Consider the following 108,320-nt stretch of genomic DNA (forward strand, 5'->3'; position numbering starts at 1 on the left):
AAAGCGACGCTGAATGTAGCCGCTGATGCGGGAGCGTCCGCTTTCATTCTCCGGCGCCGCCAATCAGCACTTTGCTTGCTTAGCTGCTTTCCGGAGTTGCGCTTGCTTCACATGCAGCGGCGATACTGCTCCCACGAAGCCCCCTAAGAGGCCCAGACAGCTTCCAGGTCTCATTAGCATCCAGTAGCGGCTAATGCTGCCTTCCCTATTACTGTCGGAGGAGCTGGAATTCAGTTGGAGATGAGCGCAGCCCAGGGGGCTTAGGGTTGCCAGTTTAATTAGTGCCTGATAATTTCAATAATGAGTGACAATTCATTGGGGCTTTTTAGGTTGGCCCACTGTTTGAGTGCAAATCGATAATCCTCTGTTTCGTCGCCCCACCCCGCTTCTCAGCGGCAGATAAAGGCAAGCGTGGTTGCTTGCTGCTGTGTTGGGGTGCGTTGGGAGGGAAGGGACGGGGGGGGGGGGGGTCTATCCCTTTGCTGGAATTAAATGAAAAGAATCAACTTAGAGCATGTCCCTTTGAAACGGAAGCCTATGTGATTTGATTTGCGCTTATTGGATGAGCAGGTGGGTCTTTAGTTGCTGTTTGTGGGTGGGTCCAAAGCAAAAAACAATTTGCCTATGGAGTGATAAGCCTGCAAATTGCGGCACGGAGGTTAAGCGGTGCAGCTGAGCTATCTCAATAGGGGGGGGGGGGGGGGGGGAATACGGCCACAACATTAGGACGCCTGTGCAATAAAGAAAAACGGACCCTATCAGGACATGAGCTCCAAAAGGGAAATTCAGGATAAGATTAATTAATGCTATAGTTTCATGGGCACTTAATTGATTTTTGGAGGGCTTGCTTTGCACTGGTGAAAAAATTCAATATTTAAGTTTTTTTTTTTCCTCACACTTTCTTTACTTTTTGTCTGGGGTTTCAATTTGACCAGTAACATGAGAAGGCTTGAAACACCTCCGTGAGGTTAGTGTTATCAAAAAGCCAAAGAAAAACATGCTGAATGAATTCGACAATGCTCCCTAAATTGGCTTTTTGGAAGTTTTTCTTTATATATATTTGTCAAATTTCAACATGGCCTCTGGGGCTTGCGTCGTATTAGCAGCACGCAAATGTGATTTAACGCGCCGTAAAAGCGCATCATAAAAAAATGAGAAATAATAATTGATCGAGACTCCGGGGCTTTAAAAAAACCAAAACGTGTTTACCTGCTCGCTCGACGAAGGTGTCGGGAGGCGCCGTTGTTTTTAGCGACTCGGAAGCTACTTTGCAGCTCGGCGTGCGCGCGATGAGGTGAGAGCCGAGTGGAAATTTAAAGCACTTGTCACGTACCGCCGCGATAATCACACCGGTGCGCGTGCGGGCGCTGTTGAAAAACAAAAGAATCAATTTAAGGTGTCGGCGCATTTAAAAACACCAATTAAGCGCATCGCACTCTCGGCCTGCAACGCGTGATGGCTGTGGAAACAACAGCTTGTGTGTGTGCGTGTCTTATATAGTGTCAGAAGAATCTCATTTTTACAGAATGTAATTTTTTTTCTGACCTTTGCATGCACTTTGGACCAGATAAATGCTCCATGATATCCTTGACATGTGTTGACTCAGCAGGCTGTAGTCATGCTGACACCCCGGTGAGCAAATGAGCCAAATTAGAAGCATGACAGACATGACAGCCACGGGCTACATTACAGACTTGTCAAATGAATTTATATACTGGAAAAAAAAAGTCATTTTCCATCCATTTTCAAGAGCGCTGATCTTCATTAGTCGAGTATTTTAACAACCACATAATAAAGTCCAATGAACTTAGCGCTAGCAAAAGCACCAGAGACGGCTAACAAATTACGCAATCGTGGATATTTGAACACAGACGGTCAAACAATACACAGATAACAGAATCATTCTCACAGGCAGATATTCTTTGTCCTCTGCGATGAACATATTACTGCGGCTTACTGAGCAATTTGTGTTACACTGCCCCCTGGTGGCTGCACCATGTCCATTGAATTGAAGTAAAAAAGGGGGGCGGCAAAGGTTTCAAATTGGGTCAAATTATTAGAACACAACAAAAGAAGAAGGCCCCTCGTCACTTTGACCCCCCATCTCCGAGTCCAGGAAGAAGCGCCATCTTCCCGCTGATACCGAAAACATCAAGAGGCTATCGATTGTGGGTTACTTTGCCAGATATCCCCCCCCCCCCCCCCCATTCTCCCCGCCCTCCCGCATGACATGCAGTTCAGCGCCCCCTTCGTGCTGGTCGGCGGTTGTCTTTTTAAATATTCATGACAAAGGTTTCTTCCCCTTTACGCTCGTGCTGCGGAATTTCTAATTGGCTCGTCATAAGACGTACAACATGCCCTTAAGCGGGACCGTAGCGGCGGTCATCTCCAAACAGGAATTCGCCGCAATTCAGCCACGGGGCTAATTAGCGATTAAAGCTAATGTTTACATGCTTTCTTTTTGCTTGATTCTAATGATTATATATATTTTATTTCTTACCTGCGAGGCCAAGGGGATGCTCCAAGCCCGCGCTTAAATCGCTCCTTCCCGCCTTTGAAGCTTCAAGAGCTGGCCGTCCACATCGTAATGACTGGGAGGAGAGCGGCAAAGCGCTGCTTCTGTGTAACAACATAATCATCAATTAAGGCAGGGGAAATGGCAAGAAGTGGGTATTTTAGCTCATTAAAAAGGCCCAGAAGAAAAGGTGCGTGCGGTGGATTCCTATATATTTTGACTCCCCTCTGTCAATTGCCATCTTTTAGGCGGATTTTGTCTTTCATGACGAGCGGAAAGGCGGCAAATGTAATTCAGGCACTCAGCGGCAGACGGTCCTAATAAGGGTTAAAATATGAATGACATTTTGCTTCTAGACGAGGTGGCATGGAAATTGGATTGCCGCTGATTTGCTGCCTATTGTCTACCACCTCTCATGTCTGTGAATTATGCCAAATGTATTTTTTTTTTACCTTGCCCACCATTATGGCTCAAATTAATGTCACCGAATAAGAATAACAGTGGGATTTTTTTGTTGTAGAGAACCAATTGTGTTTAAACTCATGAGTTTCACGCCATCCGCCATGCATAGGTGATGTTATTTAAATTAAAGCCGACACCATAAATTGAAATTAGCGGCTAACAAGCTGTCACTTGCCCCCCCCCCTTCCTTTGAAAGAGTCACAACAAGCATCTATTTGGTCCAATAAATGACGTTTATTTGATATTTGCCGATACCCGGTGGCTAATGGAGACCTGTGTGATACATCATGACGGCAGAACCACAACAAGGACGTACATTAGCTCATGTCTTCCGCGGCGTTGCAGACATTAAAAAGAATAGCAGATTCCCTCAACTTCTTTGAGGATGCGCTGCCTTTGAGAGAAGCCTTCTTTTGAGCATATCCAAACGTTTTCATCTCACTCAAACAGCCCCTCCAACACACACACTTCCAATCTGTTTTCGGAACCGGAACGCCGGGCCTCTACACAAATCGACGTTGAGATGGCAAACGTGAATGCTAAAGGCCTCATTTGAAGAAGCGCTTTCGTTTTTGTTTGAGCGCCACTGAGGCCTTAAACCTTAAAGTTTGATTTTAAGATCTCCATGTAACAAAACGTCAAATGTTCGGAATAGCTGTACACAAGCATCTATCTAATAGTTTGGACAGGGGGGAAAAAAAAAATCCCAAAATATCTTAACTGTGGTGGGTGGGGCACAGTGTGAGATCTGGTAAAAACAACTAAGCACATATTTATCAAAGATGTTGCGAAAGGAATAAAGACTGTAATAACCCTGTAATACCTGTAAAAAAAACTGCAATAACAGTATGGAATTAAAAACTTGCAAAAGATACAGCAGCGAACCCGTTTTTGAGTATGCAGCCTTTCTCTCCCGCCCCCTTTTCCTTAATTGCTCATTAATGAGATGGAAATGTATTTCCGCCACAAAGTTGGAGAAAGATGCAGCCGACAAGAAGAGCTGTAAATCTAAACATTTGAAAAGGAATTAGTAACGGGAGCCTCCCATTCTTGTTCCCTGCAAAATTAATGCGCCGCATGTTATATTTATGACGGCGGCCAACTGTCATTCACTTTCGGCGAACGAGCAGAAATGAAAAGTGACAGCGGGCTCATCAAGAATGAATGCCATTGTATTCAAGCAAGAGTCGGGGAGGTAATAAATTGAAGAAGAAAAAAAAATACGACGCAGCCTTCCGCCGAGCTCTCCGAGATGCGCCGAATGAAGGAATGAGGCCAAGCGTGCGTCAGAAAATGCCGAGCAAAGTAAAACTTTTTTTTTTCTCGCCGTTCAACCCGGATTGCGAGGTTTTAATAACACAGAAGTGACTTTTTGTTTTTGTGCTAGCTCAGATCTCCGCATAATTGCCGGCCCGCCTGATTAAAAGCGAGAGGTTTAGATCTGACTGCGCCGCAGCTAAATGGTCAGGTTCCCATGTGAGGCAAATAAATGAAATATTAGTTGATTACATATTTAAATCTCTCTCCCCAGGCTGTCTTTTAGCCTCTTTTTTTTTTTTCTTCACTTCTCAGGCTGGGTTTGCATTATAATGTTCACCAAACTGTTTTCCCAAGTAATGGCTTGCAACAACGTGGTCCTGCGCTCTCCTCCCCCACTTGCCGCATTTGGGTGGAGATTTTCATAACAAATTACTGGCACGCTGAGGGAAGGCCTCAGACTTCCTGAGGAGGCAGAAGGGAGGAATTCATCTTTTGCGCGCTTCCAAAAAGTTGAATATTGCCTGCGCAACGTCCTCGCCGACACGTCCGCTGGAGGCGATAAGTCGGACTTGTGCAACATTTGCAAATCCATATCGCGGGGCTCCATCTATTTTTTTTTTTTTTCCAGGTGACGGGCTCCGTCTTTTAATAGCCCTCATCGGCATAATAAGTCCAAGGTCGCGTTTGAAATTCCGGCCTTGCTTTGCCGCTTCATAATCTAAATCGTATCCGTCAAATCGCTGACGTCTCAAAACAAACAGGGGAGGACGCCGCAGCTTCTGGGGGCCCTCGGAATAATGGCGGAGGGCGGTCCCGTCGCCGCCGCCGCCTCCCGTCCTATCTCAGGTGTGTGATTAAAATCAATTAAATCACTCCTCTGGTGTCAAGCGCCCGACTCCCACCCCCCCTTCCAATCTTCTGACAAATGAAACGGCGCTTTAGGAAGACGAGGGATGGTCCTGGTCCTGTCGTGGCTGGGCTCATATTCACAAATGAGATTAAGATTGGGCTGCGCAGGGATTTCAAAGGCCTGTTTTCCATAAGCGCATGAAACAGCCTGTGAAGCCCGTGTAGGCTACATTAAGTAGACTTGAAAGTGTCTGGAGCACAGATCAGCTCCCAGCCCACAGTCAGAGTAACTAGCTGGAAAGAAAGGCGCTCGAGTGTGTGTGCGTGCATGTGTGTGGGAGTGGGGGGGCATTTACCTGCATCCACAGTGGGCCAATTTCCTGAGTGGAAGTTGGAGGAAAAATACTAAATAAATCATATAAAAAATGGCCAGTTGCTGCTGCTTCTTCTGCAGCAAGCTTCATAAAACGTGACGGGCACGCAATGGACATGAAGCACACACAATGTGGGTGGAAAGTAATAAGGGGAATATACTTTGTTATTGTAGGTTTGTTTGTGTCAATTATCATGTGATTTACTGCTATCACTTTCTGCATTATATGTTCAAAAATAATATTTGGAGTCAAATGTGGGTTTTTTTCAATTTCAGGTTAAAACTAATCATTTTTCAATCAAATTTTTTAAAAGTTATTATATTGGGCAATTAAGAGAATTATTTTAAGTGACTTGGACAACTTTGACTGAAAATATCTTTTAGAATAGTGACATGAAAACATTATATATATAATAATTGTGTGTGTGAGTGTGCTGCTGTTTCCGAAGCCACATCCACATTGCACCACTTTAATGAGTGAAAGTTGGAAGGGGGGGGGGGGGGGGAGAACTCCAACATAAATTGTTAAAAAGGCCTCAATCTATTTCCAACACAATATTACGGTTTGTCTGATGCATCCATTAATGAGTGTTTCATCTAATATTAATATGTATTAAATCATGTGTTTGGAGTCAATACAGCCCTCACCGCAGACAAATTAAGCCATTTACCCGCCATCAATATGGAATCGTTAGACGCCCTTTGTGTATTGTTCTCTCCGGTCGGCGGACCACCCCGCTCTCTGCCACGCAAACGAGAAGCCGGCTGGCGCGAGTTGAGGCGTCTTTATGAGCAGATCTGCTGATCGCATCTCCTGTCGGCTGGCCTGAACCCCCCCCCCCCCCCTTTTAGTAACATTAGTCAAAAGTGCTAAATCAAAGCGTGGCGTCAGCCCGCTGTGTGTTTAACGTCCCCCCGCTCCTGTCACCGATGACCAGGGGGCGGGGCCCGCCGTGTGTCCTTGCCCTATCCCCCCGTGTCCTATCACTTCTTTGCACTCCTTTATGTGTCCACGGGGCACAGAGACAGGCGCGCGTGCATGCTCGAGAGGAGCCTGTTTATTTATTTTATTTTTATATTCATCAGATGTCCCAAATTGCTCCCCCTGCAGCAGTTGTTTTATTCATAGTGCCACGGGTCCCTCCTGTTTCATACCTAAATGTTCATCTGTAGCTATCATCATGGTCAACAGGGCCCCGCAGGAATCCGCTGGCGACTCATACAAAATCAAGGCTGATTTGATGCGATAACTTTACTTGACAAAAAGTGGCGCGTCCTGCTGGATTAGACCACAAAAAATGCTTTAAAGGGGGAAGTCGAGTCAAAGATTTTGATACAGTATGTTCTAGTCTCAACACGGCATTCTGATTAATATTGCATTTGTGAAATGTGAATTAAGATGACAATCGATCTGTTTTTCTTCGGGGGGGGGGGCGGCCATTTGCTTTATACTGCTTTATACTTGCTTAAGACTGAGAATGACATCACAATGACTGAGGGCCCAGATAACGACCGTCACGGCTCAGCCTTAAGACCACAGGTGCCAAACCCGAGGCCCGGGGGCCAGATCAGGCCCGCTGCATCATTTAAATGATGTGCAATGTTGTTTGCTAAAATGGCAAATTGTTGACATTTTAAAAAATGTTCTAAGAAAAATTACGATGGAACCTTCCGTTACAAACAAACCTCTTACAAACTTTACAAGTTAGGCACAAACTGTTATGGTTATGAGAACCATCTCTGCAAGGATGAGGGGATCGATTTAAGTCGCACGTCTGTATCATAGCAAGCCATGGAATAAGTAATATGCACCTTTCAAAACATCTCAATCATTACAAAATGCTACAGTCAATCAACACTAACGGCACACAAACGTTATTTGCGTTTTGAAGGCATATTCAGCCATTTTGCGTGAAAAGTGTGAAGATACGCGCGCAAGATTTTTTCCAAAAGTGCAGCAAAACTTATGTAGACGCTGACCTGTATTTGGTTTTGAAGAGCAAAGGAAAAGTCGACTTCTTAACGTCGGCTCTTGTGGGAGCACAATAACAGACAGTATGTTTATTTGCGGTGAAACTACACAGCACAAGAAAAAGCGCAGCCACACCGAAGGGATTTTCCCTCACTCTGGAGGAGGGTACAACCAATATTCCCCAAACCATGCCAGGACTTGTGGATTCCACCATATATATTTAGATATATATATATATATATAATATATATATGTGTGGGTTTTTTTGTTATTGTTTTTTTTGTCTAGTTTTATGAAGGATGATCAAATCAAGCACGGACGGTCTTTCATCAGTCTGTTGCGGGGTAAAGAGAGACTTTCAAATAATCCCTTAAGTAGACGAGGAGGATTTTTTTGGGGGGGTGGGTTGTATTATTTTATTTTAAGGAGCAGCGAGAAGGCACAAAAAAACAAAATAGGAAAAGAATAAGGCGCGTAATTGTCATTGCGTGTCTTATTCTTTTGTTACACACCCCCCCCCCACCCTGTCTATTGTCAAAACTCACCCCGCTGCCACGCATTATTATTCCGTCTCTCGACAGGTCATATTTTGTCAAATGAAATGCCGAATTGCTTCCCGCCGGCACGTGAGCCCAAGTGATACATGTAGTAGAATTAAATTACTCTATAGCATATTACAGCCTCGGTGGGATTTGTGGACCCGTTCCTCCATTTTTTAATAAGTGCTTATTTCCCCGGGGGGTCTTGTTGGGCACCGGGGGGTCAACAGTGTCCAAGAGGGCAAAGCTTGTTCACCACATTCCCGAGCCCTTTAATTGCCGCAGGTTATGTGTGCTATTATCTTCCTCTTTCTCTTTCATTACGGAAGGTGCAGAGGTTCGGATTGACCCGTCCTCTCCATTGGAGAGCGCTCGGCGTGTTTAGCGCACTTCAATTAAGTGTGCCCAGATGAGATTTGTCTAATTAATTATTCCGGATGCTGTTTGAGCCTCACCCTCTTGCATATATAAATTTGCTCTTCGAAGCGGCGAGCTTTATTTTGTGATTGTGTTACAACTGTAACTGCAATCTACTTTTTTTTTTTTTTTGGAGGGCCCGGTGCTCCCGGGAGTGTTTGCTCTGACTCAAACATAATAACCCACGGCGCTGTCTGTCTGACTCTCAGCCACTCTCATTCCCGCTTGCAGCTGATGCCGTAACCCCGGACCCTTTCCTGCAGGCTGTGCTGACGGCGGGCTCCGAGCGGCCAACACACACACACACAAGCACGCACGCACACACAGCGAGGAACCTGGAATGCATTCATTTGCATTTGCACTGACTCATACGCCAGCAAGTCAAGTGAGAGCACTAACCAGCATACATGCAGATGTTGTGTCTATCTTACTTGACTCGCCTCCTCTAGTTGTAATTAGTTTTAAATGAAGGGCCGTGGGAGGTGGTGGGGGCGTGAAAGAGAGGGGGGGGGGTCTCGCTTTATGTGCTGATGAGTAGAAACAACAAAAAGTTGTAAAGTTGCATCTGGAGACCCGTTCAATGCTGGAAATTGTTTGGTGTGCCCATCAAGAGTCGTATAGTTGGTTTATTTAGGACCAGAGAGTGTTTTAACGTGTTGTTTTTCCCCTTAAAACTTAATTATATTCTGCCGATTTAAAGCGCAAGCACAAAGCTTTTACATAACGGTAAATTCATGACTTTGCCATGACATACAAGGTGTTGCCTTAATAACAAGAATTTTTTGCTATAGAATATTTTTACACAATAGAAAAACGGTGCAGCAAAAGAACGGGACTAACTTTATCGTATGCAAATAAGTAATATTAGTGCTGTACTGATAAGATGAGAGGAGTGAAACATCTCATCAAACAATATATTTGTCTGTCTCTTATGTGACCCTCGGTGTGCTTTTTTTATTCTGTCATTTCCATTTCTATATGTTTTATAAAAAGTTTTTAAAACAAAAAGTTCTTTTTTTTTTTTCCTCATTAAAATACATTACAGTGACTTTTTGGGGAAGGCTGGAACAGATTATTAGCATTTCTGTTAACGCCAATAGGAAAAGCTGATTTGAGGCGCGACTTTTTTGTGTTATGAGCAAAGGCGCCGCTTTAATCCAGGCAATTAAAATGATTTTGCTCGGCCTAAATTATGCTCGCTCTACCCGCGTGGGTTAACTGCGTTGCTAAGTGGCATCAATGAGTCTTATTCCACGGCGGACCACATCAAAACAAAGCCCCGTGGACACGAATAGTCCTCATGAGAGGATTGGCTCACTTTTACCTGAGCTTGACAAGACTTCCTTTCAGTCGCAAAGGGAAGGGAAAGTGAACGAGTGATCAATATAAATGCAGGTGTTTGGAGGATTGATCAGTAATAGTCCCTCGGAATGGTGGTGAGTGGGTGCTCGGGGAAAAAAAAAGACCAAAAAAAATAAGATGAGAAATCACAGGAAAGAAAGTGAAAAGTTAAGTAGGACACTATCAGACATTCCCTGGATACAAGTGTTGGAAAAAACGGCGGCGCACAAATGAAAAAGAACAGAGGAGAGCCGGTTAGGGAATTCAAAAACGAATAATTAAAAACTCAAATCGGGTTCTAAACTGTGAGAAAGACAGCGTGAGCGAGTGACTTTTTTTTTTTTTTTTCCAAGCCACCAACAAGAATACACGGCGACGATAACTGCCTGAGCCGTAGGCTATTAAAATATTAACCACCGCTGTCCGAGCTGGGACTTTCCGAGCGGTACTGAGCGCTATCCTCCCCGGATGCCGGGCCTGAGAGAAAGGCTCTGCTCCCGCTTGCTGCCCTGTGGGAGGCTCGGGCTTGCATGAGGAAGCGTTTTAATGTTTCTCAGATGCGAGAGGAGAGAGAGAGGAAAGAGCTTTGACAAGGCAACTATCCTGGGTGTGATTTAAAGGTGTGCACACAGGGAGCCAGGTACTGCAGCTGAGGGCCTGTTAAGACACCCGCTATCTTTCTACAGGAGACGGAACTTTTTTTTTTTATTCTTTTTTTTTCTTTTCCTAAATTCCCAAGTGGCTGAGCTGAACTCGGTCCCTTAAGTTTGAATCGTTTTTAAGATATGAAACGAGAGCTGGAATGCTGCCGCTGCTACTCGACACTCCGGCACTAAAACATACAGGATAAAAACACGTGCAGGAAGAAAAGTGTTCAATAAGTGAACATGACTTGGATTTAGAAGTTAGTTTCTGTCGCAATGCCTTGACAGAGTCATTTAGTTACTTTATTCAATACTTGTTTTTAAAAGTCGCTAAGTTAGACATGAATGTGTTATTACGATTCATTATATATATATATATAAAAACTCAAATCTTTTATATATATATATATATATATACATACTGAACTGGCCATGTAGCAAACTATTTCTGTAGTTAAATATAATATTCATTACGTCGCCCCCTGGTGGCCAAGACAACCAAGAAATTCTTGGAGATTTGAATAACAGAATTTAAAGGCAAGATTTTCAAGCAAGCTATGATATGGTAATGCTATTAAATAATGGTATATCCTCGCCTTTTCACTAGACATCTCTCTTAAAGCTAAACAGAAAAAGGCCCTAATTAATGTCACTGCAGTGGCTGTGCTGTCGTTAAAAAAAAAAAAAAAAAAAAAGCTTCACTATGTGGCCTCTTCTATAATAACATATAAGCGCCGTTACTGTACTTTGCAAGGAGCGCCCTCCCGCTTGAAAAGCAGCTTTTTTTTTACTATTAAGTCTCACAGATAAGAGCAATTATTTCTGCGAGTGTGCTCTCCGCTCACTGCCAAATGTGAGCTGGCACGCCATGAAAAAAGACGAGTGGCGCCTTTGATTCTCCAGACAAAATACAAGAGTGTATTTTTAGCTGCCTTAAAACGATTGCCAGCTTTGTTCAGGTGCGTAGCGTTAATGTCATTTTCACGTCGTCGCCCCGTACCACGAATACGTTCCGGATCCGGCGTTATTGGTGAAAACGGCGACATAATGAGATATATAGATCGGCAAAATGATTCCAACATCTTTTTAAAATAGCTTGACTTGAATATCCAGAGTGGTGAATGCTGCATGAGATTACGCAATCGGTGGCGTGTATCATGGCGCCGCGCTTTAAATTGTTAAAGTCGCCTCGAGTTCGACGACGGGACGACGTCGTCACCGTCTTTCTCGGTCAAAGTCTTTGCCGCTAAGCGTGTTCCGATTCCTCGCCGGCCCTGCGGTGTCACGGCCTCCGCTTTTGTCTCTTGTTCCGCATCGCCCCGGCGTCGCGGACCTGGCCGGTTGGCAGATGGGACGGGCGAGGAAAGCGGGGATTGGTTAATCCCTAATCTGCTGTCTCTTGGCCGCTCTGGACGGCGAAGGAGAGAGGGATGGATGGAGGGATGAAGGAGAGGAAGAGGGCGATGAAGCCAGCTAGATGGAGCCAGCTGTCAGATGGAGAGTCTTTCATGGTCCTGCGCACACAACAGCTGCACAGGGCCCGCCTGCACGGCTCTGCATTATTAAGCATCTTTTTAGTTGGTTCCAGATGCAGAGCTAGCTGTGTTTACCCAGGCTTTGTGCTCTCCCAAACACACACACACACACGCACACACACACACCTCCTCCTCCTCCTCCCTCGGCGATCCACACCTTCACTTCCGCCGCTTCCCCCGCTTCCTTGTCGGTGTGGTCAAAGTGCCTCCGCTCTAAGTATGTAATGTAGCGGCAAATGACCTTGACACCCGCAGGTCGCATTAACGGCTTAATCGTTCGCTTTTCTTTCCGTCGACACGATTTGATGGCTTTAACATGTGCGCTCTTGAAAAACTTGCAGGAGGAAATTTTGTAGAACCTCGAACAGAGTTAAAAAAAAAAAATGCAGCTTGCCTTTTAACCGGAAGCAAAAAAAAAAAAATGTGACTTCCGAGTTCACATTAAGAGCCTGTTTTCAAATCGAGATGTTTTTTCCCCGTCTTACCTACTCTATGATAGTTCTACCCAACTCTTAAGTAACTCAATCACAAAGTCATTTCTCCTGACAGGTAATTGACGAGGGGAAGGAAATGAAAAGTGTAATCACAGGCTAAGTAACTGTGTAATTACACAGTCGTTCAAACTTGCCGTTCACCGTGCCATCTTGTGCACACACCAATATTGCCATATTTACGCGTACCAAAGCCAGCTTTGAGGGGGCTAATCTGCGCCTGGGTGCCGTCTCTTGTCAAGTTCAAGAGGGTTAACAAATCTTTACCTCGGCGACAACCCTCCTCTTCCCCCCTTTTCATGTCCACATTTGTTCGCTGTATGTCCAAAAATCTACAGAGGCCCGTCCCGGCCCAGTTGGGATTGCTCGAGCTGAAGAGCTGGAGGCTTTTCAGTGGCTGGCATCTGTTGTTCGCCTTCCCAGAGCTGCTGGCAGTCAGTTAATGGCCATGCTTGGGACGCTGAGAGCGCGGGGAGGGGTGTGTGTACGCGTGGGGGGGGGGCGGTGGCTGATTTCCCCATAGCCGCCTCGCCGATTCCCGGCACGCCACCGGCAGCTGCAGACGAGCCACCGGCGACGGGGAACATCGGGGCCTAATGCGCCGCTTCTTCTGAGAGTCGGGGGCGTGCAGATGTTCGTCGTCGTCATAACTCCACACTCGAGCTTGTCCTCTGATTTGAGGCAATGTTGGGCAATTTTGATGTATTTGCCACCTAAACGGCGACATGATTAAAATGACATTTGGAGCCTGGCTGCTCATCGTGAGCACAATTAGAGAAGACAAGCAAGAGCTCCCCCACCCCCGCCCCCCCCAGGCACCGCGGCGGCACGTCACGCTTTAACTTTCAAATCTCGCAACCCTCAACAAGTTTTTACTACAATTCTGACTGTATAAATACTTGGTTACTGCGCATCAGGAGATTTGACCAAATGGTGTACTTTATTTTCCTCTTTGTTTTCTGGACTTGAAAAGAGACAGGATTCTTCATTTAATCTCAAAAAGATCTACAAAACGTACTTTTCATTTTGCATCTTATGCCTTTCACATCATTCAAGTCTCTTAAATACAAGTCGTCACTATTCTGCCTTTATCCGTGTGACATTTGCACTCAAGGCCAACGCTGAGGCACTCTAAAGCAGCCGAGCAGACTAGCTAGCACAAGCTAGCTAGCTAGCTAACATCACAATTGCGCCGATTATAACGTCTGATACGGATGAAAGCACTCAGGTTCTTAAATGGCGTCCACCGCGTCATTGGGCAATAAATTTCAGATTCTAAAGTAAATAAGCTGAATACTTTTATCAGAGTCTTGTGTGGACCGACTTGTGAATGTTATTTTTGCAGTGGCAGGAATCTGCATAATAGTGGTGGAAGCTTTTTTTTTTTTTTGTAGCTAGAGTTTAATCAGCGTAGCACGACTCTAGAGAGCAAGGCTGGATACGTTATCAACCAAGCAGGAAGTTCAAATGAAGCCGGATAAATAAATGAAGGCCTTGATGATTAGCTGTCACATAAGCAATTAAAACGACTGGAAATTATTCATTCCCTTCCCAGGCAGGTGCGGCCGGCGATTGTTGCGGGTAATTTTTGAAATGGAAACAATTTGTTTTGATGAAGCTTCCATATGCTTATGAAACATTCATAAAATAACTCAAAGTCGTCTCCTAATGGAGTACTGCATAGTATCGAGGGGCTCATCTTTTTTTTTTTTTTTCCCAGGTATGAAGCCGCTTTCATTTACAAGTGGCTACCAGCTCAAAAAAAGAAAAGGGAAAAAAAAACATAAAACGCCATCACATCTTTTTTTTTTTTTCCTCTTTGTGCGTGTGCGCAAATTATTAATTGTGACTGTCATGGCCACCTGACAATCTCAACAAACAGCCGCCTCGGAAAAAAACACACTTGACAGCTCCGGACCCCCAGCAAAATTCCCAGGGTGACTTTGTCCTTGACACATCCTTAATGACGCTCATCTCAACGATTGTAAATACATTATCATATCAGATCACGTCTGTGTTGCAATCATCACCTCCATTTCCTTTTTAATTAAACAGCAGCGATGACACCACATCTGTCAGAAAAGGAAGTGAGACTTTTTTTGAAAATCGGTGTGAACTCGCGGCAAACAATAGAGAGGGGAAGGGGGGGCAAAAAAGGAGAGAGAAGAAAAAAAAAAACGGCGTTTGAAAAATAACACGCTCCGTCTCCTCCTTGCCCCCTCGTCGTCTTGTGCCGCCGTCTCGTCGCTCTCACCCCCGTCTGTTCTCCCGCCACTTGAAAGGCAGGGTAATGAGACAGCTCGAGAGCGAGGCGAGGTGTCCGCCGAGCATCAGTTGCGTGCGTGCAGAAGTGAAAATTTACTGCGAAGGAGATGGCGAAGGCGGAGACTGCCGGCGACGGGGCTTTGGCGTCAATTCATTTTTATTCAGATTAGCGTGCGTTTTACGCCGGCCCCGAAAACATTTGGCCCTCGTGACGAGGTGTTATTATTTGCCAGATTACGTTATTAACACTCTGCGCTCTATGCTGGCCATTTGGACTCGCGTCACTTCATTTTTTTTTTAGAATATTATACTTTTATCGATGCAAATTAATGATACTTACACTTAGTTAAAATCTGTGGGGGGAAAAAATCGGAGAAATGACAGACGGACGGAACAATCCAAAAGTCCTGATGGTTACACTATTAACACGTCATGGCCGCTTGAAACAGGTGTCAGCGACAAGACATACGACGCCACTTAACGGGCCCCGAATACGACAGACTGGAATTAAACCTCCGACTATCTTCGCCGGGTTGCTAAATAAAATGCAGCTGTTTGAATCTATGCAGAACATATTTCCCCTGCCATGTGTGTTTATGGTGCCTATTTACATATTTTGCGGCCATTATGAAAATGATGCTTGTGCTGTTTTACAACGTGTGGAGAATATTCCGGCTACGCTGAAAGAAATGATGGGGAAATTATGTTTTGGAATATCATAATGTGGGGGAAGTCAAAGTCGCAAGGTGTTAATCATCACAGCGGACCAATTGCAACGTAATGAATGAACTATAAATTAAGCAGAAATATTTTAGCAGATATTTAATGACAATGTTTCATGTTCAAATCGAAACTGAAAAACCCCAAATGAATATGAAACAAGATTATGAGAAAATGCCAGCAGAGGGCCGCATCACGTCAAATAGCTGCGGGGATGATAAACGGATGGATTGAAAAGGAAAATGCCATCCTAAATAATTTGCCATTCTCAAAACTCTTTCCAAACTTTTAATCTTGACAATGACCTCGTTTGACCTCACATAAGACTGTTTCCGCTACAAACATGAACACCACCCCACACTCCTACCCCTTCTATCAAATCTCTTGCAAAAAAAAAAAAAAAAAAGTCAGCATTATGAAATCAAGACTGCTCCCACTGGTGAGACCATAAAGGCCGCGCGTCGGAGTGCCAAGTCAGCGCTTTTGACAGGATAAGACCATGCTAACCTATTGAAAAAAGGCTTGAGCCGCGCAGGCCAAATCAGCACATGCACACAGTAGGCTGCTGCTGCTGCTCGAGCCAGCGCGGCAGCTTAGCGGTCTTAACAGAGAATGCGCCACTTATCATCATCGGCATCCAGCGCCCGGCCCGCAACACTCCAGCATGAAGAGGCTCTCGCGCTAAGCCGGTTAAAATAACACGAGACAATGCGTCAACAATGGCTGGCTCTTCCTGTTTGATGCCTGCTTAATTCCGACACCACAATGCCCCCCCCCCCCACCCCACCAATCCCGTTCTGGTGCTGGACCGGCCGACCGGCGTCCATCTCCCCTTCACATCAGAGGCAGCTCGAGGAGCCCCCTGATACTGTGTGGGCCTGGCTGATAAAGGCCTTATTTCAGGGTCTTCCAGTGAGGGGGGGCCGCATTCAACTCCCCGAGCTGGGGGACGGTTAAGGCGGGAATGTTGGAATACGCTCGCGCGTGTGCTCGGAGCTCACAGCGAGGCTAAAAGCAGTCTTTTATAAAGTACCTGCTCGCCATACTTGAGTACATGTATTTTAACACAAGATTATATATTGTGTAAAAAATGTATTTTTGGAGGCTAATACATTCATTCATTTATGCCAACAGTGCGAGCTAGCCAAAAAAAGCAAGTTGTTGGGGGCAAAAATATTAGCTGAATTGTTTTGACATAGATCCATAAGTTGGGGGGACGACACAAGGGACGATTTGTTCTCTGAACTACTTTTGTTCTGAAATGCAGGAAAACAAAATTTTCACGTTAGCAAAGCTCAAAATAATTTCTGGAGTTGCTCAACTCAATTTGATCAAAAGTTGAAATTTTTGACATTCTTCAGAAGTCACCTTATTAAGATATTCTTTGATAAACGATTTTACTTCATGGGCGAGCCTGCCCTGGATGAGCTCATTTTCTCCGCTTTTGGGTTAGAAACTGGGTTTTTTGGTAATACCAACTGCTGTCCTATTTCGGACAGAAAAAGCTAATTATTTTTTTGCAGAGGGGGCTCCCTTTCTATTGCTAGGTTTGATGCTTCTATTGTCACAGTATTTTTACTCTTGTTACATGACAAGAGTGTGAGAAAATAAGCATGAGCGGCCGGACAGGCGGAAAGACACTGATAAGCCCACGGCGTGCATATGACGCCTCGACGCTGGAAATTGGACCGTTTCAAAGTTCAATCTCTTCTCCCCACTTTTTCTGGGTGCGCTTGCTGACACATGAGTGAGGTCCCATTACCGCAGCCGGGCCCCCCGAAACGATAGCCATTGACCGGGCGGACCCTCGTCAGGCTCTTTACCTTGAGACTCGTCCACCGCTTGACACGACCTTTGAACCCGGGGAGCACAGCTGTCAAATGTCTCTCCCCTATTCTGTCACTCCCACTTTTGGAGAGACACACAAGTCCTGGAAAGAAACACGCACACACAGAGGATTGGGTTACGTTCAAGTCAGATGTTTTTTATTTTAATTACTATTTAGTAAACGTCCACACAAACTGTGTTAGCGTGGGAATTTTTGGAGCGCTGCACCAAAAATTGTCATTTCAGTTTTGGTGCAGATGTAGATCAATTCAACTGAATTGATCAAGTTTTATGAGTTTCAACGTGTTGTTAAATTGATTCAATAAAATCAAGATTTGCAATGCAAAATGCCTCGTCGTGAATTATATTGTTATGCCGAGGATACGATACATTTGACATAAAGTCTTAATGTTTCTAGAGAATAAAAATCTCAACAATACAAATATTGTGGAAAAAAAGATAATTGAACTGTACAAATAAACTCAAAACACTCAAGCTCCTGACATCACTCACAAGGCCCCGCCCCTTAAAAGAACTCAGCCAACATATAAATAAATACCAGAGTAAACACAGCAATGAATAAAAACTGGTTTATTTCTTAAACATTTATTTTATTATATTTGTCTACAATAGTGCCGTTATGAAAAACAACTCCCAAATTGTGTAGTTTTGGGTTCAGTTGAATTTAAATTTTCAAGAGAAAATTGATTTGAAATAAACAGTGCAAGTAAATTGAAGTACAAAGTATATAAATAAATATATATATATATTTTGTACAATTGACTATTTTCATAACATTCTACCATTCTTTTTATTGTTATTCTTTACGACTTTATTCTCAGAACATTGTTTTTCCTCGGGTTTTTTTTTTCTTTGCCGTAAAATAAAAATGCTACTCATTATTATATTTTGATTTTTGTCATGTAACATTGCACCTACTATATACTCACTCATTTTCCTCTGGTAACCTTACAACATTCCTCTTAAAGTTCAACTTTAAATACTGTGACGTCTGTTTTTCCCAACGAGGTGCTGACACGGACGGGTAAAGGCCCCATGACAGTAGCCCTCGAAAAAATTCCGCCATGCGTTTTTGCAAATTTGCCAACATTTTCCTGTATTTCACTATAAAGCATGCATGATGAATTCGAACAAAATTCCATCGTAGGCGAGCGCTGCGTTGAAGGTGCCTTTCTCTCGGCCTTGGCAGAGGTCTGAGTGCTACTTTTACGCCTCACGCTGCAAATCTACATTCAGTTGGCACGTATGCGATCACATTCGAAAATAGTCCAACATACATATGGATAGCCGTGCTTTTTTTTTTTTTGTGCTCGTGTGCGTTCATGAATACTACATCTTGTATGCAATACACGCAATGGGAGGAGGGGAGGGAATCGTCTAGAATTAGTAACATTTCCAATGCTGAGAAAAGAGTGTGAGGGGGAAAAAAAAACAAAACAACAAATAGGATTGTTGAAGTGAAATCTACATGTGCATGATTTGTGTTGTGCCGTGTGTGGGGAGGCTCACTTTGCAGCAATTGACTGTGGCAGGAGCACCACCAACTGGTCAGGAGGCGCCTCTCCACCCTTCCGCCTGCTCGCCTGTGATGTGCAAGCGGGAGATTAGTCAGTCACATGCATCCACTTGCAACCGCTACATTTAAACAGTCGTGATTTATTCTTAGTGTGATCTGAAAAACAAGCAAGGTTCTTTTTCTCCTTTTTCCTCTCTCTCTCTGTGTCTCTCTTTCTCTACCTCAAAACCCCCTCGGTGAGGTTGAATTCACGGTATCCATCATCATGCATCTTTAATGACGTCAGGCCAGGAGCATGGGGTAAAATCACAGTAGTGGCCCGAGGCTAAAACCAGCTAAAATGAGGTTCCTCTTACCCCCTTCCCACGCAGGCAAGAGCTCACGCGCGGGGCCGAGAGGGAGGGTACGGCGCGCCCATCGATCGCCGGGCCGGCTCGTCGGCTGGCAAGCCACTCGGAGAGCTTGATGGATACATTTGGGCCATAAAAAAAAAAAAATCTGATTCGGTACAACGCCAGGGTCCGAGCCAGTAGCTGCCGAGACAGAAGGGTGACAAACGACGGACGGCTTGATTTATGCGACATTGTGCACGACTGGCTAGAGGACAATCTCCCCTCACCATCTTTTGGTTTTACTCTAAGAGGCCTTTGGAGACCTTGACACAGACGCGCAGAGAGCGAGCAAGCAAGAGAGAGAGAGAGAGAAAAAAAAAAAAAGATACAATCTGCCTAATTCAAAACACTTGTCAGACAGAGAGGCTGTATGAACTGCTATTAGGGACACGCTGAAATAGCACATGTAGACCTTGAGTATAAAGTCATAGTGTTACGAGAATAAAGTCTAATTATTATCGCAATGAAGTGGAAATTAGATGGAAATGTTCTAAGAGTGGAAGTAAAGTTGTAATCACCATGGTGGCCCAAGCAGGCAAAACAATTTTTTTTTATGACGTGGAATTACTATTATTTTCTGTACGGTAAGGTTGTTGTGTTGGACGTGTCCCTTTAAGGGGTGTGGCCTTTAAGGGGCGTGGCCTAGTGGGTGAAATTGACTTACTCTGGCACCTTCAACTTTTTGTCATAATTCCAGTAAAAGTACGTACTTCTTTTCTTTCCAGTGATAACATTACACATTCATTCTTATTAGCTTTTTAATAATTTCGCAATCGTGCTTTTTTTTTTTAACATTTACTTTGGAGCGTTGCCCTTCAACGCCTTCATATGCTGTCATTTTGGCCTTCATAGCATAATTGTATTAGGCGGCGCACATGTTGAATGTGAACTGGGAGAAAGAAAAAAAAAAGTATTTTTTGCGTGGTAGAAAAGGGACGTGGACTTAAGCTCTGTGCAATTACATACGGTGACCCTGGAACAAAAAAGTCAAATATAGCTCAGGGCCAAATCGCATTTCATGTCGCGGGTGAGCCAAACAAAAGAACAAGCATTAAAATGGAAAGGAAAAAAAAAAAGCCTGCATATCTTACAGCATTTGGAAGTTGTTTCCTGTAAAAAGTGGATGATCGAGGCAAGTGTGGCTTGGAAACATCTTTCAGTTGCCGAGCCCCCAGCCTTGACCCGGCGGGTCAAAGCCAGTCAGGCTCTTCCTGTCTGCGGCTTTTCCCAGGATCCCCTGCCTGTCGGCGTGTCAGCACCTCTGCTGTCTCCTCACCGGCTCAGGATGTTGCTTTTGCCTTCCAAGAGTTTCCTGAAACCGGAGGAAAAGAAAGAAAGAAAGGGAAGAAAAAAAAAAAGATTGGTTTCCATTCCGTGCGAGAGGAGGTCAGCTGGTGCGTTTAAAAAAAAAAAAAAAAAAAAACGGCATTTAAAAAAAAAAAAAAAAAATGTCCGTTTTGTATATTTGACTCAATTTTACCAAACGGCTGGCCTCTGACTGGCGTCTATTTGTGGATGTGAGGATGCATTAGCCTGTGGGGGATGACAAGTGCATGGAGGGAAGAGGGTAAATACTCCAGTCCCGCCTTCTCTCAGCTTTCTTTTTCCCACACTGTTTTTTTTTTTTAATTTGAAACGGCAAAAATAGATGACTTTCCGGGAGCATTGCTGAGATGTTTTCAATTAAGTGGCGGGCGGGCGAGCGGGGGTCATTTGTCTAATTAGAGGGCGTGATGGACAGCGCAGAAATGGGCCACGCGGCATTTGGAGTTGCCTTGCGCAGGTAGGCCGCATGACAAGGTGCCACCCGTGGCAACACACGGCCTGATTACTTTGCTGTTCCAAAGACAAAAAAGTTATGCCGTGAGCTACTCTTGAAGTCCCCTGACTTTTTTTTTTTTTTTTTATATATAACATTGTTAGCTTTTTTTTTTTCTGGTAACATTACGGGATTTCTTTTGTAAATTTACACATTTCTTGTTTTTTCAATCTTCTGATTTTTTTCATTTTTCCTCAAAACATTACAATTTCTTGTAATCTTACGTTTTGCTTATTATTCGGATTATTAGTTTTATTTACCTAAATGATTGTTTTCATATGATAACTTTTTTTATAACTATTTTTCCCAGTTTCTTTGTAACTTTAGTTTTTTGTGTGAGCGAGGGAATACATTTATGAATATTTCAGATAACTGCAACTTTGTCCCCATAACATTTTGTTGTAATTTTATATTCTTCTCTAATATAACACAACTTTTCTCATATTATGACTTTTTATCAGATCCCTATTTTTCCCCAACTTTTTAACATTGCACCTTCTTTTTGTGTTACTCTGACATTGATAACGTAATATCAATTTTTTTACGCAGGTAGTCTAAAGTGACAAGGATGCACCCCTGGCTACAAATGTCCTGATTACTTTCTCGTCTCCAGCCTCAAATGGCATTTTAGCACGCCGAAAGCTAAAAAATCCAAAAACGAGAGCAAGTTTACGTTCAATTACAAAAGAAATAATCAAATAAAGGACAATTTCATAATCAGGCTCAAGTTAGCGCCATGCACCTTTGTCTCAACTTTTTTGATAGCAAGTCTGTCAAGGAAGCTTGGGGGGAAAATAAAAAAATAAAAAACATCCTGCGCGTCCCCCGCAGTCAAGCAGTACACCCGTAAGTCCTATTCCCCCGCCGAGCAGCCCAAAGTGTACGTGTATAAATGGAAGGCCTGTCATTTCACATTCATTAAAAGTGAAGTTCCAAAATTAATAATGTAAAAATATGGGTTTTAATTAGTCTTCTATTCTGCCCAATGTACTTAAATTGGATCATCCGGTCCCCGATGCCCTTTCACTTAATAAAGAATTAGCCTGTGATGTTCTCAGCTTGACAGGTAGGATAAAGTGGAGGGAGGGGGGACGAGGGGGGGGGCGGCTGTTATATAAAGGATATATCCGTTTGTACGTAATTTGCAGCTTAGTCAATTTGACAGGGGGGGAAGCGGCCCGGCCATGGATCCCGGTGCAGGTTTAATGCATTTCGATCATGTTATGGCGTGACCACGCCATTGCCTTGCCAAATAATTAGTGACATTAATCCAATTTGATTGGCCATCTTCGACGAGCTGAGCGGCGCTTCCGTAGACAAGGTGGCTGGCAAAGTGCTTTCGAGCCACGATACGTTTGCTTCGATAGTAGAAAGTCGGCGTGATTAATTTTGGGGATGGCCCGGATTATCATTTGAGGAGTTTTCGTAATATTAGCATTTTATGCTAATGCGTGAACATTTTTCATTTTACGACTTCACTGTCGTAACACGATCGGCAAAAGTTGATTCCATGCAAAGGCTATATTCAAGTGGAATGATTCGATTCGGCTCGAGTCTGATTCCGATTCGATTCCGTACGGTGAGGCTGAATTCGAGAGCGTATGACATCTAATGAAATAATCCAACTTATTTCTGGATGCGGTACTTTTCCGATAATTATTTCTGAACTATACATGAGGCGCTTCAAATAAAATAACATCGAACACAAAGACTTGGGCATCTTTAAGGTTAAAGATGGCGGGGGTGGGGTGGCAATCAAGGCAGCCTTCAGTTGATAGCATATGGCATCCATGAGTGATCCGTACATGTCGTGGCCATATAGCGCCGCTTGTGTGCGCCTGAGTGGGTGTTGTCGCGCTATTGGTAGGCAACGCGCCCAGACAGCCCTCGCCAGCCTCTTCCCGGTTTCTGCCGCTCCCCTCGCGCGGGACAGGCACAGCTGTCAGATCAAAATCAATCGCATTTTAAAGGACGTGCGAGCTAAATATTTCATTCTTGCCTTGGGAACCAATTAAGTGCTACATATGAAGTCGGGAGGACTGGTTGAGCCGCAGTCGTACTGGTGCGTACCAGCTGCTCCATTGCTTACACCCGACCCCCCCAACACGCACACATACACCGCACCCCTCCCCATGCAAATGTGTGAGTGTGAACGCTCCACTTCAATTACCTAGTGATGTTTTAAAAATGCACCAAAGCCAGACTGGCAGTCCGGAAATTGGAGGGGATCCACCCCAGGTATGTTGTTTATTTAGTTGTTGTCTGTTGTGCTGGCTGTAACCCATTTGCCCTCATTGCAGATGTGAAGGATGGCAGCGATATAGGGGGTGGAGGTGGGAGTGGGGGCCTTCAAAGTGCCATGTGTCAGTGAACGCCACACACCGCATGGCGGGGACGACTGGCGTCTCCTCGCCAAAATATGACCGCCGCCTGCCTCGCCGTCTGCCCTCGCGCCGTGACCTCCGCCAAGGAGATGATGTCGTTAGCACAAGTTTTTAGAACGTTTTCGTACTATTTTGGCATTTTGCCTTTTGTATTTTAAAAAAATTATGGATTTGATTGACTTTTGTCCTTTTTAACTACTGCACTAGTGATTTAGTTTCTCAATTATTTAGTTCAAATAAAAGCATACGCTGGCAAAACGTGGAATATATTCAGTTTTGATTCCAACAAAGTAGCGCTTCACTATTCAATACATATACTTTTCTATTCTTTCCCAAACGTAATAATTTTTTCATGGTTCACTTCATTTATTTATTTGTTTCCAAAAAAGTCAATGCACAAGCGCCCAAAGCTGTCAAAATGTAGCATATACTCAATTTTGAGTGCAATAAAGTAGCGCTAAGTTTAACTTTGATTTAGCATTGCCTAGCAAAATTCACTTGGGAACACCTCGCCTGCTGCGTCCTTCTCACAGCGTGAAGGTCACGACAAGCTGTGCGCGCGCACCCCATCAGAAGGATGCAAGTCGTAGCGGGAAGGTTAAAGCGTGTACATGTGTGAGGCGGGCAGAAGGGGGGAGGAGCTTAAGTGCGCGTGCGGTAGAAGGCGTCTGAAGTGGTGAGGGGTGAAAAGGAAAATGTGCGAGTGAGCGAAAAGAGCAAAGAATAAGAAAAAGAAAAAAAGAAAAAGTGAGAGAAACAAAAGCAGAACGGAGACAAAGTGAGAGACGGCGCAAAAAGCAATCGGCGGCGCGAGGGCTAGTGAGAACGGACGGACGGACGGGCGGGCGGGCGGTAGGGCGAGCCAGCGAGCGGGCGAGGATGATTGATAACGGTGCTGACAGAAGCCCTCTGGCCATGCTCTCCGTGGCAGTTTAGGGAGACGGGGGCCTCCCCGCGTGAGAGCGAGCTGCCCCCTCGCCACCGTCCCTCCACACACTCCACATCTGGTGGGATCGCCCACGCTGGGTCAGAGGTCGCGGCACCACGGGGGCTTACTTTTGGACTCGAGTGAAACGCCAGGCCTAAACCGTCGCCAAATAAAATACAATAAACGAACGTGTCGTAGTAGAGCAATTTTTTTTTTCTGTGCAGGTGACACGCAAAAAATCTAAGAAAAAAAAACCGCTGTGATTTATGTGTGTGTGTGTGTGTGTGTGTGTGCGTGTGTGGAAGAGACAACACTGATGAATTAGGGATAAATAATGAAGTAGCTGAGGGACTGGGTTTGTGATCGCGAGAGGGCCCATCAACAGAGAACACTAATACTTTTGAATGCTATGCCGTTTGATGTTGATCAAGTTCAACTCGGCTGACAGGCCCGAGAAGACTGCGGGGAGCACTGGGACCCTTCCGAGTCTCTGACACACACACACCCGCGCACAAAACCTACTCAGACAGGTGAAAGAGAAGGCGCAGGACAATAGACTCACACACACACACAACCACCCGCACTCTTATCCCCGACAGTTATTCAAGTTCAAGTTAGAAGAAGTAAGCCTACAACGCGTCTACTCGGAGGCTTTCCATTCAACTTTACTGACTTCAAGGAAGACACATCGACGACGCGGTCCACCATTTTAGCTCCGAGGCCCACTTAAGACATACGCTCGCGAGTAATTCCGTCTAAATTCCCCTCGATAGGACACTAAAGGAACTTCTCATTTCTACACGACCATTGTGACGTCTGCATTTTTAGCGTAGGGCGTTTCATTTCCTCACCTATGAATCGGGCCCGACCAATTTGTGTATATGAACGCTGATGGCGGAGTCGCTGCTCCTCCCTGGCTGGGGTCATTTTCAAAGTGTCGCCATTTAACTGCGAGGCAAAGGGGGTTAGGGGGGGGGGGGGCGGGGCTCCCTACCTCCAGCGTTGGGCAGCGTCGGGCTGTGTGGAGAGCGTGGCCTCATTATGAAGGAGATAAAGACCGTTAAGGCTGTTTGGTCTTGGGCCGGCTCCAGCCCCTATGGTGAAACACACCTGCTCCCCTCTTTAAAAAGCCCTGCTCCAGTTTAGCTCTTGGCCACGGACGAGTAATGACCTATCCAGGGGGCCGTAACGCCCGCTTCGTTTAGCCTGTCGTTAAGACCCAGAGTCAGCAGCATACTGCGGCGCGTGGCCGTGCCAAAACTCAGTACGGGGCGTCCTTGCCAAAAGAGCCCGCATCAAGCCTACGCGGCTAGAATGCGGATAAGTCAACTGGATGAAAAGACAATCAAACGTGAGCTGTTATTCTCTGAACGTGCGCTAGCGCATTCTGGTCAGAGACAAAATGCATCACAATTGACTTTCCATTCATTTCAATACATTTGCATTCAAACGCGGGCTGGCTCGCTAATTAGACAACATAAAGTTGCAGCTTGACACCGCTTGGGCCGCCGTTGTCGTCCCCGTCTTTGTTGTGGCCGGGGACGCCGGCGCGCGGAAATAGGCGACGGCGTGGAGGCCCCCGTCAAAAGATCTCCCACTTCTGTTTTCATCAAAGCGTTTCTTTGGCACTACACGGCAGCGCGGGTATGCTAATGTGTTGTGCTGCCTGGAAAGCTGTCAAAAAGCGCCCACCTTGGATGAGAGAGCGCCGTAATTCAAGCGGGCTCCTGTCTTGTGCGCGTTCAGGTCTCCTCATTATGCCGCTTTGCAGGGTAATGGCGTCTCGCGCCGTTTTATCTGTCAGCTCGCAGCAAACTATAGTTTTTTTAGCCGCCTATAGTTGATGCTAACATCAAAGGCGTGGGAAAAAGAAGGGGAGAAGGGGGGGGGCAGGTTGTCGCGTTAAAATAAAAAAATAAATAAAAAGGGGAACCGCTCCCGGTAGGCGAAAATTGAACGTCTTGTGTGTATTGAGAATAGATTTGCTGCTTCGCCGTGGACGTGTTTGTTCTCGAGTAAACAGCGAGTCTTGTTTGGGTGTAACTGTCAGCCCGAGTAACCCCCCCCAAAAACCCCCGCGAGAGCTGGCTTGTTCGCAAAGCGGGGAAACACGGAGGCACACATTCTCGCCGTCTGATCAACCGGGAATCGAGTTGGCGCTGACAACGGCGCGAGCGGCACGTAGATACGCGCCACTTCCCGGTGCAGTGATGCCTTCACTTGAAGGTGGCGCAAATTTGACAATAGAGCTGAACAATGACTCAAATTTAAATTAACATCCCAATGTTGTGCAATGCAATTTGCAAATCACAAAGGCTGCTATTTATTTTTTAGGGGTATCAAACAGTTATCAATCATTTTATCAAAGTTAATTGTAGTTTCAGTTTTGTTTTTTTAAACACCATTTTGTTTTTTTTCATGTTTCCATTGGCACTACAGTGCTAGAACAGATTGATGGACTTACAATTTATGAACATGAGAAAACCCGATTTGATTGAACGGAATTGAGTTACAAGTTTGGTCATGGAATGAATTTAACTCCTAAGTTGAGGCATCTGTCGTCTGGCACCTTCTCGCCTTTATTTGGCCAAGTGGGGCTTTTACACCCCCAGCGGGTGCTGACAGATTTGTGAATATCCATCCATTTTCTTTAGCACTTGTCCTCATTAGGGTCACACATAAACTGGAGCATATCCCACCCAATTGACTTAAAATGAAGGCGGGATACACCCTGGACCGGTCACCCGCTAACTGACAAAGCGTTCACACCTATGGACAATTTAGAGGTCATTAATTAGCTGTTTTGGAAATGCAGAGTGCATGAAAACAAATACATATCAAAATTGTGCATTGATATCTTTTTAAAGACATTTTTATGCGGCTTTTATCTAAAAAAAAAACATTTTACTCTTTCGTAAGGTTTGATTTATTCCATATAATTTAACTCCATTTAATTCTATCTCATTTAACTTGACTAATTACGATTCATTTCAGTGCAGTTTTACCGCATCATCCAACTCAATTGCAAAAGCAATATCAAGCAAAGAGAATTTGATCACGTAATGGCCTACTGGAGGAAGAATTTTTAGCAGGCTTTCCTCCAATGTTTTTGAAACAATTTGTGACAAACCCATCATTTCAAAAGGTTACATAGTAAAACCGCTTAGTTGCGAGGCCCTCCCGACTGCGTGGCAGATGTGCGAACCACGAGCCCACCGTGCCGCACAGATTTATGAATATGCGTGTGTTTATTGCAAGTGTTTGCGGCGGTGGTCTTTTTCGAAGACGCGCGTAGAGCAAATTAAAACTCACCGCAGGAAACGAGCGCCCTTGGCACTCCTCCTCCCAAGCAGCTGCACGCACCCCAACCATCATCTGCCATTTTGACACATCCACGGGGCGTAGCAGGCAGCCGCGAGGGGGGGTAGGGTGGCGGGAAGGGAGTTTTTCAGTTGGCAAAGGTGCCAACGCGGCACCCGCGGCTGCGAGCGTCGCCGGGCCGCAGCCTCCAGCCAAACAGGTGTGTGACACGGTGCCGCCGGTTCCTCTTCGGGGGCCCGGGGAGCAGGCGTCAGGGACCCTGGCGGGGACTGCGTGCCGCAGGAAACAAAGGGAGGTTAGGTGTGCACCTGACAAGCTCATTGATAACGTCCGGGACAGCAGCCCTGAAGTGGATGGCAAATTGCCTCTAATGCTTCCTGGAGATCACGGGCCAAAGTCAGGTGCTGAGCGCTAAATGGCCTCATTAGTTATGATTCTTCTCCTATTTTTTTTTTTAATGGTGGAGGGACTTTTAGCAAGGAATTTTTGGACACACACATCATGTCAGAGGTACCCAGACATGTCAGCATAACTCAGTTACAGATATGCCCAAATGCTCAGACTTCCTCTGCTGAACTGCTGTTACGGACCTGTTCCACATTTTGAAAAAAAAAAATAAGAATAATATGACCAATATAAGACATTTGAAAACAGTGTCCACTCCAAATGTAATGTGCAAAGCTCAAAGACAAAAGTAACATTTACATTCAGAGTATACTTCGAAATTAATATTCAATAAATTCGGAACAATACATAAGAGCACAACAGTACCGTAGCACTATAAAGGTTATACAACGGATTTTAGAAAACAAAATTTAAAAAAACTTTACGACGGGTGATGTTAGCGCCACTGACAAAATACGAGGTTAGCAACGATAAGCTACGCCTAGCCCTAGCCTGCCAACACAATTAACAGACTTAACAGTATACAGCAGGGTGCCTCGGAATTGAAAAGCATCACAGACAGTATATAGCTGAACCTGTGCAAAAAAAAAAGAAGTTTTAAAGCATCTAAATGGCCTACCAGCAGGAGCGCCAAGCTGGTCCTCCTCAAGCACGACACCATTTTGTGGAGTGGACCACCTGCCATATGAAAGAGGCAATGAAGTCGGCAGATAGACGAAATATTTCATGGATATTTTGTATTTATATAAAACAAAACGTTTTTCAAATAAATGTAACGAGAACGAGTCGAACGCGACCATTGCCAATTTGCCACCCACCTGTTGCAGCCGCTCACAACTTGTAACGAGCACCGCCTACAGGCCTGGAATGGAACACTGTCACCAGAGCACGTCATCAAATTTGGGTTTTACGTCATCAATCTACTTAATGCCATCCCGAATTTACTCAGTAATTTAAGTCATGGTAATAAAAAATGGTTAGTTAGTTGGTTGGTTGGTTGGTTGGTTGGTTGGTTGGTTGGTTGGTTGGTTGGTTGGTTGGTTGGTTAGTTAGTTGGTTGGTTAGTTAGTTCGTTAGTTAGTTAGGGAATTGGAGAAAGGTGTGGATCGAGGAATTACCTTGAAATCAATTGTTCTTGTTAAGGGTGAAATAGTGTAATTTCTATTTGAACCCCATCTTGATAAAGGTCTCCTTTTCTGGAAATGACTTTCTTCTGGATTCTGATTGTCAAGAGTGTGCAGTGAAGCCTGTTGGGGATGTTTGCCTCATCCCAGAGTAGAAAGCTGCATGTGCATGGCCTTGCAAGTGAAATGAGCTGAAAGTCGAGCGACCACCAGCTTGCTTCATCTTCCACCCATCAAATGTTATCACGGCAACAAAACTAAACAATGAGACAACAAATGAGAGAAATGAGCATGCACCTATTTAGAATTCTCAGCGTCGCTCCCAACACACACCCGCGCCCCTCTTCACACTTCACTCGGAATCCCCCAGTGACAGATCCTGTAACGGAGGAGAGGGAGGCTGTGAGTTGCCCGGGGGGTTCCTCAAGGCACCCGTCTGGGACCTGCTTCATAATCAGTGGACAGAGAGCAAGCAGAGTACCGCGGCGCCTTTCCCAGAGCCACTCTCCTCCCCCCGGCTCGCCCGACTCTGCTAAGCACCTGGAGGCTACCTGTTAAGGTGCTCCCCCTGGTCTGGCCTCTCTTCCCAGGCACAGAAAGAAAAAAAAACATGTTTGGGCTGCTTTATTAAAGTGCTGATTGGATGAAGGGAACTGTGTGTGTGTGTGTGGGTGTGCGTGTGTGTGTGTGTATTGTTTATATTCATCTGTGCATAAATTGATCTTGATACACACATACTTATGCATGTGTGAACTCATTATATGTGTGCGCACTAATGCATGCACAACATGTTTGAGCGCCCCGGCACATCATTTGCATGTACAAATGATAAGCGGCATCGCCCGGTGTTGCTAATAGCGGCCTTATTATTGTTAGTTGTCAAGGAGATGCGGAATTACTCACCCACATGGACATTAGCGGATGCCAAGTAACAGGCTGGACAAGGCGCCGTTCTCTGCAGACCACTTTGGCCCTTATCAACAATAATGCTTGTTAATAATGCGAAATGGCTCTAATTGCTCTGCGGCGGAATTAACTGCAGCATGATCTTCCTGATAATAACAATAAAAACAGATGCTCGGAGATAATGTGGGCTAAATTGGAAATATGGCAATTGATGTGTATTGTTTTGGAGTGCTGAGCGAGTGCAGCTATTTCATCTGTTGTTTTATTGTAGTTACTGTAGCGATATGTAATATTATGTTTCCATATATTCCCTGGACTGCGCCCGCGGGCATATCTCCTCCTTTTTGCTGTTCTGAAGCTCTTGTAGACGCAGCGAGCGCAACCTTGTTGTTCTGCACGTCGGCTCTGCACCGGGACATTTTAGAATATTGGCATATTCAGCGGGTTTATGTTTGTATTTTTTTTTAGCATTTTCTGAGGCATTAAAAGAAAATGACATTTTATTGTCACAAAAACCTGTAGCAAACAGTATTGCAGTATTAGCAACTGCATCTTAGCAAAGTTAGGCAGTCAGCTACTCGACTACTCTGTCCGGCCCTTAATGGATGCAAGTGGAATGACTGGTGAGCTTGTTAAATTAATCTTTTGAGTTACATATCGTATTTAAATGATCCATTTTGTAATGATCATGTGGATTAAATCCCGGTGGAGTAAATTGGGGAATGCAGCTACTGTATTTCATCTGTTGTTTTATTGTAGTTCACGCGAAGCGATGTAAAATTGTGTTTTCACATATTCCCCGGACTGCGCCGGCGGGCATCTCTCCTCCTATTTTGTTGTTGTGAAGCGCATCTCCTCCTTGCGCAATGGACTTTCCCTGACAGAACATTTGAACAAACACACCTCAGCTATTTCCACATCCACCCCGGGAACGCGTGCGGACGTGCGCTCAGCCGCGCGTGCTCCTCCAAGATAACCGAGGAGGGTTGGCGCGAGAGGGCCGAGCCAGGACCGTCGCTGCAGTTTGGTTTGGTCCTCGCTCGGAGCCAGCTGGCCTCATTAGGACTTGATGGGAGGCGGGTGCACGTCAACAAATGTAGTGTGAAGCGTGGCCCGATGCCCGCCAGAGAGATGCCTGTCCAGATCATTATTCGGGGTCTCTCCTTAAGGCGGCGTCCTCACCTGGCCGCCCCACCTGAGCTTAACGTTTGGCTCGGTGAAGCGCAAAGAGGTTTGCGAGGGCGGCTCGCCGTGGCGTGAAGGGACAGGAGGATATGATGCATCACCAGAGACGACCGCCGACCTTACAGTCTGAGGGCCGCCCGACCGGAACCGAGGCCTTGTTCCGACAGAGGGGCTGCGGCGGCGCGAGCTGTGACGGATGGCGGCAGTTCGTTCCAGAGTCGACCCCCGCCGACGCCTCCTCCTCGCCAACCTCCCCCGAGCAGGTGTGTGTGCGTCTCACATCTGCAGGCAGGCACAGTGAACCGAGACCAAATGGCAGACGCACGGGGCCCATCGGGTACCTGTGCACTGAGACACACTAATGATTATGGATGCGGGCCTATTAACGGTCACATCTGTAAGGGAGAACAACAACCAGCGCGTTGGGAGTGAGTCAGCACTTTTCCCCCCCCGAATCCCTTCTGGAGCCGAGACATGCCCGTGTCAATGTTGGGAAGGGGAAAAAGAACTCCAGAATGCTTCCTTCCTAAGGCGCAAACATGGCGCAGGCTGTTCTCCTTGACACACTCTGAGGGGCTCTTTACACTGCACCTCCTTCCATTGAAAACAGATCGGGGGAAATAACAGCCTGCTTTTGGCTGTTTGTATACACAACATCGACTTTTGGGAGCTTGAAAAGTTTTGAAAACTGGTCTAAAAGTGTTGCTTTGCTGTATTGTTTCGGTAAGACATTAAACTACAGGATACGTGTGTTAAAAGGGATATTCAAAAATCTGTAACATCACCAACTAGTGGCCTGGCATTCTTATTACATTCATATATATGTTTTTTAAATTCGATGTTTCGGTTTTCAGACTAGCTCTAAACTTTGTTTCAAAACATTGACTAAAGTTCGCACACGGCGCCCAAAAGAACTCGCCATGCTTGCCAAATTACCTAATGAATTCATCAACTTAAAAACGGCATGAAATATTCATTCTAAGAGTATAGGCGATAAATTAAATATCACTCATTGACTCGTTATTTAAAAATGCATCATGCGATTTGCATAGTTTCATCCCTGAAAGGAAATAATAATGGCCAGTTGTCGTGTAGTGTCTTTCATGACGGCTGAAGCCGGCGTCTTTTTGTTCCCTCGTCTGCTACTTGCCGCTCATTAAAGTTTCAACACGGCCCGTTTTAATTGTCAACCCTTTGACAGGTTGATAAAAGCAACTTGACAATTAAGTTCATTGGCCCCCGCTATGCATATTAATTAGGTCTTATTTGGGTTTCCATTGTTATTAGAAGGAGCGCTCGCCGTGTAGCAAAAATGTCATCCATTAACTCCGCCGCCTCCCCCCCTTCGCCAAACTTAATGTAATTAAGCTTGCTATTGTACGGGGCTCGGGAGGGGAGAACTTTTAGTGTTCATTGTATAAATGAGTAATGTCGGCGGCGTGACAATGGCACCGCCAAAATCAGCCGCTCTCAACTTTATTATCTGTAACATGTGCTGCCTGCTCCTGTTTGCCTAATGAACAAAGGAGGCTCGCTTTCATGTCATTGCATGTGGGCGTCTGTATGCGCTGTTTATGGATGCGCCATGGCAGGCCGGGGCGCGTCCAAAGGGGGGGTTCAGAAAAAAAAAAACGGTGAGTGGGACATAGAGGAAGAAGCGCTTGGATTCTCCTCCAGATTACCCAGCGCTCCTTGCAGGCCCACACACTGGCATCAAAGCGGCAGCCTCAGTGTGCCCGAGGCTTAGACGACCCCTGTCCACCCTCCCGTGTCACTCCATACATCCTCCTGCTCGCCTTGAATAATTGACACTTCTGTTTTACATGCTCGCCGTTTGCCAGGACACGCCAGCGTGACTCCAAACGTGCCTCATTTGAATGCAACCCCTCACGCTAAACTGCGAAAGGTGCCGAGGAAGTGCCCGGTGAGCCTCGGGTCGGATTTAGCCTGCCATTGGTATTTGTTAGCGCAATTTGGACATGTGTCATGGCAACAGGAATCCAAAGATTGGATTTTTTTTTTTTTCCAAATGCCATGCAGATATCGGATACTCGATAGCACGTAAATTTCAGGTTGACGTCATGGAAGTATAACGATTGGAATCGGATAGCTTCATATCAGGTATCTAGCCTGTTCCGAATGTGGGCAAAAATCGAATATGTATCGAGTTTCTTCAAACGCGAGTGCAGCAGCTCGCGATATGTCGTCATCGGAATACGCCAGTCGTCTGCTTATGCAACAAATAAAAACATCCTCCGTTATTCATTTTTAAGCGCCTAGAAGCCAAGGAACTATGTTGACATGAATGAAAGAGCGTGATTTGGACGATATGTAAGAGAGTGCTTTGACGCCACGGGAGAGTTCATTCCTGGCAGATTTTCGCGATATTTGTCAAACAACTCTTTAAACACTCGAGGTGCAATAATTGATGAACAAGAACTAATGGCCAACTATTATTAATATTTTCTTTATGCTACAACTTTGATGAGGCTCTATCTGAAAATAGAAACTATTGGCAATACATCTGAATACAGCACATGGACCTGCATTGTAAATTCAGTCTTGAGGTCATAAAGTTGTATATTTTGTTTTTGCTCGTGTGTTGCTTTTAATTGCCAAAGCACCCCCCCCCCCATGACAGCAGGTTTGTGGCTTTTATGGAGGCACCAACGGCTCCCCGTGTCACCATGAGCGTCTTCTTTTGAAGACTGGCACGCCGGGTGTCTGGTGGGCACTTACGTGGAGGAATCTGCTGAAGTCGTCGCAGGTCGTCCACGCCGAGCTTCCGCCGATGGCCGCCCAGGGTACGGCGCGGAGCGGCCGCGTTTGTGCCAGGGCCATCTCCGAAGTCAAATAAGCCATTAGCAGTCTGTCAATGGAGGTCTCCTGTTAGCACTCAAGCACTTTGCCGGAGTCTCCATTCCAGTGGCGACTCTTTTACAACTACAACAATTAAACAAAGACACAAAGTGCACAGTTCGCTTTTGCAAATGAGCCCAGAGTTGGAGGACATTCCGGAGGTGCGCATTATCAGAACTGCTAGTTTAAATAGACAAAAAGTGCTACTCATTGTGCTGCTACTAATACCTGTATGACTACTACTGCTGCTGCTACCTTGATTTTTTTTTTTGCAGAATTATTTGCTCAATTTTATTTATTGATTTAATTATTTTCATTGATTTTATTTTTTTCTAATTTTAGTTTTTATTTTTCTAACATTTTTATGAAATAAAATCATATGGATCCAGATCATTTTTGAAAGAAATATCCGGATCCATATGATTTTACTTTTTGCAACCATTTGATGAAATAAATTTGAGTAAATTCAACACAGCATTTGATTCAGTGTGCTACGACGACCTCTATAGCTCTAGTGGCTTGCCGTTTCACTTTTAATCTGCATGCCCACGCTTAAAGCCTCCAAGTGAATGTTTACACAGCGTTGTTATCATGTCAAAGCGCTTTCAGACACAAATGTTGGCGGGAGCCCCAAAAAGCCAAGGAGAGGAAAAGGCCCTTCTGTTCATTTGATATTTACCTTGACCCCTGAAGTGTGTCGTTCGCACCCTGAGGGCTCGGGACTAGCAACTGCCCCCCCTCTTGGGAAGGCTAATCTCAACGTGGGCGTTTACCACGGACACCAGACACAACACCATTAGCCGCAGCTCGGCGGCTGCTCATTAGGGCCCCCAATCGATAAAGGCGGCCGCAGAAATGCCCAACGCTCCGCAAGCGGCTATCACTCTTCACTGTTATTATCGTAAAGAGCGGCCAACCCCCCAAATGCAATAATTTTACACCACGTACCACCTCAAAAGGAAGTACTACTATAATGACTGAACAGTACAGTAGCATAGTAGGCGTAAGTGTTCTTTTACAACACAGTGCTATTCTTCATTATCATTTAAATGAGTAAACTTACATTTTATATAAAATAGAAAATAAATTCACTTTAATAAAAATTTTGCGCACAAAAAGTTACCTAAAAACTAACAGCTCCAAATTAAACGCATTGTTCTAAAAAGTTAAATACAACTGAAGTGATTTTTTTTTTTTTTCGGCGCGCCACACTTTGAGAATCACCCGCAACGACAGAACATGACGGCATGCGAGCGGTCTCCAAACTTAATAAAAGGAGAATCAGCCAAGAGCCACTCGTCGGCGGCCCCGCTCACTTGACTCTCCAGGGCTTCGGCGTTATGACACGGTCAGTGCAGGAAGTGCGCTCATTACTGCTCGGATATTTCAGCGCTGATGTCTCCCTCATTGAGTGTCAAAAACAAATGACTTACACGCCGGACCGCCTGAAAGCGGCGGGGGGAAAGGAGAATTCATAAAACATAACATGGGGTCAAAACCGGAGCAGAGTGACCCCCATCGCCGCTCACCGTGGAACATGTGGTTGATGTCACCACGAGAAGACTTGCGCAATCTCGTTTGTGCAGGCAATTATGGGGAAAATAAAATAACAATGACGTTGATTTGAATCCCATTTTTGAGTGGTGACAAATGAACGTGTTAGTTTTAGTCAATATCATTTGTGAGATGAAAAAAATGATTAATGCTTTACACGTTACCAAAAAAAAAAATAGAAATAACAATAAAATATATTTTTAAGTGCACAGGCCATTTTGCATTAGTTGCCGTGCATGATTGCTTATGACAAAACAAAACGCCCACGTTTGTGTCTATAACTTCAAGTCTGTACAAATTAGTCCCCAAATTTCCCCATGGAAAATTTCCGGCATATTTCCAGAAACGTACCTGACAATTTTCCAGCCTCTTTGCTAAACGAATGTAAGTTAATTATTCCTGCACGTTCTTCCCGGTGAGGGGTGGAAACATTAGGAGCAGGAAATTGCAGATGAAAAGACACACACAGGAGTTAAAAAAAGATAGCTTGTGTGCATGATTTTTTTTTGGGGGGGGGGGTAGAGGAGAGAGTAATATGGAGGCAAAATCGTGAAAATAAGAGGAAAAAAAGAGGGGCGGGGGGGTTACGTATTGATTTTTGGTGGAGCCGGGAAAGAAAAGAGAGGGAATAAAGAAGTGCTCTTTGGCCGATGTGTCCAAATGAAGTCTCACGGGAGGCTCTTAATGGTGGTGGGGGGGTTTGGGGTTAAGGGGGGTGAGGTGGGGCGAGGGTGGGGAAGGGCGGGGGGGGGGGGGGTGAAGGGGGCAGGTGCCTACCCCTGACTAAGGCATGGAGCTGCCCTTAGGCTAGGGCTAATGGTATTGGCTGAGCTTGCTTTAAGCAGGCTCCTTTCCTAATGGCGGCGTATGAGCGTGCCACAGGACGGACAGCTATTGATTGGCTCAAATGCTCTCCACTTGACAACAAGTCCAAAAACTCCCTCAAGCATATACAATCATTTCGCCGCAAAACATGTCACAAGCACACAAAAAAAGGTGATTAAAAAAAAAACACACCAGGCTGGGGGTTGGTCACACTCATTAAAAAGTGTGTGAAATAACATTTTGTGTTGCTACTGTAAATCAGGAAAAATCATCTAGAATATTGCATATGATATATATATATGTATATAGTATATGCTAACCACTAGCACATCAATGGCATTTTGCACTCTTTGTTAGCATTGTGCTAAACGGACTATCCTAAATCAAAGCCCACGAAACCCCAATGTTGCATATTGTGCTATTTCGTAACTTTGTACTTGTCTGTGTACAATAAAACCCATAAAAATGTCACTTCTATAGCACAGGGGTGTTGACTGTATTTGACAAAGTGTGAAATTGCCACTTTGCATACATGAATACGAGCGAGGGTGTCAGTCAAAAGTGCAAAAAGCTGCTTCGCTTTCCCACCGTGGTGAACACAGTCAAACGGTGTGACACATGCCGCAGATTGTCTTTTCAAAAAGGTGCAGTGTTGGGAGAACAATGCCATATATTTGCTTTGTTGTTATGCCCCGCCTTCCTGTAACACACACATGCACACACACAGAAAAAAAAATGCTGTGTACAAGATTTTCTCTTATTCACAAGGGGCGCTTTTCTAGACCGCTCCAGGCATCTGCTTTGATTGCGTAACTCCCTGGGGAGCAACAACACAAAACAAAAAATACTGACTGAATTCAGACTTATAATATAGCGAACAAATAACAGCAACTCCACTCTTCAAAATGCACGCACACACACAACACACAACATAGTTCGACCAAGAAAAGGAATTGGGGAGTAAATTCACAGAAAACAGGAGAGTGTACAGGATCAAGGCAACACACTGAAAACAATCAAATAAGTTAAAATGTTACGAGAAATGAGATGTAATAAAAAGTTGTAAATTTGAAAAATACTTTGAATGTTACAATTTGCAAAAAAAAAAAAAAGTAATAAGCAAATTAGCATATTTTTGTGATATTAATTTTGGGTCAATTATCAAGAGAACCAGCAAATAGTTGCTAATCTCCACAATAAGTGTCCCTAACATTTGCTAATAGTTGCCAACTGTCTCTCACAAACACTTGGACAAACATTCGGGCTAACTGCCTTTCGGCCTTCGCTGAAAGTTGCAAGCTAAAATTTGCCAGCTAAAAGTTGCTAATGACGGAGGCCCTGATTTCCGCCAACATTGTAACTACTTTTCCCCACGTTTAACTTGAGTTTTGTTTGACTTTCGATGCGCAGTTTCCCAGCAAACAACTCCCCAAACGTTCGCCTTCGGGAACATTTGACATTGACATCACATTTTCCTGTGCGTCCCAAACCGTTGAGGAAGCATTTGCTTATGTGGCGCTAATACAACAAGCGCTCCCTAACGTCTTCTGCTGCTTTGTCAAGTGTAGCACTACCCTACCTTGCAAAGTAAACAGCGTCCAACAAGTGAAAGTTCAATTCAATGACAGCTCCTTATTTTTGTATTTTTTTTTCCTGGCGTCTAAACTGGCCCAAAAAAAAAAAAAAACTCGCTCGGTGTGTTTTTCTTTTCTTTTCGATTAAATGCTCTTTCTCCGGCTGTTTGTGCTCTACAGTTGGAGTGCGCTACATCGCTACTTTCTTCTCTACAGGGGCCCCTGGGCTCCCCAAGCAATAGGAGTAAATTAGAGTGCACCTGTTCCAGCTCCAAGATAAGCCATCTCCAGAGGATTTCCTCTGAGTAAAATGAAGTGAGTGAAGAATAAACAGAATATCACAGCATTACTCCGCCAAGGTGAAGTCGGCTGCTGCTCTGGGGACAGCGGCTTGCAAGGTTTTTTTTTTTTCTTTTTTTCTTGCACACAACACCCAACAAACTATCTTGTGCAAACCTCTGCATGTGAGACTGCAGGAATGTTTTGTTTTTTTTCTTGTACAGACGTTAAAGCAAAAAGCAGTCAGATAGACATTCTCCCGATTGTATGTCCACTCACAGCCTTGAGTTGAAAAGTTCTTGTTGGTGCCTGGCCGGCCTGCTGTGGCTTGCCTTGTACTTTTTTACTCACTTCAACTTTGCTTCGAGAGCCTTTGAGAACACCTTAAAAAATAGTGGGATTAATAATGCATTTCATGATCATTTTCCGGCAGCACGGTGTGCTGGAGGTTAGTACATTTATTTCACATGTCTGAGAGTTTGTGTTTGAATCGCCTTCACGTGTCACTTATTACGTCCCATTAACATTCATGACGAATTGACAAAATGATGCAGGGAGATTCTTGCATGAATTTTTGTAAATAAAAAAGACCAAAAAGATTCCATGGTAGTTAACAAAGATTTCTTAAAGTGCAAAAGAGCCAAAGATTTTCCATTCTTTGCTATTTAAGGCAGGGCTCAGTCATGTAATGATAAATAAACAAACAAACAAACAAATAAATAAGAGACTCTATAGCTAGCAGGAACCAAGAAGTAGGGTAGCTTAAAACAGTCATAAAGAAAAGTTGAACTTATTAATGATTTATCACTTTTCACCTCTTATTTCAGTAGTAAACAATCCCAGTTTAATGATAATGCCTTCATTCGGGACGGGTCAGAATGAAGCACATCATTTTTAGACTACCATCAGACTAATGAGGTTGATTTTGATCCTAGTTTCTTGACACCAGAATGCTCCAAAGACAGCACAGACTAACAAGTCCGGCGTGAAAATGTCTTGATTGTCTTTGTAAGCAGCATATTACACAATTCATTTTCATAGGCCACCACAAGCTTTGTTGTTTTAATGGCCTTTTGCACAGCAGTCATGTTGACACAGTAAAACACTAAATAGGACACATACCGTTAGAAGGATTAGTCTGGTGGATCTGTATCCCTTTAGATGTCGGAACAGCTTTTCTGAGATAGATATTTATTAAAAATGCAACAGAACATGGTATCAAAGGCGACGAACACAGAAGCCAAAGAATACAAAAACAGCATAATGGCAACGTGAGACAACAATAAGATCACATAGTTGGATTTTATCCGCATTAAGACTGTGAAGGCAACGCGACACCCTGTGAGGAAAGGACACGAAGCAAAGAATATGACGGCCTATGACAGAAGTAGTATTTTATTACAGTCATACAAATCCCGGAGCCGAAAAAGGAAAGATTTGTCAAAGTGCTTTGACCAAAAAAGGGAATTGGAAGGCAATGCTACATCCTGTGCAGAAGAAACAGAAAATACAACTGAATGGGACAGGACAGTTGTATTGAGCCAGGTGTTGGATTGTGTCTTTCTGTGGACTGGGAAGGTTGTGCTACACTCTCTGAAGAAGGGATGAGACGAGTAGAAAATAGGACAGGGCAGGGCAGGGCAGGGCAGGGCAGGGCAGGGCAGGACAGGGCAGGACAGGACAGGACAGGACAGGACAGGACAGGACAGGATAGGATAGGATAGGATAGGATAGGATAGGATAGGATAGGATAGGATAGGATAGGCCAGGCTAATGTTGATCTGCTCACATCCTCCATGGAACAGGAAGTAGCTTGCTAGCTAAGTTGTATGCACGCAGTTCGTAGCCTCATACTCACAGCAAAAGATTTCGCAGCTGGGGTGAAATTTCAGGATTGACCTAAAATGCCCAAGAATCTTTAAGTGAATTTTATTTGACATTCCCTCAATCCCTTTGTGTGTTTGCACAACTTTCTAATCCAAAATCCTTGACGGAAGTCTGCAGGCTAGCAAGACATTCAGTGAGACATTCCAGTTAAATACAGTCATACAGTCAAACATTTGTGTCTAATCAAGATGTGGAATAAAAGTTGGCGCTGACTCCGCATGATCACCTCCATGCATACTTTTTCTTCTACTTTGAGGAAATAAAAGCGCTCACCTCAGTGTGAGGCCTAAAGACCACTGACCGGACTTGTCTTGAATTCAAAACAGCCTCCGTCGGTTGTCACATGAAAGCGTTGGGTAATTAGAGGGGGCGGAAAAAGAACTGTAATTCTTTGTCTATTTGATCATCTTTCTGATTCGGTCTCCTCTCTGTTCAAATGTGCCGCTCCCCTACCATTAGCACCCCGCTCCCCGTCGCACCGCCAGTCTGTTTTAGCCTCTTTGTTCCCCCAACAATGCATTATCGTTATTGCGGCTAATTGCATGCCGCTCGCCGTTTGCAAAACGCGGATGGGGCCTTTTCGTCGCTGCTAATTGCCATTAGCGTGGGGGCAAGGCGCGCTACCACGCCGCGACCGGCCGGACGAGCCTCAAATGTGGGTTGCGGCATCGCGCGAGGAGTGACGGAGAAAGGGGTGAGCCAAAGGCGGCAGTGGCGCGGGCGGGCCGCATCGTGGGGTGGGAGGGTCTGCCGTTAGATGGAGGTCAGCGGGAGTTGAGGACCCTGAAGATTACAGTTGGCTAGCCGCGACCCCTCTCTGACAGGATCTGAGCCCGCCCTCCCAGCAGAGGCGGACCCTCGCGTCGGGCCAAGCCGCCCATTAGCGAGGCCAATAATGTTCACAGGCTCGGCGCTAGCAGCGAATCAAAGCCGGCGTGCACGCTCCGAAATGACCGGAGAGAGTCTTTAAATGATTCTTAATAAGACAGTAGCGCTGTGAAGGAACCTTCATCTTAATATTTCTTCTTTTATTATCTTTTTTATTGTTTTTGTTTATTGAAGAAGCGGCTGTTCATTTGATGCCCGCACTTGTGTGTTGCTTGTGAGGAAAAAATGGCGGCTTCTCATTAGTTGCATCATTTTCAACCACTGATTCCTTGAGTAATCGTTATTTTTTTAACGAGACTAGAATTGCCAGATTTGCGCATTTTCAGATTTTCCCGTCATCCCTATGGGAGCTTTACGCCACAATATTAATTTAAAAAATGAGTCCCGGCTCCCTAGAGTCGAAGCGACCGTCGCTATCAAACATCCTACACGGCCACCAATAGGAAGCTGGAGAACGTTGACTTCTATCGCCTCGAAAAATAAGACATGCTGTAGATACTTTGCATCGGTTCTCAAGACCAAAAAGAATGAAATCGTGTCACTCTTCCGTGAAGCGGACGACTCCCGTCTCTTCGCTAACAAAGCGCGTGTCTGACGACAAGAATGAGAAGCAAGAAGAAGAGCCTATTTCCACAACACAAACACACTTCCGGGCCCTTTAGCGAGCTTGACTCGCATAACTTTGGAGACGTATCCAGCAAAACACAGCTGTATTCATTCATATTTAACACCTCCTCCTTTTCCCGCCGCTTTAACGTTCTTCTTTCTCGATCAAAGCCGCGCACAACAGGAAGCTTCCCTGCCAGCAGAAGCAGCGAGGCCTACGGTACATGGTGAAAAACTTCACTCAAATACTTGATGATGCTTTTTGTGATCACCAAAATGTACCGAATACTTACTAGTAGCGGCGATACGACTCTTTAGGTGATTGATTCAAGTCTTTGTGAGATTTGGGAGGGGTTGGTGATGGTGTGTGGGGGGGGGGGGGGGCATCATGTTTGCTGCAAGTGATGGAATGGATGAGAGGCAGCCACTTGGCATGAAAAGCTCAAGAGTGACACCATGTGGAGCCAAGTGGTAGCAAAAAGGACAAAGTGGACTTGACAAAGTAGTAGCTCAAGAGTTTTTTTTTTTTTTGGTTTAAATATGTAATTAAAATTTCCCCACAGACAATAAGTTCCAAGACGTACAGTAGCACCTTCCCAAGTCTCTTCAAGACCTCCCCGACATTTTAGACGTTCTCTGAAGATGACTTTGCCTTCGACGAGGTGCGTAGCCTGAGGGAATGTAGTAAGACCCATACTCGGCCGCCATTGATGTGCGGCGGGCGCGACCCCTCCGGGGGAAAATTATCATTCCGTCCGTAACGGGAGCCACAACAAGCACCTGGAAATTGACTTTATTACGCACCGCGCTTCAGGAAAACTTTGCGATATGACCTGTTGGAAAGTTATGCAGATGAGAGGATGCTGTGTTGATTGACAGCTGGGCTAATGTGGCCTTGGATGGAGCAAATGTATCCAAAGGCAGCAAAATAAGAAAAATAAATGCCTTCTTTGTTTTTTTTTAGGGGAGCAACCCGTGTTTTTGTCATTGTAGGTTTTTATTTATGAATATAAATATATTTAGTGCTTTTGTTAATGGCCATTAAATCTATGCATATTTTTGCTTTTCCCACCGCGAATAGCAAAATTGCCTCAAATTAATTGCCGAACGTGTTGGCCCAATTAGCGTCAAAACATGTATACATTTCAATAAAAAGCTTGCAGTAAAAATGTTCATAAGAAAAAAGTTAGAATAGAATAATTCTAAAGAATCCCCCAATGCCAACTTTAAATGTGTCAAACAGCACTCAAATGAAAAAAATGAACGCCTCGCCCTTCGTAAATGGAATTCCCTGTGAGCAAGGACACGCAACAATGGGCCATTCTCCGTTTCCTCGTCCCTTTTCCATTGCCATCCGCCAATGGACGTGACCTCGGCGCGGGCGAACAATGGGGGCGAGCCCGGCGCGTTTGGCTTCCAGCCACCTCGTGCTTTGTTGTTATATTTAAGGATGACACGGGAGCCCGCCATTGTCTTCGCCGCGATTATTCCCCGCCGCCGTTTTTTGGCCCCAGTTGTGGCTCTTTGATGAAAAAGGTCGCGCGCTCAATTGGAAAACAGTCATTAAAATGCGCTGGGTAGTATTCACCCGTGTGCTTTGGGTGGGTGGGGTGGGCAACTCAACTGAGCTGGTTAATCAAAAGTTAATTATATAATTTTCATGCAGATGAGGGGGAACATTCAAATGAATCCCAACCCTACAATCATTAGAAAAAATAAATAATGAAAATGCGGGCCTAAAACGCTGTAAAATGTTCAGGGACCGCGAGGCTGTAAACAATATGAAGTTTAATTTGAGGTAAACAAAGTGAATATCCACTAGGGGGGTCCGTGCGAAGGAGAAAGTGAGGTTAAATCAAATTTGGCAACACAGATAGCGGCAGGTTTTTGTTTGCATCCTGTCGCTACGTGCAATTAAACAGAACCTTGAAAAGAATGTCGGTCTTATCTGTAAACAGGAATTAACCTCTGCTACGTGTGGCAAATTGAAAAATCTTTCTTTCTTTTTTTATTTTATTTACCTTTTCAATAAAGTCTCATTGTGAACTTGAGTGTAAAAGCCCCGGACATGATTTCCTGCTGTAACTTTGTCAAAGAAGTTTCTATGCAAATTACCAGCATGAATATTAAAAGCAGGTCGACGACATAACGCAAGAGCAAAGCTCATTGTTCTGGAATGGAATGTATCGTAATTCCTCCGGCTTCTTCTTTTCCCTCCATAACGTGGACTTTTCCCAGTAGCGTCGCCAGTTCATCGGTGCGCCTTACGACAAAGAATGGCGGCCCCCTCGTGCACCGGGCGATTAGCGCGGAGGCGCCGTCTGTGGGGGTTTTGCTGCCGAATCAGTTCTCTCGCTGCTGATACGCTTCCTCTCCCGAAAGGAAAATTCCACGTTTTTGTAATGAAGCCCAGCAATTTGCTCAACGAGGGAAAGGGGGGGGATTCTGGCGAGTTACGTTCGGTATCTAAAAGAGTTCGACCAATAGTTCAACGATGGATTTGGAGTGGAAAATCGCATGGGAAATCGGGGTGTGTTTTTTTTGTTATCATGAACGTGGTGGTAGAAAAAGTAGCAGGCAGTTCAAATGCTAACTTGCGATTCAGATACCTTTTTGAAAACTAGCCTATTGCTGTAGTACTTTTTGTACTTTTAAAAAAGTCGAAGTTTCAGTAACGCCTGGTAATGAGCCGAGCGGGGCGCATTGATTGCAGAGAGGAGAGGGACGAGAAATTACGTACCCAATGACTTTTTGCTTGATTATTCTGCGGTGTGTTTGTTATGCAAGTTATTTTTAACTATTATCCCCAAAATATGTTCCTTTTCTACTATATACAATTAATTTCGCGTGTAAAAACGTACTAAATTCCCCCCAAAAAGTAAAGCGCTCCAGATTCCCGTGTTTTAACTTTGATGGTGTCAATGACAATGGAATGTGGCCAAGTGTAACACGTCGAGTGATGTCACTGATTTGTGATAAATTGTCTTAATCAGCAGCTGCTGTCACGCCAGCATCGCCGCCGTCACGGCTCCGTCATGCTTGTCGGTCCCGGCTGCTTGACAAAAAAAAAAAAAAAAAGGCAATTTTGTCCACTTAAGGGGTGTCAAAGGTTGGGGGTTTTTTTGTCCCCCGCCTCTCCTTTTATTAAACATTCCCAATGAACACATGACAGCCGGGCCTCGCTTTGGCAGTTTAAATTGAATAAATAAGTTGATGAGGCTTCAAAAAGAGTTTATTCCAATTTCACAATTTCAGTTTGACTGCCACAGACATGCCTATCAATGACACTGGTGCAATAAATGTGTTGCCCTTGGGGGAGGTATCCATCACTGCTGTAGATAATCATGTAAATTGTCTTTTTTCCCCCCTCTTTTCATTTATATGAGAATCTTTTCTTTCGCTCAAAATGATGGGAATCATCATCATCCATCTGCAGAGATTGGAACGAGACCTCTTTAATATTTCATTTAATTTGTCGTAAGCACTTCAACAGAGCATATTTGCAAAAGCCTAAGTCAATGTGAGAGAGGCGGGGGGGGGGGGGGGGGGGGCTACTCATATATTTAACGACGGCCCAAAAAAGAGACAAGGAAAAATGACATTTAAAAAAACAAGGTAATTGAGCATTTTGTATACTGTGGCAGCTGCTCGAGGAGCCGAGCGGCGCAACTCTGCTGCGGTGTACATTAATATTGCACAATTGAGGGAGACATCCGCCATCAATTATGTATAATAAACACTTACTACATTGTATGGTCGACGTCTCTCATGGGTTTGGGCACTCGCCTCTTCGGGAAGAGACACCACGCCCCCTGTACCCATCATCTACAAAGTAAGTGCAACACAAGTGGCAAGGGTGAAACTTCAGCATGAACACAAGAACTGTATTTAAAAATAAAAAAGTGAAACAGTCAAAGACAAATAATTCTTTTTTTTTTTTAAATATAACCAGAGTTCAAAAAATAAAATACACATCTGGAAAACCAAAAATCAAACAGAAAACCAAAATACATAAAGATTTAAAAATAAAATATAACAAAAATAGATGTAAAAAATGTAAAAATAATCCCAAAAAAAGATGCAATGACCCTAAAAATAAAATAATGAAACTTAAATCTATAGTAAATAAATTGAAACTAAAACATAAAATGTTTGAAAATTGTGGGAAAAAAAAAGAAAAATAGAATGTAAGGTAAAATAAACAAAAATAACAAAATTAACAATTCCACACTAAAACAAGAATACACAAATCATTATTTGAACAAGCCATTGTCAGAATAACCTAAAATTGAAGTGTGCGACTCAACTGACCCTGATGGTGGCCTCCAGCTCGCCCACGCTTCTCTTGCCGCCCGGCAGCCATCCGTACGACCAGTGCTGGGCCGAGGCCGCCTGGAGGAACAAGGCCAACAGCAACACGTGCGCCACCGCTTTGCGACCGACCTCCATCGTGGCTTTCTGCACGAAAACAATCACCGACATCACATCAGCGGCAAAGATCGCAATACAGAGCGCACCCGAGCCACTCACCTTTCGATTAGCCTCGTTAGCATGTGCTGCAACAAGACCGAACCTTTTTTTTTTATAGGCACCAGGATTATAATCCCTTCTCCGCAGGTGTGACACATTCACATGCTAATGGTGCGCCCGATGCCGCTAATGGAGGCGCCTAAGTGCTCGAAAAAGGCCACCGTCGCCGTGAGGATTGGAGCGGCAGGAGACCTGCAATATATTCGTGTGCACCTGTTGGGAGCAAGACAAACAGCGTAGACATTTCTCTCACATGTATTATTTATTAGAATCAACTTTAGTACAAGAGACTCTAAAAAGGCATAAAGTTACATGGAAACCACTTTTTCTTGATGTAGCAGCTTACAAGGCCTCCAAACTATTACAATTATGTAGACGCCGAAATATAGAACTTAAAGCTTTGTGACGAGCACAAGACAAAATGACTTACCTAGAAATGCAATAGTACAAAGAGCAAAACCCTTGTTTGTCCGATATCAAGCGCATCCGTCATAATAGTCGCTAAATTATTCACCGAAAAGATCATCCATACTACATGCTTGCTTAACTATTAAAACTGCAGATTTAAAAGCAGAGAAAGTTCAACATGTCATCCGGTCGTCGTTAAAAACTAAACACCGTGTCACTCGGTGACAAATATTTCACGATTAGAAGTGTTTTTTCGGCGCCTCTAATCAAACATGCATGCCGGGGAAATGGCAAGTGTGTTCAAGTGAAAAAAAGCGGAATATGATACTTGGCAGCCGGAGGAGAAAAAACATGTTTGAATGACATGTTTTTTCTGGGAGTGATTAGACGTTATTTTCAATATGGGTTAATGGCATTTTGCAGCGTCAGGCACACGAGCACTAAGTAACATGGCCACGGGCAAGAAAAGACAGTTGGCCACGTCGAATCAAACCACAACAGACAGCCGACGCTAACTTATTCATTTGAGACCGACTTTCAGCGACAGAGTTGAATGCACGTTGCATTGTTGGGGATTAGAAAGAAGGTCCCGGATGAAACCTACAAACACATTTGAACGTATTTGCTGCAAATCTACGTACGCGTTTAAAGAAAAGGCATTGCGGTTCAATAAAGAGTAAAGCAGAAGGAGTTGACAAAGCATTTTAGGTAGGAAGTCAATATCGACGAATAAAGCTACATCTCACCTAATAGGAATAGGAACTTTCTTCAATATTCAAATATTCTGTATACAGAGGTGCCTTGAGATCCGAGTTGAATTTTGTTACGTGACCATGCTGTAACTTAAAACACCTTTAGGAAGCGAAATAGCGTTAAAAATATTGCAGTTCATAAAAAATAAATAAATACGATCTTGCAATAGAGACAAGCAAACTGCATTTGTAGTTTCTCGCAGAGGATAAAGAATATATGCGTACATGTGTTGCTGCATTGTCTGTGTTCAAATAGTTTCATAAAGTGTGAACACGAGCTAGCCTGTCTACGGCTTTTGCCATTCTACATTAGCATTAAGGTAGCAGATTCTCTCACATGCGGGGTCACCGCTATCTCAAGGCACCATTGTATTAACATCACGTTACTCTACTTATTATAACATACTGAGCGAACATTTTCAAATAAAATAAAAGACTAAAAGGCTCCCGCAAAAATGACAGATATGTTTTTCCATATTACAGTATGATACAAAATGTAAAACTTTAGAAAATGTACATTCAATACCCCCCCCAAAGAAAAGTTAATTGCATAAGTTAAGCAAACGGTAGAAGGAGCAGGTTATTTAAAGTTGGCGTAGTCTGAGAAGATGTCAACAAAATCCTGCACCACTCGGTAGCAGAAGTCGTACTGCTCCTGAAAAACAAAGGCAACACAAAACGTTAAGACGCCGCCATGTGTTAGCATGCGCGTCGCAAACTCCACAAACGGGATTTGTTGTTTTGGTGTCTCCTTTGCAAACATTACCACGGTCTGCACCATATGCGGCCGCTGCGTGCGTAAACTCTTGACGGTCTGGAAGACGTCCAGCAGGCCTTCCGCCTTCACGCGTTCCAGAATGTTGCTGAGGGCGATGAAAGTCCCCGTCCGGCCCGCGCCGGCACTGAAAGACGGGGAACCGCGTTACACTTGGGGATGCAGATGTAAGTTATAGTCATCACGGGCATTAGCGTTGAAAGAGCTGGCAACAAAAGTGAGCACACCCCCATGTATGCCTTTCATCCATTTGAATGCAACGGGTCGGCGAGAGGAAAGGTGACCTCCGCGTGGGCTAATGGTGCTAATACCCCCCTCCCCCCTCCACTTAAGGAGAGACTAATCCGAACGCTAACACTAATCAGCGTGGAAGCTGAGTGTTTGACTGAGCCGATGTTTACTCGTGATGACGGGACGGCGAGGGAGCGAGCGCCGGAATGATGTGCAATTTGGACGAGTGCGGCGAGACGCCGGGGGATCGGTGAGGGTTAGTCCCGCTCCCGGGAGGCCATGGGGGGGCTTTAAAAAGCTCCTCTTAGACAAGCGGTGATGAAGGCAAAGAGCGGAGTGATGACACCATTTCCTGTCGTTAGTTCATCTTATCAGATTAATCATAGTGGGGGAGTCGGAGGATATTTCACTTTGAGAGGTTTTAATTGACTGCGAACGGGCGGATTGGATCGATCCCACCGGGCCGTCGCCGCTTTAGAATCACTTCACCTGAAGCTAGGTTCTGATCAAAGCATCCACTGAGAAGTCTTTATAAAGGATCACATAAGTGGTTTAGGCATAAGAACGGCGGCTCCGCTGGGGCAACGAGGGGACTTTCTTGTAAGTGACGTTCTAGAAAGGGAAAATGGAGCGTTTAAATGCAAAAACACTTTCCAATATCACCCACCACTTAGCTCAAAAACAGCTTATAAGCAGCCGAGGCGGGAAGACGGAAGAGCCTCACCTGCAGTGCACCACGATGGGACGGTTTCCAGACTGCTGCTGCTGCCTCTGCACCGAGGCGATGATGTCAATCATCCCTCGGCCCTCCGCCGGTATTCCAATCTCGGGCCATCCGTGGAAGTGGAAATGTCGGACGTGTTGGGACCGGTTCTCCTGGCGGGACATGGCGGAGTCGTTATTTCACAATGCCAAAGTCAAAGTCCTGCTTACACGACATACAAAAGAGCACAATAGACTTGCTGCATTGTTTGTGCTCAGATATCACTTGCATCAATAAAATCTCACAGATGCTAATGGTTAGCACCTTAATAGTGCAATGTTGTTCTTTTATTCAAATTATTTTTATTTTCCCGTCTGTATAGTAAAATGAGGATCATTGCAGAAATTAAAACTATCTGCCTTAACTTGTTAAGAGACAATAGATAATGTTAGATTATATTATCAGAGAGGTATTCTTTTTTTTTTCCTCCATCAAACCAGGTTTGTGCTACGCACCGGTCTGCAAGTGAGGACCAAGTCTTTGAGAGTGAACATTTCGCCCTGCGAGTCTCCGCTCAGCTCCACCGTGTAGTCTCCAAATGTCACACTGCCCTCTGATGGCCAATACTGGAAACACTTTTCCTGTCGGCAAAGGTTTGCTTCACTAGGTACTTTTCAACCTGGGCAAACGTGTTGCGAGCGTGCGGCGTGCTGCACCTGCTCCCTCTCCTTAAGTTCAGTCAGCATAACGATCGAGTGGCACCTCCACTCCCACACCATCCTCCAGAAGTCCTCCGCCGTGTGAGACAGGGGGGCCTGGGTTGCGATGAAATAGTCCTTCTGCCTGTAGCCCTGGAGGGCACAGCGCAACACTCCAGGAAAGATGTTTTGCATCGTTTCAGAAGGAGACGATGAGCTTTTTATTTATACTTCTATGGGAAAATCTATAGAGGAGGCGGCGGGGGGGTTCTTACGTCAATAAAGGAGGCATTGATGTAGTCGGTGAACTCCTGCCCTCGTTTCACTGAAAGTATGACTCGGTTGAAATCGTCTGTGCCAGGGAAGAAAAAGGAGAACTTTTTCAAGCCAATAAAAGTGGGAAAGAAGAGGGAAGTGTCACTTGGGTCCAAAACAGCAAAAGAACGCTCAGATGTATTTTATAGCTAATACAGAGCAAAGATTCAATGAAAACTGCCCATTTGTGAAGCTAGTCTTTAAGAGAGTGGGTATTTTTTAATTAGCATGTGTATGGGAAACAATTCTGCCTAGCAACAAGTGACTGCGTGTAATATAAGCACAATAAAAGTGTTGAACCTTTTGTCCATTTTTGCACATGTTCAGGTTAGGGTGACATGTCGGTCGTACGGCATCGTGTCACTTTGATGCGACCGGGATGTGATGTATTATGGAAATGCGGAGAAGGGAAGAATCAAAGTATGCCTTACATGGGATGATCTGAAGCACGCGGTTCTTCTTCATGTTGGCTGGGAGGTTCCCCGTTCTCATGTTCTCCTTCATTATGCGCACGTTGGTCAGCTTCTGTTGGGGGAGGGGAGTAAACTGCGGTTAGGAAGGCTGCTTTGTCATCGCTTCTATTTTTTTTCCTTTATCTGTCTATTGTATTTTATCTGCAGTTGCATGTATGGCAATCCATCAAGAGTTTAAATACTGTTCATCTTCTTGTATGAGTGCTCAGGCGTACCTAATGTTGTGACCCCAGAGTGTATTTCAAAAGTGCTAAAATATTTACTGCTTCAAGTAAACAACAGCAACAGCAAAGTTCTAATCAGTGGAGAGGAGACGGCTATGAGTAAAACATGAAAAGTTCCCGCCGAGCTGCCGTTAATTCTGCACGGCAGATGGAGGCACCTTATAAAGCGTTGTTATTAATGTCGCCGCCGCTCAGAGCGCCACCCTGGGCCAGATCTCGGGCAAAATACCGCCATGTTGGGACGATTCATTACTGAAATGTTTCAAACGCTGGCTGTCTCTCCGAGCGTACCCGGAACTCCTCCTCCAGGCCCAGTCTGTCATGGGGGGCCCTGGTGTTGTGAAGCCTGTGCAGATGTCCCTCAAGAGAGCACACGTCCAGCTCCGTGTCTCCGTATAGGTAGTACTCCAACAAGGCCTGGTAGATGAAGGAGTACTGCATCTGTGGAGCGGCAACAAAGGGAGTCAGAACCAGAGATGGAGAGTTTCTTTCTTTTTTTTTTTTTTGCTTGCGCTTCCTCTTCAAGTATCACTGACAGTTTGTTTTGCTGTGTGTGTTTTTTATTTTTTTTATTGTTTGTTTGCCTCGCACGGCAACAACAACTGTCAGTCGGCAGGCGCGGTGGGTCAGCAGGGGTCAGCGCTTACATCGGTTTGGATGAGTTGACAGCGCTGCTCTCGTATTCTGCTCACAAAGCCGAAGACGTCCACCCTCTGCTCCGTGTGCATCATGTCGATCATGCTGTCAATGACAATGAAGGTGCCCGTCCTCCCCACCCCCGCGCTACACACACACATACACACAAGAAGACAACACTTGTCAGACAACTTGTAAGACGGGTGAAAAGAACATCACTTTTCAAAAAAAACAACACGTACAATACTGTACAAAGGTCTTGGGTCACCAATGGATTTTTGACTGTTTTCATTTCTTCAATATATTTTGGCCAAGAAAAGAGGAATGTTTTCAAAAGTCAAAGATGTTGTGCGTGTGCCAAGGAAGAACCGTTAAGCAAATAAACAAAAAATAAATGAAATAAAAATAAATAAAAAATTACTTTTAGCAACATCTGTTTCCCATGTTGCACTTTCTAAAACAATAGTTCGAAAAAATACAGCATGATGCACAAGTAGTGAACGGATAACGTAATATCGAGTAATCTCATGTTTTGCTTTGCATGGCACAAAAAGGGGTGAAAGGTGTCCCTGAAATCTCTTCCCAGCTGTTAAAGCTGCCAACAATCGCCCTATGTTCCTCCATTTCCTGTAAAAGGTATAAATTCCAGATGCCCAACTTTTTTTTGTCCATTTAATGTATATTATTGGTGCATGTATAGAAACACATCCCGGCAAAAGATTTACAAGGGTCATTCCGGCAGAAAGGTGCGGGAGCCCCGGGCGCTGAAAAACAACAGCGAGCACCTGTTGCAGCACTCGGCTTGACCCGTCAAACAAAAAGTGCACGTATGCACAAACCAGGCGGGAGAAATGGCCTCGTTACCGTATAATTGAACTGATATTATCCCCAAAAGACAGCAATGCTCACTTCTGTAAAATAGTGTTCATAATTGCAACAATCTGCCACTCTATAATAACTTGCAAAAACAGATGACGCAAAGGAGGGCGAAAAAAAAAAAAAAAAAAAATCCTAATTGTGTTCTTGTTACCTGCAGTGCACCACAATGGGTCCGGCGTAGGACGGGTTGACAGCCTTGACCTTCTTGAGGAATTTCAGCATGCCGATGGGCGAGAACGGCACCCCGAAGTCTGGCCAGCTGGTAAAATGGAGCTGAGTGACCAGGCACGGGGCCCGGGGCCCATCACTGCCCTGCTGTGAAGAACAGACGGGCACAGTTAATGTCGGCGCGTGAGTAATGCTCATTGTGAGCACGCACACACAAAACCGGGCAAGTCAGATGACTTGGGTGAAAGTACAGAATTGCAGTCTTCCTAGTGTGATGGCAATATTTCATTTTATTGTCATTTGCTTTTGGCTTAACATCTCAAAGTTGAAGCGCACGGAGGCGAGAGAAAAGCCAGCAGACTCTGCGGCAAAGCCACTCGACGACACGGCGCATATTGATTCCGCGAGTACATTAACCACATCAGTATATCCTAATGATTTTTTTAATCTTGCATACAAGGCCCTTTTAATATCCCAGATTGTTTTTCAGCCGCAGTTTTGCCTTATTTATTCTATTTTCTATCCTATTATGGCATACTAAACTATTTGAAAGCTCCTTCAGGGAGCATTACTTTTTACGTCTTCTCCATGCAGCTTTATTAGACGCTTAATTTTTAATAAGAGATTGCCATTAAAATGATGTATTTTTAATGTCATTTGATAACTACAGTTGGCTCAAATATTAAACAATTTTACTGTGTGCCTAATTAGAGACAATGCTCCCTTAAAAATATTGCCAGGAATGCCTGCTGCAGTGTAATTAAATTTTACTGGTGCGCTCTGGAAATCCATACATGGCACATTTTTAATAAAGCAACAGTTTGTTTTTGTCAGGGGTTTAATGAAAAGAAATGATTTGTGGATATATAGAATTGACTTACATACTGAATGCAGAATTTGCGAACGGTGTAGTCCACCAGAACGGTGACGTCCTCCGCGGCCACCCTGATGTTGCCGTACATCCAGCAGCCTTTTTCGGGCCAATACTGGAAGCATTTGTCCTGATAACGCAGATATTAAGAAGATGGTTCCGTTGAACAAATGGGTTAATTGCAATCCACACACAAAAAAAACCCTCAACATACATGACGTCTACATAAAATAATAGGTTTGTATGAATATTGTAGCAAAACTATAAACAAAACAATTTTGCCTTTGCAACTAATAACCGTTCCGTTTATATTTTTTGTTCAGTCTGAGCAGGGATTCCAAGGCACTTGACTTTGCGCGTCCCTGTCAGTCAATACGAAGTGCGCGAGCAAAGCTTCAACTCATTAGCAAGCCTTTCAGACTAATTATCATGAAGCCTCTCGGGGTCCTATCAACAATTATTGCATCATTGATCGCCGACGCTTCTTCTCCTTCTGCCGTATCAAACCGGCTGCTGAGCTCCCCACTGATCAGCCCTTTGAGGCTCGGCTCATGCAAAAGTCATCAATCGGGGTGACAATGTGATGAGATTGGCGTCTGAGGGACGGGGTCAAATAAATTACAAGAGGGTGACTTTGGGTCATGGAAAGAAAGAACGCATGGGAAAGCCTTTGTGTGGCGCTGCTGTATACTGGAGAGTTTGTGGTTTGGTTTTAGGGTGGAGCGCAAACCAACCTCTTTCCTTTCTTTTAGATTGGTCAGCATCACAATAGTTGCAGTCTTCTGCTCCCAAATCATCCGCCAGAAGTCGGCTACCGTCTCCAACTTGGGACCTGAAGCATATTTGGAATAAAGAAAAAAAAAATCAATTGAATATTAATGAATATAATTTAGAACTGGACTAGAAAATGTGAGATAGATTTGACTAAAAACGACTGTGGCTTTCTCAAGCAACAAGGTTTTGTATTGTTGACGTTGTGTGACCACTAGAGGGAGACAAGGATTCCATACCAACCAATGCAAACTTTTACCTTTTAGCTGGCTAATACAATGATCATTTGAAATCGATAGGGATCTTGTTCACTGATTTCCACCCCCAAATGTATGACTTTTTTTTCTCAGGCACCCCTCCCCACAATTTAGAAGCATTTAACTGTTATTAATTTTTTACCAATGCATTTCAGTGGCCATTAGAGTGAATAAATACACTTATTTACCTTGAGCAGCAATGAATTTCTTCTTTTGCCTAAACCCCTGCACAAAAGAGCAGACGCTTACTTGTAGCCTCAACATACCATTTTAAAACGATCAGGCAATTAGGACTCACGTCTATGTAAGATGCGTTGATGTAGTCTGAGCACAAGTGGCCGTTGTGACTGCTCAAGACCACCCTCGAATGGTCATCTGCAAGCGAGAGAGAGGAAACACCTCACATTTCAAGCAAGTCAGTCTTGTTTTCAGGTTGGGAGGGGGGGGGGGGCACACTCACATGGTAAAATGTTGGGGTATCTGTTTTTGTCTCTGTTGTGCTCCTTGCTGGCCTCCTCAAAGGACCCGTGGTGGTAGTAACACGGCAGCGACTATAACGAGAAAACCTCATAAGAGCGGGAAACAAAAAAACAGACTAACGCTGGCCCCTCGTAAGTTTTGAGTGCTATTTTCAGTATTTGGGCAATGGCCGAGAGGACAAAAGGTTAGCGGCCGGAGCGTTTGCAACGATAAACCCACGTTGAACTCCTCTCGGAAGAGCTTGCCGTCGTCGGCCGAGCGCACGCGATATTCCTCCTCCAGCGCGTCCAGCGGGATGGCAAAGTACCTCTTGGAGGGCGAGGGGGATCTGGGGAGGAGGACCACTCTTTGCTCTCCTGTGATTCAAAAGGAATATATGTCGGTCAGAAGGCTAACGATTCCCACGAGGCGCCATTACGCGCCGGCGTTGCACCTGCAACAACAATAACAAGCCGGGCGGCCATTAAGATTTCCCACTTCTGCCGATTCATGACAGATATGATTTCTCCGACTCGTAAACAGAGCGCCGCTTCGGACCGCCCGAAACTGCCTGGGCTCAAAATGTGTTCTTTCCGTTTATTTATATATATATTTTCCCCCCACTTAAAATGAAAGTTGAAAGACTCCCTACGTGCTAGGAAAGCTGAGAGGCCTCCACAAACTTTCCGGTTAGCTCGGACTACACATGGGGAATTGTTCCGAATGTAAAGGATGTAAATGCATGAATCAAATATCGATAATAAAAAATAAAATACATTTTGATGGGGTGGTGGTTATTTTGAGTACCTTGTTCCTCCAGGAAGCCATTTGGAAGCTTTTTATCCACAGAGGTAACCAGAGCTTTCCTGTGGTTCTTGAACCTTAAAAAGAAAAAAAGAAATGTAACACAAAATGTAATACTCTATGTGAAATTTATCCAGTCATTCGTTTCTATGGTTTTTAAGTAAAAAAAAAAAATCTGTGTTCATTTAATCAAAAATGTCATGGAAAAATGAATTTAAATTGAGGTTCAGCATTTGCTTTGTGTGGATGAGTTGCAAATTCACATGACCCGACCTGAGGCAGTAGATGGTCAGCAGGATGATAAAGATGAGAACAAGAGATAAAATCAGTGTGGAGGGCAGCACGTGAGCACCCTGGTGGGTGGGACTCCCTGGGCAGAGGACAATACAAAATATATATTTTGTGCTGCCATGTCAAGTCACATCAACATTCAGTCTTTACCTGCCGTTTGGTTGCCATGAGTTGAGATGTTGATGGCTGCAGAGATCCCGATCAGAAACAACACCATCGTCTCTGAGGAAGAAACGAGAGGGAGTCCAAAATAAAACAGGCCCTGCAATACCACAGTACGTCCACCGGAGGGCGTTGACTCAATATGCAACACAAGTCAAGCATGTAGGCTGGAAGCACTTTTATTTTTCATTATGTAATAAAACGTCATTTATTTCAACAACATTGCTGATAAAAAATTCAAGTAGCAAGAACAAATTGTTTATGAGAAGTAATATTACTTTTTTGTTTTGAATAAACACTGCTGTTGTCCAGCAAGCATGCACATGTTGTATTCTTTATTCAGGCTAGTGATATGACTTGAGGACAGCGGAGGAGTGTTAAAAGGCACATATGCAGAGAATCTAGGTTATAATCTTGACCAGATGGTGTTTTTCTCTCAGGGGCCGAGTCCTATTTATTCCTGCCTGCCACCCTCCTTTCCCCGCTGCTTGCCTGACATCACTTGTTCACAAGCTCCATTCTCACTTGTCCTTTTTCTCCTTCGACGCTGGGAGCCCTTAGCGCCGCTTTATTTATTCGGGGCTTTCTTAAAGGGGACGTGACACGCCAAGATCTTTGACAAAAACACGTGATTTGAATCCGACGACACTTTCCGCTTTTGTGTCTCATTATCGCCAAAATGTCGACACTTCACATTGTCGTTTATTCTGACTCCGACTGAGCAGAGCTGCCGAATAAATTGGGGCTCAATCAACCTAAATGGCTTTGAAGCAACATCTCGGCATCCAAATTCATCCTGGGTTATAAGACCCCCGTTCTTGTTAGAGAAGGATGAAATCACTCATTGTGCCAATTTGCTTCTTGTGGGTCATCCAGGGGCCTAATTTGTGATGTTTGAGCAGAAGCCTGAGGGGCTTTCACATAAACGCACTTGCGGGCCCCTTGCAGCAAAGTCAGCCGCATGTCAAAGTGTTATCGGACGACAAACGAGGACAGAGTGGGACTTCCAGTCTTAGGAGGCACTGATGCAGAGAAGAGTGGACGCTGACATACATTATGTTGCCGAAAGAGCTGTAAGCACAGTGGAAATGAAAAGTCTACACACCCCTCATCAAATGCCAAGTTCTTGTCATGACAAGATGGAGGCAATTATGATGAGTTTGAAATGGCAAATGCCCAACCTTCTTGTTCCCATAAAGATCCTGCCATTTGAACAGGGGTGTGTAGACTTTTGATATTTACCATTTGTGTTTACATTAGAAGAAGTGAATCTTTTTGCTATGTTTGAATCACTTGTGATGATTGAGTTGACGGGTTCGATCGGTAAAAATCCCCCACCCTGCACGATGAATACGAAACACCGCACCCCCACCCCACCCATTGTGCACGACATGACATCACATGTTCTCATCTGACATGCACACACGCTTACAGATGTGTCCCACAGCTCAAGGCCACGTGTCGGATTCCACCCTTAGCGCTAATAAACTGGCAGCGTCGCTATTTGAACCGGAACGGGCCCGCATGCGCGAGGGCCACTTGGTGACCCGGCACGTATCTGCGTACATGCGGGTCACCTGCACGTCGTCTGTCGTGTGCATTAGCTGGCCAGCCTATAGGCAGGAATGCAAAGTGGAATTGAACATCTCGCGTTGTAACGCTTTAGTTTACAAGTCAAATTCTCCCTTTTAAATATTGCATCACTTATGGCCGCTCTTAAAGTTTGGAAATCGAGTTTGGGAAGATGATGCAAGCACAGTTGTTTGCGTTTCGCCTTTTGGCCAGTCGGGGGTCGGCGAGCACAGACTTTGATGTGAATGGTTATATCCTCCGTTTTTTTTTTTATCATTGACAGCAAAATAAACTTGTTTTTGTAGCTTATTCAGTTAGCGATTGATCTCAAGCAAAATGGCTTTTTTGGGGGTTAGGGTCTGAAAAGACGCAAAAAAGTCTATTCTCCGAGTTTTGAGTCTTTGCGCCAATTAAATGAGCGTGTAGCTTTTATTCTACAGCTACAATGATTACATACTGTTGCTTGAAAGTGGAAAAATTCTCATCAGGCTGGCCATCAGTGAGAACTAATGCAATTATTTCCAGCTCCGGTACCAGCTTGGCATAAAACGATTTAAATGAGGGAAAAGCGTCCCATCCGAGCATGACGCAACGCTAACAACCAACCAACGGCAAGCTGCTCAGAGCTCCGGGCTAATTCTTGAGAGGAGCTTTGCCTTTATTGTACTGCTCAAGACAACAGACACTTCTCGGAAAAGAAGCCCAAAGCTCATTATTGGAAAAAAAAGATTAAAAAAATCATTTGCTGTATATATTTATGCAAACGCCAGTGCAAAGAGTCTTAATATTTAAAATAAAGCATGATGAAATTGACTCCATGCTGACCTCTGCACCTCATTTAAAGAGCTCTTATAAATAATGGAGCTATAGGATAGAAAGGGGGGGGGGGAAATACATAATGATGTCATTTACACATAAGACACATGCTGATACAAGCGACTCATTATTCTAATGTATGCCGTGGAATTTAAATATCATGAATAAAGTTAAATATTGATTGAAATCAATGTCAGGGAACTTTAATCAGGCTTGGAATTTACATTTAAGGTGTTGGTTGTCATCTTGCGATAAGCGAGTTGAACCTTAAGCATGTTGTGCCTCATTACAACTTTTTTTTTTTTTTTTTTTAAATTGTATGTATTCACTTCCTCAAAGTAAATCGTAATGCATTCCGAAGCATCATCATGCGAGGATGAAAAAAATCGCATCAATTATATATTATCTGTTTATTTATACTTATTTTATGGCCCTAATTTGTCTTTTTATTCCATTTCTTGCTATTTATGTTAATCCTGCACACATGGCAAGTAATCCACTTCAAATTCTCTTGTTTATTTTATTGATTTTTTTAACGCCGCCTGCTATAGTAATAAGATGCTTACACCTACCACAAAGGCGCCGCAAAAAAACCCCCAAAAAACCCTGCAGTCGCTTCACGAAATGTGCAAATTAGAAACAGAAAAACAAGCGTGCCAGAATTTTGACGCCGCTAATGTGTTGCTTCACGGAAAGGTTAAGCGAAATAAATCCAAACGCAAATCCTGATTACCGGAGCTAAAAGGCGCAATGAGCCTGCAAGGTTTTATAGACTACTTAGGAGGAAGTACTTGATGTGAAATTGCATCTAATCACACCTGGAGCCAGATAGTGTGTCAACCCTGCTCGACTTATGAAGAACACAATCTGGATCCGATGTTATGCCCTTTCATTAAGAAGCCATTAAGGGCATATTAAATGCGTGTTGCCGGCGCAGTAAAACAATTCACGGCCAGGTCGTAATCGGCCGACATGGCAAACAGTTTAATTCCTCTTTCGGTGGCCGTGTGATGTTAGTTTGTCGCTTTAATGACATTTACCGCAAGGAAATCTAATAAGGAACCAGTAGGACTGTTTCGTGCATTAATTTGACAATTTGTTTATTAGTGCGGCGGCCTACGGCTACAACGTATCAAACGGAGTTGTTTGTAAGAAGTTAATCCTCTCGGGTCGTTAAATAATAGATTAAATTGGTGAATAAGGGACAATTACGGGACATGCAAATTAGGTAGTCGAGGCAAGTGTTGTGTATTCAATTTGAGATCATGACGATAAAATGATTAAATAAGTTATAAAGCCAGTCGACCTGTTTTTTGGCATATAATTGATTGCATTGTTTGACTACACATTGAAACAATAATTGTGCCTTTTTAAAATCAACTCTTAGTATATATTCATTATGTTTCCTAATAACATTATTTCAAAGATCTATGATGCAAGATGTTGAGTCAAAAGGTCAATGGGAGTTCACTAAGTGGAATATTTTATATAATATATATTTTTTAACTTATTTTTATGATATTTGTAAAATTCCAATAACGGATTATCAACCAATTATTTTTTTATATACTGTATACTTGTATATTGTATCGTGAATAAAACTTTTCTTTCTCTTAACACCTGCAACAATTTTAGATTTGTATGGGTGTTTGTTCAATTTAACAACCAAGAGAAATCGGCAAAAATAAGCCATTTTTCGCAGCTTTTGTTTGTGGGGAACATTTGAATGTCATTTACTTTGTTTAAAAAATAAATTAAAAAAAACAATTGCCGAAAAATGTGCGCGTGTATAAACAATTAACATAGCGTTGCTTTGAGGATTAGTTAGCCAATTACCAAAAAACAAACGGGCACTCAACGTTCCGTGTCAAAACCACCTCTCGGAATTTAATTAGAGTCAAGCAATACTGCAGCCACACATTGTGCATCGATCAATACCTTCTCACAAACAAGTGGCTGCCTCTTCATAAAGAGATTCTTCTTCTCGTTCCGTCAAGGCGATAAAGAACAAAGATGTGTTAAAAAAAACTAAAGATAGAGCGGGAGAACATACATGCCAGCGAAGTGTGTCGGCAGGAAGGGGTGTGTGTGAAAGGATCAATGTCTTGCTTGTTGGCTCACACATAAAGAAAGACATCCGTGGTTGGGAAAAAAAAAAAGAGAATTTTGAAGCTTCACCACAAGAAAATAAACTTCACTCGACATCACTACAACCAACTCTGTGCTCGTGACTGCATCATCTGCTGCTGCACTTGTCAATTATTCAAATGTTTCCGTTTACTTACATGTCCAAAAAAAGCTGGGTCAGTCTCAGTATCAGTGGAGCTGTGTGTCCATAGCAGCAAAGCGTTCCAACTTTTTTTTTTTCTTCTTTCCCCCAAGGCTTATTGCAACATAGCTCACATCTTTTCAGCTTTGGGTTGCAGAAGGAGTGACGGGCACGGTATTAAGATGGGTCAGAACTTTGGGAACCTGGAAAATGAAGCAAAATGTTCAATCGCATTGGTCAAAACAAGTTGATGATCAAATAAGTATATTGTCATCTTATTATGATTGTAAATATTGAAAAAGTAACTTAATAGTGGTCATAAAGGCTTATTAGGTGCCAGCAAAAATAACATACATGTACGTACATATATATCCAAACAAATCAAATTCACTGTGTGCGGTATTCATGCAATTGCTCCCCTCCAAAAAGTAAATAAATTAAAGAAAGATTTGACTGCCAACGTGTTTTACGACTTTGCATCGGTGTGAGAAAGTAGCCACACGAGCACACTACCACCTTTTGTTCCATAAATTTGGGAACAGGTAATGGAAGATGGAGGTCCAATATTTTTCTTTACCACCACTCCAAAACCAATAGAGCAAAAAAAATAGCTCATTTGTGCTTTTACAGAGTGAACAGGAAGTTGCCATAAAAATTGGTGGAAGGTTCTTTTAAAAGCGTGTTTGTATGAGTCAGGTTAGCCAAGCAGCTGCAATACATTACGTTCCTCCTTGAGCATGTATTATACATACAGAACTAGTCAGCCACTCACAAAGGTCACAACGCAATCATGTTCCGGCCGCAAAGCTCACTTGAACTTTGCCCCGGCCCGCAAACACAAATCCTTTTAGCCAATCTGTCAATCAAAAAATGAAGCGAGCACAAAAGGCGTGTTGATCTCTGACTTTTGGCTATTATTTAAAAGAGCGCAAGATATTTAGGATGAGTACTAAAAGCTGTGAATAATAAAGCATATGTGACCGTATAATAGAATTTGAAGGCTCGTGCTAAGCTTACCGCGCCGGAAATGTGAAATGCGTGTGTTATCATTTACGACGAAGCGCCTGAGCCCAATGATAATGGCGATAAAAAATGCATAAGCTCTAAGTTATTCATCTTTCACTTCCCCAAAAAGTCCTGTGGGAGGCTTGTATGAAGCCATCTTTATGTCTGGGTCTCTTTCCAGGCCCGCACACTCGCCCGCTTTAAAGGGTGGCGTGCACGTGTGGCAGGCGGGGGCGCACGCGCGCACTTCCTCCCCGTGCGGCTCGGCCCACTGACTAAGAGGCCAAACACGCAGCTCATTAAAGTTTGATGGTGTCGCGCTCGCCGATTCAATCATTAATTCATGGCGAAAACAGGCGGAGAAAACGGCAGAGGGTCCGGCGTCGTGATGGAATAATCATTTGTTTCCAACTAAGTGGTTCAATGACACTTCAAGCACCAAAATGATTACTTTGTCGCCATCTTGTGGTCTGCTGAAGTGAGTTGAGGAGCTTCGGTAAAACAAAAGTAGCGCTTTTTTTCCCCACAATCTTGCAGAATGAAGTAAAAAAAATAAAAAAAAATAAAAACAGGCATAATTGAATCTTCTGGTGTGGTGAGTATGTGACCCCTTTTCGCCCGATTCGCCTGGATGAAAAATAATTATGTAATCCTGTCAAGTTTGCGGGAAGACTGTTCCACTCTAGTCCCCTAGGTGGCGCTAAAACGGACCAGCAGATTTTACAAATAAATTGTGAGCCTGTTAAAATGTTGGATACAACAATGCAAACTAATGAGCATCAATAAGAGATGTAAATCAAAACTCTCTTACTGGCTCACATGATAGTGTACAGGTGTACCTAATGAAGTGTCCTTTGTGGTTAACATTGTTCACCACTCTTATTATTGTACTGTGAGATGACCTAGAACTGATGAGCCACATTGAGTAGATACCACATCGACAAGGACGTGTTTTGACATCATCAGCATAATTTCCTGTCCACCCCATGATAACAGCATTATGTCATAATAATAGAAATGAATCTTCATAATACGTTGTCGTGCGTCTAACATTAGCTCACCGATATTCCCAAGGACCGCCAGGAAGTGGGCCATGCGGGGAGGGTCGAGATGTGCGCTCTGACTCAATTCCTAATGTAGGCCGTCTAATCAGGCGACAGGAAATGAAGATTACATCGCTTGTTGTGAATGAGGTTATGGAAAATGTTTAATTCATGAATAATCATCCTCCCATCAGGCCACAGTTATGACAGCCACCACTGAGTAAAAAAGACTGGATGCATTTGTGATCCCACGAAAGAGCTTTACTAAAACGTCGACCTTTTTAAAAGACAAAATGTCAATGTGCATGTCAATCCAAACTAAGCATGTGTAAATGCAAAGTGCGCATTATCTATATGCATGTTTTCTTCTCAGAATGAATATTAAGGCGTACCTAATCAGGTGTCCAGTTAAGTAAAGGAATCTTAAATCCTCAAATCATGTTATTCAGGCACCTCTACCCCATTGTTATGAATGAAGCCTGCAGGCCTCGCTCGTGCACGCTGTACTATGGGTAACGCTCCCCCCCCCCCCCCCCCCCCATTCGTCTAGACCGGTGCGCGTCCTGCACATACACAGCATACGCCCCCTCATATGATATTGATTTTGCTTATTTACAACATCGTTGGCGATCGCTTGGCTTTGCTCCACTAACCCATTTCCTTTTACGCCGACATCTGAAGGAATGGCAGCGTGGATCACAACAGCTGCCGCGATGCCCACCTTGACGCCATAGGAATTCGACTCGGAGGTGTTAGCGGTGCAACGTGGACCGAGCGAGGACACGAGCACGCAAAAGAAAAAAATAGCAATCACGGGCTCGCTTGTTTAGCAGTCAGTGATCGCGTTCTCCGCATCTTACCGTGCAACATGACCTCGCCTCAGTCGGCTGGAGAGGATGATGGTGCTGAAGTGGTTCCGTATGCACACGCGGGATGCGGCTTTGGAGATGAAGGAGAGAGGAAAGGGCAAGACGAAGAAAAAAATGTGGTCAAAACGTGCAACGGTTTATTTTAGCGTCAAATCTGAGTGTTAGGATGCTCCTGCTGGATGAGCTTAGCCGCGTTATGGCAGCCTGTGTGGAGCCAGAAGAGCCCCCTCCTCCCCGCACCCCCCCATATCCATCTTCATATACCACCATCCGGCTGCAGGAGGATGCACTGACTGGCGCACGACAGTCCCATATCTTTGCAATATTTGCGTTAAAGTGTTTTTCTTTTACTTGTTTTTTTTTTATTTGAAGCGCAACTAGCTAGGTTTGGAAAATGGGTTTGCTTTGAAACACTGCCATGATAATTACAACAACAAAATAAGTTATAGTTGAATTTTACATAAAACAAGTTGCTCAAAACTCAGGTAACAATCGCGGCTTTGTTTGTGATGTCATAACAGGTGAGCCGTGATTGGTTGTTACCTGAGTAACTGTGATGTCATTTTCAATCGACAGCGGGTGACAAAATGGCCGCCCCCCGAGACGATAAAAGCGACTATTTTGCTGCCTAATTTATATTCCACAAACTCACTATCGCTGTATACATTTGTTTTTAATCAATAAGACAATTCAGACACGATAAATTCTTTGAAATGATGTTTTAAAAATGTGCATTTGCATGTATCAATCATGGTACACTGACGGATACAGTCACATTTGTGAGCTCTAGTGGGAAAACATGAGAACTAAAGCATAAAAGCTCACCTGTTGTCAACGTGCAGACCTTGTTACACATCTGATGTTGCCCCGGGAAACTGTGGAAGTGCATCAAGATTAAATACATGGTGTTGTTTATTGCTTAGAAAATATTGACTCGGAAATCTTCCTCTACAATCTTTCGTGTCTTCTATTGATTTTCCTGTGACACGGAAACAAATCATTTAGCGGGAACTACCACTGTGGTTTTTTTTTTTGCTGACCTCTTATGGAAGTGAGCACCGAGTCAATGAGGTGATGCTATCTTTGATGAGAGCCAATAAAGTGGCGGCAAAAAGTTACGATCAAGTGGCCCAACAAACTATTTACGCGCATAAATGCCCCCATAAGATTTGAGTGTCTCCAGACAAACACTGAAAAACCCTGTTAACTTGTCTCGCCTTTAAGGGTTGTTCAAATAAATTACATAATCGATTCCATTGATTCTCACACACATGTAGATGTAGGAATGTCGATAAAAAAAATGCTGCTTACTGAGCATATTGTAAATGGATTACGTAATCCTGATTGAGTCCCATGTAGACCAGCTCAGTGGCCTAGTGGTAGAGTGTCCGCCCTGAGACTGGAAGGTTGTGGGTTCAAACCCCGGCCGGGTCATACCAAAGACGATAAAAATGGGACCCATTGCCTCCCTGCTTGGCACTCAGCATTAAGGGTTGGAATTGGGGGGTTAGATCACCAAATGATTCCCGAGCGCGGCACCGCTGCTGCTCACTGCTCCCCTCTCCCCCAGGGGATGGATTAAAATCACATGGGGATGGGTTAAATGCAGAGGACAAATTTCACCACACCCAGATGTGTGTGTGACAATCATTGGGACTTTAATCTTTAATGTACATTAAAGCCATGTTCTGCAGTACATGGTCGTTGCCACTAGAGGGCAGTGTTACTCTTAATAATAAATAATTAGTGGATACAACAATGACCAATAATCTATGTGATTGAATTTAGCCCGAGTAATCAAAGGACATTCATTTGATAAACCTTTATGTCTTCAAATCTATACGGTACTGCATAAAAGTAATGCGCTATAGAAATAAAGATGTATTGTAGTGACTATTTGTTATTGTTCAATTGGTGTCCAGCCTACTGAAAGATATAATCACAATTACATACCCTAATCCGTCAATTCTCTAATCTCCGTACTGTGTACCACATTTTATTCGGTTCTTCAACTACCACAATTTACATTAAAAAACTTAATAACGTCGTCATTAAATACTGCAAAAGGAAGAAAACAAATATTACTCTTTACCTACCACCAGAGGGAGCCCAAATACCATTAGCGGTCATTCTTTTCCCCCCTACTAGTGGTAATTGTAAAACCCAAATATAAAATATCAACACAAAATATCCAAATACCAACATCCAAAGTAAACTATGTCCATTTCCAAATGTTTCTATTTCTTATGCAATTGCTTTATATACTATATATTACCTAATAGTGTTTTTGCAAAACTGTCATTTTGACGACTGCAAATGTTCAAACAGAACAAATGTAATAACACAGAACAGCACATTTTCACTTTGGCATAAATTCATCTATAAGAACAGAACTCTATCATAAGCACAACTCACATTTAAGTCAGTGGTTTATAATAATAAAAGTTTAAAAACTACTCACCCATTTCATTCTTCAGCTCACTGTAGCGAAGCAGATTCTTTTGTACTGAGAGGCCATGACAAAGATGAGCAACCTTATAATAACATCCATTTTCTTCTTTGCTATAACAGCTATATTTTCCCCCACAAAAATCACAGTGCAGAGCGCTATTCAAAAAGGTCCAACAATTTCTTCATGTAGCCAAGTGAAATTATGTTCCCCTACTTTCCTCGCCCACATTGTGACCTTAAGCACTTTTTTTTGGTTCGATATAAAAATGATTCCTTTGGTGAAGGTCTTGCATATCAGGGGCGTTGGAGCAAATCGAGGCGTGAGCGACGCCGCGCGTAGTGTCCTTGTACCTGCAGCGGCTTGGCACCGGCGGCTGTATTGTCCTCAAATAGGCCAGCGTGACAAGTTGTTCACTAGTGGCTGTAGGCGGCGGCGGCATAAATTTGCTCGTTGTGTTCCCGCCCGCTGCCTCTCAGGCCAGGCCATGAGAAGAGAGGCTGCTGCGAGCTTTATGACAAAATGCTTCATCCCCCATTAACCTTCACAGAGTGGGTATCAGGAGGGGATTTGGGCCAGAATAAAGCAGCAGTGTGAGATGGCGCCACCGTCCTTCATTTCTCCTCTTTCACTGGGTCATCCCTTTTAGCTGGACTCGGCCAGAAAGCCCTGATAAGAAAATGATTGAGTATCATTGGGCCTCGGTCACAAACCAATTCATGATCCCGGCTTGCGCTGCCGAATACAAAGAAAGTCTTAAGTGATTTATTTTTCTGAGATGTGTAATCAGGAAGCAGAGTGTGCCATACAGACCTGAAATGCATTTACAGGTTGTTATTCACAAGCGAAACGGGGACACCTGGCCCATTACACCTGCAGCGAGTGAAAATGGAAGCAGAAGTGCAGTTGGTCACCCCCTTTTGCTGCTGTAACAACTTTGGAGGGGACTTCATGATGTTGGAAGTGCGCCTTTGGGAATTTTCATCACCTACGTTGGACAAGAGAGAGGACCTGGCTGGCATGGTGATTGATGGGCTTCTTCCACACCAAAATCAACTAAGCGTGTCTGTGTGGGCTTTGCTTTGTCCACCGGAGGGAAAGACACGCTGTGACAAAAAAAAAAAAAAAAAAGCAAAAAAGCATTGGGCGGACCAAATTGTTTTGGTATAGTCAAAAACTTAGAGCAGTTGAACTTTTTTTTTTTTATGTTGGGCAAGAGGTGTACAAAATGGCACAAATTGACGAGAGGTGAAACGATTATGAATTAATTGACAGCTAATCGGTTACTCAATTGTCCATGATGATGGATGAATCTTCTAGATAAGTTATTCAATTTAAAATTGTTCAAATGATGCTAATTTCACCTTCTCAAGGGTACATGTCCAATTTCTGGAGAAATGAAAGTGGACCGATTACACTGGTCAACAGCAAAAATTAATCACAGATAATTTTGTGTGACACTGATTTAAAAAAATGTCTTCCCTTCGTAATTGACCTGGCGGAGCAAAGCAATCTTAAAATGTTTCATTTGCATGTTCTCTAAAAACAACACAGAGCCACTGTGAAAACCAGCCTGGCTTGCTCATTTGAAACTCTCCATGTGGCGCCGGTGGCACGGGAGCGGCTCATCTGTCGACCTGCCATCTCATCGACTCTCTTCATTGAAGTCGAGCGCTGTCCATTAGGTGCCCTAATCCTCCTCAGTCGGCGCAACACACGCGACCTTGAGGTGGAACTCTGCAAACAGCTCCCGAGCTCTCACTCCGGCGTAATAAATGTCAGTTGTTGGGCAGCGGTATTTACAATGGCCTATTTTCCTGCGATGTCGTCAGAACACGGTGCGAGTTTCTCGCCGTCTCTTACGGCGAGCAATCATTTCTATCTCGTCGCTTAATTGAGCCGGATGTACGTTAACGATTTCACTTGTAGGGGGGTTCATCAAGATTCAAACAGGCGTCTGTTCTTTTGTGTCTGCTGACGCCTGGCAGCGGGAAGCCATTAGCGGCCCCATTTGTTGGCGACGGACAGTGCTGACCTTTCCGATTGGCATGTCCTCTTAAGAGTGACAGCTTTTTCTTCTCGTCAGACCGAGAAGTGATCTGCCCTTCGATGTGCGCATATTTTGCATATTTGAGCGACGTACTGCACACACGTGCTGTGCCAATTTTGACTTTGGGCAGTTGCGATGTCACGTGTTAATGGTGTCGCGTTTAAAAAATGATCAGCTCGCTCACGGAAGCCTCACTTCCATGCAATGTGATAATTAATGAGCTGTAAAACCTGAAAGGGATCCAACACAATGGGGGCTATTTTCACATGACAATTGTTGTCATGCCAAGTTACTGTAGCAACATGAGGAAAAGGGAGGAAACGCTTCAAGTAGCAAGCAATGCAGAATCAAAATGGAACTCGTTCGGTAAACACCTCTCTGACTGTCTCACTTAAAATTATTCTTTCCTTTTTAAAGTTTCCACATCATGCATTTAGCCAAGTTGAAATTCAAATTATTCATCAAAACAGCAAAAAAAGTGATGTTCTCCTCCAGTCAGCCATCTTGGAGCTTTTTCTTCTCTAAGCACAAGCCCCGCCCAATCCAAGAAAGCGACCGGGTCCTCACATTGTGACATCATAATGTGAGGAGGCACCGCCCTTTTGTACCGCCTCTGCAGACTAAGCACACGCCCGGTTTCTTAGAACAGCTGTCCTTGTTTCTCAACTTATGTAAATTGTTTATTGAAGAGGTGCCAGTTTCCCTTGCAAGCACCGCGTAAGTGTTTTTAAGCATCGACTTTGATTGGATAGGTGTTGATATCTAGCTTCTGTCTATGTGTGTTCGAGTATTGCAGATCGTATGGTTCGTTTCCCCTGAGGGGACAATGATGCATTGTGACAAGAATGCATCGTGTACATTTTGGCTTCAGTTCAGTCAAGTTTCCTCCTCAGCGCTTAAAAGTTATTTTCAATGTTGGAGCAAGAACTCCATTGATTCGGAAAGATATCCAATGTTTGAGCTATCTAGGGCCAGACATAATCCCGTATCATTCATTTTTTTCCTATCAACAACCAGTCCCGATCTCGCTTTTTCCCGCCACCCAAGTACAGATACACATCGTTCTGTTGTATGAGGCAGCTGACAAGTACAATTTAAAACACATTGAAAAGGCCTTGATGAAATGTGAGCTCACTTTTTCTTTCCCCGCGCGCAACAATAGGGAGGAATTCAATTTTGAGTCAGCCGGAGAGAGGGATTCATCTTTTGACTGATGTTCCAAAGAGAATGTTGTCGGCCGCGCCGCGTGATGTGAGGTCAGGTGGTCAATCAGCTTCTGCCGCATCATTGTCGGAGTTTCCGCAGCTCAAATTCGTCAAAAGACAAATGTTCCTGATTCACACATACAGTAGAAAACAGACTTCCATTTCTTTAAAAAAGCAAAAAAAGAGCATGAACGAGTCTAAACTTGTCCGTTGTTAATGATGAGGTGGAGATCTGGGAAGTGGAGAAAGATCTGTTGTCATATCAGCAGGGGAAGAAACATCTGTCCCCAATAAACTACGACGACGCCCGTGCAAGTTATTTCCAGCCTGTGGCCGTCAACGTGGGGATAAAACAAGATTAGTCAAAATGACTGCTAAGTAGAAAGGTAGAGCGGGCGGGGCACGGGAGCTTTCTTGTTATCTGCTCGCTTGCCAATTAGGAAGCGGGGACTGTCCGCGAGCGAAGCGAAAAAGGGACGTAATCGCCTCATCCATCAGTCGGCTTGTCGGTGAACGGCCGAATCCCATTACATGTGCGGTTCGAGCGGATGTAAGCGTCGCGCGGCGGCCACGTTTACCCTTCGGCCTGCCCGCGATCGGCCGGACGAGCTTGAACAAAAGCTGGCGGCGGAAATGCTGAAGTGTTTGATGTTGATTTGAATGCGGGATTCGCGTGGTAAAAGACAAACGTTTGATGGCGCGCCGATGGCAGGTAACTCGACCTGCTGTTATCTGGCTGCGGATGAAAGAGTTTGAACTGTGACACATGCAGCTCTCTTTTTTTTTTTTTTATGTGCAGCATTATTTGAAGTGCCTGCTAAATAAACATGAATTAAATATGGCAGGAGTAGGTTTGCGTGTCACGCAAAACATCAGCCATGTTGCGCTGCGTTCCAATTTGATCACATCTTGGGTAACGAGGAAAGTAGCAGAACTGTTTAGCGTTTTTATCATGCGCACAAATTTTAATGTTATAGTCCATTTATAACAAGACCGGGTATGAGACCGGCTTGTCCGAAAAAATCCAGAGCTGAAAGAAATGTGTCGTGACCCGCCGTGTCAGCACTTCATCTATAAATCATGACCGACGTGTGCAGCCACTGTCCAAAATGGATCCAAAGAGCAAAGCTCTAAGGTTTAAGTAGGTAAACAAGACGGCGGACAGTCTGCAAATGCAGGATTTGACCCAGACCCATCCTGCCTCTTGCTACCTGGCGCAGTGACAGACTTGTGGGAAGATGAATTGGAGTCATTTTAAGCAATAAGGAACTCAACTTCCAATTGGTAACATCATGTCGTTCTTTCTTCAAACCACAAAACCAGTCTAAATTGAATCGACGGCAAAGGTAGTGCACTCCACGTTGCCTCATTTGCTTCAGGGCAACAAATCAACAATCATTTCCACCAAATTCCTCATGATCAATTGAACCATGACCATGCCCACGGTGACTTTCCACACGGTTCCCACCTAAATTCTCATCAAATTCCGTTATTACAGTCAAAGCGCAGGTGAGAGGATGATTGGAATCACACAGCCCAAAGGGGCTTCGAAAAGAAAGCCGAGATTCATCTGGAGGGCGAAACTGTGGGAAAGAGTAAAAGTAATAAAAGAAATGGGCGTGCCCGAAAAATCCCACAGTGAAAGAGCAGTGGCAAAACAATCATGGATGAAAACAGAAATACTCAAATAGTAACGGCATAAGGTGAAAACAGGTCGAACTGTGTCTTGACGATATCAACTGAGGCTACATTTCAAAATATTTGGTTTGGCCGGAATTGCGATGACAACAAAAATATATCTACGAAGATTGAGCAGAGACTGGAAAGCGACGTTGTCCGATTTCCAACAGAGGTGGGCGGATTGGTGGACAAGTGCTGACAAGGACGGGGGAGAAACCCAATGAGACAGATGGAAGTAATAATCACGAGGGTGCAGACAGAACACAATGGAAGGAAAAAAACAGTAAACAAGAAGAGCGATGACCTTTGACCATCTGGACCCGGCAATCAGCCGGGCTCTTGCTCGGCCGGGCAAATGGGATGATTGGAAGGAGAACAGTTGAAAATGGCAACTGACGAGATATTTACTTAGTGACCGGAACTTGGACCAGATCTACTTGTGCTATGTCCTTTAAAAATCAATAAAAGTGTAGCTTTTTTAACGACAACCATCATCCCTGAAAGTTTGGTTGACATGTTGACAGTCCTTTAAATCGCAAAAAATGTTGGGACGGAGGTCAAAGGTCTCCTGCTCTTAAAAGTATCCAGTGCTGAAGATTTCTTTGAAAGACTCCGACTTGGAATTGTTTTATGCTTCCTATTAAGCTTTTTAATCATTCAGCTTGGCTCGACAGAGGTCATAAAGTTAATAGTAAAAAGAAGCTGCGGCTATCATCGTTCATCCGCACGGTTTGAAGTCTATCTCTGCCCAAGTCTGATTAAAGCTCCGCGGCTCACTGCCGCCGCCTCTAAATACAACTATAAACACATTTTTAATTGCTAATGCCTCAAGTGTGACCGGTGTCTAAAGTTCGATTCCCCACGTGGCTACGTGTCACTCATGTCATCCAACAGATGGTGAAATCCTTAGTGAGGCTTATTAAAACTTCACATAGCGCTGAAGATTGTTTTCACACTTTATTTCCACTACATGTCGCCGATTCATTTTCGATTCCAATGGATTCTGCGGGAACATTTAACAATAGTTTTTTTTTTTTCCTAAAACTGTGCTGCAACATGCTGCAAGGTCCCGATGTTTAAATCTGCCAAGCTGTCTGGCGTGGTGATAGAAAAGAGCAGTTTATCCGAGTGAAAAACGATGCAATATGCACCGAGGTCTGCCACGAGCACTACTAAGGCCACTGTCAAGCGTTCTCAAGCTCTGCTGCAATTCTTGTCAGCCTTAAAGAGCAGACCAAACAAGTGTCCTGCCATGTTTCCACATGGTTGGCATTCTTACACAATAAAACAACTGCCTCGATTTTAGAAAAAAAAAAAATCATCACGATTATTTTGGTATGAGTTGAAATCGGGATTATACAAGCGACCATTAATTTTGGGGTAAAAAAGGAGAAAATATTTAAACTGAAGAAAAAATAAGACCAACAAATATTTTAAAAACTATAATGTAAGTTTGTTTCAGACTAAACAAAATGCGTATATGTGTTATTTTAAAATTTAAAAATACAAACGCTACCTGTGTAGTATTTAGCCTCCAAGTATGTTTCTGCGAGTATGTCTTTGCAAGTACATCCGAAAATTTGTAAAAACTTATTTGCCAGTCAAAAACTTTTACAGTTCCACTCTTGCGCAAACACATTACTGCAAAGTAGGACAAGGTGGAGGAAAATAATAATAAGCAACAGGTCATTTTAAAGGCACATTAGAGTTTGGGCACATAATTATCCAAACTTCTGCTACATCATTTAGATTTTATATATATACATATATATATATTATATATGTATATATATATATATATATGAAAAAAAAAAGCCAATTGAAATGAGAGCATGATAATTAATCCTCTCTGGATATTGCCCATAAAATAATAATGACCATCTTCAGAATGTCTCGGACGTTTCCCTGTGTCTTTCGGGGTCTGCAGATTTTTCTCCGCTCTCTCTCACACGGTAACGATTGGCCCTCGGTGGTGGATAATCGATGCGTAATTATTTTCTCAATGTGGAAAGAGGATGAATATGCAAAGACCAAGCGTCAGCGAGATGCTCGATCTGTCTATTGAGTTTTAATCAAGCCGATGAAATACTCTTTTGCGCCCATTTCCGCGTTTGAATTAATCAATTGCGTAAAGAGATCGGAGGCTCTCTGACATCATCTTAATACATAACTGATTTGTTTTAAGAGTTAAACATTTGGAAGCCAGTTAGCTTGGACTTGAATAAGACAAATGCAGATTTTTACACTTTTCTTTTTTGCTTTGTCCTATCTGGAAATGCTTTACTCCCTGCTGTGATCAACTGTGACTATATAAACACGAGTCTGTCTGCTTGGAAATCTTTTTCTGCTGCATCATTACTGAAACTGCCTTCAGGGCTTATTGTTTCAGTTCCGAAAAATTGGGTTGGGGGAGTCGGTGAAACATGTAGCAACATGCTCAGCGTCTTTTAAATAAAAGCCAATATTACCTTTTAAATGGGCACAGTGTGGAATTTGTTTTAGAGCTGTAATATTGCTTCGGGAAAGTCCCTAGTTTATTTATGCCGCCCATATACGCAAGTATTATTACAGCGCTGGCGTACTGATTCTCACAGCCCCTCACCCACATCGAATGAGCTGACAGAACATAACAAGTGAGCGTCATAACCTCGGCTGTGGTTTTTGTAAAGCGTTTGCTTTCTATGTTTCATGACATCATTATCTGTAGGGCCATTATGAGTATGCTGGGGAAGTTTTGTTTTGAAATGTGTGGGCGGAGTAACAGCAGAGGGTAAGCTCGGGTGACTCATAGGTGGATGTACCGATTGACCCGGCTGACACTTTTGGTCAAAACAGAATCGGAGTGCATGATATGTAAGTGTCATTCCAGTCAGCCACCGGGCTGCATGAAAATGGCGTTGTAAGTGGTGTCTGGAAGGACGACTGGTGGGCGAGGATTTAGAGGCACAGAGTTACTGCTTCTCAGGAGACTTGCGAGTTCAGGAGGTCTTCTAATTGCAGGGCTGGAGTGGAGGAGGTTGTGACCTTTTGCCATTTATTTACTCACAAACATTTTCATCACAAGAAGCATATCATTTCCCCAGTGAGAAGTGCTCGGATGAACACGACTATCTTTGAAACTGACCTTTTGCTTCAACTGACAATACCAGGCACCTAAAAAAAAAAAGATATTCCCTTCATAATAGCCCAGAGACAAGATGTATTAAGAGAGTCTGGTGTTTAAATTTAAATCTGTATCTTCCCCAGTGAGTCTTTCCCTCCACATTTTGTAGTATTCAATGATTCTTAAAAGGGCTCAGTTGTTCCACGTAAAATCACCAGTGAAATTTGGGAATAGCTCACCGGGGAACGTTCAGTGTCTCTCAGTTTGATTTTCATCTAAAGTTCTAATGTTCAGTTCCGTTTCTTTTTCGGGATTGTTGACAGCGGAGGGGTTACGGAAAGTGTACATTCGGCCATTTTAAAATTGAGTAGGAATGCAAATTACAATACAAATGATCATAAACTTCTTTCTCCTTGAGAACATCTCAAAAGTTTTCAAAAACGTACACTTGGGAAGCAATTACAGCAGTCTGCTTATTTTAGTCTGAGAATTCGAAAGTGAACGTTTGAATCATTCTCTTGTGTCAGTCGATGGGGTGCATTGAAACGGTTGGGAACACGGCACAACACGTATGAAAAAAAAATCTACTGTGTGCTTGAATGCTTTGCTCAAGGGCACTTCTGTGTAAAATCTGTAAAACAAGGTTCACAAGCCAAAGCTTGATCGCTCTACTCACTCGCATTCCTTTGCCAGTTGGGGGAATTGGATTGGCGGCCCCTTGGGCAACAAGTTGCAACTACTGGCCCGCAAAAACAAATTGAATGGACTTTGTTTGCGCACCATATTGCATGCAGTAGATGACTCCATATATTACTTTTTGATGGCTGCTGAGGTCTTAAACACAAAACGTATGACATGATGAAGTCGTGGTACCGATCGACTGCAGCTCGGCGGGAATCAATATAGAGCGACCGCTAAATAACTAGTCGGGCTCAGTGAAGCATCGAGTGACGCTTTGTGGCGGAGCAGCTACTGTAGTTAAAAAAATAAATAAAAATCTGCATTGCTTTGCAACATTTCATCGCCTGGCAGCCAGCAATATAAAGTTTATTAGGCACACGTTCGAGATATGAACAGGCCCAATACAAGAACTGAAGCAAGAATAATAAAGCTTCTTTTTGATTGAATGTTACTGTGAGGTGTTCCAAAAATTACAGTTGATATACAAAGAAAAAGTTAAATGAAATACTTCAGTAGTATTGATTAATCATTAATTGTTTTATAGATCAATCAAAGTTGGCTTATCACCTCATCGTCAACTATAAAAATAAATATGAAAAAAGTATTTTTTGCACTTTACGGGTTCAGACTCGTTTAACCTCAAGAAAAGGTCCCCATCATCCAAGTGCCTTTGCCTTAAATAAAGTGCTGAAGCCAAATAGGATTAATATTATGGAGGTTGTGTAATTATCCCACCCATAGTGTAGCTGCTGAATCACCATTAAGTCGTGTGTGTGGTGTAGTTTGAAAAAGTTGAGTCAGGGATATGCCACGGTGAAAAATTTAAATCACTGGTCATGCAAAGAACAATGTAATTGGATTAGGCAGATATAAACGCAAAAATTATTAGTTCATGAAATTACAGACTGTAATGAGATGGAATCCAAATTATCTCATGCTAATGAATGACAGTCAAAGTCTAATTACAAAAACATGCATGTCAGCATATCATCGCACGTCAAAGTACAATCCTTTTTTTTTAACACGGCGAGAGACAGAGATGTGGGTTGAAAGACCAAAAAGGACAGATTGTCGGTATAATACCAATTCTTTATTGATATTGTCTTAATTAAAAGTTTGCCGCACATAACGTGTCACCCCGCGCGCAGCCGCGGGGGACAAAGTGGCCAACAATAAAAGAAGATGAGTTTGGGATTTTTGGATAAGTCACCGAGGATCAGCCCCATTATATGAGCTATTGCATTATAAACCCTCATCAGCATAACAGGGATTTCCGGGCAAGACGACGGTCTTTCGGGAGAAAAGAAAAATTCCCTTTTTAATACCTCGGTGCGATGCCGCTGTCACTTATCGGCTTGGGCAAATAAAGGCTTTTTTTCCCCATTCACGGGCTTTACGCTAGTTTTATCTTTGAACGTGCCCGTCCCTGGCAGAGAGAGTCATCCTTTAAGTGGCTATTATGAACATTTTGTGAAGTTAAAAGATGACAATGCGTAACGCTGCCTGTGGTGAAGAGACTACAGGGAATTATCAGTAGCTCTCCTCAGACATTGAGTGGGTTTTAGCCTCCTGTACGACGGCGGAGAGGCGCTTCCAACTATTTCGTTTGAAGTCGGAGGAGGGAAAAAAAAAAAAAAACCATCTCAGGTTCTCAACACCAAACAGTAAAGGATCATTTGTGGCGAGTGATGCGGCTAATGTTGAGCTTGTGGTGGTAAACCTTGATCTGGTTGGCGTTTCCACCATGATGGCCAGATGGCGACAGCTGAAGAGGAACGTGGCAAAGTAAACAAAAGCGAACGATGGAGGATAGCCAGCATTTTGTGTTCTCTCTTTTTGGCATGTGGCTGTTTATTACAAAGCGGCGACAAGCTTATTTTGTGAGGGGAAATGTGTTTTTTGTTTTGTTTTGGCTGACCAATCAGAGGACTGCAGCATGTCTACCACCATCCGATGACTGAGTCAAGCATTGTCGATCAGTATTCTGGCCCTGGTGCGTGTTTTGCCTGAGGGCTCAGATGATAGCGTTCACACTGAACCAAACAAAGAAAAATAGAAGAGTAATTGCACCAGGGGTGGAAATAGTCCTTTGAGGAGTGGGGCTAAATTCACTAAAGCCGTAATTACACACATTTCTTTAAATAGTCATTTTAATTTTGGTTTAATTTTGACTAATGTAATTGAGGCCACTTTTTAAAAATGATCTGAAATCTCAAATGCTACAGGCATTATTATCAAACAAGTGAGTCATTAACACTTACGATAACTGGCATTATTCAACATGTAATATTTTTATGCATCATATTTTTATGACTTACCTTTTTTTCTATTCCATCTCTCTGGTTCATTTCCTTTAATTTGATTGTACTTCTATATTTCTGGAATAAAATCCATCTTTGTTGGCGGGCAAAGGACAAAAAGACCAACTCAATGGCCCAATCAATAATAACGGAGAAGTTGCAATCTAAGTCCTTTGGATGTCAATCTGAATGCAGCAGAATTCCAATAAAAAGTAATTGAATGGAATGGGAGCAAAACATAGAGGTGGGAGTGTACTTCCTGAATGCTAAAGATGGTTAATCGCGTTGCTGTTAAAAGGATTGATGCACACCCCTCAGCGGATATTTTCCAAAACATATAAGCACCGCAGTGGAAGTGCCTCCCCCTTCCTTCCTCCGTCAGCCTCTATATATGCTTTATTGATCAGCGCGCTGTTACTCGGATGGCGAGTCGTACTTGGATGACAATGCCTTGGCCAGACAGTCGAACAACACAAGGCAGCTAGAGGGTGGCTTTGTTCCGTTATCATTAATTAAAATGGAATCCACCATAAAGAAATGAGCTAGCTCATTGTGGGCATGGATGAGGTTGTCCTTGTGAGGAGTGGGAGTATAATAAGAACAAAGGAAGGTTCTACAGGAATATTTTAAGGTGGTATTTTAGAGCAAGCGGTGATACTGAGAGACCTTGCAGGGTTGAAGTGAACCACATCTTAGTAAGCGGAAAATGCCAATTAAGTATTGGTCGGGGTGTCGATGAGAGGAAATCGATATGTTCACAGTTAGAGGTTGCTACAGAGCCAGTAAAACCAAAAAGTCTAAGACTGAACCTGTCTACCCATTTTCAAAACAATTACATGTCTATTACAAAGTCTAATGAAACTAAGACAAAAGGAAACTCACCCATTTGAAGACCCTTGGTAGACACAATAGGTCAGTGTTTGCTGAGAGATACTGACCTGAAATGAGTCAAAAAGAAACAGAACTATTAAAATTAAATAAATAAAATAATTTTAAAAAAAATCAATGGGAAAATAGAAAAGACTTGCGTCTACTAGCACCCGCCCATTCATCAGTTTTCTCAAAATGATCATAATGGCCCATCGCGTTCTTTTTAATACCAATGTATTCTTAATTTCACATGAAACGCTAAATGCTTTTGAGTGTCAGAGTCGCTCGGAATGATGTCTCCCTCAGAGGCTCAAGGGAATGTCCTCCGAAGAAAGCACGACATGAAACTAATTCCTTGCAACCTGTTCCTCTGAGCGACAGCAAGTCCTTCCAGATATGTCGGTAGGGGAGTGAGCGAGGGCGAGAGAAATCACGAGGACTAACTGACGCGCGACGAGACCAACCGCGGTCATTCAGATGCGGCGCCAAGATACAGCAGGTGGGGCTTTATTGAGCCGCTGACAAGTAAAGCGATCACAGCCGAGTGAAAGTGCAGCCGTAGATACGCTTCTAACTGGCTCCGCAGAGAGAGGAATAAGAGTTGCAGAGCCCGGGATGAAAAAGCACTTGCTGCTCCATGGTGAGCTCTTCAGCTCAATTGTGATGCACACTGCAAAAGCAAAGAAGAGCTTTTTCTGTGAACAAACAGTCAATGCCTGAAGCCCCCGAGCAAAATGTCGGGTAATGGCAGGAAAATCGTTTGCTATTCCGCGTTGGCTGAGGATGTAATCACATGACGCGAAACATCTTTATATCTCTCTGGCTTTGTGTTCCTTCTGCTTTTATAGCAGGACATTATGGGGGATGCCCACTTTTCATATACATATGTTGTGAAACATTTATGCTGCACTTCAAGAAAGATAAAGCTTCCCCTACAACGACTGGAACTCAAAGGTGTCTTTTTCCCCCAGTCAGCACTAGCGTGATTGATATGAGAGTTATTATATTTGTCCTCGTACTCCTGTGAGGAAACGATTTTGTATGGATCCTGTGAATGATCGCTAAAAAAAAACAACAGTTTTATGGCATCCACCAGGGGTCTATTACAAGTACCCTGTTGCTTCAGGCTGTCACTTTTGCGGCATCATATTCCCTTCTTTTGTATTCCTATGAAAAGATCATCTTTAGGTGAAATCATTTTATTGTTTCAATAGCTCACATCAAATCAAATCCATTTGTTCGTATTCTGCCAACACATCCAGCCCATTGATCAATAGCAGGGATGATACACAACGACTGTTGAGATGTTTATGTTTTCCAATACAATCCTAACACCAAACCTAATGTTTTATTTAACGGTCACGTTGGTCCACAAAAGATAAAACCAAACATGAAACTATGCCAAATGAAATGTACAAGAATGAATTCATAGCTTGATAATTGCAGACTTTGCAAAGTATTTTGCAGGATGCAGGAGCGCCGGGTTCAGAAAAAGGACAGGAGGTAGGCAATAATGGACATGTTTGCAAAAGTAAATAAGTAATAAAGAAGCCGCATCCACGAGTATACACCCCCCACCCCTCCCAATTAGTATTCACACCCAGTCGTTCACGAGCTGCAAGGATCATTTTGAATCAGTGGACAGTAATGCACCAAAATGTGCGGCCATACCGCCTCCCCCCCCTCCACTCCACCCCCTCCCTCCCCCATAAAAGCATCAAGAGTCAGAGTGAAGATGGCTGGGCTCGGTGCTGCAATTGCTAGGTGAGGTAAACACCGTTTGGGTCGCAGGCGGCATGTGAAATCAGGATACATGATTGTCGCGGGCGAGCAGAATTAGTATTGCACAAAGCACAGAGCTGCCGTATAAACAGTTGCAACGTATCAGAGGACTCCTTCAAAACGGCCTTTACAGACAAAACTCAAGGTAAATTGTGAATTATTATCCTTTGTCTTCCATTTCAGAGACTATGCATCATTGTCAGAAAGGTTGCCGCGACTATTCCAGTAATATAGAGGGCAAAACTAGGAAATGTGCAATTTACAGTGGAAGTAGAACGTAGCCAAGTATCACTTTTGGGAGCAGAGTTCACCTCGGAAGGCTTTACTTTTCCTCGTTTGTCTCTCTTCGTCCATATGCTTTTCGCGATAACCGCCACAATTCGTTATCGAGAAACAGATGCTAATTGGGCGTTTGCTCGTGTTTGATTGACACGTCGCCTAATTGGCTGAATTCACATATAGCTGGCAAAAGCAGGAACTGAGCAATTTGTAGAGTTAAAATGCAGGCCAGTGTGTACAAATACATCAAAAATCAATACAGAAGTAATGCAGGTATTAGAAAAGTGACAATACACCACAAGTTCTTCACTAGAAGTACAATTTTCGACTCGAGTCTCATGAGAACATTTTCTCCACGCATATTAATCTCTATAAGGTGCGGGAACAAAATATGAAGACAGTGCCAAGTTCTGGATATGCATTTACAAACAAAATTCCCATTAATTAGGACCAGCTGGCTTGGGAATACTTCCCGTTGAGACGTAGGCGATGCCAAGAAAAAAAATCATTTGAATACATCTATGGCTGTTGAACGTAAAAGGTAAATATCAATTGCGATTCCCATGACGGCTAGGAAAGGAAAATAATAAATGATTCAAGTAAAATGAGGGAAAAACCCCAAAATTTGCCACGGCCAGCACACATGAGATCAAATACGGCGTTATGATATTTCAGCAGAGACTCGCTTGGGCCGAGTTTTTAATAATGGCCGACTATTAGCCGCAGAGCGCTGCACATTTCCCTCGAGGCTATTCTGCGCATCGACCCCGAGCGCTGACTTATTCCACTCGCTAACCGTTTAATACGCAGCGCTGCCTTGCATTTCATCATATGATGTCACAACTTAGAGATTCAACGTGGTAATAGAAGCAGATGTTTACATCCAATCCGGTTCGTCGTAATTATTGCGTCGCAGTGGAAGACATTTCATACTTGGGACCGACAAATCTGAAATTTCCAACACAACTAATTTAAGTGGTTACGAAGAGCAGCGGAATTTTCCAATTTATGCATCTTGAGTTATTTTAGTTTAGTTATTGACTTCACATTTCAGTATTAGCTGACAGACCACCTAAAGCATTCCGCCGCACTGTAATCTCAAATGGAGCACCAACTCGAACCCGGACAGGGTTGAAATAATGATTTTTTTTTCTTTTTCAGAAGCGGCAGTCTCACTTCAAAGTGTCTGTATTGATTGAGATTTTACAGAAAAGAAATTTCCTTTTTTTCTTTTTATGATTTCATTTGTTGTACTCACGCCTGAGGTTCCAAAGTGAAAGTGGTGATTTAAGCCGGTTAACATTTTGCAAGTTGGTCGACTTTGCTCAAGGTAGCAGATCACGGTAATGTTTATCAATACTGAAATATTAAGTCACTCTAGATGGAACATTGAGATGAGCGTGAAGGTTTTTGGAATTCACCATAATTCAACTGAGCATCTGGTCATTTTTCTACACTTTCCACAGAGGCAGATGTGCTTGACAGTTGATTATTTTTTGGATCTATAATAACATTTTGGAAAATAAAAGCTTTGGACGGACCAACAGCACCCGGACCTTCAATGTCATCCAAAAAGCAATCCACCCAGCCAACGCTTACCTTCAAACTAAATCTGCATCTGTTTTCATTTTACACTTAATGCTTTTCCAAAATAGGCTCGCCACACTTTGAAGAACCGTAAGTGTCTCCTTTTCCCCACTTTTGGTGTGAAATTCACACGTTTGCCTCTGAGCCTTCCTGCTCAAAACAATTAAAAGAAGGCATGGAAATAAAGAGTGACTGAACAAAACAATTGAATTTCTCTCGCAGCTTTATCAATGCTTAAATATATGCAAAAGCTATTTAAATCAAGACCACATGAATAGATTTTGTTATTAATGCCGACGGGCAGGACACAACAATCTTCAAAGAGTGATTTGCTACTTGAATTGCTGGACCTTGATATCAATTAAAAGGCGAGCAATTTGGCATGCGCACATCCATCAATGTCTAACTGCTCGGGTCATTTTTCTAGCATCCCTATTGATTCATTTTTCCCCAGCACTTTTATTACATTAAAAAACAATACCAAAATCATCAATTCTTTTCAGGAGCATTTATCAAATTAGTGTCAAGATTTGGTGAAAGCTAAATACTTTTTCTTTTGCAGTCAGATATTCTGTCTGACGGGATGGAAGGAGATAAACTGTTTGAGTCGTCCTTACAATGAAAACGACTTTTTTTTTTAAGCTAAAATGCCAATTTACTGCAAGCATCCTCATCAGCTAGCTTTGACTGAATTACTCTCAAATAAAACCATTTGGCTGCTTCCCTAGATACCGGTCTCCAAAGAAATGGCTCAAGGGGATTTTTAACGTCCGTCTACTGTTCTATGTTGACCATTAAAGGAAAGGCTAAACAGCCCATAAGTTAAAAAAAAAAATACAAAGGAGGAAGGGAAAGCCATTATAAGAAAGAGGGTAATCCATCCAGGTTGTCCAAAGTAAAATAAGGTTAATAGCTTAAGTGTTTGGAGTGCCAGGAGTTGGGGGAGAGGAGAAAGTGACCTGCCACCAAGTGTCAGGGGGCGGCCGACAGTCTAATGTAATTTCCGGCTTACAGATCACCATAGACTCATTTTAAAAAAGGGAAAAAGCAAACATCCGGAACCAGAGTTACGTCGGGATGCAATTAGAACTGAGCAATAGGTGTCGGTCGCCCTTTTCGTTTTTTATTGATCATATTTTTATGCAGTCATATATCTCAATGTTTGATGTTTGTCTACCTCTGTCTTATTGGGAGAAGGGAATAGCTAGCTAGCTAGATAGCTAGCTAAATAGATGATACAAAAGAGAAAGAAAAAATTGTGGGTTTGGTATTGCCTGCAGCTTTCGTGTCATAAATTCCTTTGACTCAATGATACATTATTGTGCTTTTGTTGTTGCTTATTCAAGGACATACAATAAAAGCAAGCCGTAACATAATCACAATGACAACAAAAAGTTGGATTGTAAAAAATCCTGGATTTTTTTTTCCCCCTATAAATTTCAAACAAGTTAATTAGACTCGAGAGCCTGTTCCAACTCACAAATTGTTTTAACTACCAGTGAAGGGGGTTTTAACAAAGCACCACTGCTTCTATGTTGTGCCTCAGTCGTTTTACAAGATGAAGAGGGCATCTTGCATGATATACATGTCTGATAGGAACAATTAGTAGGGCGCAGACAAAAGGTAATGACAGACTAAATAGAAGGCAGCTCTTCACTGACACTGCAGTAAAGAGGTGGAAAAGAAGAAACTCTTATTTCTAAGTTCAGGGACTTTTTTTTAAGCAAGTGAAGCAGCAACCGTGAAGAGCGATATCACCAAAGTGTGACCGACATAAAAGATATAAAAGAAGATGAACGGCATCAAACTGACAGGGAAACATCATTTGAAATAGTGCGGTGAGTTTATTGGGCTCCAACAACCAGCTAGATGTTATTGTATTCGCTCAAAAAGCCAGGCTTTGGGTGTGTCGCCACTTTAACAAATAAGCACCCTAACTATTTTATTCCAAATATTTATAAAATCATGGTAAACATAATTACTACACGTTTACATTTGAAATTATTAGCATGGGTATTTTCTACAGAATTAAAACGTCAAAGTAACCATCAAAAAGGAAGGCAAGAATAGAGAACAATCATCAGCTGTAAATTATGATTCCCCCCCCTTTGTTTTTATTTACTCACGTCTCGTGATTGAGGTGAAGTCAAAATGGCGGCGGTGACGGCGGTAAAGCCGAAATGGCGGCGGCTTCTGCTTCTGAGAGCATAGGGAAGAAGCAGAGTGAACGCAGGTAAGATGATGTTGAGCTTCTCTTCATTTTAATCTTCCTTACATCTACAAGCCATGCTGCCTCTAGAACAGTCATCCTGGTTCAAAACGATACAAAGCCGCGTTAGCCAAATTGCTAATAAAAGACAGTTCACTTCATAAGCAAATACTATTTAGCCGCAACAGGTGCGAGCCATCATGGATGCCGAATGGTTTGCTTAAATTCATACACTGCAGTACTCACATGAATATAGAGGTAGATTGGTGTCAAACTTATATTAATAAGACTGTTGGTAAAAACACGTTTGAGGGTTTAAACTTACCGTTACTACACGCTTACTAAGATTAGAACGATACTTTTCCTCTACGTCATCACAAGTAGAGACGTCACGACTAGAGACGTCATATTTTCCTGTTTGTGGGTGGCACTTCAAAGTAAAACAGGATGTGAGCATTTTCAAAATAAAGTTAGGTTTTATAAATATTGTGCGTACGTATATGTATATATTTCTAAGAGAATGTTGAGCATCTCAATCAGTATTAAACATTTTATAAAGTAGCAATGTCTGTTGGAGAGTACAAGAGTACCTATTAATTTTTAGCGTCATACTGTTGCCCTGTTACCCCTTTTTGTCTGAAAAATTATAAATGTATTCTTAACCTTTCATCTGCAAATTGTGCTTTGAGATAAAAAGAAGCTTAAAGACCTTTTTTTTTTTTTTTGCATATGTCTAAGGAGTGGTTTTACAATAGTGTGAGCTATCTACCACTTTGCACAATCTCGTCATTGTTCCTTAGCAACCACGTTCCCCTCGACCCTCGTCTTCCAAGTAAGAGTATTCCTGGTCGGCAGCAATCTATCTTCATTTGCATGCGCAATGATCACCTGCTCATCTCGGGAAAGGTATTTAACTGTCAACAACTGCGCTCGCCTCGGGGTGTGCAGCGCTTGTAAAATATCTTGGAACGAAATCATACCTTGTGAAATCAATGACGTCGAAAGTTTTAATAAATAACCCATCAATAGATGGCGAGAATGATACACGTACAAAGCTTTGTTAATTGCGATTAGACTCGGATGTTTTGTGACAATGAGTAAACAATGCATAAAGTTCTGTGCCCTTTGTGTTTGTGTGTGAGACAAACCAATAGCGAGGGCCTCCGCTGTGACAAACATACCTCAAAGAGGGAGATTCTATCAAGCAGTCAATGGGGCTTCTCTTCAGAAACAGCAGTGTGTGTGTGTGTGTCTGTCCAGTCTACACAGAGAGCAGCGTTGAATGTTTTAAGAACACATCTAGCGTGTGTGCGCTCGTCTGTGTGTGTGCGATCGTAAAGCCCACGCATGAGTAAGCACTTCCACAATGGCCGCCGACAGATCTGGCAGCCTCCCTCAGCGATGCCAAGCTGCATCTTCATCTCAAGGGGTGCATGAATTCAGACACACTATTTGCCCGGTGCTTTTGAAGTCGTCAATACAATTCGCCGCCATTCATGGGAGACGCCAACGAATTAGTTTCCGCCGCATAAAGTTTAGGAGGCCAAGGATTTCTCAGTATATATTTTTACAAACTTAAACAATTCTTCCAAAAAATACTGATACAAATTCAGGATGTCTTTTCTAAAGGTTGAAATTGGCACAAAAAAAAAAGTGGAAAATATTCAAAAGTTATCTGACCTGGAGGAAGGAGGCAGGGTCCAAGCATATTTCAGAGGGCATTGCAGAAATATTTCACAGCATGTTTTTTTTTTTCCGTATTTGAAATCACAGCAGACAAGATTCTCAAAACTCAAATGTCATGTCCCCCGCTGACTCTGGTTTGAGTGACACGTTCTTTCCATTCCCCATTTACGTCAACTCCAACTGTAGCTGACAAGCTTGTAGACGCCGCGGCGTCTCTTTGCTTCTTCAATCCTAAAATATGCCGCATCATGGCTTTCCCGCCTAAAATCCCAGCGAGTCATTCGTCTGCTTCACTGAAATCTGAACCCGGACGGGAAAGTGGATGAGTAACAGTGGTTTTATTCGCTTGAGCAGACACGGCAAATCCTCGCATGCACACTTGTAATGAGTCACGGGAAGAAGACTTCTCATATTAGTCAAGAAACAGACATTTCTATTATTACACCCACCTTCTCTAACTCTAAGAAATCTTGATAGATTAATGACACTGCCTGCTTTGGTGGAACATCTTTGTTTTGATAAGCAAACTCAGCGGACGCCCATTACGATTCATCCCACGGGCTGAAATCCAAACAAACGCTCGGCACGATGTTGTGTTTGAAAGGAAACAAACGTATGAGGCTTAACTGGGCTCAGCGATGATCCTCTATAGATATAAAAAAAGTTTCAACAAGCGTAGGCCGTGCTCTCGGATTGTGTTTACGCCGTAATGATTACAAAAATTGCAATCGTTACAGAGAATCAAAGCAATGTGTGAATCAAACGACTCAATTAAGTTACCGGTCTGCTTTTGCTGGTTAAATAATGATGCAATTCTACGGCTGGCTTGTTCAAATATTATTTTTACCTTACATTTCAGAAAAATTCCTGAAAGTGTATTAAAAAAGTTTCGAGTTCACCACGTTTTGTTTTGTACCTAAAGAGCATTGTTGGAATTCATTAAAGTTATTTAGATACAGAAGCACACATTCATCTGAGGATTCGGTCGGCAAATATAATTTTCTTCTTTTCTTGAAGCCGTTTCTGTATTTGTACTTGTCAACAGAACATGTTTTACCCAAATGAGCTTCGTTCGCCTTAATGTTCATTCTTTTACCGTTTAGTGCCCTCAAGGTAACTTTGTGACTTTGTTATTTTATCAACAACCTTCCGGAGTAGCTACCAGCTTTTTGTTTTCCAATTAAATACTGGGAAAAATGTGCACTTTGTCAAACTGCCCAAATTTGAATGGCTTCCTCCTTGAGTATTAAAACAAGCAGGCCTTGCCATATCTAAAGATAAAAAAAAAAATACGAGCGCCGAGGCTACTCTTTGACAGCTTGTATGCTAATAGTTCCATCATTTTCCCTGTGAGCACTCTCTGAGGCTCCCGTAACCACTCGCGCTTTCCCCAAATTGAATCCAAACTGTATTAAACATGAAAGATTGTGCTTGTACATTTGCTGTCATTCACTTGTGTTGATCCAAGGAGAATCCGCCCAGCGTCAGATTAGCCGAGTTTGAACGCGGCCTCGCGAGGGACCGGCTACGCGGCGCATAAATAAACATGATTATCGAAACACGGTTTACACAAGAAACACGTCGTCGTTCAATTGACAGTTTCCGGTGATTTTGCCCCGATTTTTGTCACCCTGAGATTACCAGACAAATGATTTAGCATCGCATCGCGTGGTTAGCAAACGAAATAGCTAAAAAGGAAATGATGTAACAAGTTCCATTACTTGATTATTTGTTCTGTGTTTAATTATCAGTGCTTTATAACGTCTTGACAAATTAGCATTTGTTTTAACAGCCAATTTTCCACGGCCATTAATAGTGATGGATTACACTGATTTTAATAGTTTCTCACTGGGGTAAAACTGCCCCAAGAGTCTAATAGGGCAGATTTTATTGGATTAACACTTGATTTAACCTGTAGAAAGAGGAATTTAATTGAATATTATCTCGTGGAGGAATGATCATCTGGACACAATATTTCATAAATAAATAAATACAAAAATAATTGAAAATCAATAAATAAAATAATAAATAAATATTTAATAAATTGCAAATATGTCTGTTTGGAATTTCTCTTTTTTCAAATTGCATAAAATCCAAAAACAAATTGCGTAAAATACATTTAAATTGTTGGACGGCTATTTTAAGGCTCGCACCAGAGATGGGTGACTCACTTTCAACTTTAATGAGGAAAAGCCCTCTAGAAAATGTTTGATTGAGATTTATTTGACTACACAACCAGCTCACCTTTGAGACTGAGGCATTCCCCTGCGGGAGCTCGAGATGATCTCAGAAATAGAATAGCGCTCGTGTCGGAACTTTGGCGACTCTCCTCCGATCTGTTATGGAACATCTTCATTGAAATGCTCGAAAGTCTCCGCGTGTGCAACGGCCCCGAGGCTCCGCTGCTCCCTTCCCATAATGAACTGTTAAACTGACAGTCATCAGTGAGTACTCGGGGGGTCTTTTTTTTTTTCTTTCCTTGCATTAATATGAGGAAGCGTTTTCATGTATTACAGCCTGTGGCAAGTCAATCAGAATAGTGGAAGAAAGGGAATTAAGGAATCGGTGGAGGGAGGGAAGCTCTACCCGGCTATACTACTCATTACGCACAGCCAGATTTCGAGGCAGTCGCTGACACGCCTGACTTCCTTCCACCCAGTGACAGTCTGAATGGTTGTGTCAGAACCAGCAAGGCCTTCTCTGCTGACCTATATTCAGAACCTAAATGCAAAGACTTATTTTTATGACGTTTTATTCTTTTATCTCAATTAACTTGGAATGATGTCGTCTGCGTTCACCCCCACAACGGCGCAAACACCCATTTCTTATGATAACTGTCACATATTGTCGTGTGATTTAAAGCAAAAATACATTTTTCTTCTAAATATGACACTTAAGAACAAGCCACCAAATGCACAGCCCGTCACAAAAATGGATGGATTTAGAGACACGAAGAAAATAGAGGCTTGCTGCAGGGTGGCGATCAGCATGCATGCGGCGTCTTGGCCCCAGAAGCTTGTCGCTAGGTTTAAGAACATGCCGGGCAGAGTGGTGGACGGACAAGTAAATCAATAAGACAACAGTCAGCAGTTCACTGCAATGACCAATGCTACCACCGCCTGACCTCCAGGATGAGAACTCTTGTTGGCATTAAGGCCAGATAATAATGATGCAACTTTGTGATGTCACAGAACCAGCGGGTCCAAATCCATCACTTGAAAATGGCTCTGGATCATCATCCAGCCTAGCTGCTTGCATGTTACATATTTATAGTTGATGCGGACAAATACTCTAATGAGTTTATCCGTTGGCTTTATCGGCAGGCTCGTATACGTCATTAGATCACAGAAGGAGGGAATGAATTTAGAGCCCGCCTAATAAATATCAGGTGGCCGCCGAATCGATATCAGCCAGCTACCGGAGCACAAGTACATTTCTCTCTCGCCTCGACTCACTGTCTCTATTACTTTCTCACATTATTTAATTCTCCCACTCGTCTCTGAGTCTCATTAAGACTGCCACTGCGCTGGATCTCTTCCTCTTTTGTGACCCCCCCCTTTTACCACCCCCGGCTTTGTGCGGCACCCCGGCTCGATTCAGCCCCCTTCAATAGCTTTCATAAACAAAGTGTCAGACGTATGGACGGGCGGAGGTGGCGTAGAAGTGGGTGAGCGGGAGACATCCAATTAAAAGCACAATGCATTATCATTTTTCAGACTCCCCCCCTCCCCCCACCACCACCACCACCTCACCCCAAACCCTCTCCAATCCCCTCCCCACCCCTCGCCGCCGCCTTCTAAAGCTCCGTTCGGATTACATAACATCTCCGTGTCAAAATATCCAGACTGTGGAGGGCAAGTTAAAGGGGGTCTTCACCAGCGATGCGGACCGCAAACTGGACTCTCCCTGGCAGCTTTTGCGCCGTCCCCCTCCAATCCTACTCCCCCTCCACCCGCCAGCCCACCCTCTCCCTGCCTTCCTCCCTCGCACATACACACTTACACTCAATCATGAATGCACAGGGATTGCAGCAGCGGCAGCAGCAGCACCAGCAGCAGCAGCAGCGGCGCTGCCGCGAGATGGAGATCTCCGCTGTGAGTGCCTGTAACCGGTGAGTGTCGGCGCAAGAGTGTCACTTGCAAGATATGTGACGGAGAACGTCAAAGAGATCTCACAAATGTTATTCCTCGCCTGCTTTACGAGCTCTCGTAAGTGAACATTTGTGCCGGATGTGCCACAACTATTCCAGCTGTCACTGCACCGGCTGCCTCTCAGGCTGGACACAAGCGCGGCACCCGATGAAGGCACGGATGGACACTTGGTACACGGGGGAGAGGCGCTCGCTTGTCCTTTGCACCTCTGATCTGTGTCTCAAGGTAAGAGTTGTAAATCCCCCTCCACTTGCACATATGTCCGTCAGAGCGGGTGCCTCGGGAGAAGTTATGCGGTTGTCATAACTAAGCATGAATTATCTTCAAATACTGCCTATTGAGTCTTGCATGTGAATTTTGCCCGCATGCATAAGATGCATTTCGGGGAGGGGGGGGGGGGGGGGGGTAGCATCCGGAATCAGTGCAAACGTCCTTTCCCTTCACACGCATGCAACATTGAATTGATGCCTGTGCGAGGGCAGAAAACATGGACGAGGGTTCATTAGCAGTGTCTAATAACTGACTATTGGAATGCCTGCCCTTCATGAGGGAGAGACATCAGCTTTTTACGAGCTTCGTGACACGTTTATACGGAATGAGTGATGCCATCCTCAAGGCGGACATAAGCGTGCCGCTTTCAGGAATATTAGGACTGATCAGGCGTAATCCGGGAAGCTCAAAGCTACTGCAAAGCCGCACTTTTTTTTTTTTTTACTCCTCACCCGTCTCTGCTCTCACCGCGTCATAGCTTACCTGGAATGATGGGAATCACCGAGGGCGAAGCTTCAAGGTGCCAAACGTTCTTGCCGAGCTCAGCAGTTTCTTTTTCACTTGTTACATAAATCCAGATACGCATCGCACTCCATCATCAGGTTGCGTGCTCGTTGCCCAACCCCTTCGTAGTCGACGGATTCATCAGGGTGATGCACTGTGTGGGTGTGAAAGACATTTCAAACATTAAAAGACATCCACAAAATTGAGTTTAATCCCCAAATGTTTCTCTCCAACTCACCCCGCCTGACTTTAATCTCAGAAAGGATCCTGTCGGTTCCAAAAACTGGCTGTAGCCAAAGGCTTTTGATAAATCGTCTGTAACAAACTTTTCACATTCGAACAATATCAGTTGTGTGACGCCGTTCGACTTTTCAAAGCTACATTTTCCAATGAAATCTTATTTGGAATAATTCACGACACATGTCAACGTTATAAAACCTCGATTTATTGTCAAAGCAATGTTCGAACATTTTAACATGATTAAGTGTCATTCAAGCGTAAGCATTTTCAAATGAATGCATTGGAAACAATAAAACACTCTTTAAACACGCACTTAATGTTAACGACAAATGATGAGGTGTAATAAATCCCGATAAACATATTTTTAACTCACAAATATAAATCAGTAACATAAAACACTCTATCTTTTGATCACAAGGCATGTGGCAGCTAGCCAGTCAACAGCTCGCGCGAGAAGCTAACGTAGGAGTCAACATCTTCACCCATTCCTTCTCCTCAAATAAATATCAAAGTCCTTTGTTCACAAAGAGCTGATCAATACCACCGATCAATAGGTGAAAGTTCTATCAAGGCCTAGCAAAATAAAAATGGTGATTATCTGTGACTGGCACTTTCTTTTGCTGCCTCCAGTGCACACAAATTTTTTTAAAGTGTAGGAAATTCCACACGTGACAATTAAAAAAAAAATCATTGCTCGCTTTTTATGCTCTTACAGTGCGTGACGATTTTGGAGGCTAGCTCGATGAGCTAGCTAGGTTAGCTCATCACTGGTGATTCTCACCAATTTGTGATATCAATGAGATGACCATCATTATTTCATCATCCATACTTTTCTGCTCTGGCTCAGTAAAGCATTAGAAATTCTGCTCAACACATTTCCCTACAAAAAAAGATTATATAGACAATCTTATAAATCTTCCTCGTGTAAGCCCAAATCTGTCTGTGTAACCACACAAGGCGTTCGCAACCTTCCGGAATGTCGGCACTTGTCCTTTACGGAGCACTTGTGAAAACGTCGTTGGTGCAATGTCACACTGAAATGTATGCGAGAAAAGCCTCTGCATGCACAATGACTACACTGCGTGTAGCGCACAATGCACAAGTTGACTAAATGCTGGTGGGAGGGGCGGGGGGTGGGGGGGTCATTGTTGAGCGCCACCTGCGAGATAATAAATACAGTCCAGCACACCTATGGCGCATCCCGTGATGATGCAGTCTCGGGTGAGATGTTGTAATAGCATTACTTAAGCTATAATGAGATGAGGCTCGACCAAGGGGGGGTTTATCCTATGTAAATATCCATATCGGCCGACGAGAACGTAAGGCGATACGAGCTAAGCCGCCTGACTGACTTAAATGGTGACTCAGCAAGTTTTGCAAGTCCCATTGCATAGAAAATAGGAACATACCCCATTGGCATTCCTTTTAGAGAGTTGATACAACATGGCGGTCATAATAAATCAATCACTGCACCATAGCCCAAGGTGTTTTTATTTTTAACCCTGCTACGTTTTAGCACGAAGGAGCGAGGGCCGATCGGAAGCGACAACGCTCTCTGCCAGCGCGCATAAGGAGATTTCAGAGGATTACTTTTGCAATTTTAGAGTCGATGCATTATTCATAATCCCTCGGATAGCCGGGGCCAAATCAGGGAAGGACCTCGGGTCATTAGGAGAGATAGAACTAGCCCAGGGAGAAGGAGGAGCAAGATGTGGAAGAGGAGGGGAAGGGAGATCCTTGCCCAAGCGTGCAGGATAAATCCATCACTTAAGCAAGTTAGGAAGTTTTTTTTTTTTTTTTGGTGTGATTACCGCTTGGCTGCTTTGCATGATTTTATGGCTACATGAGAGCATTTTCAGCGCTGGCAGCGAACATTGTGCAAACGTGATTACTTCTTAAGTAGTGTGAGATTGGCTTTTTTTTTATTTTTCGGTAATAAAAGAATAGAATCAAGCTCATGCAGTCAGTTCAACAATCCAATAGGTCCATAATTGCTTCTAACACACTATTGTGAAATCAAAGCGCATGACAGGAAATGCTTTTGAACAAATCCAAATCCAGCAGCTCCTGTTCTCAAAACGACGTTGTGTAAATTGACGACACGAGCAAATTTATTGTTTGTGCATAATGAGGATGTAGCAAGTAGCGCTGCGGTATTCTCCTCATCCCGCATGGAATCCATTGCGGTAACTTGCAAGATGAAGCACGCTTGTCTCCAAATATATTCCACCTTCTCCGCCGTTTGAATTCAGGTTAGGTCGCAGCAGACGGTCCGCAAGGTGAAAGACGTGGCGCCGGTCCCGAGGACTCGCATTTAAGATGAAAATGCTCTTATTTTGACAACGGGGCACAAATACACTTCGGATAACCTCGGACAAACATCAACAGCAGAATTTTTAGCTGTTCAATCTGCATATGCACAGCAGGGACATAAATGTCTTTGTTCGACATTTTTTTTATTTGAAGCCGTTAGCCTTCTGTTAGTGTGTAAAAGATAATCGGATCTTCTTCTTTACACTGGCTGCCAGTCAGCTGTAGGATAGATTTTGAAATTCTGTTACTGGTCCATAAATCGCTTAATTGTTTTTCACACTGATTATATTAAAAAAAAAAATGCTCATGGATTATAAACCCAGTTGGGCTCTGAGCTCATTTTGTGGAGTTCCAAGCAAACATGGTGACGCAGCATTTAGCTGTTATGCTGCCACCTGAATGGTGAAGTCATCCCTGAATGTACATTTTGAAATCCAGGTTGTTAAGCCTGTTAGCTTGCAAGCTAGCTAACCAGTCATCCCCGAATGTACATTATGAAATCCAGTTTGTTAGCTTGTTACGCCTGTTAGCTTGCAAGCTAGCTAACCAGTGCCTCCCGTCACGCCATGGTTGTCAACACACAAAAATTAAGGCAAAAACGTAAACAGCCATTTGTTGTCGCGGCAAACCAACAAAAGCCCCGTTTGTTGTCCGATAAATGTTTTAACGGTCGAGTATAAACGTCGCCACCAAACCAAACTCATTAACAAATTTGCCTCGTCGGCCAATGATTCAACTTGATTATTCTCAAAGTAGCTTCTGGCAAATTACTCGGCAATAAATTCTTCCGACCACTTTGTTCAGCTCGTGGTGTCTTTTCACCGAGCTGCTTTTGACAACACCTTCATTTCATTCATCAATTCATAGTCTTAACTCGGCATGTGCGACGACCGCAAACAAACAACGCAAAGGTCAATTTGATCAAAACATTTTCAGGTTCATTACATGTAAACACCAAAACACAAGTAGATTATTTTGAAAGGGGAACGACGACAAAAACTCCAAACATGTTTGTATAACGAAAATAAATCGACATACAAACAGATTCCGATTCTATTTGCAGATAGCGCTTTCTTGTTTACTTTCGAGTCAGGCGTGAAATTATTTACTCGAACTGCATTAAAAAGGATCAGGGTGTGCTCCGTAGCCTTTTCAAGTTTAAGGTCAGACCAGACAGATTTGTGATAGTCGAGTGTGCGCTTTATATTCGCCGCGGCGGTCGATCATTTTTACTCAATACTGCTGAGACTGCATGATTGCATGATGACAGCAATGTCGCCCTGGGGAACTCCGCAACCGACAGGTGGACACTGGTGGAGGACCTGAAATGTTTGCTATAAAAATAATTTGCTCATACACACATTCCCTGTAGCTATCATCTAATCCTGAGTGCATGCGAGTGAAGAAAAAAAAAAAACATTGTGTGACCAGCATTAGCAAAATATGCAGCAATGCATAAAATGGTGGATAATACAGAGAACGTATGGCGGAGAGCATCCGCCGATATGAAATAAATAACATGAACTCAAACTGTCACAAAAACGCATTAGTCGGAGCGTTTCCCTAACACACTCGGCCGTCCGATATACTGCGTGGACAAATGTTAATGTGCGCATAAGAAGACTCCACCCGATACTAACCGACCCCTAAATGCTCACAAAACAGAAATATGAGGGCTTGTGTTTTATCAGTATATGTGGGGGGAGAAAAAACATCCCATGTAGGTCTAGTGGAGAGCAATAAAAGTATTTTGCAGCAAAGCACACAGGGACCACGTGAACGTTAACAATCGTCAATGGCGGATTTCACGCTCACAGTTTAGCGGGGGGATTCTGGTAAGAAAAAACACGGAGTCGGCACAAAACACCTATTCCATTTGTAAAATTGTTCAGCGGCTGATAAAAAAAAAAAATTGAATAGTCATAGATTGCGCTGTGTAATATTCACTCTGCCTTGTTGATAGCGGTAATGCACCGGTGACATGCGCGGAGGTTTATGGCTGCTGAGGTAACGACAGAGTCCGATTTATCAATTATTTGCCATTAAATTAGCAGATTGACATTAGAAACTGGTATTTTATAACCTGATTGCTGAAGTAGATTTTGAATCTCTGGTATCGGTCTTTGTTGACGAATTAGATCTAAAGATTGATCGTCGAGTCAACGATAGATGGAGAATATTTCTTATAGTTGAACATTTTGATTAGCAAAATTGATACTATTTAGCTTTGCTAGGAGAGCGCAAAAAAATTTGGATAGGTGAGTTTTTTTTGTGAAGAGTTGAGGATTGGCTCCACAGAGAAAACACGTTGAATAGCTGGCTCAAAATCTTTAGTGAACCAGAGAGCGAGGTCTTTTTATTCAAGGACCCGCAACATACGTTGAACATACAAACGACCTCGGATCTCCCAAGTGACACGTTTCTTTAAGCCATCCATTATGCTAATTCACATTCAGAGAGGTTCTCTAAAAAATCAACTCATTCACTACCATTGACGGCTATAGGCGTCACTGATTCATTTGAACCGAGCTGAGCTTTTATTGCAGCACAGCCTCCATTTTGGAAATATCTAGCTCATTTTGTTTCTTTTTGACATTTATCACTAATTGCTATAAAATCCTTTTGCATGCACTTACATTCCCTGTGCTTCCACCTGCCCGATTTTTTTTCCCCCCCATTATTTCCGGCTGTGTGTTATTCCGCCTGCCCGCTGTTATTTTCATGCTGCTTCCGTGGTACCAAATCAAAATATTTTACCGCGCCATAATCCTGAAATATACTCACATTTGACGTCTTCCCGCTCGTAGGAAATATGGTGAGCAAAGAGGACAGCAAATGCATGCTTGCGTCAGACTCCGATGACTCCGATTCCGACGCGGGCCTCGACGCTCAGCAGGTGAAGAAGAAAAACAAGGCCCTGCAGGTTCGATTTAAGGATATCTGCGAAGCGCAGAATGACTTTCGTGGTAAACACACCAGATCCATTTCCTGTAAAGTGACACACCGACAATACATGACCATGCCGGCCAGACGATCCATCCCCAACGTGACCAGGAGCACCGGCGTGCAGACATCGCCGGACTTAACCAAACGCTACAAAACGTTTCCCTTCGAGAGGAAAAAGGGACATACGTTTAAACACGCCGCTTTAGTGGAAGATTACCGGGGACAAAACAACGGCTTTCTGAGCGATATAAAAGCCGTGGGAGAGGACGGGCAACCCATCGGGGTGTCTTCAAAGTGCCAGGAGAAGATCGTGGGTCAGACCAAAGCTTTGCTCCATCACACCGACGACAGCAGCGAGACGGAGGATTTGATTTGCGACGCCAACTGTGTGGACGGACCCTCGTGTACAGACTCGCATTTCTCGCAAGAGTCCCGCCTGAGCAACCCCAAAAGTGAACCGGATCATCAGGATTGCGGGGCGAGGACCAAACACAAAGGATTACCCCGAGAAGAAACGGACGGCAAGCGTCAGCTGGCTACCTCTGAGTTTGTAATGGGCCGGGGCCCGGTGGCTTGGAATTCTTTGACCCAAGTGGAGTCTTTAGGAAGCCCCTCAAAGGCTTGCAAAAGAAAGAAGGGGCCGCAGTTAAGCGAGCAGCAGTCGCAGACGCTGCCTCACAGCGCCAAATGTTCGGCGCAGTCGCAAGGACCGTGTCGGGCGAGGCACGCGTCGGCGTCTTCCAAGCTGCAGCGGACGCCGGGGACGGGCGAGGGCTTCCCACCGGGAAATACCGGAGGCGTGGGCGGCGGCCGGCTGATCATCCCCTTATCTGACGACAAGGATATCAAAGCACAGCTGCAGGCCATGGAGACTCTCATCAACTCCAGCCAGGAGACCATCAAGGTCCTGCTTGGCGTTATTCAAGAGTTGGAGAAAGGTGAAGCACAGCGGGAGGGGTGAGTGGCGTCACTTGGCGTATTTTTCAGACTATCGTGTCACTTTAACAAAGTTCCTTGGCATCCAGCTGCTGGAAAATGGCGGTAAAGCACTACTTTTATATTCGACAGGGTCAAAACGACCTGGGGATATGTTTCAATTCCCCCCCATCCAGGAATGTGTGAATTTGCCATTATCAAATGAGAATTGGTCCTGCCACACCACGTTTACTCATCTCAGCTGTGCTCCGACTTTGACTGCCAATCCGTAGCCGTGCCGTTCATACAAAACACCAGCAAAACAGGCGAAGGAATTGCTCGAGCAGGCGCTGGGCAAACACCTACAGTGTGTTTTGGTTATGATTATGGACCCCCGCCGAGTCCCACCCTGTTCCATTTCCTTCAGCGACAGGATTGATATTGGCAATTTATGCCAGGCACTGAACAAATATCCAACTTTTAGTTTGAAAGGAGTAACAAGGATTTTTTTCCAACATTGCATTAGCGAGGTGAAAAATACTGACTAAACTGACAGGCCAGATTTTCTTTTTTCCCGGTTAAAAACATGTTGCGAGGTAATTGGATGATGTCTCGCATCCATTAGCGGCCATTCATGTCACCGAATAAAAGCAGAATCAAGTATGCAACAAGCAGCCGGTGAGTGCAAACATCAAGAAAAACCTTCAGCAATACTTTTGAGTGCGCATCCCTGTGAGTACTTTATTATCTTTGATATATAAAATGTACAGGCGGTCTTTTTTTTTTTTTTTTGGAAAGTGATCGACGGGTTTTATTCCTTTTTTCCATTAACGCCCTCCCGTTATCAGCCAAGGTGTTTCCGCAGGAGCGAAGTTTATAAATATTTCATCATATTCGGTGTCCAAGCAAGTCCGTGTTCTTTTGTTTTTAATGGCTCCAATTAGTGCAGCCTCGGACCACCGTGCTGGCATCTCCACACACTTGAGCTGTTCCGCTGCCGCACTCCAACTTTACCTTAAAAAAAAACACACACACACGCGATATTCTTATTCCTTCTATCCTTGAGACGTCGTGAAAGGTTCGAATCAGTCCCCGGCTAGCATGCATTTGAAACTCCGCACGTGAGAACGTAACCTTTGACCCGCCAGCGAATTTAGACTGCGCCTGTCTTAAGATGTTTGAGAATATTTGTCAATTTTCGCACATGTCCTGAGTGTTGTTAGTCACCTAAATGTTGACCAGAGGCTGAGATGTACCGAAGTCAAATTCCTTGTTTGGCACGCTCAAACATGGCCAATAAAGAATCTTGAATCTTGAATTAGAGGCAAGACTTGAAAGCGTTATCCTGCCTGAAGAGAGCAGAACTAATGATTCTCTTTTCCCCAAATGTTATATTATGAAAGCAAGTTTGACGAATCTTCAAGCGATGCAATCTTAGGAATTGTAACAAAAAGCTTTGCCGCATTAATTCCGGCGGCCGGGGAACTGGATATATATTTTGGCGGGACTTCAAAGCATTTATGGCAGTTGTGTTGGAGAAATGTATAAAAGGTTTATTTATTTGTTTTCAAAAAGCGCTTTTTCAGAAAAGGTTTTTTGAAAACAAAAGGCTAGCTTTCCATCTTATAAGTGGAAAATCGTCCAAAAACATCAAAACTAGAGCATTGTTCTTTGCCAACAAGATTGCAGCTAAGCACTACTTACATCTAAATGAAGTGCCTCAACATACTTCAACATCGACACCAAAATACTACAACACGACAGCAAAGCACTACTTTTGTCCAAACAAAAATGCTTACATTTAATCAATTAGAGCCTAACCTCTGTAATTAATATCTGCATGGCAACACAATGAACCTGACATCTGATTGGACCTTCAAAAAAAACAAATAACCCACAAATGACACGAGTGTTTGGCCTAGCAGAAAAGGCCAGGAAGGCCCTGACTGCACACCACGGCATCATTATAATCAAATCCAAAATATGCATTAGCGCTTAGCGCCATCCTTTCGGCACATTACCTCCGCAGGTTAGCCGCGCAATGCTCATTGTAGTGCGCGGCGGCGTGCGCGGACAGTGAAGCGGACGAGAGGGCAAGACTTCTCCCAGGACAGCTGACGTGAGCAAACAACACAACGTTGGAAATGCGCCAGCAGTCCGTTTAGAGAATGACTTCCAGAGGAGAAGCTTCTCTCCCCTTTTCTCTCGCTCTGTCTCACCAGTCGGATTTAATAGACGCCTCGCGCCATGCCGCCGTGTGTACGCTCACCCCTGCAGTAGAAATGTGATATTTGCATGCGGTAATTATAAAGTTAGGTTCACGAGCTTTGATCATCTGAGCGAATCTTCAATTACCACACGGTAGATAACGAAGTAGCTTGTGTGCGTACTTCAAGTGTTGTTCTCCCTCGGTGAGTTACCGTCACCTTTTTCGCTGAACCCCGTGACCTTGAGCGGCAGCTGCACTCACCCCCCTCCCCCTCCTCCGTCGAGGTCACCTCTCGTCGAGGTTCATCTGTCAGGGCCGGGGGACTACCGTGACAGCGGGCAATTACACGTACGCGTGAGACACGACCCCCCCCCCTCCCCTGTGACTTTTGGGTGTGGGAGGGGGCGAGGGGACGAAACATTCCCTCATGTTTTAGGTGGCTTAATGCAGCCCAGTACAACTGCCAGGAGAATTGTAACGTTGGCTGTTCTTGCGGCGCTCACACGCGACTCTAAATGGACCCTGGGGTGATCTTGGCCTACAGAGGAGCCGGAATTTATCACGCTGATTGTCTCGCATCTGCGGCAAATTGCGTTGAATAACGGCAAACTTAAAAAAAAGTGGTGCACAGCAATGTGCCGAATGGAAACGTCTACCAGGGGGATGGAAAGGCCAAACATTATCAAACTATGGCACCGAGTACGACAGTTAATTTGATTATGTAAAATCTGCAAGTTGATTAAGGAAATCTGAGCAGACTGCGGGATCCCCCCCCCCCCCCTCCTCGGGGAATAAACAACTCGGATTATCTGAACAAATTTGGCCGGCAGCCGATAGCCTTCAGCTATTAACGTTCTTTTATTTTGTTTTTGTTTTTAGGCTCACCTACCGAACAGGACAAGACACGGCGAACTGTGACACTTGTCGAAACAGCGCATGCATCATTTACAGGTGGGTAGCGACACTGCAGATGCGCGTCATTAATTCTGCATTTAGTTTTGTTTTTGCACGCTGATGATTCCGTTCAGTATGCCAGCGTTGCTCGCAGCAAATGTTACAGCAGAGACACAAAAAGGCTTCGAGGACAATCAATATTTAACTGAAATAGAAACAAGAGACTGGGGATTGTAACTGCAATTTTCGGTTATCGACAGTAATGTCATCGTACCGTGATGTCGGAATTAGAAGGAAAATGACTTTAAGGTTCCATTCCATTGTTGTATTGTGCAACGTTTCCCAACCTTTACCGAGCCTGCGAAATCTCACGCCGCGCATCCAAACAAAAATATTTGCATAGCCATGATAACCGACATTTTGAAGAATCTGACCTGAGCTTAGCATTATACAGGCTAAACAAATGGGGGCCAAGGATTGACCCTTGAGGGACCCCTCATGTCATGGTCAATCGATGGTAGATAAATAATAACTTTTCATTCCTAGATACTCACCAGACTTTTTTTTTCATTTACATTCTGATTAGAAAGTGTTTATTATAAACGATACAAATAATGTTTAAATGGCAAATTTTCACTGAATCTCTTGCACCTGCACACAAAATCAGTTGCAGTGCTGCTATGTTGTGTGTGTGTACGTCAGAGTTTTTTTTTTTGCAAAATGTTTTCAAGCAAAATCAGCAAAATCTGTGGGAAGGGAGGTCCCGAGCATGTTTTTGTTTGTTGTTTTCATGTAAAATGCAAACATTTTTCGCTATTTGGGCCTTGTTCTACATGAGTGGACACATAGCGTACATTTGAATCGATATTTTAATTGAGAACAAGGATACAGGAATTAAGAGTGATTTTTTGTTTCCTGCTTTCTCTCTCCTAGTCGAAAAATGCAGCGTTTCTCACTGACCTAGATTGGGGTTTATTTGGAACACAAAAGAGAAAAAAAGATCACAGCTCAAATACAGAGATGAATATTTAGTATTTCACATCACATTCGGGAGGATGACAAAATCATCGGCTTCATAATGCGAGAAAGCCTTTGCCATACACTGTCGACTCGTGGATTTAATTAACACGGACAGCCAGGCATGAATGCATTTATTGTTGGGGTTATACTATGACATTTTCCAAATGTAATGAGAGGTGACCTGATCATTTGCAAAGGTTATCAAAATATTCAAAACCACCGTCAGTATGACCGATTCAGATAAGCGAAGAAACGGCTCTTTTAAATGTACTGGAAAGTACCGCTAGACTTCACCGACAATGACGAGCAAAAATAAACTAACTGATTGTAAAAAGTGATGGAGATAATGTCATGCAGTAATTTTATGATAATTTATTATTTTTATATTATAAATTAAATATTGTAAATATAGTAAATATTTAATAATAATAATAACAAATAATAAGGAATAAAAATAGAATATTCAAATATAATAATAATAATCATTATTATTAATATTATATTTATATTATCTATTATGATTTCATGAGTTGTTGAATTAAATACTGTGCATGCAACACTGCATTTGTTAAGTCGAATTCACTTATATTTAACTTTTAACTGCGACGGTGGCTTGTGTGAATCCATTTGACTCAGCGATACTGTTCCATAAAAGTCCATATGAGCCTTTTGGGTGTTGGACTGCGCCGCTGTCACATGCTTTTACTGTGAGCGCCGGGTAAGAGTTCTAATGAGGAGATTCGAAGAGTGCAAACTCCGAAGCGACTTAATTGACCAAGCGAACAAATGGCGCCGACTGCCACTAAACCGCAAGATGCCTGGCGGTGATAAAAGCACAATGAAGATGCGCTGAATTAGCCAAATGCTAATCAAGTGGGAGATCATCTTTTCATATGCGGCGTGCTGTATCATTAAAAGTTGTCTATTTCAGCTGCTCCTACCGTGTTTTTTTATTTTTTTAAGACTCATTGAACAGAGCTAGCAAGTCGAGCCATCTGCCCGCCACACTCTCCATCCTTGCCAAAACATGATGAGACACTTTGCAACCTCCAAACACTTTAGCGCTCTTCAGCACAAACCTTTCAAGGCCGACTGAGCCCCGTTAGAAGCAAAGGGTCGCTCTTTATCTCTTCCCTTGATTCAACAAATATCCCGGATGCTAAAAAAGCCCAGTCCAAATCGTTCTGACTTTGACTAGGAATGCGGTGTGAGAGCAGCTTGCACGTGAGATGTCAGAAAGGCAGAAGAGAGGTGTGAAGTTTGACAACCCCGCACTTACTTCTCCCACCTTGTTATGTTGAAAGCAAGTTGCCACGTATGAAATTGTCAGATGACAGAATGACACTGATAGTGTTGTGGTTGCTACACGGGGCCTGATCGACTCCTGTTCCTAAAGCGTGAAGGTGAATTGTCGTCCCTCTATTTTCTCTGTCTGGCGCCGGAGTACAAGAAGCTCCTGTTCGAATACCTCAGACTATAAACTGAAAGTCTTAAGCAAGTTTTAAAGATTCACTGGAGTCACGTGGTAATCTCGTCAGTCTTTTTCTACTCTTGGCCCTTACGACTATATAAAAGGTGTTTATTTCTATTACGGGTCTTTGCGACACAAGCAACAGATTAGCTCGAAAGAGCACGAACATGGACTGTCCAGAACGTGGAGCGGAAAGATCAGTCTGTTCATTCTGTTGGTTTTCTCCATTTTGAAGTCTCTGGAAAATGACTGGATTAAATGCTACATTGGTTCCGTTTTAAAGGCAACCTCACATTACACAGGATCTCCTTGTAGAACAAACTCACGAGTTAATCCGCTGACCGGGCGGCGGCCGGTGAAGAGAACACGGCGTGACTGACGTACATTTAAAATAGCAAACAGCGGTCAGGGGAAAAAAATTGAAATCAATTATTACTCAAAGCCGGACAAGCAAGAACGACATGTTGCAGCCGTAGCGCAGATTGGAATCCCCTGGAGATGTATCCCTTTAATTTCAGAGCACTACAACTCCTCGAGTGTATGTCCGATAAAATCGGGAATGCGGCAGCTGCTGAGCTAAGGTGCTCAATCAGAGTCACTGGGTCTTATCCAGACCTCAGCTCTCGCCTGGCTGACAGCCGCCCCCGCGCCCCATCACCTCCACCACCCCAATGTCGCCGACGATCATAAATCACCGCAACAAATGGGGGTGCGTATTTGGAAAAACAAAACCAAGGGAGAAAGGCTCAACATGTGGATGATGAATAAGGGAAATAAGCCCGTGCTGTAATTTTGACATGGAAGCGAGAGAGAAATGAAAGAAAAGGTCATTGCGGACACATTTTTCACTTTCCTTGCCTGATATTGAGACACTTTGGTTATTTGCCCGCTGCCTCTATTAATACAACGAAGGAAAGGAGTATTGAATTTCTGCTGCTTGGCAATTTCATAGAAAATTTGAGTTATTGACACTTTGAACACCCAATTTTCTTAATACTGACTTTGCTCGATGGATATTAGAATGCTGATTAACAGCTGATTCAGTTTGATTGGACAAGAATAATTCCAGAGTACATTATTTTTCAGAACGTAAGGTGCACCGGATTTATAAGATGCCCGTCTGGATGGAACTTTAACTTGACTTGATTTATATAACCAATTTGTTGTGTGAAAGTGAAACAGTTAAAACTATTTGGCTTTAGCTAGTTAGCTTGTTGCGCTCATGGCTATAAATCAAGTGACTAAACACACACGACAGTTTTTTTTCTTTCTGGCAGTACTTGGAATTTGGGAATTATGTTGTCTCTAGTTTATAGAATAAAACAGAGATAATGTTTTTTTTTCCATCTTAAACTTAAACTACAGCACATTTTACGACAGCGTTGTAACTTTTTGAGCGACCGACCACAACATGCTTGATAACATCCTCACAGGCATTTTCTGCTATTGTGCTGTTAAATTGAAATTAAATGTACACTGTGTCGGCTTTTCAATTGGGAACAGACAAGAAGTTTGAAAAACAGTCAAATGAAATGAAATGCAGTGGCGGCGGCGGCGGCGTGCGTTGAGGGTGAGGCGCTCATTAGCTGCGGTGTCCCGCGCCGAGAGCCTGTTCTGGTGAACAATTGTTAAGATTTGTGCATCCTGTTTTGTCCTCATTAATGAGATTGGCTTTTTCCCGTGTGTTTGTGAAGCACAGAGCATGTAATAGACGCCGTCGGCTTGCGATTTACATGACAAAGGCAGCCTTTCTCCACAGCATTTACATAACCTGTGGGGAATTTTCCTTCTGCTTTTTTTTTTTAAATTCACTTTAAACTTCTCATGAGAGCAAATAACATCCAGTCTGGTGATTTTATCCACTGCATCCTACGACATGAAACTGAACCTGAACCACTCACGTTGTCAAGTGAAGGACTTTCAAGTGACCAAAGGGGAAATCAGCGGTGGAGAGATGACTTTACGATGAATGTCACCGAAGGAGGAAAAAAGACATCTTTTGATTAAAAACAAAACAGTGTTTAGCGCAATACAAACAATGCGCCGCCTAGCTAAACAAATGATTAATTTCCCTTTTGGAGTGTCCTAGAAAAGCTCATGTGTGTGTATGAAGGGGCTTTTACTGTACTTAACTTTGTGTTGATGTTTGCTCACCCTCCTGCGTTCCCAAACCAGCAGCAGTCAACGATGATCTCTACCCGGGCATTTGTCAACGGTATCCTGTAACTGCCGTGATCAGCCAAGTAATTAATCGCTTAATAATTACCGGGGCTATTTAGTGGTGCTCCATACTGATGTAGCGCCCCGTCACACTGTGATAGTAAAAGACGTTGGATATAAAGAGAGTGATGCCTCAGTTGTTGTTTTGGAACCTCTGCCGTTAATTAGGGAGGAACGATATAATCAGTTAAATGAAAAAAATAAATAATCGGATTGTCCTGGTCGGGGTCGCAGGCTACATCCAAAACACAGCGTGGATCAAAGTGTTGCCTAATATCAAATTATAGCTTTGGAACTATCTATGTTGATGTGAGTTGAGGTGCTTCATGGAGTGCTTTGGCGCCATATCGTGGTATCTCCAGTCATTTTTGTTGTTAATGTATTCACAGCCCTGTTTTAGCGCTTGTAGCTAGCTAACACGCTAAGCTAAATGGAACAACCTCCTTTGACGATCGTTGGGTTTATCGTAAACTCGAGCCGTAGGAAGTTTCAAAGTACTTCCGAGCGATCCATGATGATTCTATTAGTCTTCCGTTCTTAACTGACACTTATCGCCGAGCTGAGGACAGTCTTCGGGATTCATTTTGCCGATGTGATTGTTGCGTATCTGTCAGCAGGCTAATTGTGCTGCCCATCAAGCCCGGGGTAAAGCCCCAGCGTCCATGTGCCTGCCAACAAGGTCGACCTTGACGCATCAGATGTCGTCTCTTTTGGCCGCGTCTACTTTAATCCAGTTAGCCTTTTTAATATCGTGCGAAGCGTTGTAAACAAATGGCCGCTCAAACCCCTAAAACAGCGTGGTCTCCTTTTTTTTCTTGCCAGGTAAGGCTGTCATGTTAGGGGGCAAATTGCCCGGGATTCATATTTATTTATTTCACATTCCTGGGAATATAGTGCAAAGCCCTGGAATGAATACATTAACACACCCCAGCAAATCAATAGCAATACGGAAAACGTGGGCTAATGATGGATTTATTCCGCGCTGGAAACGGGGTAGTTAATCACGGCCTGCTTGGCCTCCGCCTGCTTGCCTTTGCTTGGAATTAAGATGCACACTTCTTCCAGCCCAAGCACATTTAATTGCCCAGAGAGTTCACAAAAGGACACTCAATGACCAGACAGGATCACATGAGGAAAGCTAACTTAGCTTACCCATGCTGACTTTTGAAATCTGCCTAGCAACAACTGAGTCGCTTCAACGTTAAGTTCAAATTTCCTTCTTGTCATTTGTTCCTCGATTTTGTTGCAGTGTGGAATTGGACTTCAAGCTGCAGGAGGACAAGCTGCAGCCGCTGATGAAGAGACTTTGCCCCCAGGGCAGCCAACAATGTCCCGCCCTGCCTTACTCCAACGAAGTCTTCACATCCACTCCCAAACGCAAATCCAAGTCGGACTCTAAGAAGCACGCCCGCTGGAAACTGTGGTTCCTTTGAGTGGAACATGAATGCTTTGGGAAGAGCCTTTTATTGGGCGCACTAATACCCCATGCTCGGCTCAAAATGGATGAAAGAATATTCCGGGGGAGGAATCAAGCCAAGAGGATGGATAACAGGACGTTAGAGAGCCGTTGTTTTTTTTGGGGGGGTTCTGAGCTGAGACTGCACGTCAAGTCAGCGGAGAGAAAACAAAACAAACAACAAAACAAATAAATATATATTTCAAACTCTGCCAAACCTTTTTCTGGCATGTTAGCTGGAGAGGACGGATGAACACCTGCAAATCTAGGTGAGCCTTGGAAGACATTTTTTGCACAAAAGTACAGCTAGAAATTTGTTTCAATTGGCCTTTATGAGTTTGTATCAATAGTTTTTTATATATTACGTTTTGGGGAATATGGATTACGCAGCGATATCTAACAATTTTTATCCATCTCAGAGGGCGGCCATTTTGTCACTTGCTGTCGACTGAAAATGACATCATAGATGCTCAGGTTCGAATCACGATCTTTAAAAAATGTAGACAACACGAATGAATTAAGGGATCTGTGGTTCTGCATCCTCGGACAGCGTTCCAGATGGGCCACTCCAGGTCTGGTCAGGCCACAAAAAAAGAAAATTGCAATCAAATTCATCAACTTGCATGTTCGCGTGTACGACAGAAAGATTAATTTATTTCAGATGTTCAATTCAAAAACCCAAAACAGTTTTACAGATAGATAAAAACAAACAGGGAGGCTAATTTCTATTTCTCATGTACTCTTTTTCAGCATACTGCTTGGCAACAAGAGGCGCCGCCACGTGAAGGGCCTTTTATTGGTGAAGGTGTCAAATGGACAAAGCACAACAATTGACTATTTACGCAAAACACATGACAAAGACTTGAAGTCTGGCGCTGTACTTCCCGCCCGCCTCTTTTTCCATCCTCAGTAACTTGTTTTAATTCAGCGCTGTGTGCAAACAAACAACAGAGCGGCGTCGCCTTAGCCATCATGTTTTTTTGTCCTCCCTTAATGGATGTTAGGCAGAGTTCAGAATGTATGAATATTTTGCCCACTGGCTGTGTTTACTGCACCGTAAAGTATCTTCTGCGGGCTAGACTGTGCGGCGACATGATGCAGAAAGGTGCTTGAATTTTGTTCGTTTTATGGCTCAGATGAAGTCAGGTAGAGTTGAGGTTATTAAGTTATAAAAAATAAAAATAAAAAAGAGTCGTACACGTACGACTGAATCGGCCGTAAAAAAAAAAATGCAGAAAATACAGCCGCAGCCTATACTTTGGATTATAATCTACATATTTATAGCAAAATTAATGACATTTTGGCAGAAAAAAAAAGGCAAGTCTCTCCTAATTTTTTTTTTAAATGGTATTTTCTGGATGAGCTCACATTTTTAGCAACACATATATACATATTTGTATTTTTTGGATGATGTGATGCTTCGGAAGTCCTACTGGAAAGTAAAGGCTTCTTTTTGAAAGGTCTTCTTGTTGTGAAGGTTGTCTCTTGTTACCACGCAGCTGCACTTTTCTGATCGGATGGCTTGAAGATGTCAGTGTCGGGTTGGATTGGATTGTAATGCCACTTTTATCCTCCAGGGGCAGCAGTGAGAAAAGCTTGTCTAAATGAAGCTCCTCAACTCACTTCAACAAATACTGCAAGTTGGTGGCAAAGCTCTACTTTTGTCTGAATGAAGCTGAATGAAGTCACTTCAATATAATATGCTAAAAGATGGCATCAATTTTCTACTTTTGTCTAAATGAAGCACCAAAGAAATAAGGCCCGCCTTGAAAAAATCTGTTCACTGTATTTGCTTTGAATTAAGTCATGTCATTTTTTTTTTTTTCCCAACTTGATGTAATTCGTCAACTTGCAGTCGGAGTAGCAATCTATATTTCTGCTGAATGAAATCTCTTTCAACGGTATTACCTCAGCTGTCAACCTTTCTCGTGGCTTTTTTAGTGTTGCAGAACTGCAGAGCATGACCGGGGCTTGGAAGGACCACTCTCAAGTCCTCTTCTATCCGTCTTCTCATGTGATTATCAGTCACCGAAAGAAAAAAAAAAAAAAAAACACGCCTCTGTCAAGCGAGGAGCGTGGAGGTTGGGGGGTCCCAGCTCATCAAACTGAGTGACCGCATCGTGTGCATCTCTCCTCATCCTCCCCTCCGCCCCCACCCACGCGGCG

The 108,320-nt window shown here is 43.5% G+C and overlaps 3 protein-coding genes and 1 long non-coding RNA gene across 4 annotated transcripts; 1 reads left to right on the forward strand and 3 right to left on the reverse strand.

The window, feature by feature from the left end:
- Positions 1 to 44,897: 44,897 nt before the first annotated feature.
- Positions 44,898 to 46,377, reverse strand: gnrh3 (gonadotropin-releasing hormone 3). Its single transcript, XM_037272343.1, has 4 exons — positions 46,214 to 46,377; positions 45,995 to 46,141; positions 45,428 to 45,508; positions 44,898 to 45,113 (listed from the first exon to the last, which is right to left on the reverse strand). Exons 2-4 carry the CDS (start codon positions 46,130 to 46,132, stop codon positions 45,057 to 45,059), a joined length of 276 nt encoding a protein of 91 aa, XP_037128238.1. The 5' UTR covers positions 46,133 to 46,141; positions 46,214 to 46,377; the 3' UTR covers positions 44,898 to 45,056.
- Positions 46,378 to 46,460: 83 nt separating this feature from the next.
- On the reverse strand, positions 46,461 to 63,926 carry LOC119135033 (receptor-type tyrosine-protein phosphatase epsilon-like). Its single transcript, XM_037272342.1, has 21 exons — positions 63,656 to 63,926; positions 60,764 to 60,950; positions 56,079 to 56,150; positions 55,911 to 56,007; positions 55,641 to 55,714; positions 55,074 to 55,210; positions 54,835 to 54,925; positions 54,673 to 54,749; positions 54,563 to 54,599; positions 54,081 to 54,178; positions 53,357 to 53,476; positions 52,459 to 52,622; positions 51,440 to 51,575; positions 51,084 to 51,233; positions 50,527 to 50,620; positions 50,056 to 50,132; positions 49,799 to 49,933; positions 49,598 to 49,723; positions 49,104 to 49,255; positions 48,140 to 48,275; positions 46,461 to 48,028 (listed from the first exon to the last, which is right to left on the reverse strand). Exons 3-21 carry the CDS (start codon positions 56,143 to 56,145, stop codon positions 47,954 to 47,956), a joined length of 2,043 nt encoding a protein of 680 aa, XP_037128237.1. The 5' UTR covers positions 56,146 to 56,150; positions 60,764 to 60,950; positions 63,656 to 63,926; the 3' UTR covers positions 46,461 to 47,953.
- A 592-nt stretch (positions 63,927 to 64,518) lies between these two features.
- On the reverse strand, positions 64,519 to 83,931 carry LOC119135035. Its single transcript, XR_005100483.1, has 4 exons — positions 83,777 to 83,931; positions 78,015 to 78,070; positions 66,126 to 66,170; positions 64,519 to 64,539 (listed from the first exon to the last, which is right to left on the reverse strand). It is a non-coding gene; the product is annotated as an uncharacterized LOC119135035 (long non-coding RNA).
- A 5,442-nt stretch (positions 83,932 to 89,373) lies between these two features.
- Positions 89,374 to 107,617, forward strand: insyn2ab (inhibitory synaptic factor 2Ab). Its single transcript, XM_037272441.1, has 6 exons — positions 89,374 to 89,656; positions 89,795 to 89,921; positions 95,831 to 96,926; positions 99,973 to 100,044; positions 105,948 to 106,423; positions 106,905 to 107,617. The coding sequence occupies exons 3-5, from the start codon at positions 95,836 to 95,838 to the stop codon at positions 106,129 to 106,131; spliced, it is 1,347 nt and encodes a 448-aa protein (XP_037128336.1). The 5' UTR covers positions 89,374 to 89,656; positions 89,795 to 89,921; positions 95,831 to 95,835; the 3' UTR covers positions 106,132 to 106,423; positions 106,905 to 107,617.
- The last annotated feature ends 703 nt before the right edge of the window (positions 107,618 to 108,320 follow it).

Source organism: Syngnathus acus, chromosome 15 (genome assembly GCF_901709675.1).
Source record: "Syngnathus acus chromosome 15, fSynAcu1.2, whole genome shotgun sequence".
Lineage (NCBI taxonomy): Eukaryota > Metazoa > Chordata > Actinopteri > Syngnathiformes > Syngnathidae > Syngnathus > Syngnathus acus.

What these genes read in the sequence shown, in the direction of transcription:
- gnrh3 (XM_037272343.1), bottom strand. Translation starts at nt 46,132, where the DNA reads ATGGAGGTCGGTCGCAAAGCGGTGGCGCACGTGTTGCTGTTGGCCTTG. An exon ending in AGCTGGAGGCCACCATCAGG is followed by an intron (nt 45,509 to 45,994) that starts GTCAGTTGAGTC and finishes CTTACTTTGTAG; the next exon opens with ATGATGGGTACAGGGGGCGT. An exon ending in GACGTCGACCATACAATGTA is followed by an intron (nt 45,114 to 45,427) that starts GTAAGTGTTTAT and finishes CAATCTCTGCAG; the next exon opens with ATGGATGATGATGATTCCCA.
- LOC119135033 (XM_037272342.1), bottom strand. Translation starts at nt 56,145, where the DNA reads ATGGTGTTGTTTCTGATCGGGATCTCTGCAGCCATCAACATCTCAACT. An exon ending in CTGACCATCTACTGCCTCAG is followed by an intron (nt 55,715 to 55,910) that starts GTCGGGTCATGT and finishes TTTCTTTTTAAG; the next exon opens with GTTCAAGAACCACAGGAAAG. An exon ending in CGCATATGGTGCAGACCGTG is followed by an intron (nt 48,029 to 48,139) that starts GTAATGTTTGCA and finishes TTTGTTTTTCAG; the next exon opens with GAGCAGTACGACTTCTGCTA.
- insyn2ab (XM_037272441.1), top strand. Translation starts at nt 95,836, where the DNA reads ATGGTGAGCAAAGAGGACAGCAAATGCATGCTTGCGTCAGACTCCGAT. An exon ending in GGTGAAGCACAGCGGGAGGG is followed by an intron (nt 96,927 to 99,972) that starts GTGAGTGGCGTC and finishes TTTTGTTTTTAG; the next exon opens with GCTCACCTACCGAACAGGAC. An exon ending in AGCGCATGCATCATTTACAG is followed by an intron (nt 100,045 to 105,947) that starts GTGGGTAGCGAC and finishes ATTTTGTTGCAG; the next exon opens with TGTGGAATTGGACTTCAAGC.